The sequence below is a fragment of the Ixodes scapularis genome, unplaced genomic scaffold, assembly GCF_016920785.2.
Source record: "Ixodes scapularis isolate PalLabHiFi unplaced genomic scaffold, ASM1692078v2 PGA_scaffold1__304_contigs__length_218370807, whole genome shotgun sequence".
Taxonomy (NCBI): Eukaryota; Metazoa; Arthropoda; class Arachnida; order Ixodida; family Ixodidae; genus Ixodes; species Ixodes scapularis.
Genome location: NW_024609846.1, coordinates 164813289 through 164957467, shown reverse-complemented (window position 1 = coordinate 164957467; position 144179 = coordinate 164813289). Strand labels below are relative to the sequence as shown.

Genomic DNA, 144179 nt, shown 5'->3' with positions numbered 1-144179 from the left:
GACGACTTCGCCAGTATAATTAATTATGGACTTGGAGTGGTGATAAAATAATAGGAAAACCTGGTGGTTACATGTTCGTGCTGATCGCATTACCCTCTCCACACAGCACCTATTACCCAAAAAGAAGTGTCGGAATTACAGGATCCTAATACTGTACTTCAAACCGAGGTTTGTGGGCCGATATTTATTGACGCAACTACCGACTCAGATAAGGAGATGACCCTATAATTTCAGCCGAAGGAAACAAGATGTCGCTTATTGTCGTAGATATAGTTCCTACCCGCTTTGCGATTATAGACCCCTTTGGAAAGTCTGCCTCCCGTTGGACGTTCTGGAACTTCCTGCACAATGGCTGGCACAAAAGAAGCGGCCAAAGATGGAACTAAACAAATCCCTGACTCAGCAACAGATGCCGAAGTCGGTGATCCAAAGGGCTGTTTTCCATCGCTCCTTGTATTCTACTTTCAAAGCCCCTACCCACCCACGATACGGGGTTAAAAGGCACCTGACGATATTATTGCGAAATCATTAACTTGCCCATTGAGCGAACCGGCGTATTCTTTATGACTGAAGCCGGCGTTATTGTTGTTTATAGCCAACCGGCAACGGCCAGGCGGCGCCAGCAGCGTGAGAGCGCACGGTTATAGACTTTTTCGTTGTAACTTGGCAAAAAGTGAACGATAAGTCCCACATTGCGTGCCCAAGGCTTCGAAAAGTGTAACGTATACGAGCGCAACGCACACATATTGGAGCATGACGCAGCGAAAAGCCTGATACTTCTCCAGAGTTAAGGCGCGCTCCGGTGATACGCAGTCACGTTCCGATTGGCCCGCCAGGGCCGTAGCTTCCGCTCTACTGGCACGTTACGCCATCACGGCTCCCTGGGATACCCAGTATTTCTTGCTTCAGACACTAGGCCAAGCGGTACCACCAGAGTAAAAGCTCACGTTTGAACAATGCATCCGCCACTCCCAGGGGTACCCAATATTTCTTGCTTCAGTCGCTAGATGGCGCCAAACCAAACAGCATTGCCGGTTGCCTATAGCAGCGATAAATGGCACCAAAATTTTGGCTGAGCGAAACGGCCTATCGTTACGTTTTGATGTCTAACGTCGTCAACCGCTACGCGCAGCTGTTTGCCGTAAGGGCGCGGGTATGCGCTGGCCTGACGTTAGGTCTAACGTCGGCCTAATGTTCGGCCTAACGTTACACTTTGACGTCTAACGCTGTCGACCGGTACCCGCTGCTAGGGCGATGATGGTGATGAGAGGACACGTGATTTCAGCACGCGCCGCGCCGAGCTTCGCGCTCTCGCCGCTGCCTCACACAGAGGCGCAGCAGTCACCAGCGAGGCAGGGGTGCTTTCGCGTTCACAACTCATAAGAAGTGCTTAGGTGTCCTCGAAAATTTTCTCTTCGACGGTAGAGGATCCGATTCCCGATTTGTAGCTTTTTTGTCCAACAAATAGAAGACTCTCGACAAGCGCCCTTTAGGCAAATGGCCGCCCACACGGGACCTTGCGTGGGTCCGCCTCTTCGTTGGCTGTGTGATCTACTTAGGCCTCAAATCGATGTTGGCTGTTGAGAGATCGCACCATGAATTCCCCGGGAACCCCGAAATCCGAACTATCGATCCTCCAGCATGAGTTGCACTCGCACTGTCGCCAATTTCGTACACGCCTTTTTCGCCAATAAGCCTGAAGGCCTGCTGTTCGCATCCCCGCTTCCTTACGTTGGCTGACTGCTCTTTGTTGCTGGTGATATTTCTCTGAATCCTGGCCCACGGCAGTCCCCCAGAGCACGTCCCGCCTGTCTCTGCTACTGCAAGCCTGTGTACAATAACGCAGCGGCGTTACAGTGATGGAGAACATTGCACGGGCCGGAATTTCTAGGCCCTTCCCGACCCGGCTTGGTAGAGACACGGCCCGGGCCCACCGCGGGCCCGCCCCGGGCCCGACAGAATATTTAATTCCTAGGCCCGGCCCATCCGGCCCGGTAGAGACACTGCCCAAACCCGGATCGCCAACCCGACAAAATTTTAGACATAAGCCCTAGCCCGGCCCGTGCCCGACAAGCTTTTTTACAGCGGAGCTGTTAAGGGCTAGTTTCCCAGGTTCGATGTCCCCCGCAAAGAAATGAAGACACCGAACTCTGGACACCTACCGCCATCTATGAGCGACGGTGGCAAGCCACGTATCTGGTTGCCGCCGTCGCTCATAGATGGCGGAATCCTTTCCACTCTGACTTGCCGACTTGCGGCCGGCCATTACTTTTCATTGTACAGCTCCGCTGTTGTTCCTTCTTCACCAGAGTGGAAAGGTTGAAAGTTATTATTCTTTTTTTTTTAATATGAGCCTGAGCCCGGCCCGAGCCCGCCAGCTTATAAACTGAGCCCGTTTGCAGGCTTTAATCTGAAAACTGGCTAAGCATAAAGCGAGCATTAATGATTTTTTTTTAAACTTAAACCAAGTTTGTTTTTTTTTTTGCACAAAAACTTTTTTTGTTAGGAACAATAAATTGTCCATGGACTCTTTCTTCAAGCGAATCCGTCTTGCTTGCATGATGTAGCCCGGCGAGCTGAAGTTCCATTCGCTGCTAGCACTTGTAGCAGGGGCGGTCAGGATGCGTTTGGATAGAAGGGACGGTTTTGGGAATTCCTTCTCGTGCGCTCGCTAGAAGTCACAAAGCTCAGACACTCCTTTTCACGAGTAGTCCTTGCCGCTGACGACTTTGAAGTGTCGCGTGTCTTTCGCAGGAAGACGCGCACACGCGGTTGTCACTTTCTCTTTTACGTTCGCGGGCACGGCATATTCAGGGCATTGAAATGAAAGAAAAAAGAAGAAACACTTGCGCTGTCCGATGAAATCTTGAACTTGTAACGACTACGATGAGAGGTCCCGGTCTTCAAGGAATCGTGGACAAAGAAGGATTGGCACGAACGACACTGAACATATCCTTCGGGCACCGACGTTCTGAAGTTCTCGACTGTGAGAAATATTTTCCATACAGAGCTCTTGGAGTTTGTCTTCTCAATAGGTTTGTTGTGTCCCTAGGTGATGCCATGCTTAAGCTCGCCGGCCGTCGACTTTGGCGCACCACCTAACTCTGCAGCCACCGGGAAAAGTTTCGCTTCAAAGATGGGCACATCAACCGGCTATTTCTTTTTGGACGGTTGGTAACACGGGCAGGACATTGGTCGATTCTATTGGGCAGGATATTGGTAGATTTTATTTGTCATTTAGAAACCGGTTAAAGAAATAAACAAGCAGAAGGTAAAAAATATGAACTCCACCGTTCTGCTAAGCCAGATCACAATGTAGAAAAGTAGAAAAAACCGGGAAAAATATTCCAAAAGAAAAGAAGAAACAATTACAATTACAGTAGTACATCTTCAAAAGGCTGCATGAACAAATTTATCTGGGGTACGTTAGCTTAACTTTGGTGGCATAATAAGGTCCCCGCACAAAATGCAAAATAAAGGTCGCGTTTCTTTTTTTCAGTTTGAAAAGCAGAGGAAAAGGTCACTCATGTTATACCCTGCGCCCAGAGTGCCCTCGTTTTCTTTCCCGCACTCTCCTAGTGAGCTGGTAGAGTTCATACGTTTTCCTTTATTTACTTAAAGGCTTTCCAAGTAAAAGACGTATTTTTGTTATTTTTTAACGGCGCCGTAGTCACTTTGCACTTCGCTTGTTTATTTTCGTTGAACCTAAAAGATCAAGCAGCCAGGCTTCTTGTTATCAACAATTTAGAATATGCGGCACCCGACTGGTTAGGCGCGGCCCGAAATTTGTTTGTTCAAGCCCAAGCCCGGCCCGGGCCCGAGAAAATGCGTGCTACCGGGCTCGGGCCTTCGAGCTGGCCCGGGCCTGTGCAGTGCTGTAACGGTTGTGACATGCGGCCACACAGAAAGTGTGAATTCTTATCACTGCCCAGCTACCGGCATCTTTCAAACTTCGTGGACTCATGGCACTGCGGTGTGTGCCAGCTGCCACCGCTTATCGACAGCGAGCGTTGCACGATTACCCCGTGTGCAGGATCCCTGTAGAAAAATCCCCGCGTCTTTAGCCCCGCATTTCGAAAACCCTACGCCCTGCGTTCAATTACTCCGTCCCGTATTCCCCCCGTGCCAAAAGACCTGTCATCGCTGTCGTAGTCGCACTTTATTCGCGCTTCAACCAGCATTGTTAAATTGTCTTAAGCTAATTTGTTGAGGGTCTACAGAGGGTGTTTTAAGTAAAAGAAACAAAATACGGTTGCCTTGAACTGCTGAAAAACGTAGAATGACGTACAAGTGGAAATTGCGTAAATCTACATAACCAACGATGCACACCGCTGTCACATAGGTATACTCAGAAGCAGAATTATAGAAACTATCTACCTAGATGGATACAAATATTATTAGAACGACGTAAGAAATATGGAGCTGGAGTTTGGTCCTGTATACGTAATACCTATTGCTCCATGCATGAGCTGCGTGGGTAACAGTTTTGACAACACCGTCGGATCTGTGAATTCGCACATGCTTCTGAGTCGACAAAAGCTTACGTTTCATGCTTATTCATAACAACTGTAACTTTAAATGTTCTGCCAGCGACTGATATTTTATGTTTGTTCTGACTTCGAACGTCACAGGATGTGAATGTGTAAAGGCGTACGCCTGAAGAACGGGAAGCTTTATTCAATTATGCCTTACTTGAGTCAGTCCCGGGTACGGCATGAATATGTTACACAAGCTCGCGTGCACACTTACTGTCTCTTACTTAAAAGCAGATTGCTCCGCACTCGCGCTGAGGACCCGGCCACCTGACACGGGGAATTTGCGTCATGGGCTTCAGAAACTGGGGCTTTTGAAAGCGGGTCAACAATGCCGGGGCGTTTTCCGCGGGGCATTTTACACGGGGCTTCTGACATCGGGTGCTTTCGTGCACCATCCGTCGACAGCCTGTTCCAGGCACCATCGGACCCCTCAAGCGACGAGGACTCAACCGTGGAACTTATTTCTTCGGTCGTCACACGTCCCCCCCCCCCCCCCCCAACAACGCCCTCCTTTCCCTGATCCCGCCCGGCGACCAGTGCCGCCCTCTCGGCTCCCGGCCACGGCGACACCACCCTACCAAGCAAACCTCGTGGGACAGCCTTACATGACACCAATAAACAACATACTCTGTGGTTCACTAATTGACGCAGCATGAAGAACAAGATAATCGACCCCCAGATGGCATTAACGTATTGCAGGCAAATTCGGTGGTGTTGCTTAGTGAGCCCTGGCTCGATCTTGGTGTGAACGACGGCGAACTATCCGACCTTTCATCGCACATGGTGCTCCGCAGGGACAGACATGGTAAAAAAAAGGGGGGGGGGGGGTGTATACTGATTGCCGTTCCATCGGGCTTCAGCGCGGTGCGTTGCGACTATTTGGAAGGCCCAGATCTTGAAGCGTTGCTTATCAAGCTACTGCTACCGCGCGGCACGATTCTGCCTGGATGCGTTCATTTCCCACCCCCCACGAGAGAATCCGCCTACAGCCACTTCGACACCGCACTACCCCGTGCAGCAACTGAAACCCTCAAAGATACCCTGATCTTCGGAGGCTTCAACACTAACATAGATTGGTGGTAACACGACGATGCACTCGCCAGTGACCGGTCTAACGATCTGCTCCTCGAAGCAATGGGCTCTGCAGGACTTCATCAAGTCCGCCAGTCCTCTACATACGCCTCAAGAGGCGCTAACCCCAGCTTCCTCTACCTTGCGTTTGTCTCAGACATTTCAAGAGTGGTGGCCTGCGAAGTCTTCCCCGGCCTCGTGGGAAGTGATAATTGGCAATTGATCTGACTTACACTACCCGGGTGCCCCGCAGGGGCCAACTTGTCCGCACGCTTTGGAACTACGTCGAAGCAGATCATCCGCACCTGTCAGAATTGTCGCATCTTGTTCCCTGGTGCATCACCACCACAGGCCCTGACTGTACCTATAACTATGAACTCTGGTGTAACCTCGTATCCGCCATTGAGAAAGACTGCATTCCAGGCACATGAAGCGGACCCGGCGAAACATTTTCCATGGATGACCCCTGAGCTACTAAAACTAGCACGCAGAAAAAGGGCTCCCTTTAAGAAAGCTGCACGCCTGCATTACCCTGTCCTGCTCCAAGAAGCGAAGCAGATCTAGAGGTCCCTCAAATCTGCCATTCATTTGACCTATACCGGTTGTGTATGTCACATTTTTGAGAAGATAAAAAAGGATCCCAAAATGTTTTGGGCCTACATTGGCCAGCAGCGCTCCGCCACTCACCGGCCGTGCCTTATATCCGGTGATCTCCAGGGGGACATCGAGCGCATCAGGCCATCTTGCTCGTTTGGATCTGACCGCCTTGCTCCCATGTTCTTCGAAGTCCTATTCCCTCACATCTCGCGCCCTATGCTCATCATGTTGCACTTATTTGCGGATAATGCCTTCGTCCCGAACACGTGAACGCGGGCTTTTAACACCCACATTCACAGGGGCAAGGGCAAGTTAACCTTCGCCGCACGATATCGCTCAGTTGTTTGCCGCATAGTTTTCTTCTGTGTACAGAAGCCATTCGGACGCGGCATTGACGTAGACCAGCTGATTGATCAAGTGGACGCGAACGTACCCCGTCTATCCAACTTTTTGTCCACCATCTAGATCTTCCCCGACGGCCTCCAGGGGGACATCGAGCGCATCATGCCATCTGGTTTGTCTGGATCTGACCACCTTGCTCCCATGTTCTTCGAAGTCCTATTCCCTCACATCTCACCCCCTATGCTGATCATGTTGCAGTTATTTGCGGATAATGCCTTCGTCCCGAACACGTGAACGCAGGCTTTTAGCACCCACATTCACAAGGACAAGGGCAAGTTAACCTACGCCGCAGTTAACTACCGCCCAGTGGTAGTTACGTCGATTTTGTGCCGAACGTTTGAACGGATGATCAACCGCAAGTTGCTTGACTTTTGTGAATACAATAACCTGCTTGCTTTCACTGAGCACAGTTTCAAAAAGAACAGGAGCTGCCAGACTTTACTGTCAACAGTGACTCACTGCATCAGCGAAAACCTTGACAGCGGCATATCGACAGACTTGATACAGCTAGGCTTTAGCAGCGCGTTCGACACGCTGGACCACTACATACTTCTGCGAAAAGTGGCGCAAGCCGGCTTCTGCGAATTTCTGCTTTCGTGGATTTGACGTTCCCTTACTGATCGCGCACACCAAGTCCTTTTTTACGGATCATGCTCTGAATGTTTCGCTGTCACGGCTGGTGTACCGAAGGGCTCCCCGTACTTGGCCCAACCTTGTGTTCGTTGTATCTAAATTCTCGCCCCCATTGCGACGACGAACAAACAGTTCAGTATGCGGACGGTACCACTCTACATGCTCAAACGTCGGTCATGCCAGCTGCTGCACCCTCCATGCCGTTTTGTCCAAGGTCCAGCAGTGGTCTGAACTGATTTGTCTCGTCCTGAACGCATCCCAGTGCGCTGTTTTGCGGATCAGCCATGGTCGCACCCGGGAACTCTCGCTTATACTACCCGGCGTTCCCCTCGCTCCAGTTCCATCTATGATAATTTTCGGCGTGACGTTCGAACCTGTCCTGTCCTTTTCGGTGCATTTTGGAAATGCATTGGCAAAGGCCAGACGTCTCCTGGAATTTGTGACACTAGTCTCGAAGATGTGTGGTCCACCAACTTTTCGCGTTTTATATACTGCACTCGTGTTCCCGACAGTGTTGTGTTCTTGCCTGGTTAATTTAGCCAACCATCTCGCGAGTGTGCAGCGGCGCGCGACACGTACCTTATTTGCCCACCAGAACGATCCTTCGCTGGCGTTTGAGGGTCGTCTGAAGTGCCTCAGATGGTAGCCCTTGTCTCACCGGAGGAGAGTCGCCAGAGACAATCTGATCTGCCTCCTCTTTGGTGGCTCGCTTAAGGGCTCATACCTCGCCTCCCTTTCGAGGCTAAACAAGAGGTCATGGCAGGATCAGCCCATACGCGCGCGGACCCGTCGCCACTGCTCCTCGCCAATTCTGGCGGAGGTTAAGGACATCTTTACGGCCTCACTCAGCGCACGTTCACCCCCTGCCCCAAGAACGCGCACTGAGTCCGCAGCGTTCAGCCGCTCCTTTGCTAGGAATCGGCGGCTGCAGCACGTTGGACTCCAGTAACAGCAACGACAAACTTGCCTGTATTGTGTGTGTGCGTGTGCGTGTGTGTGTGTGTGTGTGTGTGTGTGTGTATATATATGCGCGCGTGCGGGCGGTCGTGTGTGTGTTTTTTTTTTTTTTGCTTTGTATCTTGGGTGGCGGGCTGGCAGGCGCACTTGCATACGGCTTTTCACCTTTCTGCACAAAGTTGCACGCCACCCAAAATGAAGTTGCAAAATATAATGAATATTATTATTATTATTATTATTATTATTATTATTTGTGATTTTTCAGACATCACGTCCAAAAAGAAACTTAAAAAAGCTCTACGCCATGTATATTGGAATGAAGGAGATACATAAATAATTTTTGTCTATCGCGAGAAAGAGGAGGGAAAGGGGGGGGGGGAAGCGGCGTAGTTTCATTCTAGGTTAATAAGTGTTTTTTTCCCCTCAGCCATTTTATTCTTACTTTCGACGCTAATTGAATTGTCGATGCTGTTCTGCATCTTGAAATATTTTTTTCTATTTTTTTTTTTTTAATAACACACGCGTCCATGACCAGCTTTCGGCTTGTGGGTGTAACCTTCCTGTGACTTTCATGTGACATTCGTGTGACTTTCACGTGACTCCAGTGTGACTTTCAGTTTTTGTGATTGTTCTTTTTTTATCGTGACAACTGACGTCATTTTGCTCAAATCCTCCACTGTTTTCTTTTCGTTTTTTTTTTTTGAGAATATTTCGTCACCAGTGCTACCAAGGTTCAGTCACACAAGCCCTTGAAGGCTTTGACGAACCGGCCTTGCTTCATCACTGCACCCATAATGTACAAATAAATTTATTATTATTATTATTATTATTATTATTATTATTATTATTATTATTATCATAAGTCAGATTGCAGTCGAGACTGTCACCCACGGAAACCAGAAACGTAAAGTTATTGGGCATACGGTGGGCTTAGTTGGATTATCCCGCGGACTCACAGATACAATAGACATAAAATGCCATATCATTGCAATTTGGCGCTTCGTAATTGGCCCTATCGGGTAATGATGGATGCGCTTTGACTTGTAGCCTTATCTAATCTTTATGTTACGTAGTTTTAGAGTTGCACGTTCCGACCTGCGCATTTCTGATTGCCTGGACGCCCAACGCGGCGAGGAAGAAAACAATAGGGGGAGGAGGACACCCTAGCAACGATCGACATCCTAGCAACGGCGCTTACGCCGGATTGGCTGCTCGCCAACTACCGGGAACTTGGATTTGGGATTCGGAGGGCGGGTGTATCATTGGGGAGCTCGTTAACCAACCCCCCGCCTGCGTTCACGCGGCTTCCCGGTGACAGCATGCAGCTGCTAATTACAAAACTATTACCCACTTGGCCTCCCCGTACAGGCCGCTTCGCGGCGTCCAGCCGGTAACCCAAGCACCGCTGTCCCCAATGCACCTCCGGAAAGGGAATCCCATACCATTTTTTCAGCAAAGTTTCGTCGACAACAATCTTTTTTTTTTTCAGATTAATTGTGAAAAAGAAATGTAAATATGGTCCAATGCCTCGACAAAACGAAATGTAAAAAAAAAGAATGAAAGACGTTTACAACTCCCTGTAACGCTGATTTAGAGCGCAGCTCTTGAGGAGGAGGAGGCGAGGGTGCTGAGGGGAGGGTACGCCTCTCCTCCTCATTCGTACCCTGTCCTCCTCCCCTCCTCCTTCTTTCACGCGCGCCGTCACGCGACGTTTCAGCGCGGTGCCAAAACGTAACGTGACGACACGTGACGTCCCGTGTCTTCGATGAAGTCAAAGCGATGTTTCGGCACCGTGCCGAAACGTCGCCGTGCCGAAATGTCACCATGCCGAAAAGTCACTAGTGACGTTTCGGCACCGCGCCGAAACGCACCGTGCGGTTACGTCGACGCCGACGGCGACGCCACTCAAGGCGGAAACGGGCGCCTAAGAGCTGCGCTTTAAAAAATGAAAGACGTTTACAACTCCCTGGAATGCCAAATTAGAGCGCAGCTTTTCAGGAGGAGGAGGAGAGGGTACGAAGGGGAGGGTATGCCCATCCTCCCCCTCCTGCTCCCTCCCATTTAGCGGGAAATTTTGGCTACATTTCCCGCTAAATTGAGTGGAAAGAATTGCCCGCTAAATTTAGCGGGGAAATTTTTCCGTTAAAATAGCAAAACAAATTACCCGCTAAATTTAGTGGGGAAATATTTCCGCTAAATTTAGCGGGAAGTTTTTCTGCTAAATATGGCGGGGAATTTTTTCCGTTTGAATTTAGCGGGAAAATTTTTTCGCTACATATAGCGGAGAATTTTTGTGCTAAATCTAGCAGGGAAAAATTTCAGATAAATTTAGCGCAGAATTCCTTCGCTAAATTTAGTGGGGAATATTTCTGCTAAATCTAGCGGGAAAATATTTCCGCTAAATCTAGCGGGGAACTTTTTCCACTAAATTTAGCGAAAACCGTTTTCTCCTCCTCCTCTTCCTTCCTCGTGAACCTCGTGACGTCACACATGACGATTGCGTCGGCGGCGACGCCGCTCAAGCCGGAAACGGGCACCTAAGAGCTGCGCTCTAATAAAGTAAACCCACGCTGAGGATCGAACCGGGGTCCGCTGCGTATGAGGCCGACGCGTTACCACTAAGCTACGCTACCGCTTCAGAAACTGGTTTTAACCGCTACCTATGTTGACGGCGGCAGCGTCTATCTCCACGAGCCAGCCTATCCGGCGTGAGCGCCGTTGCTAGGGCCGTCTATCACTGCAGGGTGTCCTCCTCTTCTTTTTTTTTCCTTGCCCCGTTGGGGGTCTAGGCAATCGGATGCATCTCCAATGGCTCTTTAGTGAACGTGTATTTTTTTCCGAACCAGACGACAGAACGCGCATGTTGCTAAAAGCGATCTGTACCTATTGAAGGTTGAATATTTTTTACCTTTAACAAACTCGAAAATCAACGTTATTTCCAGCGAATGTCATTTCAATTATAGATGATAGAAATTCTTATTGTTATTTAACGACACGTTGATTAATAGGCAAATTCACCATCTAATTACCGTATTTCAGAAAGAAACCCTGGTATAAAAGTTGCCGACTTCAGTATCTTTTTGTTGTAATGTACACAGTTTTCAATGTGAATGGTGTTTAGTTCATTTTTTTTTTTTGCATTGCTGCCTTCTCCGCATTTGACGCCCGCTGGCGACGAATTCAAAGCGGAATGGCGCCAGCGGCATAAAGACTGTCGCCAGAACGTCAAATGGGAAGGGAATATGAACAACATTGGCTTTCTCTTCTTCCCAATTCGATGTCTAAAGTAGTTAAGTGAAAATTGTGATGTAATACGTTTAAATGCGAGAAACAAAATGTATATGTGTTAACGCAGATAAATGCCCACACTTAGTTTTCCCCATCTTGTTATAACAATTTCACGTGTTGTTATTTGCTTTGTTCCTTTATTACTTAGTCCGAGAGCTACTGCGAATTACTTCCCCCGAACTCATTCGGCAGCGAATGTCATTTTCGGATTGTGTCATCAAATGTTCTCATGACGAGACGAATTAATGGGCTTCGGGGAAAAGGTCAGTTCCTGAAAATTACATCATTTTAACGTGAAAGAGGTGTATAACAAGGTATCGAAGTATATTTTTATCCCCAAGTGGCGGTGTTTACGAATCCGGGGTTCGCCTCTGCTCGGGCTTGGCAAAAGTCTCTCCATCAGCCAAACCAATCGGACTTAATTTTTTCGTGTTTTCGATGACTTCTCTTTGCGGAAATAGCCCATACTCAACTTGATCTTTTGGTATGGTCCTTGTTGTCCAACTTTACTTTGGTGTGGACAGTGAATTCTACACATGACTGTGTTGAAATTAATGGCCTGCTACCATTTTTCGAGCCAGGTTGTTTCTAATTCTCGCTATACTAAGTGCGAGGCATTGAGAAGGCTTATGATCATATGTCATTGGAGCCCCTTCAAGAAAAAATTAAACTCCTCGAACGCCCCTGAAACAAATGTGTCGAACCGGGACACATGCGGTTCGAATATCGTATTTCATTTATTATTCTACAACGTTGCCTCGCCTGTACTTTTCAGTATTATCATTTGGGTTCTGTTTAAGTCTAACGTTCTTGCATCCGACCTGCACGAATGCAGGAGAAAAGCTCGCCCACTCTTGCGCGGGTCCAGAGAAAATCTTACCAGTCATTTCACGGATACGGAGAAAAACTCACATTTAATGCAATTTTTATGCAGAGCTGTCGTTATCAATGCAGTATGATATTTGATGAAGTGAACGATTGGTTACCATAATCTGGGATCAAATGAAACTAAATGCGCAGACATTTCAAAGAGGGCGCTCGGCTTCAGACATTGCTTCGCTTTCCTGGTGACGGTATTCTTCTGGCTGTAGATATATCTGATTCTGACGTAGACTTCGTGAAGGCTACTTCAGAATTAGGTTTGTTTGTCAATATTAACTTTATTTATTTTCCGTTCAAAACAGTTTAAAGTTGAAAGCCGTATACCTTCTTAAATAAATGACAAACTATTAAGATTTGGGAATTTCATATATATATTTTTATTTAGTGTCGACTACTACATATAGGTAATATAACATATAACGACTCAGGAACAACTCAATCTGCAGCATTCTACTCTGGTTTTACTTTCCCAGGCTATCCTTTATTTACCGTTCTATACAAATGCTTCGTTCATTTTTGTCGTGCTACCCAAGAGGTGTATGGTATACATTAAACATATTTATATGCTGGAATAAACTCGTGCACATATAGCATCAAAACATACTTTAGTTGTATCAAAAATTTTAGTTGAGTGAAAAGGCTCGATTCACTAATTCGTAGGTGAGCTTTTGTCCGAATAGACGCAGTTACACGCGCTGCGCGTGCTGGCCTTGGCAGTAATATTTTGTTTGAAGCGAAAATCTAAAACATCTGGCAGTTTGCACGTGGGCCCACAAACTATTTTTTGTTATGGTTTCTTTAAAATCTTCTATTCAGGTAAGGCGAGCGAGCGCAGCGCGAGTAATTACATTCCCTGCATGCTTCTTGATGCTTGGGTAATTTACCAATAGGTCTATTCGTCAAAAGTCGGCGAGCTTTTCTCCGCATATCACAGTCTTGATGTGAGCATTTCTTTGGTGAGCTTTCACCCAGTGAGCGTATCACAGGTAAGCTTTTCTCCGGAGAGCTATTCTCCGCCACCCGACCTGTACGTATGTTCACCTTGGACGAAAAAAAAAGCCCGTAGAACACGAGCTTAACGCGATCACAGCAGGAATGGTTCATTTACACTTACAAACAAGGACAAGCTAAGAGAGCCCGGCGGGCATCACTGGGCAGCAGTGTTGCCCACTGTGACATTTTTGTTGCTCCGTCAGTCACTAACTACTCACTTCAAGTAGCTCACTGTGAGTGCCTACAAGTGTTTGCGACTTATGTACCTCTACGCGCAGGGGTAATACTAGGAAGTCATAAATTAACCGCAATTTACAAGAAGTTTCAAGGCAAAGAGTCAAGTCTGACACGCACCTTGCTCCGTCCAGGCTCACACTTCAACAACGCTACTCCCAATTTCACAATATGAACTGCTTAAACATGAAAGTTTTAATGTTACTATAAAAAATGAAAGCCGTTTACAACTAACTCCCTGTAACGCCGAATTAGAGCGCAGCTCTTGAGGAGGAGGGAAGGGTATTGAGGTTCACGTCAAATACTTTACTAGGGGGAATACATTCCACTCTGCTCATTTGCATTAGACATAACGCCTACAGCGTCGCTGACGGTGTGGAGGTCCGTTTCAGTCCACGCGCATGTGCACGTGGATGTTCGCGGTGGCCGCGGCGGTGTCGTCTCCGCGAGGTGCGTCGATGCACGAGGCACGTGCAACGTGCAACCCTTGGAAAGATTACGGCGGCACAGCGCAGCAAAGTATTTGGCACAGCACTGTGCTATAATTCGGTTCACCTTATCTGCGAGCGAAGGCAATGCTAAAAGCGCGAGAGCAGCGCTTTTTGCGTTTCTGCCCAGCTCGCGCGCTCGAGCAAAGCCTGAACGCGCGGAGCTTTCATGCTCGCGCTTCCAGCTTTGCCTTCGCTCGCACATAAGGTGAAACGAAGTATATTTACCGCCCGGTAGCCGAGACCTCCACGACGATAGATGGCTCCCGCCAAGCCCAGAAAACCTGTCCGCGCCGAAGCTATTGTATTTGAGAGGAGTGGAATGTATTCCCCCTAGTAAAGTATTTGTTCACGTGTTCTCGGGGTGGGGAGTCACGTGACCTCGGGGGGGGGGGGGGGGTCACGTGACCTGGGGTGCGGTCACGTGACCTTGGGTGCGGTCACGTGACCTTGGTGGGGTCACATGACCCCTCCCCGAGGTCACGTGGGGGTCACGTGACCTGGGGGTGGTCACGTGACCTCGGGGGGTTAAGTGACCCCCCAGAGGAATTTTTCCGCTAAATTTAGTGGGGAGATTTTTTCCGCTAGATTTAGCGGGGAACCTTTTTGCGCTAGATTTAGCGGGGAACTTCTTCCGCTAGATTTAGCGGGGAAATTTTTCCGCTAGATTTAGTGGGGAAATTTTTTCCGCTAGATTTAGGGGGGAAATTGTTTCCGCTAGATTTAGCGGGGAAATTTTTTTCGCTGGATTTAGCGGAGAAATTTTCCCGCTAAATCTAGCGGGGAAATATTTCCGCTAGATTTGGCGGGGAAATTTTTCAGCTAGATTTAGCGGGGAAATTTTTTCGCTAGATGTAGCGGAGAAATTTTTCCGATAGATTTAGCGGGGAAGTTTTTCCGCTAGATTTAGCGGGGAAATTTACCCATAATGCACCGTGCGGTTAAGCCGACGGCGACGCCGACGCTGCTCAAGCCGGAAACGGGCGCCTAAGAGCTGTGCTCTAAAAAAAAAGATGGCGAATGAAACATCAGTCATTCAAAATATTCTGCAGTAGCATAAATCGTCTGCCAGGTGGGTACCAGGACAACATACGCCAGACATTAAGGAGCGCCGTGTGGACGTGCAGGATACGCTGATCGGACGCTATAAGGCTGAGGGAAATAATTTTTTCAACGCATTGTCACCGGGGACGAAGGCTGAATCCGGTATCCGTAACCAGAGACCAAACGGGCAAGCAAAGAGTGGCGGCACACTTCGTCATCGAGACAAAAAAAAGCTCCGGAAAGTTTCGACGCAGGGAAAGGTCATTCTCGCGGTCTTTTGGGACCATTAAGAACCAGTAGTCGAATAGTGCATGCCCAGGGGACAGCGTCAACAGCACGTCGTATGGTGACCCCCCCCCCCCCCCCCCCCCCCCCCAAAAACGAGGATTGCGACAGTGGAAAATTCACAGTTGTACATTTTATTCCTTCATTTTTTTTTTCATTTCTTCCGAATCTTTAGAGGAGTTGTCGGAGGAATAAAGTTCCATGCAGAGAATGAGCTGGAAGCGGCGTTACATTTCTGTCTTCGGGGTCACCAGCAAAATTTTCTCTTCTGCGGCGCCCACGTGTTAGTGAAGCGTTAGTACGGGTATATTTCGAACGCGTGTGGACTATGCTTAAAAGGGGAAAATTGCTTTTAATCTTGTCCGCATTATTATTCGGTCAAAAATATATTTTGCGGTACTTTTTTGACTCTACGTCGTAGATGCTTACAATCTCGGCAGCGAGTATTTCTCGCAGTCGACGTTTTACAGGTCCGTGAGTACACCCTTACAAAAAATTTATATCTGGCCAGATCTGAAGATTTCAGATATGGCCATATCAAAAATTGGCCACATTTAACCTGATATGGGATATAGCCTCAAAACGCCAGATATAGACCTTTTCCACAAGGGCGCCGCCATCTTGAATTGTCGTCACTTCCAGTATGGGCGAAAACATTACTTTGCCGTCGCCACGCCAGATATAGCCTCAAAACGCCAGATATAGACCTTTTCCACAAGGGCGCCGCCATCTTGAATTGTCGTCACTTCCAGTATGGGCGAAAACATTACTTTGCCGTCGCCACGCCAATAGAAGACATTTGGGATATATGTCTAACCGTCACACATTCTTGTTTTGGCTCCCCTCTATTTTTTTACTGGTTACAAGTTGAAATGTTTTACTATTTTGTCGTCGCCCATACTGGAAGTGACGACAATTCAAGATGGCGGCGCCCCTGTGGAAAATGTCTATAGCCTGATACCCCCGGCCAGGTATAGAAATCCCAGATCTGGCTAAGTAAGGAAATTCCAGATCTGGCCAGGCATATCAAAAGTACACAATCCTGAAATCAGCACTTTATATCTTTTTATTGTCTACGATTCTCCCAAGTGCCTGGCCCGCACTCGAGGAGTTATGGAAACGGTGATCCTTCAGCTCCATAGTGATCGCTACTTTTGACCCATTCCATGGTTACACAGTTTCGAGCATAATTCGTAGTCACCCTGAACAAGCCTCCCATAGGGCTCAAGTACCTGTCATACCACTTTTAAATTTTCTCGCCAATGGCAGCGTTTATGATACTGTGCATTCTGTCCAAACTTCAACCAGGCTGAGCCGCCCATGTCTCTTACCATATTATCATTCTCGTGATTGTTGTTTTAGCAGGAATTACTTAAAAGCCGAGAAATCACAACAACCAAAACCGGGATTTAGCTCGGATTCAGCGGAGCTGTTTATGGCATTTTTAGCGTTTCTAACTTAATATCAGCGTCTTTGAAGTTGTACGAGAATGATAGTTATGTAAGAGATATGTCTGCGGCTCACCCAGGTTGAAGGTTGGACGGAATGCACAGTACGGACATTGGCGGGACATTTTAAAAGTGGTATTACAGGTGCTTGGGTTCTGTACGGCACGTGTTCAGGGTGACTCCGAATTACACTCAAATCTGTGTAACCATAGAATTGCTAGAAATTTTCGATCACTAGGCAGCTGAAGAAACACCGTCCCCATGATTCCTTGAGTACGGGCCGAGGCGCTTACGGGATCTAGCAAATTGTCTATCCAGGCGTAATGTTAACACCTTGAAATAATTAAGCTCTATTGAAATCCTCGTGAAAACTAGCAAAAATAATCTCAAACTTAAGCTTGTCAAAGCTGAAGTTTGGAATTATTTGTGCTAATATTTAGCTTGCGAACAATAAGTCATTCAGAGTTTTCTAACAAATAATTTTTTTAACTTGTTTTAACTTTTCAATATATTGAAAACCGGCCGCCAGATAAGTCTGTATATACGCCAGATAAGTCTGTATATACGCCATATCAGGCCGTATATATGCCAGATAAGTCTGTATATACGCCAGATAAGTCCGTGTATACGCCATATCAGGCTGTATATACGCCAGATAAGTCTGTATATACGCCAGATAAGGCTGTATATAGGCCGTATATAATCATATAATGTTTGATATGGCCAGATATGGCCCAGATATAAGATTTCCATACAGGCAGCATCTCCGCGAATTCTTTAAAAAAAATTGAAGAAACATTAACAACGCCAAACTTTGATAGAAAAAAAAAACTTGTTTCGGAGCAAAGTAACAAGAGTAACGCGTTCATTTCACGCCTCAATAACAGGCAACATATACCTGGTTATAATTAGCGAGGAACAAGTAATTCAGTTTATTTTCGTGTAACGTGCACAAATCTGAGACCAATACAAAAACAAAAAAAAAAAAAGAGAAAAACTTCTGGTCGGTGCGTAACCACCATCACACGGTTTCGAAACAAGCCCGTTTGGAAACCGTGTGTTTTCAAACCGGCCATGAGCCAAACAAGCGTTGGTCCATGGCCACCGACAGCTTAAGAAACCCGTGGCGTGGCTCATGATGTTCACGACTCGCGATTGGTCCCCGGGTGTTCGTATTGGCTAATGCCTCGATTTTACTGGTAACCGAGCGATGACGACATGTTCGTGACTCGCCGCTTCACGCCTTTCTTAAGTTGCCCGCGACCAATACTCGGTGCCATTTGAAACGTTCGTGCCTACGGGGCCCTTTTTATTCGCTTTTCAAAAGCGATCGAAGAGGGGCTTCCTGAGAATTTGAAAACATGCTTCGTAGACCGGCGTGCCGTCATAGTGCAGGCCGACCCCACGGTGTGTGCGTGTGTGCAGATATTCCATGACGAATTTTCGAGAAGTCCGCTTTCCGGTATATTCGCTGGTCGCAGATGCGCCGTACCTGAGTGAGCAGTGCTAAAGCTTGAGCGATGGAAGAGTACTTCGTAACTTCGCCGCACATGTCTATGCATCTTTCATCTTCAGCTTTACAAAGCCCCTGAAAATAACTTTTTTTAAGTAGTCTGGTTGGGACTCGCGTGTGAAATAATAAATTTTACGCGATTTTTTTTAGAAAGATTGACGGCGAGAGATTTATTTGAAATTCTGCGCGCAAAGTCAATGACGTCACGGAATGGTCATTCGCTCGACGAGATGGTCATTCGATCCTTCGACCTCATCATGAAGGCGAAGCCGATCCACCTCTCCTCCACGCGCCTGAAATGCCGAGAGAGAAAACAAGCGGAAAAGACGGGACTACACTCTAAAAAAACCGTGGGTCTTTTTTCCCGTACAACACTCGGAGAGCCAATAACAGTAACTTACGGAGGCAGCTCAGCGAATGACAATGCCGAAACAAATGTTTAGGTCAAAAAATGCAGTCTGAGTTGTGACATTAAGCAACGCAAAACGTCACTCTCCAAACACAGCTAGGTGACTGGTGAGCGACCGGTCGCTCACCGGTCACCTAGCTGTGTTTGGAGATTTATGTTTTGCATTGCTTAATGTCATAACTCAGACTGAGTTTTTTTGGTCTAAACATATGTTTCGGCATCGTCATTCACTGAGCTGCCTCCTAAAGTTGCGGTGATTGGCTCTCCCAGTGTTGTCTGGAAAAGTAAACGCACGGGCCTTTTTTAGAGTGTATTAACTAAAGTGCGTCTCGCGCCATCAATATTGCTCTAAATTTTTTTTTCGCTTAAGATTAGTTTTTTGACACCCGTGTCCCAATCAAACTGTTTAAAAGAACAATTTTTTTCCAGTGGTTTTTCAAGGGCGTGTGGCGGTACCTTGCCCGTTTCACAAAGGGACAAAGGTCGTGCATGGCTGTAGATTTGTATGCGGAGAGCAAGTCGTCTATTGCTTGCGCAGATATTGCAGTGACGTCAGAACGACGCCGAGCTCCGATTGGCTTTCATTGGAAGGATAGTGGGTAGACCTCAATGCTAGATGCTTTGACGTCTACCCACTATTTTTTTTCCCAATCATCCTATAAGAGCTCGAAGTTCTGACATCATCACAACAACTGTGCGAGCAGCAGACAAACTTGTGCTCCGCATAGATTCGGTAGGTGACGAAGCCCCACGGCATTGTTTTCTAGGAGACGCTGATCCGCTCCACCCGGTGGAACGCTGCAGTAACCTTTGCGCATGGGTATGAGCGTAGTAGCCAAGTGACCATCCATTCCCCTTGGCGAAAACCGACCCATCGTTTGCTTCGTTGGAGTGGTTGCGTAATGCCCATGATTGCTCACCTAGCTCGAGTAGTATTGACAATTATGCCACCGTTTCGTCTTCGCGAAAGAGAAGCTCTCAAGGAAAGAAATGGAGCAAACACCGCACGATGCGAAAGTATTTCGTACGGCGTTAATTTGGACCTCGTGTCAAACAAAAAACAGCGCCCAGTAACAAAAACGAGCATTACTTTGTGACGAATGACTGGTGCCTTGCACCAAACACCACCACACATTTCTCGCGGGCTCTTCCACCAAACCAGTAGAAGACAATGCTCGTTACTGAAATATAATCTTAAAGGCGAGATCCGGCTATTCATGCCAGAACCTTCGGAGAAATGGTCGTGTGGTTATTCCGCCACCCAGGAGGTCTGGCATAACCTTTCGGTTTATGATACAGACATTCCCGCCAGCACGTTCCCTCTTTCGTGACTTTTCTTTTTTTATATTTTTTTACTGGTAGGCATTGAAACTGGCGCAAACGACACTTAGTATTACTCGCATTTGCACTAAACAGTTTCACGTATACATATTTTTCACATTTTACATTCAACACTTTTTTTCCAATTCAAGAGAGCATTTGTTGTTAATTTCGCGGTAGAAACTACCTCAGGCAGTAATAAACTAGAGGCGCTGGCGCATAAACACTAGGATAATGTCTGTCGATTAATTCTGGAAACACCCGCTAACGTCATTCTGAACACTGTTCTTTCGCATGCTCGTGGAACGCTCCGAATTGGAGATTACTAAAACGCGTTCGTCGAGTTCCGCTCCACATTCTGTCACAACGGGCGGCACAAAATGATCTACAAAAAAATAATCTGGCCGCTTTCCCGCTGGAAGGCGAGAGGGTAGGACTACCGGAGAAAACGTTCTCTCCTGCGATCTTGTAGACCAAAGAACTCTGCAGCCTGAAGATAAATGCTTTAGCGTATCGGCTACTTTTTTGATCAAACGTTTCCACGTTCCAAAGGATAGCAGAAATAAGAAAACCAACAGGACCGTTGTCGAAAGATACCTAAATTGTTCGTATAAATAAAAAAATATATATCTTGAAATGAGCCTGATACGAAGTCTTCTTTGTTGTCTGAAAGAGGTAGGCGTCTTATCGCTTGGGAGGAAGGTCGTTTCTTCGCTTTATGGAAGATATCGCTACGGTTGGTTTCAACCGCAACGCCTCCAGGGTATTCCAAAAAAAGAAAAAAAAACACGTTGGTTCTGGCATTTTTTTATTGCTTCGGGAACCTATAGACCCTAAACCAGAGTTTGGAAGAGTTTCTCGTAAAACCAGTCCGAAAATCTACTCCCTATATCGCTAAAAACGCAACAAAAAAAAAAAAAAGAAGGGGAAAAAAAACGCTTACAATTGCAGGCATTTTTTTTTCTTTTTATTTTCTCGAGGCAATCTAGCCGAAAGCAGGCCCATCCAGGCGATACGAGCCTCACCTATAAGGTCCTTTCTCGGCACTCCAGCTTGGTTGGCCGATTCTGTGGCTATCGAACGAGTCCAGCGCGGTTGCGTGTGTTGCCAGATGTTGATGAGGTCCTCCAGAATCACTGATACGCGCTTGGTTCTTTACTGGCACTCAAATCAGGAGGGCGCAACCACGAACATGCAAAGCAAATTCCACGTTTTACCATAAACGATATTATATATTTCTTGTTATAGAACCAGGGCTGAACTGTAAGAGAAGTCATATGTGCTATAAATGTTCATGGAGGACCTCCCCTTGTCCGGCCTGCTAAATTTACTGATTGTAATTACATTTAATAACAAAGGAATCAGTGAGATCACCCAAGTACCAGACTCGTAAATGTAATAAAGAAATATTTATTTAATTTTATTTCTTAATCATTTTATTTAAATACCATCCCCGCCATTGCCTTTACAGCGGAGAGTGAAAACATCGCATTTTCAAAAAAACAAGAAAAAAAAAAAAAAAAAAAAAAAAAAAAAAAAAACGTAGGAAACGCAAGTTTATTATGGCGGATCGAAAAAGGAAATGGTGTTATTTGCAGTTCTAAACTGAGTTCAATTCGCCTGCCGTTCAATTTCACTTTAAACACACGAATGAGCGCTATAAAAATACAGAGGCATTTATATGAACATCTTAAAATATAATATCACCCACAGCTCGCCTTTACGTTATGAAACATTTTGTTACTCATATAGACCCGAAGACTGTGAATTGAAGGCTAGAAAAATCAGCACTATAATAACTAATAATGACATAAAGTTAACCTGCGAACTGCCTACACAATAAGAAAGCACTAGAAAAACAAAGCAATAAAACGTGTATCTTGGTGACCTGCTAAATTGCGTTGAACTTTATTTGTCAATCATTCGATTGTCAATCATTCGATTGTCAATCATTCTGTGAGTTTCTGAATCCTAAAATCATTTTAAAGCTCCTATTTAGGCATAAATATAAAAATACAAGTGTAAAAGGAGATAGTTTAGAACAGTCAAATGGGTTATTTGAAAGGTTCGTCTTCAGTAAGAACAAAACTATTCTTTATATGCCTAGTCTGCCATAAAATGCGATTTTGAGAAACCGCCACGAGACGTGATTTTAAGCAATGCGATTATAAGTAGACTGACATATTTTTATATAGATGTGTCTGTCACTGTGTACAGTTTATTTCTGTGTGAATTTGAAGTCAATAGACATTAGGGAACCTGAAAGTACCTTCTAAAGTTATTTAATTACATTTCTGTGTATTTGTGATATACTTATAATATTTTGCTGTGAAACTAACTTGAGTACAACTGTGAAAACTTTATGAAGCAGATGTTTAGCAAATTACCTTAAATACTATTGTAGTGTCTTTTCCAACACTGCGAGACATGAACCAATCTTTGAAAAGATATTAGCACGGACGATAACGACCTATTTAAAACAAGGCAATACGTCAACAAGAACCAACGAAAACCTGAACTTTCAAAACACTCAAATTAACAATAAAAATCCATAGCCGTACCTGAGATTTCTTTATAATAATAATGATAATCAATCAATCATTCAATTAATTAATGAATACATTCATGAATGTTTATTTAAGCACCCTGGGACAAACCTGCGGTCTCAGTACGCGAGCACTCAGTCAACATAAGAGGTAAACACTACACAAATCAACACGCATAAAAAATGCGAAAAAAACCACGTTTAAAGCTACTACACGTCGTACATAAAAACATGACGGTGCATGACCACCTTGTATGTAGAGGGGACAAAAGAAGCCGGAGTATATAACTCGGCTCTGAACCACACGAACGAGTGTCGGAAACAGTGAAATAAGTTAAAGTGTGGACCTTCAGCGTTTTGATGAACTCCAGAGCATTCGTGTTAAATATATCAGGAGTGTCTGATAATGTGGAAATACAGGTGTGTCCAATCCTCTACACGGGATCATTAAGATTAATTGAACTCGCATTGTAGAATGGTGTATTTTGCCTCGCTGTTCTTAGGGGGATTATTAAATATACTTTAGCACCAATGCAGTGTAGTCAGTGACGCCGTGGATAAGTTGGCAAAGAAAATGAATATCAGCATATTCTCTCCTACGCCGAAGAGTAGGCAACTCCAAGCTACGTTAAACTGAGACGGTTAGGTCATCACCTTAGCTAGACGCATTGCCCGGTGAGTAACGATATTGGTAGACGGAGAAGTCCTTTGTCTGAACACGTTCGATCCCAGTGAATTTTGTCGCATTCATTCCAAACAACAGAAGCATCCCTTACAAAAAATTTATATCTGGCCAGATCTGAAGATTTCAGATATGGCCATATCAAAAATTGGCCACATATAACCTGATATGGTATATCTGCCAGATATAGCCTCATATTTCCAGATATATCCTGATGTATGGAAATCCCAGATCTAGCTAAGTAAGGAAATTCCAGATCTGGCCAGGCATTTCAAAAGGACACAAGCCTTAAATCGGCACTTTATATCTTTTTATTGTCTACAATTCTACCAACTGCCCGGCCCGCACTCGCGGAGTTATGGAAACGGTGATCCTTCAGCTCCTTAGGGATCGCTAGTTTTGACCAATTCCATGTTTGCACAGTTTCGAGTGTAATTCGTAGTCACCCTGAACAAGCGTCCCATAGGGCTCAAGTACCTGTCATATCACTTTTAAATTTTCTCGTCAATGGCTGCGTTTATGATACTGTGCATTCTGTCTGACCTTCAACCAAGCTGAGCAGCCGATATCTCTTGCCATATAATAATTCTCCTGATTGTTGTTTTAGCAGGAATTACTTAAAAGTCGAGAAATCACACAACCAAAACCGGGATTTAGGTCGGATTCAGTGGCGCTGTTTATGACATTTTAGCGTTTCTAACTTAATATCACCGCTTTTGAAGCTGTACAAGAATGATAATAATGTAAGAGATATGTCTGCAGCTCATCCAGGTTGATGGTTGGCCGGAATGCACAGTACTGACATTGGCGGGACATTTTAAAAGTGGTATGGCAGGTACTTGGTTTCTGTACGGCACGTGCTCAGGGTGACTCCGAATTGCACTCAAATCTGTGCAACTATAGAATCGCTCGAAATTTTCGATCACAAGGCAGCTGAAGAAACACCGTCCCCATGATTCCTCGAGTACGGGTCGAGGCATTTGGGGGATTTAGCAAATTGTCTATGCGGGCGTAATGTTAACATTTTGAAATAATTAAGCTACATTGAAATCCTCGTGAAAACTAACGTAAATAATCTCAAACTTAAGCTTGTCAAAGCTGAAGTTTGGGATTATTTATGCTAATATTTAGCTCGCGAATAATGAGTCATTCAGAGTTTGATAACAAAGAATTTTTTTATTACTTTTTTATCTTTTTAATATATTGAAAACCGGCCGCCAGATAAGTCTGTATATATGACAGATAAGTCTGTATATACGCCATATCAGGCTGTATATATGCCAGATAAGTCTGTATATACGCCAGACAAGTATGTATATACGCCATATCAGGCTGTATATACGCCAGATAAGTCTGTATATACGCCAGATCAGGCTGTATACAGGCCGTATATAATTATATAAGGTTTGATATGGCCAGATATGGCCCAGATATAAGATTTCCATACGGGATGGGCGACATGAGGTACGGTAGAGTGTGAGAAAGGTTCTAGGGTTATTAAACTATTTAGTGATGCGGCACGCAGTACCGGGCGTGCTTTCAAGAAATAGTGCACCCATCGTGACTTAAAGCTAAACAGTTGAAAAACAAAAGTCATGCCCTATGTTTGAAGAATACAACGTGGTAAACATGATCGGAGAAAAATTACGTATTGTCATATTGCCGCATGCGTCGGCGAGTGAGCTCGTGAGTGGCCGAGTGGTTACCGCGCTTGACTCTCATGCGGATGCCCTGGGTTCTATTCCTGGGAGTTCCGCGTCTTTTTATTCGTTCAGTTTAGTGCTCTGGTAAATTTGAAGAAAGTCCTCGACCCCCTCCCTTCGGTATTGGTTCGTGAAAGACCGTCTCAGCTCATCCCTGTAGGCGGTCCACGAGGTCAAAAAAGTTTCGCGATTTTCAAAACAGAGCCTAGTAGTTCCTTCGAGCGCGCACTAAAGACTCTGGAGGCGCTGTTCTTCCGTCCATCGGTTTTGCTGGGCCACTCGCTCGTACTGCTGTAGCCGGTCCTCGGCGTCTTCATAAAGCTCACCATGGAAGGACTGCAGAACATCTTTCAAGCATCTCACGACGACCCGATGTCCGGACACCTCGGTTACAGCCCAGCCCGTATTCGTGAAAAGTATTACCGGCCCAAGCTCTCCAAAACCGTCCACCTCTACACCCGATCATGCCACGAGTCCCAGCGACGCAAGAAACCGCCGACGTAGCCGGCAGGCCTCCTGCAGCCAATTCCTCCGCCAACTGTACCGTTCCAGCAGATCGGAATGGATATACTTGGTCCTTTTCCACCGTCAATCCTGAGAAACCGTTGAATAATCGTCGCCACAGATTATCTTACGCGGTACGCAGAAACGAAGTTCTTCCTTCAGGAACTGTTGTTGAAGTCGCCAAATTTTTCATCGAGTCCATCGTCCTCAGGCACGGCGCTCCCGAAGGTCTGGTTACAGATCGCAGACCATCGTTCATGGCACAGCTGACCCAAAAAATCCTTCGGTTCAGTCACACCAGCCACCGTCGTACCACTGCGTACCACCCGCAGACTAAAGGGCTGACGAAGCGACTTATTAAGACAATCGCCGACATGATCTCTTTGTACGTCGACGTAGAGCACAAGACGTGGGACGAGGTGTTGCCCTACGTCACGTTCGTCTACAACACGGTGGTTCAAGAGACCGCTTGATTTACACATTTCCAGCTGGCACATTGTCGGAAGGTAACGACGATGCCCGACGCGATGCTGCCTCATGAGCCAGCTGACGATAAGAGTGACGACGTCCAGGTGGTTACTCAACGGGCCGAAGAAATCCGCCAGCTCGCGCGACTCCTGATTCAAGACCAGCGACGCGTCGACGCAGGCCGCTACAACCTTCGTCACAGAAACATCCACTTCCAGCCCGGGGACAGGTTGTGGGTGTGGATGCCCATCCGTCGCCGTGGCCTCAGTGAGAAACTGCTGAAATTATACTTTGGACCGTATGCTTCGTCGCCTCGGGGAGCTGAACTACGAGATGATGCCCGACGGAATGAGAACAGCATCACGCCGCGCACCACGACCTTAAGTCGTCCACGTCATGCGCCTCAAGCCTACGCACGATAAGACTGCGAACTGTGATCCCGTGCAACGCTTGATAGGACTGTGTTTTGGCAGCCTCCGTATTTTCCTATTTTTTTGTTTGTCTTTCTCGATTTCTTTTCTTTCACGTGGCATCGAGACGATGCTCTTTTTAAAAAGGGGAGTAATACCACGCGCGACGACAAGCGAGCGCGTGCCTGGCCGAGTGTTTACCGCGCCTGACTCTTATGCGGATGCCCAGGGTTTGATTCCTTGGAGATCCGCGCTTTTAATTCTTTCAGTTTAATGTTCTGGTAAATTCAAGAACCCTGTTGGCTTGCTCGAGGTCCAACTGTTCTACGCGATTATTCCAAAAGCAAACGCGTGTACATAAGGGGCTTCGCGTGGCAAGCCACAGTCAGTCTCACCCACGGTGGAAAAAAAAAACAGTTGGGTGATGACTCTGTCCGACGCGGCGACCACATTATGTTTGGCGCACCGAGCGCGCTTCACTCGCAGGGAAATGTATGGCGTCTAAGTATAGAGGGGCTTGTGAAGACTTGCATAGAGGGCTTGTGAAGGAAATTCTGCATTCTTTGCTCGGTTCCTGTGTAATGTGTGGTGAAATGATGGATTTATGTTGGCGCATTGGCAGTGATTGCCTTTTCGCCCGTGCGTTTTTTTTTTTTTTTTTTAACGAGAACATTTTGATGATGGCTCAACGTGACAAAAATACTCTTAAAAATATAAAACTTCCCGACACAATCGACTGGGCTTTCAATTATTTAGAATAATTTAAAATAATTCCGTTAAACAGCTGGGTTGAGCTCGCATTTTTTTTTCCGACAGCCATGTTTGGTAGCAGTTCCATAAATTGTTTACATACATTGCGTGGCTTTATAGGAGGTCGGGGGATTTTTTTCCACCTTGCTCCTGCCTTCTTATTGAAAAAATAAATTATAATGTTACATAGATAATTCTTTACATGCCCAGAAAAGCCTTAGCATTACAAATGGTTTATACATAGGATGTCAGCTGGTACTGTGGCAAATACAAACCATTTAAGCAAAAAAAAACATTTTTATCTATCATGACATAGTGACTAAAATGATGACGCAATATGATGTCACACTGACTGAAATGATGACACAGTGACTGAAAGTCAAACAGTAGTAGCGGTTATAGGACATAAATCACTTCTCATCTATACACTCATAATATGGTTTCACCCCGTCCTACAGGTAAAAAAAAATACCTGACAAGTATTTTTGCTTTAAAATGTACACAAAAGCTGAATTCACTGCATACTACCCAAAGAACGCCATTTCCTACATCCTGTGTTTCTCGCCCACACTCCTACACTAAGACGAGCACTGCTTTGCTGCTTTCTTCTTTTCTTGAGCTTGTTTGTTCATACTCATGGTAATATGCCTATAGTGTTGTCGCATTCGCATGCTGATATAGTAGAGCAACTGGGCAATTGTTTCTTCTTTGTGTTCAGAGCATGGAAACGTTATTGTGCATGTATCAAGAACACTGTCGATTGTGTCCCAGTAGCCTGTATGGCGGCTTTTATTTTCAACGAAGAACTGTTCCGCCTTCTGCAGTAGCTCGAAAAGGTTCCTGTTGCGCCGTATAAGGCCCCCTCTGTTCTTCACGTTTGTCAGTGTTGCTTCAGCAGAAGTGTTCTTGTCGATGCTGAAAGCGGATCGGCATGCTGGGCAGCGTGTAGACTTTTTAGTTTTCACACTCAAAAACCCAGTTACATAATATAGTATGCAGTCCACAGCCTTGGTTCCTTCAGCCTTTTCTGTCCAGACATCTCCGCATTCCCAGTCTTCGACAGAAATTAGACTGTCAAGCTTGGCCTTCACTTGGTCAACGAGATGAGGAGGCAACGGGCTTTTATCGTCCGTTCTGATCAGGGCTCTGAGATCTGACACGTCAAGTAGTGACCTCTCCCCTTCAACTACTCTACAGTTGCCGAACTTCGGAGGCTTCAGGATAGAGTAAATGCACAAGGTCGAAGAAATACCTCGAGAATTGCAGTTGGGAACGAAGCTCGTCTTTCCCATCCTTATAGCATAAATTCTTCTTCGGGTTAAGGCTCACCTTCGTGCACGATGGTGGCACCTGTGATCGACACAGCACCCTGTGATCGCACAGTAATGAGTCAAAACTTGTGTGCTTGTATCCGCGTGGTTGTACTGTATACTTTCTTATACATTGTGAAATGTATTGATATGTCATTTTCTTCCACTCCTGTAACCGCCCGGAAAAATGGGTGAACATTATTAATAAATAAATAAATAAAAGAGCCTCCAGAGTCATCACCTAAATGTATTTCTTCCACCGTGGTCTCACCCCAGCGTTCAATCCTGCTGTTACGCCGCCATCGACGCCCGCGGCGCTCTAGTGTTATCTTTTGTTTCCTTGTTTGTTTTAGGTCGAAGTTCGCCTCATTAAACGTTTAGTTTGTTTCAATTTTTGTAGCTTCATCAATTGTCATTCGTGACAATATACCACTCCAAGACTTCGATTTCGTTAACACGTGCCAAAAGATCTCACTGGATGTTATAAAGAAATATAATATTATGTGTCATTCAAGTGTAGGATACGACTTTTGTTTTTGAACTATTTAGCTTAAGTATATATTGGTGCACCACTTTTCTAAATCATTTACATCATCCTGTAGCAAAACGTAATTGCGTTCGTGTCCTACCTCTATAAACATCTTGATATCATCTGCGTACAGTAGAATGAGGGGCGAATTACGGTTGGAAACATTAACAAAAGCTAAAACAGAAGAGAACCGATAACAGAGCCTCGAGGCACTCATACTGTAGCCTGGTAAGTAGCAGAATAATTACAATTCGAGCTAAAAAAACACTTTCTTTCGTGCAAGTAACTTTTGAGCAACGAAACTAACGAATTGAGAACATCAAGCTGACCTTTATTTCAGACGATATGAGTAGCTGCAGTTGATATAAAACAGGTGAATTAGTCGTGGTCGAGAGTCCCGCCATAAAGTCATGTTGCCTAGGGATGACAGAATGTTCGAGTTGAAACAAACATATTTTGTACGATGTTGTTTCTAAGAGTTTCGAAAATGTACAAAAAAGAAATAGAGGTTTGTAATTTGACGCGTTTCTTATGGAACCGGACTTATGTACAGGTACAACAAGTCCTGTTTTTTACGAGACGGGGAGAACTTGAGTTTTTATACAGTTGTCAAAACTTGTACAAGAACAGGATGAATATTGCACTATCGGCCTTTAATAGGACCGACAAAATACCATCCCGGTAAGAGGACAACGACAGCTTCATCTTCTTTTCACACTCGTGTAACAGCTCCTCATAAACGCTGTACAAGTTGCATTACTAGAGGCGGCTGGTGCGGTATTAGTGCATTAATACCGCACCAGCCGAACTCTCCCGCAAGGAGGTTCGGTTGATGCCTAAATACGGAGTGAGAGTGGTGGGCAAACATTTCACAACATCTGTGGTCGCGTTTTCCTGCGAGTTAAACCTTGTGATCTCCTTCCCATCTTTTGTCAAAAATCGAGAGCGAACAAATTTCCAAAACTCCGTCGTACTTGGAGTTAAATGTAACTCAACGGAATCAACGTACGCCAGACGACCACGCTTCATGATTCCCTTGCAGAGAGACCTGGAGCGCCTAAATTCTGATTTCCATCTAGAGAGATCGTTTTTTTTTCTATGTGCGTACAGCTTCTTATTTATTTATCTGCGTAATCCACGCAAGAACCAAAAGGGAAACATAGAACCTGAGGTTTTCCTTAAAGGGATAAACAGGTGCATCCCTCACGAACGGCGAAAGTGAACTCACGAACCTGTTGATCAACGTCAGTGCACCGAATGATCGATGACCAACATTAATCAGCAAAATGGTTGTACAAACCAACATAATCTATAGAGAGAAAATTCTGACTTGACTAGTCAGATTAGGGTGGCTCTGTAAACGAGGCCTCGGGCCCTATCGGAAAGGTACCACGATCTCTAGTGGGGGTGGTATCTGTCAGGCGGGTCTAAACTTGAGGCGCACTCAGTAATATATGTATCATCTAAACCCGAGAGATACAAATCGAGCTTGTTTCCCTGTCACTTTGGGATACAATTGTGTCACTTTAAGTTCGTAAATTAACAAAATTTAAAAGAAAAAAAGAGATTTCAGAGTATGGTAAAAATTATTAGAAGACGCTGTTGCTGTTCTTTAACATATATTGGGGACACTGAAGTAGCTGAGTACCATAACTTTGCATTTGTCGAGAGCGTAATAGCGAGAAGGTATTGGCTAAAGTCATCAGGAGAGGTGTCAGGGGGCAAGTCATACGCGCCCAACAGAATACGCTCCCCATTACTCTATCACCAAACACAATATAATAATAATAATAATAATAATAATAATAATATCTTTATTCGGACTTTGCGTCTAGGCTGAGGAAGCAAAAGGCGAACTAACGCCGCCTGACGAGGCCTCCCCAGCCCTACACATCGCTCAGCAGGAAAAAAAATAATAAAGAAAATGCATGAAATAACTAATCAACGACGGACATATCAAAAGCGGCCACGTATTGACCATACAAAACACTTATAAGTGCCTATACAGAAATGATTACTTTATACAATACAAAATACATAACCAAGTTAAAATGACAGAATTACAGGCACAAATTAGCAATGAGGAGAGTCTGATAAGAAGTAATTTTTGCACTCTTTTTAAAACTATAAAACGACAAAGCACTTATAATCATTTCTTTAATCTCCCGATATCTGTTTAAAAATTCAAGTCCCTGATACTCCAAGCTTTGTATTCCATAGTTTGTTCTCGTCTTTGGTTTGACATATTTTGCTTCTCTAAGATTGTATTGTTTTTTTACAAGGATACTGCTCATGAAATGCGGATTGGTCATTTTTGATATTTTTATATATTTCTATTGCAAATTTTACTCTAAAAAGTTGTTCAACACGCAATAAGGAATATTTTGAACAATCCGTATGCTCTCTAGAAGGTAAGTTTTCGATGCAGCGAGCTGCTTTCTTTTGAAGAATAACGAGTTCATTAAGATTGCTTTTTGTAGTGGACCCCCTAACTAACAGACAATAATGAAGATGTGAGTGAACAAGACTGTAATATAGTTGACGCTTGAGCCAACTGGGGAGGAGGTGCTTAATTCTATTCAGAATACCAACTGATCTAGATATTTTAACAGAAACATGGGTTATGTGACATGACCAGTTTAACGTTGCCTCGAACCACACACCTAAAAATTTGTCAGAGGGCACTCGCTCAATTATTTCGGTTTGAAATTTTATTGAAATATTATGATCATATGCTTTATTTTTCGACTTGAATATAATGCATTTTGTTTTACTGATGCTCAATTCTACTTGATTTAGCTGTAGCCACAGTGATAATCGTTCGAGCCAAGTGTTCGCAAGCTTATTAGGATTTTTATCTGTAAAATTAACATTACTGTCGTTGGCATATAATATAATATCTGGAGTTTGTGCTATGTTAACTAGGTCATTTATGTATAAAAGAAAAAGCAACGGACCTAAGATTGACGGAAAACCATACTTAATCTGCTTTAGCTCAGATTGAAAGCCAATGGTGAAAGTGTATGGTAAGCGATGAGATAAGTAGTTTCGAATTAAGTCAAATGGGATACCTCTTATTCCGTAGAATGGTAGTTTTTGAAGAAGCACATCATGTTTGATAGAATTGAAAGCTTTTCGAAAATCTAGAAAAACACCGATTGTATATAACTGGTTTTCAAAATTATTGATCAATTTATTTTTTGTTTAATAACGCCATTTCTGTAGACTTTTTTTTTTGGAAACCCATATTGCTGTTGCGCAATTAAGGTCTTAGCTAGATAACAGACCAATTTGCTATTGATTACTTGTTGTACGATTTTTGAAAACAGTTTTCGCTATCTGGATTAAGGAAGAAGAAACCTTATTGGATTCTATCTAGATTTTAGGTTTTCAAACAAGATTTCAGGTTCCCAACAACATTTTCAGTCATAATTCTTGTTCCATAATCCAAATAGCGAAAAATTATATCGGGTTTAGGTGTAAGGTAACACTGTGCAGTTCTGCCCATAATGACTGAAATGATGTCTCATGGTAAGGACATGAAACGTATTGCAATGACGCATCAATTGCTATCAAAACGCCTCCTCCCGTCTTTTTCCTGTTCGAACATTCGCAATCACGTCGGAATACCGTCAAATTTGGAGAGAAAAAGTCGGAAGAAGAAATGTCCGGACAAATCCAGGTTTCGAAGGGCACAATAATGGAAGCAGTGGTAGAAGGTTGTGTTAAAAAATCCTTATTTGGCCCTTGGGCGAAAATCGGTGCCCTTTGTATCCCATGGGATACCAAGGGCACCGCCCACCGGCCCGGGAGGTGGGGGGGGGAGGTCTGGTTTGCCCCCTCACCCAAAAACAAGTTGGTACGCCACTGCCTGCAGTAGTCACGCGGAAAGAGGAGCAAACCTCGTGCCGCGTCTTGAGTGGATTGCACATAAGCTCCAGAAGGGTACCGCTCTGCTCCATGAAGGCCTGGAGGCTTGCAGGGTAACAGTTGGGGCCGAGGCGGGTCACAAACACAGCCCGTTGTCGCTATGGTTTAGATGGTAGTGGTGCCACAGGGATATCGCTGGCTGACACAATACCCCTCGGCAAATGACGCCCCGCCTTTGACAAATTTGGCTTTGTCTCGCGGAAGCGCCCTTCGTTCAAGTTGAACCGGACTTGATGCTGCGAATGCCCACCCGAATCCATAATAGGAGCTGCGGAGCGTGCCCCTCTGAGTGCAGCAGACACTGCGCCGGCACCCGACGCGCATGAAGTATGCTCCATCACAGGGCGAGGAGTGCCTTCTTCCTTTCGCACCGAAGCAACCGGATCCTTAAGACTGGAGGATGCAGCGTTATGGAGTCTTTCCGCCTTGTCTAGACTCATGACGGAGGCTTTTCATCTCCGCCTGAATGTTGCGCAGCATATAACTGCGTGCTGCTACGAGGGAGTTGTGCGTTCTCGTCTCTCAGTGCAGCAACCTGGTAGGCTGGTCCGTGAGGAAGGAGATTTTTTCCAGGGCGTCCAGCAGGAAAGCCGTAGAGGGATTCCATGCCCGCGCCGAGGATGTAGGAAGAGGAGGGAGCGAGCTTCTCGGGACAAGCGGAACCGGCAGGGGAGGACGACGTAGAGAAGTAGGAGATGGTCGCCACGTTGCCGGAGTCGCTGGAGAATATGCCCGTGCTGTTAAGGCTACCACCACCGCTGATCTTTTTAGAGAGTATGCAGGTGAACGAGGGCACGCCGAATCGAAGAAAGTACTACGTTAACAGGACATCATACGCATTTTGTGTGAGCACGAAGCTTGCAGCATCTAGAGCATCATACCAATTGCTGTCTTCCATACAAGCAGCGGGAGCTGATCAGGCGCGCGTCTTTGCTGGGTGACATGCCGCCGCGAATATTAGTAATAATAATACATTTAATCAGAAATGCGGATGTGGCAGAGTTAATGGCGGACTGGTCAAAGCCAGCTAGGGCTTTTAAGAACAGGTTCAGCATTACAGCAGAAGGGGAAAAACCGACTGCATAGTGCAAGGCAAAAGATAATTAGAAAACAAAACGTTCCCAGTCATAAAAATTATTGTGTCCGATAACGAAATAGAGTACAAATATTAGCAAAGTCTGAAAAACGTTATATAAAAGACACTACCAAACAAAACATACACAAGCACGTACATTACCGCATGCACAGTATCAAGATGAAGAGAAGCGCACTTGTCGGAGATGTGGATGAGATGAATTTGAATTTGCATTCTTACCTGAGAAAGAAAAAGAAACAGCTCACACACATACGTTCGCACTCTAGCTACTACGACGCAGGCTTGAAAGTTCAGAAAGGTCTCTGTCAGCAGTTACATCTCAAGGGAAAAATCCACAGAGGCGCGTGCTCATAAAAAAAAAAAAAAAGAAACAGCAGAGAGCGAAAGAGGGATAGTTCCTTTAAAGTTCCAAATTTGTTGACCGTAGGAATAACTGTTACGGAAGGTTTCTCATTGTGATCAAAATCACTGTCGCAAAACGTTAAAAAATATAGAAGACTTTTCTTCAGTGTTTTGTTTAAACTATCTCCGAAGAATCTGGAATAGTATTGCAAATGCTTGGCACTTAGAATACGCGCACACTTTCACCATACCAACTTCTTCCTTTTGGGATTTGGAAACGTGAAACTGCTAGCAAGCAAGCAAAACTTTATTTTGTATAAGGGCCTACGTCCTGGTCCGGACGGCCCGTCCGGCCCACGTCTCGCGGATGGATTCCGTAAGGGTACCGGAGTGATTAGTTAATGCTTCTAGTGCGGTGGATATGTCGGTGCCCGTGGGTGGAGCCAGCCATTCCTCCCAAGAATTGAATTGTGAGAGGGTTGGGGGAAGGGTGGGTGGGTTACAAGACCAGTAGGTGTGAGGGATGGAAGGGTATTCTCCGCTTTTTGGGCAGGTGGGGGAGTCGGGTCGTTTTTGTAGATGTGGTGGAAGATGTAATGCGATGGAAGAGAGTTGGTCTGGGCTTGCCTGACGAGGGAGAATCGTTGCCTAGACATGGTCTTTGGAGGGTGAAGGTAAATGGTCCGCTCTTCATGTTGTTCTTTTAACCTCGACTTCCGCAGGGCTCGGTGGGCGTTCCTTGTTGCGCCTACGGAGTAGATAGCCGGCCATGACGTGACGGGACCCGGGGAGTTTTCGCGGGTGAGACCGATGGGCTGTCTCATTTCCCTCCACGCCTTGGTGGCCAGGTGCCCATACGAGGCGGGATTTTTTGTCTGGGTAGCGGACATGTATTTCACGGACTGGGTTATCCGTCATAAAGTGTAAGGTGTTGTCGGTGTAGTTTCGCAGGGCGCGCTGTGAGTCCGGGAAGATTAGCGTGGGATTAGTGTTAGGTTTTTGGGCTGCGTGTTCCATGGCTTTGGCGATGGCGTATTCTTCCAAATCGTCAATCGTTATGGGTTCTGTAAGGTTTCGAAGTAATATGTTTTAGTGCGTGTGTTGACGAAAGCTATTTTGCCATGCGTGACCTGGTGACTGGCATCAGCAAAATACGTATCATGATCCGTCTCATGTAGGTAGCGTATTCGCTTTTCGTGGGCTTTGGCGCAGAGTTTTCGACTCTCGGGGTTGTTTTCGGGGATTCATGTTTTTCGGTAGTGGTTCCACTGTAACATTTGGGTTGGCGCTTTTCCATGGAGGGGGAGGTATGGGGATTGGGGGAAGTGAGTCTGTGCTGATATCTAGTGTCTGCAAAATTGTTCGCCCTTGGTTTGAGGTAGAGAGTCGTAATATCTGCCCGTCTTTGTGCATTTGTATGCGTTCTGTAATGGTGTTGAAAGATCCCGTGTTGAGAAGGCGTTCGCTGGACGCGTGGCGCGGCACTCCCAAGGCGAATCGGTACAGTTTACAGAGACTGGCTTCGAGCTTTTTGATTTGGGTACATGTTGTCGTAAGGTACGGTAGTGTGTATTGGAGACAAGATATGACGAAGGCGTCGATGATATGGAGTAGATTATGCTCTTTGAGTCCGGTTCTGCGATTCGTGGTCCGCTGTATCAGGTGTGCCATCTGATTGATTTGGGTGTGAAGGCGGTGGAGTGATCCTTCCGGTTTACCGTTGAATTGGAATACTACTCCTAGAATTTCGATTTGATCAACTTGTTGAATTTCTCTTTCCTGTAGCTTGATTTTGATGAGTTTTCGGTCGGGGTCGGGTCCTCTCTTAGAGGATGTGACCAGTAGTTGAGTTTTGGAGGGAGATAAGGTGAGTCCTATCGTGGAGGTGTAGACTTCGACCGCATCACAGCCCCGTTGAAGAGTTTCTTCGATTTGTCCGGGGTTTCCTTGTGCTGTCCATAACTTAATATCGTCCGCATAAATTGAGTGTTGGAGATCGGGAATTTCGTTTAGGTATCTTGGTAGATCTGCCGTTGCGAGGTTGAAAAGTGTGGGTGATATAAGTGACCCTTGCGGTGTTCCCCTGTTAAGATAGAAGGTGGGAGTTGTTTCGTTGGGCATGTTTATGGAGGCTGTCCGGTTTGTGAAGAAATCCTGCACATAGTTGTATATGCGTTGTCCACATCCACTGTTGGCGAGCTTGGACAGAATGGTTTCGTGTTTCAGGTTATCGTAGGCTCTGTGAATGTCGAGTGCTACCATGCCTTTGAGTGAAACTGTGTTGGGATTGTATACGGCGTGTTGTATGCGTATAAGTGTATCTTGCGTGCAAATGTGCTTTCTGAAACCAGTCTGTGTTGAGGCCAGGTCGTTTCTTGATTCGAGGTGCCAATCCAAGCGAGTTAAGACCATTTTTTTCCATAAGCTTCCCAAGGCAGGAAGTTAGGGAGATGGGTCTCAGACTCTCAATTGTCGGGGTTTTGCCGGCTTTGGGGATGAAACAAATGTCGGCATGTTTCCATTGAATTGGTATTTTTCCGATCGACCACACGTGATTGTATAAGTTGAGGAGTTTGGTGAGGTTTTCCTTATTCAGATTTTTGAGGACTTTGTATGTCATCAGGTCTTTTCCTGGGGTCGTGCTGCGTTTTATGGATGCCAGCGCCCTGCGGAGTTCCATCGGAGTGAACGGGCTATCCATTTCATGTGGTGGGAGGATAGGATGACTGGGTTCCGGTTGGGGGGTTGTGCTTTCCGGAAAGTAAGTCTCCCTGAGTTTTTGTTCTAGGTGTTTTGCTGATAAATCCTGGTTGATTTTGATCTTAGTTAACGGGTCTCGGTGGATTGTCGGTTCAATCATGCTTCGGACTAGGGACCAAACTCTTTTGGTTGACATGTGGGGATTTAATGAGTCGCATAGTTGCCACCAGTTTTGGTACGCCAATTTTATGGCATACTCTTGCGCCTGTTCGGTCAGGAGGCGTATTCGTTTCTTCAGGTTCCGATTTGTTTTCCTTTTTTTCCATCTCTTGATAAGTGCACGTCTCGTTTCCCATAAGGTTAGGATGTGGTGGTCAACGTAGGGCATATCTGGAGTTGTATTGATGTAGGTAGTGTGTTTTTTGGTCTGTGTGAGGATTTCTTGTGCCCATTCGTCCGGGTTGTCAAGGTTCAGTGTTGGGGATGGTTCCTGGCGGCTCTTGTGCCGGTCCGTGATAGCTGTTGGTCGGGGTTTGTGAGTTTCCGTTGTGGTAAGGGGTATTGAGATGGCTGTGATATTGTGATCGCTACCTAGGTTTTCCTCCATATTGTCTCACGTCGGGTTAGCCGTACAGCTGCAACGGAAAAAGAGTAGCACAAGTGACCGACGACCGGAACGGCAATATCACGACACGAGGCGCTATTGTTCCCGAGAGCGCCGACAGCGAGAGTGCCAGTCACGTTCCATGTCTCAACGCGGGGGCGGCCGGCAAAAAATTGAGGTATAAGATAGCTTTCGAAATGCGAGCTTTAGGATGGGCTGCTTTCTTCCGCCCATCCCCGCGTTGAGACATGGAACGTGGCTGGCACTCTTGCTATCGGCGCGCTCGGGAACAACAGCGCCGCGTGTCGCGATTTTGCCGCTCTGGTCGTCGTTCACTTGTGCTACTTTTTTTCCGTTGCAGCTGTACCTCTGTAGAAAGCTAAGTCTGGGTTCGTGTCCCGCTGCACGGAGTTGCCAGTACGGGTGGGTCGAGTTATGTCGTTAAGTAGTGAGTACTTAGCCTGGTGTTGTGCCTCTTCCAGCTTCCTACCTGCGGTGCTGGTATTGTGATACCCCCAGGCTACGTGTTGGCAATTGAAATCCCCCAATACTAAATATTCCGTATTTTTGCGGGATTGTTGGGGAACAATTTTGAAACTTCGGGTATGGGTTTGTTCCGTCGGTGGTATATGTTTGTTACTACCACTTCTTTCTTTATCATCGGGTGTGGTTTTATTTTGAGACTAAATGTTTCGAGGTGTTCGTGTTTCTTGGATTGGTCTTCGAGGATCGTACATGCTATGTGCTTCTTAATTAGTGTTACTACGATGGGGCGATTGTTTGCTGAAATGTTGTAATGTGGTTCGTATCCTGGAATGCTCGGTATGAGGTGTGCTTCCTGTAAGATAATGAGGTCTGGTTGGTTGTGCGATGCGTTGATTAGGGTTTTAAGTGACACGAGTTTTTTTTTTTTTTCATACCTCTGCAATTCCATTGCCAGACTATAAGGCTGGACTTGCCCTTAGCACGTCGTTGTCGGCGTCGCGGCATTGCGCGTCCATTGATTGGTCGGGGATAAAAATGTCTTGCGGTTCGATAACCCGGTTGGGTATTTTACGTGGTCGGGACTGAATTGCCTGCTCTAAGGCTTCGATTCTGTGACTATGGTCCTGAAGGATCGACATCATGCGGTCGAGTTTATTGTTGATGAAGTGAAAAAGTTCAGGGATGGTTTGTGGAATGTCTGAGGGTATAGGTGAGGGGGCTAGGGCATTGCAATATGATGGGGATGTCGTTATGGGGTTAGAATGGGTTGAGGGATTGGGAGGTGGGTGGCTCACCCTGGGTGGGGGGGGGGGAGGGAGGGGGTACTTCTCTTCGCTCGTAGGTTGGGCGTTGCATTATGTGGACTTTCGGCCATCGAGGTAGAGGCAAGGGTTGCTTCCTCGATGCCGGTGTTCTTGAGCGAGACCTCGTCGGGTTCCTGGACCGAGATCTTCTTCGCGGGGTCATCGATCTTCGCCGATCTTGTTGGCGTGGTGTTGTGTCCTGTCGGGTTCGGAGACGCCTCCAGTATGCGGCTTGCGTCGCGGCAGTGTTCGCCTGTACGCGGGTGGGGCAGGTTGGGTCCAATGGCGAGTGCGGACCTCCGCAGTTTTTGCATTTTGCATCGCAGTCGTGTGGTTGGTTCTGCTCTTCAAGGTATGTTGAGCATTTTTCACATATAAAGGGTGGTACACTTTGGTTGGCGCAGATATCTGCCCGGTGTCCGATGCTGTGGCATCGCTGGCATATTTGGGCCTTCGGGCGGTGGGGACGACATCGGTACTCTGCTTTCTGGTAGAGAACGTAGTATGGAACGTACGTACCCTCAAAGGTGATGATAGCGGATAAGGACTGTCCCATCATTCTGGCGGTTATGATCGGGGCTCCAGTTGTTATGAGATGGCGCATCAGAACGTCGGAGGGGGTTCCGCGTTCTATTCCATGAATGACCCCTTTGCAAGTTTGGGTCGATGCTGCTTCGTAGGCTGTGATTTGGTACAGATTGTCTTGGATGCTGATGGTTGTGGTGTTCAGGATCTTGTCTCGAGCGGATTGTTGAAAAGTTAACACTGTTATGAGGTTTTGTTGCTGTTTCGGGCGCACCATGGTGTCGTTGGTTTCGGTGGGGGTGAGTCTAGCGGCTGTGGCGATGGCGTGCATAACTTGAGAGGGCATAACAGTGCTTATTTGCAGTCCAGAGGGTCGTATAATAATAGTGGTGGGGCTAGTCGTCTTATTCGTCTTACGGTAAATGGTCGTCCATTTTTCGGTTTCGGCGTGAGGTTGCATTGTTAGGTTAGACAGTCGAAGCGTTGCCTTTTCCGTTTTTGCCCCGGGTAGTGGCGTGTTAGAGGAGCGCCGCCGCCGATGCGCCGCACAGCGCTTGGCTCGGCGCTCAGCGTTAGGCTTATCTGTCGGTCCTCATGGATTGAGACCCAGAAAGCGGCAAATATTGGCCCACCTTGGGTTGACTTGGGTTCATCGAGTTCCCGATGTCGTTGGCCGTCGATCGTGACTGTTTACGAAGAGAGGCGGGTTTTTGACCTGCGGTATTTGAGGATATACGCGGAGCCGTTGGGGTAAAATGCGTCGGAGCTGAGGAACTTCTTCTTCTCTGAAACTGCTCTAAGCTCACGAAGTGTAGTGGACGTGATTATAAACCCGCTCTCGCAAAAGTGGTTCCAGATGACGGTTTGTAGGAATAAGAAGTAGAAGGGCAGCAATTCGAGCAACGGAAACGATTTCTCCCTCGAGAAGAATGCTGTGCGATGCGCAAATATTGTTAGAATACCTGTCGAAATGCGGTCTATTCTTTTGTGCGTTTGACCATGACAATTGAAAAAGACAGTAATGCCATTGCTCAGTACACAATATGCTAGAACATGCATAAGGTTTCTTCTTATAGATTAAAGCACAAAACACTTTATATTATACAGTAAACAAGATACCTTTGGCACTAAGATATATCTGTCCTCCACGATAAATCGCGATCAAAGTAGATGCTTAGGTACTTTATGGACCTAACATAATGAGCGGTTTCACTGTTGGCACATAGGCAACATGATTCATGAAGAACAAGTGAAAACAAGCTCACACCTCTCAGAAGCTTGCAGAAACATACAAGTTTTGTTTTAAAATCCTTCACTCGCAGCATGATAAGTATATCATTCGCGTTTCCGCATCGCCACCATTGTGCCTGCTGCACGAATGTAAAATTCAGCTGACCCCCGCTTCACAAGTGTGTTAATGCTTTTCAGAGTTGACTGATATTAGTGTTTTCGATCAATAAAATTTTAATGGAAATTATGTGTTTATTTTACTACTGAGAAAGTTGACTCTTAAATTTGAGTTAAGCATTAGCTAATTAGAATAGTTTTTGCAATCTCTCACGTCCACCCTAGCTGACAGCTTGTTCCCGAAAGGAGTTTCTTTTCTGCTCAACGTCTATATTGGTAGAAAGTTTTGAGCCTTTATTGAAACACTCAGTATATACGCAAACAGATTTTTTTATAGGAGGAAAGGGTACAGATTTGTATTAATTAACTCGTTTATTAAGAAATATCTACGGCGAAATGATCCAATTATTTCAAAGCAGAACTAACGTATTTCATTGTTCAATTTTCCTAAAACGATGCAAGAGTGGAACCTTCTCTCCCAGACATTGTAAACTCGGCTTGCCTTGTAGAATTCATGAACAGTCTGGGGCACTTGAACAATTAGTAATTTTTGAGACTAGCATTGAATGGCACTTGTCGGAAACTTGTGTGCTGAGATTTCACACGTGCGCATGTTTTCTTTGTTAAGCTCTGCCAATCATACAAAGAATTTTGTACGATTGGCAGAGCTTTCTTTTTCGATGAATGTGTTACCACGCGAGTGATGTATTTTGTAATGTAATGACTCCAAGATGGGTTGACAATATCTCTAAATAAATGAAAAAGAAATATAATGTCCTGAAAGGTCAGGGTGATGTTACAGGGGGAATAATTGTCACGGTAAATCTGATAATTAACTAAAATTTGTTAAAGAACTTCTAAACTTATGAAAGTAAATATATTGTCTCAATTAGAAGCATGCTGAGTGTCATATATCTGCAAAAATTCAAGGCTTGTGGGAAGCGCAGTGGTGCGCTGAGGTTACCGCTCGCGCAACGAACGCAATGCACGCGGTGCGGAAGTGCGGATGCTAAGAGACGAAAAACCTGCGCGGGCACGTTTTCTAACCACTCTCGCGCATCTTGCACGAGTGGTCACCGCGCTTCCCACGCACCCCACATTTTTCTAGAATTCATTTATTCGATGTTTTTAGATGACTCTCATGAACATTCTAATGAAAACCTTATAGTTATCTTCAATAATATTTAAAAAAAAGTTAATTTACAAATATTACCCAAGCAGCACACCATTGTTCGAAAAACGTAGCGCCACCAATGGAAAACTTTGGCTCAAATATTAGCCTAACTTCGGATTTCGCGAAGGTCCAACCCGATCTAATGTTGGATCATTCACTAAAGCCAATGTTGAACCACGTTTCAACCAATTTTTAGGCCAACATTGGACCACCATTCCTGCCATTGTTTGATCGCCATTTAAGCAACATTTAAGTCAACGTTGGGTCACCTAAGCCATCATTGGACCACCTTTGGTTGTGGGTTTTACAGCCAATATTGCTATCCAAGTGTAATTAGTGGCTAATTCAATATCGGCTCGCAACCTTAACAACTGGTTAATTTAATTTCGGCATCCGATCTTAACCACGGGCTGTACTATTTTCCGCAGCCACTTTTATCAGGCATGTTTCGGAACACAAGAAAATATAGATGAAAAACAAAATTACAGTAGACAAGCCATATTCACGGTTTATTTTTATTCATTTCTTCAGCCCAATCGTTTTACGCGCGGCAAACATTTCGCAACTTTTTGAGAAATCTCATGTCAATCTTACACACAGGAAAATATTTAAGGACACAACGCAAAGTAACAATGCAGGAGCTTTGTACGGTCAGTGCATTTTATTAAATATTTCGATGGAAGAAAAACTGCCAGTTCACTACTAGGCTTACCAATTATGAATATCGAAATAAATTATGGGTTCATTCTTCGTCGCCCTTTAATTCATTAACTAGTCGATTAATCAGTTCAGTTGTTCTTTACGTAAAACAGTCTCAAAAAGGCGTACACGACCTTTTTCATTCGTACATTTCCATAATTGCGCACCTACAATAAAACTAAAACACAGGACTTTTTTTAATGAAATACTATTTTATTACTTTTTTAATAATAAACTTGGGTATTGTAGGATACAACAGCGCTTAATCATAAAATAATCAGATGACCAAGTAAGAAATCAGGCCTTTTTACTGTCGTTTTGTTCTCTTGACTTATTTAACCGATCTAGGTTAAAAAGAAAAAAAAAAGATTATGATATAAAGAAATGAACCAAATAGTCGAAAGGTTAGTCGTTCAATTAGTTAGTCAATTGCCTAGCCCTACTGTTGCAAGACACAAAGGGTTTCTTAACCGTCATTCTAGCCTCAAGACCTGTTAATCTCCACATTTAAGTTCCCATTTACTACAGCGTACATCTCCTGCCGAGATGACAGACATAATAAGAGAAAACAATTACCTCCCACAAAGAAATAAACATTCAGACCGTCTCTCACGTTCTATTAGAATAAAAAAAAGGTTCTTACAAATAGCGCTGTACAGTTTTTTCGGGCCGATCGCTATGGATTGCACGCTGAACTCGACGGAGGCTCCTGGTCCAGCAGGTGCTCTCTTTGTCACTCCCAGGGAAGAGAAGGAGGTACGTCGTGTTTTCAGTCCGCCGAGGCTTGTGGTCGCATGTATGCCCACAACAAAATAAATATCATTCCTCTTGTACCGGTGCGTAGGCGCTGTCGGTAGAATATCCGTGGTATTCATAATTCGGAAGTTGAAGGTCTCACTTGGTATAAAAACGGAATTCGGCGCTGGTGGTCGGAGCTTTAAAACGACCGCTCTTGCCGCTTCCGGTGGAGTAGCGAGGATGGAGGACATATTCGGCAGATTCGCACGACGAAAACGTCCAGCAAAGTGGCAAAATGCACTCAAACTATTCAAATAAAGACCCCACGGCGTTCTCAGATGTGCATGTTGATCTGGTGATGCTTTTCCCCTGGAAGAAAATAGCTCTTTCTGCCGAAAACCGTAAATAAAATGCGGAGCGCATCTCCCCGTTTGCATTTTGCAGTTCGCGAATGCACGTATGGTACAATGGCACGAGGTATAAGCTAGGATGCGCAAACGGCGACCAGGCAGTACATACCACGCTGTAGCATGGCTACTGAGCGTGCGTCGGGGTGGGGAGGTATCGATGACGTTCTGACCCTCCGCTCGCAGCTTGCTAGACTGCGTGGTGTGTACTGTCAGGTCGTCGTTTGCGCATCCTAGCTCCCAGAGTCCCCCCGACCCTACACAGGAGGTTATGCCCTACCATGTCATGTGGCCTTGGTTAAGTTTACGTGGCCCCACTTTTTGCGTTTGTGTATGTGCTTGTGTGCTTTACGTGTTCTGCAATACTCGGTTCACCCCTAAGCTGAGAGTGAAGTGAAAACTATGGTGCTCCGTGTACCAATCATACGTCTATCTTTAATCACGTGATCACGCTTTCTGCCGTAACCACGCGCAGAGAGCGGGGTCAGGTGTTGAAAAGGATGTGGTTGATTGGTCCGGCGGGTGCATAGCTCGCACCGCACTGTCAGCTAAGGGCTTCTTTTGAGTCCTCTCCCACGAAAACGAAAGGGTATGTGGGGAAATCGTCAGGGGCTTTCCTGCTTGGCCGAGCCACCTATCGCAAGCAACCCGTTCAGAGGCCGTCAGCGCGCCCTTTCCTCCTCTCGCCTCTTCTGGTTTCCGAATTCTTCCTTCTGCGTCTGCTCGTATTTGCTTTACGGGTGTTTTTAAAGCAATCTGGTAGAGATTGTTCGATGCCTCGTGTCAGAATTAAAAAGAGACAATAATGAATCAAGTTAATACTGCTTTACTGTTACCCATTTTTCCTCGGATTACCTGACCTAGCGGTAGAGTGCTGTGTTTAGTCGACTTTTTTTACTGCTCATTTTAAGTAAGTTTTACTATGAACGCGAAACTTTTTATCTTATAATCTCAACTTCCTCTTAGCAGAGTTTTTCGGCCTAAACCGTACTCCGAGTGACTGGCGTTGGCGTAGAAACTCGTGCTGTGATCATCCATAACCCGACACTAACCCGGGGAGTTTAGGGAATTTTTCCTTGTCTGTCGGGTGTTCTGTCAAATATTTCGTCCCTATGGGCCGTGAAATACCCAGATTCAATCGTTCTCAACAATGCCTGCGCATGTAAAAGGAGACTCGAGAAATCAGCAAGTGTATTACTTAAGTATTTTTGTTTTCTTTTTATGAAAGCGTTAACGGGTTCACTTTTCTCTATAGATTTCTAATGATAGCGCATGATGACGAGTACGGTATTCTTTGCAGAGCAGTCTCACTGGCAAGGGGAGTCTTCAACGAGCCCCTGCTTCAGCCAGGAGTGCATTCGCGCAGGTAACACGACTTTTTTTTCAACCACCTCTGGACACTATATTATGGCGGCACTTTAGTGCGAACCCAACATCTACATTTATTTAGATTTCGCTCAAGCAAAGTATTGACATGCGTACATTTTTACCGCTTAAGTTAGTGCACAAAATAAGAACCTTCCGCCGCATCAGTAGCTTTAATGCGAAATAACTGTGCCATGGAGTGAGCCGACGTCATCAGCCGCGGCAAACGGCAGATAAATTCCCGAAGCCGCGATCTGAGGCATCCCAGCTTTGAAACCGCGCAGAAAGCCACGCAAAACGGCAGTGAAATAAAGCCGAAGCGCGTCAGCTTTAATTAGCGCCACCCCATGGTGCTGCGTGTCCGCGCCGCCTAGAGTTCCTGTATAGGCTCCCTACGGGAGCCAGAGTTGCGCGATCACGTGAGGAGCCGAATCAAGTGCCGTGCAGGAAAGTAGACGTTGCACGCTCCCCGGCGTACGTTCTCCTGCTTTTGAGCGCGACGCGTGCCTCGAACGCGCAACGCCGCTATTCGCCAAATTCAGTCACGTGACGAGCGGGATCAACATGCCGTGCAAGAAAGACGGCGCTACGGAGATGAATACGCAACTCTGGCTCCCGTTGGGAGCCTATTCAGGAACTCTAGCGCCGCCGGCATAAGTAATCGGGTGGCCGCCTTCCGCCGAGCGCGCCAGCCGATTTTTGATGATAGCCGTTCAATTCCGAGAAAACAAAAACAAGGACAAAATTTAATCGCTTTTTCGCGCTAACAGTGTCGTGCTACGTACTGTGGCCCGCAGTATGAGCGGGAGTAAGAAATGAAATGAATTAGGCTTTGTACTTCCCGTGTTAGAGACTCCGCTAATGACATAGTACGTGTGGAAAGAGTGCGAAATAAAGCGTAGGAAAGGGACACCAGTAAGCATGCGGCCAAGATAAGACGATGCTGAAAACGCGCCAAGGCGCCGTGTTTGTTCTCGCTGATGTTGTTGCCGGGGGTACATCTTCGCATCGGAGTCTCCAAAGCAAGTTACGACCGCGTATTTTACGCATCATCTTTTCCGAGCTGAATAGACCGCGGACTATACATGTTGAAAAGTTGATATTCTAAGCTGTGCGGATTATACAATGTTTTATGATTTAAATTTAATGAATATTAAGGTGGTTGTCGCCTGTGCGGCTCTTGAGATTATGCTATTTTATGTTAGCATGAGTCAGTAAGAAAATTTGAGATCGTCAGTATGTCGGTATCGCCCACGCAGCCCCCGAGAGTGGCACACAGACAATATGGATCAGCCTTGACCCTGACGCCACAAACAAAAATTGCTTGCGGTTGTCACCTCATCTATATAAAATTCCGGTCGCGGTGCTTTAAATACAAAGAAAAATGTTTGTGTTAGAACAATAAAAAAATAGAAGCACTAAAAACAAAAACAAAAAAAAATTACGTTCGTATTTTTTTTTTTTTTTTTCAGCAGGGAGTATTATATGCCGAAGAATCTCTGACATAATTTTTGAGGGGAATAAGGCACAGATGAAGTGAACATACAGTACGGACTAGACTCCCTACATGAGCGCTATGTGAAGTAGCGGTTTTATTAACTCGATATAGACTTAGTACCTTAAAAAAATTACAATAAACGTACTGTGGCGGGGATAAGCTGAGCTAGTGGGTTATAGATTGGGAAGAACCAGCTGAACCTACTATTAGAGGAACATTCATATAGATGAAAGGAGATAGACAAATGCGCAAAAGAAACCGCTGGTCGTTTGCAGAACATGCTGTGTTGTAAGAAATAGTTAAATGTTTTTATAATGAAATATCAAGGAAACACAAATCATTGTATAGTCCGCTCCTGTAAATACTAAGTAGTTAGCACCGCGTAAAATTGTAACTTTTAAACATGTATATTTTGCGGTCTGCTGTGAAAACAAATACGGTATATAACAATTCTACTACGAGCTTGAGGCACATTGAGTGGCAGGAAGCGTTGTTCTGACCCCCCGGGGTGCCCGCCCTTGCAGCGGCCGCCATCATGGAGAGGGCACAGCTTTTCCGGGACCCCTGCCTGGACTTCGACGCCTTCGCGTGCGGCAGGTTCGTCCAGGACCACGCTGCCCCGGACGACCACTACTTCACCAACACGCTGATCTCAATGCAGGACATCATCTTCGTCAGGCTCAAGAGTGCGTCTCCCCTCCTTTTTTTTTTGCTCTCTGCGCCTCTCTTCACCAGGCTGTGATAGAACGAAGTCAGTAATATTGTAATCATATGGGCATCTTCGTAAATTTTTTTACTTCAGTCATTTCTTTAAATGGAGAAAAATGTTTGTTTTCGTGGTACGCTAGTCACGCGATCAATTATCAAAACATATTTTGTCTAAGCGAGTCTGCAACTGCCTTCCTTTTAGTCATGGCTGGATGGATGCAGTTCTTTTCTTAATGGGCATAACAAGAAACAAGCACCTAAGAATCGATGAAGTGAATGCAAGGGCGCAAACGAGCTAGTTTAGATTGAACATGTCGTAAACCCCGAGACTGCAGAAAAAAAAAATGACACGAACACTAAAAAGCCTCGAACACAGCTGACTTTTAATTTCCAAGAAGTTATTATATAGACACCTTGACAAAAGAAAAAAAAAAAAAGAGAGAAAGTAGCCAATGCACCTTCTTCCCACAGGTAAACAATAAAATACAGCAACCCACCAAAGACATAAAAGGACATCGCCAAACCCTTCCCCTCTTACTCTGAACCTTCGGTACCCTGAACCCGTAATAATATGTCCGGTAACACAGAGTGGATCACAAACTCGTAATCCTAGCCGTCGCGCAACACACCCAACAATTCAACCCACAAACAATAAAACACAGTAACCCGCCAAAGACGCAAAAGACGTCGCGACTTCCCACCTTCTTTCTTACTCTAAATCGTCGCTAACAGAATACTATCATCCTCCCTTTGTACTGGTAAGATTAGGCCTGGTAAACCAAAGTGAACCATAGAACAACATGTCACCCCAGCTTCTCAGAAATAGAAACACAATAAACTTACAAGGTGGCCACCTTTCAAGCCCTAAAAACAGTCTCAGTTCAGGGCTTCAGCAAAACGAACGTTTATTAACAACGTTTCCGCGGTTTGTCAATAACTATTCGCTTGTGATTATTCTTTTCCCGTAACTCCACTGAGGTTAAACTCCACAGTGGCACACAATTCTTACATTCGATAATATGTTTAAACAGTTCCGAGTATGGGTTCTTGTTTTTTATGCATATTTCGTGTTCTGTCAGGCGATCATATATACATCGTTTAGCTTGTCCGATATAACAAAGTCCACAATCAAAGGGTATTTTAATACAATCCCTGATACACACTCCAACACTTTCTTTGTGATTTTGCAGACAACCTGTACTTGGAGCTGCAAAGGGGGTTATGTGGATCAGTCTAAGATCTGTGCAGACCGCACTGCCAACATTAAACTTATTGGCTAGCGGTTTTATGTTGTGGGAGATTTTCATGAAAGTATAAAGGACTACGCGCTTAGAAGGTTTACTGCCGTTTTTAGCTGCCTTTTAAGAGATACCAGATAAAACAACTGTCTTGCGATATATTCCTGGGATATCCTGTCATTGTGAAACGTTTCATAAGACGACGAAGAGGTTTACTTATCGAATGGGAACAACACTTTTTTTTATTGCTGCATTGACTAGATTCTGAATTTAGCCTACTTTCACATACATTGAGTGGCAACTACTAAATGAAAGAAGTGGTTTTACTGTGGATTTTTCACACTCCCAGGAAAAACCTAAACCAAAGAAGCGACTTAAAAAAAAAATATGCTCAAAGAATGTTGTAACACATTTCAGAAGCAATAGGTTTGAAGGGGCATTCGAGTTTTTTGAGCGCAGCTCTTAAACGCCCATTTCCGGGTTGAGTGGCGTCGGCGTCGGCGTATCCGCGCGCGTTGTAGTGCTAAACATTTGCCCGCTAAAGTTAGGGGGGGGACTTTTTCCGCTAAATTTTCCCGCTAATTTTCGCGGAAAAATTTCCCCGCTACCCTTGGCGGGTTAGGCTTCCCCACTAAATTTAGCGGGGAAATGGACGTCACGTGACGTCAACATGAATTTAGTTTCTCCGCTAAAATAAGGAAAGTGACGTCACGATTTGTGTCGCGTCACCCATGATAAATTCAGCGACAGGAGGACAGTAGGAGGAAAGGAGGAGGAGGGGAGAGGAGGAGGGGCATACCCTCCCCTCCGTACCCTCCCCTCCTCCTCCTGAAGAGCTGCGCTCTTGTTTCGCATTACAGAGATTTGTAAACGTCGTTCATTTTTTGTTTTCTTTTTTAATTTATCTATACATTAAAACTAATCCAACTGAAATTCGTACAGCGAATTCATGAAATGTATACATAAAAAAGGGAATTACAAGCGCAACAAAAAAGGCAACAGATTAATGCACGAAAACAAAAATTTTACCTTATACAAAAAAGAAAATCAATCAACCAAAAAGTTACGATTTTTCCGACATAATGGGGTTTCAACAATATTTACTACTGATTCGGGAAGGCGCTGCAGGAATCGGATTTCACGCGAAATAAATGCGTTTATGAACGGCCTGGTTGAGTCAGTCAGATGCTGAAAATTTTTACTCGTTCTGGTAAGATAGAAGGATCTGTAACGCGGTTGAAGGAAAGAAACACTTGAGTGGCAGTGTAATTATTGAAGGTTATATTAATAATAATAATAATAATAATCTTTATTTGGACTCCTCGTGTTTAAATAAAGAAGAATGAAGTAGCACAAAAGGTAAATAATTTGACGTACTTCAAGCAATGATAAAGAAGTGATATTTTCAGTGTATAACAAGATGCGACGATGTGTACTGCTTCAATTAGATTGATTAAATTTTTTTTTTAGGTACCGGGTTGATAAGGCTATTCCAGTTGAGTGCGGCTATATCTTTGTAAGCACGTTTGCAGAGACCAGCAGGGTTTGTTTTGAGGTTACATTTTAGCAACCTAAAAGCTATAGATGCTTCTAGAGGCATGGTATTAAAACGGGCACACAATAAGATGGATGTGAAATGGGCATCTAGATGCTAGTAAGATCAAAATACGCTGAGAAGTGTATTGCGCAATATATCTTCAACTTGATAAAGAATCGGTTTGCTAGTTTAATTCCTTCCCTAGCCTTTACGCTTTTGAAGTAGCATTGACCATTCCTCAGACCAGTTATTCAAGCGAATTATATAGTGCTGAAGCAGCAATAAGTAATATATTTTTTGCCTTTTCCTGGACGACCCTTATCGGCCTAATGGCTCGCTCCGCAAAATGTAATAGCTGTAAGTTGTAAAATAAAATCCATCACCACTGTAGAGCGTTCCGATAACGGGCCCGTTTGGAACAACCGACCTCCCTTGTCACTACGCTTGCATCGTGTTGTTATCCTATTGGGTATCATAATGGCAGTTTCCGGTACGATCTGCTTAAATTCCTTACTACAGTGGCTGTGAAGAGCCCCCCCCCCCCCCCCCCCCCCGGTGACTTCGTACGCGTAGCAACCCTTCGACGGCTCATCGCCGATCTTAGCTGCGGTTTAAGAGCGCTCCCACAACTCACCACTTGTCATTCCTTCCTAAACCTCTCAATAAATCCCAACTCACCGAGGACGCGCTCAACCCTTTTTCACGACAGTGTGATTCTGAGGTTGCCATTGTTTTATAAAGTTATGTGGCAGCTGTAAGATAGAAGCTATTTTAGTATTATGTTTTCTTTTACTTTCGAGCCTGGGTGGCGGGAATAAAGATTCGCTCTTCTTCCATCGATATTTTTTTTACGTTTCTCTGGGGAGCTGTTGCATGAGGGGCCTCCGAACGTTTCTTGATTGAGCCAATGACTTCGCTGGCTGAGCCCCATCTTACACAGACAAATGCCCTGCTCAGAAAAAAGGAATATAAAAACAAAACAAAACGGGAAGGGTTCATTATTACGGCCATTTTCGCATGACATCGCTATTACATCCTACCAAACGTGCAAGGCGAGTAAGATAATCGTGAACATTTATTCTGGCAGCTTCTTTAAACACATAAATAAAAAGAGGTCTTCTAGTCAAGATGGGTGGAAAGAAGCCAGCTGACTGTGACTTGTTCTGACATCTTTCAGAGCTGCTGGAAGACACGAGTTCCTCCAACCGCAGTACGGCGGTGAGCAAAGTCAAGACTCTGTACAACTCCTGCATGAACACCAGTGAGTAACATGCAACAGCTCTTCTCAGTCTAAAACGTGGGGATAATCATCGCATCGCTCGAGGAAACTTCTGCATAAAGAGCTAGCGTCGAAAGGCCATCCCGGTTAAAGAACCCGTTTCTAACTGGCCGGAACCGTTGCGCCCAAAAACCACGCCTCTTCGAGGCAATGACTAGGACGCTAAGTCGTCTGTTTTTGTGAACATAATATTACGTGGCATTTAAAACTAAATGTAAGTAGCAGGGTGATAAAACTTCTGCTAACAGTGTTCTTTGTTTTTGTTCGTTTGTGCGTCTTGAATGCGGCTAATAGACCAGATTAGCCGTTTTGCCTGAAATATGTTAAATAAAATGCTGCACTTGCTAAATAACGGAGGTGTACAAAGCAGCCAGAGTTTTTGATGGGTCGTACTCGAGTTCTTCTGTCTCACTGAAAATGAAGTTGATAATTTACTTGTAAGAAAACGTGTCGGAGTCTCTGTGACGCCTGGAGACAGGGGATCCGATACCGACCAATATTGTGGTCCCACCAAAAAGACTCTTATCATAGCCATAGAAACCCAATAATTGACAAGGTCATTCTAACACATTCCTACGCATTTCTATTTTCTACTTCATATCCGTTCGTAAAGACTCGGTCACTTGAAACTATTGTTTTACATCTTGCTAGATGTGTGTAGACAATAAGCATGATGCCTGAGAATGCCAAAACTGGATTGTTTATTGAAGAAACTACTGGATTGCAAGAATGATTCAAAAGGTTACAACGACTCTCTTGAGTATAGAATATTACGAAATCTGATATAAGCAAGCGAGTCAGGTGCTTCAGTGCAATATACAACGAAAATCAATTGATTTGTAACATTGCGCCATAACTACTCGTTTTGAACGGATAGAAACCGGATTCCTTGTTCTCTTTTGTCGGTGAAGGTGAACTGTTGAGAAAGTTTAACTATCATAACTGGTGGTGGTGTCTTGTCATCAGCGCGTTGATCGTATGTACCCAGAGCATAAGCATAGCTCGCGTGGTGAAGGTCCTCCAACACATGCGACCATCGATATAAACGTATAAGGGATTTACCTATACTTTAGGATTCGCTGCGCTACGCATCGAATAGAATTTCTACTTCTAGCTTTAAAATAAACACTAGTACATTTCTGCGGGGGAGTGTGCCTGTATACAAACCCCTGTTGGCGGGCTGAAACTTCGACCGCGGTTTCCGCCGGCCTTCAAAGTCATATCAAAGTTTAGGCGCTATGAACTGGAGCAGTCTTTCCGAAATCATTGTCAGTGCTTCCATATGGCACGCCGGATGCAGCGTGCTTCTCTCAGTGATAGAATTACACCACACATTACAGTTTATTTAATAAAAATGGCCGCGGCATTTAGAAATCTGTTATCTTATTTTATACTCCAAGTATATGTAATTTTTTTTCTTCTATACTACATGGCACGGAGGTTCGTCTGATCATTACGTTCATCGTGCGTTTCTCAACCCGTTAAAATGCGCCCTTGTACTTTTGTTTGCCCCGACATGGACCATCGGCGGCATGCGCATGGCTGCCTCATCATCGCGCGATCCCGGCGCTTTTTTGTTTTATGTTGCCCTTTGACTGACATGCCGTTACTTGCGCTCCCATGCGCCAAAGACGGGATCTCGAACACTCGCTTGTCCTACAGTCTTCGTTCGATATTTGATTATCGACACTGCTTCCATGCAAGCCCGCGTTTGTTCACACCGGATGTGGGCAGTTCGCGTGCGCAGAAACCAAATTCGCCCAAGGCGAAGCATCTGCGCATGCGCAGTGCCGACGGCAGCGCCACCGTAGTGGGATGACGTCTAACCGCTCATTCACACAGGAAGCGGATCCACATTCGCAAAGCGGTTGCGAGCGCGGTTGTATAAAGATCCAGTACAATTGCACGCGTACTCGATGACATCAAGTGCGCGTGCAATTGTACTCGATCTTTATACAACCGCGTTCGCAACCGCTTTGCGAACGCGGATCCGCTTCCAGTGTGAATGAGCGGTTAGACTTGAGTTGTTTTTATGTGTATCATCAGATTTGGTGTCTCTGTGGAAATGTTCCAGACTAGAGTGCCTTCATACACACGCGCGTTTTTGCTTGAGTGGTGACATCTGAGCCATTTTTCCGCTCAATCGTTTTTTTATGCATTTTGAAGTGCCCGCAATCCGGCGTCACTCAGCTCGAGCGCGTAGCTTTGGCTAATGCGTAGAAGCCATTTTACCGCCCAGTCACGCACCGAGTGCGCGAGAGCGTACCCGCTGGCACATTTAGGGCGACAATGGATGTTTTCACCCTCAGACAGACAGACATGTAGGCACCCTATTCCAGACACGTGCCGCGCGCCACCTCTGGGAAGAAAATGGCGTCTGAAATCTAGCTCAGTGCTGCGCTGTGCCGCCATGATATTCCCAAAAGCTGCACATTGCATGTGCCTCGTGCATCGACGCCCCTTGCGCTACTTTTCAAACATGAAGGAATTTTACCCTCACGCCCTCCTTTTTTGTATTAGACCCTTTCCAAAATTCAGTCTGGTCATTTTGATAACTATCATCTGAGTGCATATCGTCTGTACGTGCTAATGGCGAACTTTTGGTGCTGTGTTTAGAAAATTTTATTTACAACAGTGGTGTCATGCCCAGAACAAAGCCAAAACCCGAAAACGCGCTATGTACAGTATATACAGGCTTTCAAGCTAGCCAACCCCGTGCCTAAGGCGCGGGCACGCACCCGCCGCTCGGCAAAGCGCCCGTCCGCGCAATCACTCGCGCAAAGAGGCCCCCCAACCGGTACCGCACTCGCACGTCCCGCCCCTGCGACGCCTCAAAGAGAGGGCCGCATCGCGTCCCGTTCCCCCTTTCTCCGCCTAACGCGGTCTAGATATGATCAACATATTGAAAACGGAGTTCGATGCGAGAGTTGTGCACGTGTAGGTATCGGCAGGACCAGCGCCGCAGAAACTCCTGCTCTCCGAGGAGGAACAGTTGCGCCTCGAGGTGGGACACGAGCTCCCGCCGTAGCCTGAACAAAAGCGGCCAGAGCGCGCGCAACCTCCGTCCCTGTCCCACGGCGCAGCACCGGTTTCGCCACAGGACGTACTCGCTCGCGGCGAGCAGAAGGCACGCGAAGAGCCCCGAAGGACATCGTCCGCGCAGGAGGTGCTTTATGAAGAAATAAGTTCAAGACGGGCGCCAACGCGGAGCCTGTCCGCTGTCAGCGGGACGAGTCTTATAAGATTATGTACGCCTAATATATGTGAGGGTGTCGTGTGAATTCTTGGAATTGTCGCCTTCGGCAAGCCCCGGGCACCGCATGAAAATAAATGTGAATTTAATCAATTGTTTTACTTAGGTAGGCACCAGGCACATAGTATGCTGTGTTTGATACTTAGTGTACAACGCTGTCAAATCTGCTAACGCGAGCATGGGGTTCTATCTCGCAGATCGTTTCCACGCGTTTTCGCGCAAACGAAACCATTGATGAAACCACGCGCTCGCGAGAATAGCTTTGACAGAGTTGTATACTAAGTGTCTTGTCCCCATCGATAGCGAAACGAACAGGGAAAGAACTGTGCAGAGCGAAGAACACCGTCACTTCCGTACGTCTGCCATTGACAAATAAATACAAAAAACATTCCGCCGCCATTAAGATACAAAACTTTGGACTGGTATTTGAGTCAGTATTTGTGTAAGAGCATCCTGCTCGAGTAGCTGGCGACCTCGTGGCCTAAGCTGCATTCGCGCGCCAGGTTGGTTCCGACGGACGAATCCGATCCACCGGGCATGAGCCTGGCGTCCTCGCACTGACGCAGGCAGCGTGGAACACGGCTCGGTGGCTCTGCTGCGGGACCTTCTGCGTGACGAAGGCGGCATGGGGGCATGGCCCGCGCTCGAGGAATCTGAGCCTTTGACCCTGCAGTCCCTGGGACTGGAGCGGCGGCTGGCCGTGCTCCGAGTCCACGGCGTCGAGCCTTTCTTCCAGCTCCACGTGGGGCAGGACGAGAAGAACGCCTCTATGCACGTCGTACAGGTAGACACCCGGGAGGACGACGGCAGACCCTCTGAGCGAGGGTAGCGTCGATTCCTGCACGCTGCACGCCCCCAAAGATGTTTACGCCCTTTCAACACTGTTCGAGATTAGTTCCCTTCGTTTTAACCGCACGCATTACCGTTAAAATGCCTGCTCTAAAATTAAACGAGGGGTTTAGATGGAAGGTTTTTTAGAGCGCAGCTCTTAGGGGCCCGTTCCCGGCTTGAGCGGCGTCGCCGTCGCCGTCGCCGTCGCCGTCGGCGTAACCAAGGTCATCCCAAGGTCACGTGACCCCCAAGGTCACGTGACCCCTCCAGGTCACGTCACCCCTCCCAAGGTCATCTCAAGGTCACGTGACCCCACGTGACTCCCAAGGTCACGTGACCCCTCGAGGTCACGTGACCCCTCCCAAGGTCATCTCAAGGTCACGTGACCCCAAGACCCCACGTGACCCTTTGAAGGTCACGTGACCCCTCTGAGGTCACGTGACCCCTCCCAAGGTCATCTCAAGGTCACGTGACCCCAAGGTGACACCCACGTGACCCCCAGGTCACGTGACCCCTCTGAGGTCACGTGACCCCCCGAGGTCACGTGACCCCCCTCCCCGAAGTCACGTGACACCCCCCCCCCCCCCCGAGGTCACGTGACCGCCCCCCCGGAGCATATTAAAGAATGAGGGGAGGAGGAGGGGTCTACCCTCCCCTCAGTACCCTTCACTCCTCCTCCTCAAGAGCTGCGCTCCAATTCGGCGTTACAGGGATTTGTAAACGGCTTTCACTTTTTGTTCCTTTTTTTTAGAAATCCAATATTCTCGTGGATGACTTTTTCAAGGGACATCCTAAGAAGCAGTACCAAACCATATGCTTATAATTTACAATTATTTGAAATCGTCGGCTTCTACAATTTGTCATGAACTGCGCGTGCGTGTGGTGGGAGCTCCCTTTCTCTCTCTCTCTCTCTCGAGCAATGGAGCTAAATCCTAGTTACTGAATCAACGAATTAAAGAAAGAATCCCAAAAGGCGTTCGAAACCCGCAACAAATTATAGGTTCTCTATGGTCCTCATTGTTCCTGCAGTATCTACCACTTGGCATTAAAGACATTGCCACAGCGTAGTGCAATTCACGCTCCTGCTCTCACTCGTCTGCGTTGCCTCTGAGGTAGCCTCCACCGCTTGCCACAGTCGGTTCTGTACAACGAGTTCAGATAATTAGTTTTGGTGCCGCCAACTGGTTCATTGAGCTCCTAAACACAGGTTTTTACGTTCACCGCGACCTATATCCCCCCCCCCCCCCCTCGAGTTTTAACAAAGAAGCCTTTGGGGGCACGAGTCTGAGTCGAACGCTGACGAAACACAATTGTGCGTAATCCGTGACCCGCGTTTTCCTCTTCACGTCACGTTAAGAATTCAAGCCAAGGCCTAGTTGTCTAGGAGGCGCTGACCCACGCTACTTCCTTCCCCTGTCACTTGTTCTTCGGCGTATTGCAGCAGTACAAAGCCTCGCGTGTGTTGCAGATCTTCAGCAGCTCGCCCGTACTGCGCAGCGAGTACTACCTCAACGACACGGACGACCGGTGCCGAGAGTCGCTTCGACTGTACAGGAACACCATGGCGCAGGCCGCCAGGCTACTCGGGGCCAAGCACCCCGAGAGAGACATCGACGACGTCGTCGAATTCGAGGTCCAGTTCGCCAACGTGAGTGGATTTCGGTTCCACGGGAATGTCGCTCGTGTCTTACAGGAGTCTCGTTTCAGACAGTGTCCCGTCAGATGGAAACTCGACCTTCATCGCGGAGTTCTTCCTCTTATTTACTGTGGAGCTTGCACTACGGTGAAAGGAGAGAGGTGCTTGAAAAGCGCCGCCTCGCGACGGAGCAAGTGTGTCGAAAATTTGCTCTCAATTGCGACAAACGGCACGAGATGGCGCAGAATGACAGAAGCTCAAGAAGCCGTCCTTATTCGCGTGCATGTCTTTAACGTCACGAGTGCGGAGCACCAACCCGAGAGTAAGAACACCCTCTAAAGACAAAACCTGCGCACCCGATTCGTGACGTCTGCTGTTCTCTACTATATAGGGCTGAATGGCGCATAGCTGCTCTCCGAGCCTGGCGCAAGTGAGGCTACTGGTAGTTCGATGCTTGCCCGGCAGTCGGGCGTCTGCTGGGCTTCCTAGTGCATTCAGTCGGTGTTTTGGTCTATGCTTTCTTGTATCTTTGAATGGGTTTTATTAATTCCGTTTTGAATGAAATCCCGAGAATAACGAATCTGAACATAAAACATCTGCACACCTGATCAACTATAATCTCAAAATGTTCCCGACCAATGGCTTCCCAGAAGACTTCTCGCGTCTGAATACCCTGTTTTGCGCAGCAAACAGGCTCTCTTGAGATGACAAGAAAAATACAGCGCCCTGGACGCTGTTAAGACCAGCAATCGGAAGGGTTCAGAAGCCTGTCAACCGCTCACTTCCGGGACAAGCAGCTTACTTCCGTTGGCTTCATACCTGTTTCCTCAATGCACCATCACGTTACGGTAGCTAGTTCATCGCGCAGAAGGCGACAGAGCAGGCAGGGCTTGGCAATGCCGGCTCCTTGGCTAGGGTTTTTATTTACGCGTGCATGACGAGCGCCCAATTAACAAAGTTGTAGTTTTTTGTACCTCTGAATACAAAAAGACAAAAAAAAGTGAAAGCCGTTTACAACTCCCTGTAACGCCGAATTGGAGCGCAGCTCTTGAGGAGGAGGAGGGAAGGGTACTGAGGGGAGGGTAGAACCCTCCTCCTCCTCCTCCTTCTCCTCCTCGTCCCCTCATTCTTTAATATGCTCCGGGGGGGTCACCTGACCTCGGGGGGAGGGGGTCACGTGATCTCGGGGGGGGGGGGGGGGAGGGGGGTCACGTGACCTCGGGGAGGGGGCCACGTGACCTGGGGGGCCACGTGACCTGGGGGGCCACGTGATCTCGGGGGTCACGTGACCTCGGGGGTTACGAGACCTTGGGGGTCACGTGACCTTGGGAGGGATCACGTGACCTTGGGGTGACCTTAGGAGGGGTCACGTGACCTTGGGGGATCACGTGACTTGGAGGTCACGCGACCTTGGGGTGACCTTAGGAGGGGTCACGTGACCTCGAGGGTCACGTGACCTTGTGGTGACCTTGAGAGGGGTCACGTGACCTTGGGGGGCCACGTGTCCTGGGGGTTGTGTTGTGTAGCCATCACCAGGTGGTGATGGCTGAAACGTCGAGCAAGTACCTAACTTTAAATACACACAAAGGACTGTTTGCCGTAAACAGGTTACCGTTCGGAGTCTCCTCGGCACCAGCCATTTTTTAGAGAATCATGGACACAATGCTGAAAGATCTGAAAGGCGTCAGTTGCTACTTGGATGACGTCCTCATCACCGGTAGGGCGCCGGAAGAGCATTTGGCCAATTTGGAAGTGTTGTGTAGTTACCGCCAAGCGCGCGCTACTGGGACTATAGTGGCGGCGCTTTAGTTCCTTCGCTCTTCTTCTTTATCGTCGTGTCAGTTTGATAGCACGAGAGGTTCGTTGTAGTTCCACGCTCCATGGAATAAACCTCGGGCCATGGTCCTCCGGTCTACTGTGTCTGTTGCCCCGTCAAGACACGACAACTTGGCGACGAGGAGGCTTCGCTGAACTGCTACGCGGAAGCCGACATGGCAACGGGGGATCCGGCAGCGACGGGTCAAGTGCCGCAAGTCTTCGGCCGACTGGGACACATCGAGCCCTTTGACGAATCGACGAGCGACTGGCCGTCGTATGAGGAACGACTCACGTCGTTTCTTCTGGTCAACCGAATCGCCGAGGACGACAAGGTACACGCATTTTTGAGTCTCATAGGCCCGAAAACGTACTGTCTTCTGAAGTCATTGACCGCACCGGAGTTGCCAGCAAGAAAAACGTTTGATGAGCTGAAGAAGCTTTTGGGGGATCACCTGGCACCGAAGCCATCGGTAATCAGCGAGCGCGCAAAGTTTCACAGAAGAACGCAGCTCGAGAACGAATCTGTAGCAGCCTTTGTTGCAGAATTACGCAAATTGGCGCAAACCTGCGACTTCGAAGCCGCACTTGATCAGTCCTTGAGGGACCGTTTCGTCTGCGGTTTACGCAGAGAGGACATTCAGCGTGTGTTGTTCACAGAGGACAACAAGCTAACTTTCCAGAGAGCCGTCGAAAAAGCGCTAGCCATGGAAGCAGCAAAAAAGAACGTCGCTGAAACACATGCGTCAGAACCTAGAGTTTCGGACGTACACAAGGTGAAGGCCGTCGCGGAGGCGAACGTGACGCAGCGAGAATGCTATCGCTGCGGCTCAGTGAAACATGGAAGCCGGGTATGCCCGCACATTGCGGATATCTGTTTCAAGTGTAACAAGAAGGGGCATGTCCAAAGAGTGTGTCATGCTGACAAAGAAAAGAAAACGAAGTGGGCGCCACGTAAGGCGATGAAGAAACTGGTTCCTGTTCAAGACCCAGTTGGCATGAAGGAAATGACCACGTCTGGTATGGAACCAATAAAACTCACATTAAACGTGCAGGAAGTTGCCTTGGAAATGGAACTGGACACAGGAGCAACTGTTTCTGTCATGTCACTGCAACAGTTTCGTCAGATATCTCCTTCAACAAAGATCATGCCGACGACGCTCAAGCTGCGCACGTTCAAGGGAGACATCGTTCAGCCCGTCGGGGTTGCTCACGTTGACGTGCAGTACGGACAGCAGAGGACCGAGCTTCCCCTCTACATCACAAGAGAAAAGGGACCACCTCTGCTCGGCCGGCAGTGGCTGCAAGCGATCCGATTGGATTGGAACCGGATTTTCGGGATCAACAGCATTGCCAGGTCAGATGTTTTGGCGCTTTCCGAACAACGCACAAAGCTTGGTGTGCTTCTGGACAAGTACCAAAATCTGTTCAATAAAGACCTGGGAACTATTGCTGAAGAAAGGGCAGAGCTGACGCTAAAAGAAGGTCACGTACCGAAATTCCTCAAGGCAAGAAACGTGCCGTTTGCCCTACAGCCTGCTGTCGAGGCTGAACTAAAGAAGATGCAAGACATGGGCGTCATAACACCAGTCACAACGAGTGATTATGCGACGCCGGTTGTGCCAGTAGGGAAGAAGGACGGTGGAATAAGGTTGTGCAGTGACTACAAGACCACCGTGAATCCTTGCCTTGACACTGACCAGTATCCGCTCCCGAGAGTCGACGACTTGTTCGCAGCGCTTTCAGGAGGCCGGGAATTTTCGAAGATTGATTTAAACCGGGCTTATCACCAGGTGGTGATGGCTGAAACGTCGAGCAAGTACCTAACTTTAAATACACACAAAGGACTGTTTGCCGTAAACAGGTTACCGTTCGGAGTCTCCTCGGCACCAGCCATTTTTCAGAGAATCATGGACACAATGCTGAAAGATCTGAAAGGCGTCAGTTGCTACTTGGATGACGTCCTCATCACCGGTAGGACGCCGGAAGAGCATTTGGCCAATTTGGAAGCAGTCCTAAAGCGGTTGTCAGAGCGTGGAGTTCGTGTGAAGAAGGAAAAATGCGCGTTTTTCCAGAAGGAGCTGCGTTATCTGGGCCACGTGATCAGTGCTGCAGGTGTCAGCACGACGCCAGAGAAGATTGAGGCTCTGCTGAAGGTTGCTGCACCCCCAAGCAAGCAGCAGCTCCAGTCATTCCTGGGTATGGTAAATTACTACGGGAAGTTTGTTCCACGATTATCAACCCTGGCGAGCCCGCTCTACAGGCTGCTGCGTCAAGACCAGCGCTGGTGTTGGGACAAAGCGTGTCAAGCAGCGTTCGAGGAAATCAAGACAGCGCTAGCAACACCATCGATTCTGGCACACTACGACCCAAGTAAGCCATTGCAAGTTGCGTGCGACGCATCCCAGTATGGCATAGGCGCTGTTCTGTCTCATGTGACTGAAGATGGAAGCACTCGTCCTGTGGCGTATGCATCACGCACACTGACCGAAGCTGAAAAGAAGTACAGCCAACTTGAAAGGAGGCACTAGCCATTATTTTTGGGGTCAAAAAGTTCCACTTATACATCTACGGCCGAGTTTTCACTCTCGTCACGGATCACAAACCGCTGCAGACTATTTTGGGTTCAAAGACAGGCATTCCGTCTATTGCGGCAGCACGGTTGCAGCGCTGGGCTGTTACCTTGTCAGCGTACAAGTACTCGTTGGTGTACAAGAGATCCAGTGACAATGCAGAGGCCGAGTTTTGCTCTAGGTTCCCTCTCGAAAGTGCGAAAGACGATAGTGGCGAGGGCGAAGAGTCCTTCTATGCACTGAGGCTAGAGTCAATGCCGGTGTCCTCTCAGGAGATTGCACGCGCTACGTCGCGCGACCCGTTACTTTGTCAAGTACTTGAATACACAAGCATGGGTTGGCCGACGCACGTGCAAGAACAACAACTCAGACCGTTCTTTGACAGACGCTTGCAGATGAGTGTTCATCAAGGGTGCCTAATGTACGGCATGAGGGTTGTTGTTCCGTCCCAGCTGCAGGAGCCCGTGCTCGACGAACTGCATCAAGGCCATCCCGGCATCGTGCGAAGTAAGGAGCTGGCTCGCAGCTATGTTTGGTGGCCATCAACTGACTCAGACCTTGAAAGAAAGGTACGAAGCTGCCAAGCATGCCAGGAACAGTGTAATGATCCATGCAAAGCGCCTCTTCACCCCTGGGCATGGCCGACAGCACCGTGGAGACGACTACACCTGGACTTTGCAGGCCCGTTCCGCGGAACCATGTTCCTAGTCGTGGTGGACGCGCACTCAAAGTGGTCAGAGGTGTTCACCATTCAGAGCACTACGACCGAGCGCACTGTGAGGTGCCTACGAGAACTTTTCTGCAGGTTCGGAATTCCGGAAACAATCGTTTCAGACAACGGGCCGCAGCTGGTGTCCGAGGAATTCAAGGTGTTCATGAGGAACAACGGAGTCAGACACGTCGTGGGCGCCCCATAAAACCCAAGCACAAACGGCCTGGCAGAACTGTTTGTGCAGACACTGAAGTCTGCACTACGCAAGTCATCCGCTGGTGAGTCTCTGGAAGAAGCATTGCAACACTTTTGCTGACGTACCGGAGTACCCCACATTCTACAACAGGAGAGACGCCAGCAAACTTGTTGATGGGCAGAAGATTGCGTTCCAGGTTGGATGTAATCAAGCCTACGGTAGAGGGGAAAGTGATCCACAAGCAATTTATACAAAGTAAGCAACGGAGGACAAGCAGAGAAGAAATCTGCCCTGGTGACAATGTCCTAGTGCGAAATTACAGGAGTTCGCCGAGGTGGTTACGTGGTACCGTCCTCAAGAAGACTGGTCCAGTATCTTACCAAGTCCAGGTTACCACGCCTCGAGGCAAGTTCATCTGGCGTCGGCACCTCGATCAACTTTTGAGCCAAACACGGCCAACGGCAACGCCGGTACCTTCGGACACCGACGACGCTGAGGGGTTCCTGGTCTTTTCACCAGGCGAGCCAAGTGTCCCGGCCACGGTACAAGAGCATGGGCCACAGCAGCCTCACACCATCCCGCAACGGGATCCCGTACCTCCTACAGGCCGATCTACTTCTGAAGGACGCTACCCATCGAGAGAACGGCGTCCGCCTGACAGATACCAAGCTCGCTCCTAACTTTTGTATAATACTGCCGTTGGCGCTGCTACGTAATTAAAGGGGGAGGAGTGTTGTGTAGTTACCGCCAAGCGCGCGCTACTGGGACTATATACTTCGTTTCAGCTTCGGTCCAGACGCAGCCAATGCTACAAGCGCGAGCGTGTGGCCCAGAACAGTGCTTGCACTGCACGAGCGCGCGTGCTTGCCAGGGGTGCTGAAAGCCCGGAGCTCGCGCTTGTAGCTTTGGCTGCGTCTGGACCGAAGCTGAAACGAAGTATAGTGGCGGCGCTTTAGTTCCTTCGCTCTTCTTCTTTATCGTCGTGTCAGTTTGATAGCACGAGAGGTTCGTTCTAGTTCCACGCTCCATGGAATAAACCTCGGGCCATGGTCCTCCGGTCTACTGTGTCTGTTGCCCCGTCAAGACACGACAGAGGTCACGCGACCTTGGGGTGACCTTAGGAGGGGTCACGCGACCTCGAGGGTCACGTGACCTTGTGGTGACCTTGAGAGGGGTCACGTGACCTTGGGGGGCCACGTGTCTGGGGGTCACGTGACCTTGGGGTGACCTTGGTTACGCCGACGGCGACGCCGACGCCGCTCAAGCCGGAAACGGGCGCCTAAGAGCTGCGCTCTAAAAAACAACTTTGACTTCTATGCTTAGTTCATTGAATAAAGACACAGGTTATTTGACATTTATGAAACCCAAGAGAACTCTGGTGTGCAAAACAGAAATGTTTAGTTAAAACGCCTTTGCTGTTGTTTCCAGTATTTTCATAACGAAAATGAGTTTGCTTGGTGGTGAGACACTTTACGTAGTACTGTGCGCATTCCTAAAAATGTACCTAAACATTAGCACCTTCATTATACATTGTAGAATGGAAGCACTCATTTTAAACTCAAATTCAGTAAATGTTATTGCGATGGCGAGCAAGGATTAATGGTGACCTGTTTATTAACCATTATATTAAGAAAAACCACGACAAAGTGTAGGAAAGAGTTTGTCTACGGCATATATCGAATTGGTTTGATCCCTTCGCACAGAAATGAGCCGCACATTTGATCACTGAAAACTGGTTATCTATCTTCCTTACCATTTTGAATGGAATAGGCAATATAGATGATAAATAAGATTCTAACCAATGTTCCGTGCAGATGCCCACGGGAGTTCAGATATACAGGGCATGCACATTTATTTGTTATATGGTTTGTGTCGATGTCATCAGTATTAGCTTCCTGAAATTCGAACAAATATATCTTTGGATCTATAATGACACAATAGCAAAATGGTACATATAATAACAAACACAGATTACTTTAAAATACGTTGCGTCTTAACTATAGACATTTGTTGTTTACTCTTGTTACCAGCCACCTGGTAGGCATATCCTGTATGGAGGACAAAAAAGTAATAAATCATTTCAGCCTGCAAATAGTAAAAAATATAGAGTGAAAGCAAAACGAGAATGGGTCACGGTCACGTCAATATCCTAAATATCTATTGACGTTGGGACGACAAAACAATCTTTTCGCCCAGACTGGAAGTGACGACAATTCAAGATGGCGGCGCCCTTGCGAAAAAGGTCTATAATGAGAACAAGGTATAAAACAAAAAATACAGAGACACTTAAGACTGCTGGAATGCGGAAACATTATAGTCCCTTTGGTGAAATGATTCGGTGATTCGGTGTGTGTGTGTTTGCGTATACGTTTGCTACACACCAAAAACCTTCGAACCATTTCAATTCAGAATGATGAATTAGTTACGAGGTGACGTCTAAATATGGCTGCGACGTGACGCGCGCAATGTCGCACGCACTAGGCACACCTTTAGTCAGCCAGAACCATGGAGCAGCCCTGGCGTCGGGGAAGCGTGCTCGTCTCGCACCCCCGAGGCCCGAGTTCGATTCTCACCAAGACCGAAATGTACGAAACTTTCCTTTCAAAGCCATTCGTTTACCTTGTTTTCAGGAATATCCCTGAGAAATTTGACGTCAATCCGAGCATTTATGGCGTGTTTTTACACTTTTGCGCTGTCAGCCATTTTTGGCAGCATCACTCGGTCACGCCGCCGCCGTCGCCTGATTTTCGCCTAATGGGGCATATAATGCTTTCGCATTAAAAATACTTGGGGAACGAAAAGCTATTTCATAACTATTTATTTATACAAGGTGAAACAGAGCACAATATTTTGAGCACGTAGCTCGCATGCGAAAACCAACAAAATGTCTTAAAAACCTTTGGAAGCCGCAGTTCTTCCTACGGATACCTACTATGCCTCCCTCAAAATGTATAAAATAGCGGAGTGGTTTGGAACTACATCATTGCTGTGGCGCGACATAATCTTTCGTGAGACGGTATCAACATGAAATTGCAGCGATAAAAGAAATCTTCGAAACCGATTGAGAGAAACATGGCCTCTTATATTAACCCTAAGACGACCTGTAGGCGAAAGCCCAAGTGCCAATGCATTAAAGGCAAACACATGATTTACTTTGACTCTTCTTTATTCGCTTTGTGATCCTTAATTTCATTGCCTCTAATTCGCCTGAGTGATCTCGTAAACGTGATAGCGAACCTGCGAAAACTGCGCGCTCTCTGAGCACATTTGGCGCAGTTTCCTTGGCTCACTCGGATCGTGGCGTCGGCTGTGGTCCCGGTGTAGCGAACCTCCGAAAACGGCGCGCAATCTTACGACGCACTTTTGGCGCCCTTTCATTGGCTCACCCGGATGGTGGCGTCGGCTGTGGTCCCGGTGATAGCAAATTTCCGACGACAGAGCGCTCCCTGACGACGCACTTTTGACGCACTTTTGCCGTGTTTTTGTCGTTTTCGTGTCGTCGACGTGTTTTCGCTAAAGAACCTTGAAGGTCGACTAAACGATGAGACATATAAGGCTTTCGCCTAATTTCAAATTGCTCGTAGCTTGAAATCCATTCTGGGGTTTTGCTTTCATCTATTTTGCGAATCATTTTCTCTTCCGTTGGGAATATATGTGAAACTTCGGTAACCCGGCACAACACCCATAAGGTGCTAATCCTAAAATTTGCTGTAACCACTTTCGCTCTCGAGAGACGAAGTGAAAATAAAGAATCGTGTCTCGTCTCCCCATATCCAGCGACCTTCTACGTGGCACATCCACTATCTTGCTTTTCTTTGCATGCGTCTAGCGTCTGATAAAGTTAATCGTCCCATCGCGTAATCTTTTCCTTTTTTTTGTTTTTGATAACATGTTTTCGCTGCAACCTATACCACACTTCAATTTTGGCCGCTTTGAACAAAAACTAGGGAAGTGACGACGCACAAACACACACACACACACACAAAAGAAAAAACAGAAAAGAAAACCGAAGCCCTAGTGGAATTTCGACCCCCTTTGTGACATGGTCTTGAAACCTCTCTCGTCTTCCGCCATGGGTTACACCTCAAACCAACGTGCTCCTTTTGGGTTCCCTGGGGGTGCTGACGGCGGCACGTGGGATAAAAATGCATATTGTTTCCAGGCTGTTTTCTTTTGAACGGGGCGCGCGCAAGATCAGTCTCTGTGATCGCCGCGTAAATCCACCTCGAACGCGTAAATGGAAAGCATTAGAAAATCGTTGAGCGTATGTATTTCCATGAGTCCGCGTAATTGCCGCAAGTCATTTTGTAGCCACTATCATTTGACATTTACCGTAAATGCAGACTATACTTCCTTTCAGCTTAGGTCTGAGCGCGGCCGATGTTATGAGCCGAAGGGCCAATCAAATAGCCAAAAAAGCACAACGTCATGGCGTGCTCTCTGCAGTTGATAGGACCAGCCGTTATCTGCCGTCTCTCTGTGCGTGTTCCTTCGCCGGCTAGTTCTATCAAGCGCAGAGAGCACGCCATGACGTTGCGCTTTTTTGCGCTGTTTCATTGGCCCTTCGGCTCATAACATCGGCCGCGCTCGGACCGAAGCTGAAACGAAGTATAATTTGCGGGTCCCACTAGAGGGCAGAGGTGCACAACATACGGCCCGCGGGCTGCCTGTGGCCCGCGCGCGCTTTTCTAGCGGCCCACGGCCCGGTTCAGCGCAGAAAGTTGCTTACTACCAATCCACCGAGCACCCGCCCTGTTTGGCAAGCAGCAGTGAAACTTTCTGACCTACTTTTCTCCGTTTTCGGCGAAGGAATTATGATTTCTGATTTCAATATTTTCCTCTCCAATAAAGCAGCGTGTGCAACCGCCCCTGTCCTTGGTGTGGTTCTGTCTCAACATGTCTGTACACGGAACGCGAAAACTTCTTGATCTCTCTCAACAGATCACCTTCCCTCTTTCACCACGGAGGCTACCAAACCTTTCCCTTCCTGTTGGGATAGTTAGAAGTTCCATCGTCGGATCGAAGGACTCCGATCCGACGATGCAACTGGAGCTCATCGACCTCCAGTGTCCACCAGCTCTGAAAACTATGCATCGCGAATCTCAGCTCCATGAGTTCAACAAAAACCTGGACAAGAACAAGCACCGAAGCTTGGTGGACCAAGCCTTGAAACCGTCGTCACTTCTCGGGAGCACGTATGTTTGTGAGCAGACCCACTCACTGATAACTCTCAACAAGAACCGTCTTCGATCTGCCATGACGAACGTGACATTGCGAGATATGCTAAAGACGTTAACGAGTGCGATGACACCTGATATCGGAAGCCTGACCGCAGCCAATATATGCAACAAGTCGCACTAGCTCCGGTCCCCACAGCTAATCCCCACGCCTAATTTTTTAGTTGTGCACCCCTGCACGCCAAACAGGCCGGTGCGTAAATGAAAGTGCGAGAGAACACGCAGCAGCTATCACACAGACGCCGTCTGGACATTTGGCAGTACATTGTGATCGATGCCCGTGCACCCCTTATTCTAATACACAACCATCCTTGGATGGCAAAGAGAAAACACAACTAGAAAAATTTACGAAGCGTTTGTCATCAAAACAAGGGGCGCCGACTAATGTATCAGTGAGCCGTCTGTGGCCCTGTTAGATAAGGAAATGTTATTTTTAATAAGAGAGTGGGGTGGCTGAAAATGACGTGGTTTTATTAAGGTATTTAAGCCAGTGCGTTTTCTAATAAACTTCATAATGCGAGTGCGCTCAGTCTTGTCGTCACATTCTTCACTTTGTTCCCGTCATTCGATGATTCTGTCCAATTTACCTAATTATTTTTAATTATTTCTCATATTTCTTTCGAAGGTGTCCGGTGGGTTAAAAAGCTAACGAATGCAGTTTTCTTGTCGTTTGACCGCAAACTTTTATTCGGGCGAAAAGGAAGTCGGCCCTTAGCAGACGACGCGTAGCATTAGCAGTGCTCTGCGCCGAAAGCGTGTTGCGTCAAAATGGCGGTCGTTTCCTCTTTGCTCACTCCTCCCTCTCGCTCCTTAGGCGCTCTCCCTCCTTTCATTCACTTTTCTCCTTTCCAGCGCCTTCGTCGCCACGCCTACTGGCCAGACTATCCCAATATACTACTCTGGTCGTGCCTAGTTAAGGAATGGCTGATTATTACAAAGAAGCGGGTTATAGCAATATATGACTTTATGAGCCACAAGAAGTGTGCAAGAAATGTTGTGTGATATATCTTCACGGCCTTCATTCATTTTCTTCCTCTCTAGTATGCAAGGAACATTTTTATGTCCGCAAGCAGTAAGGCATCATGATACGGGTGGCGTTATGAGGCGGCGAGTTTGTTATCGAGTTTGTTATCCAAGTGTCCAAAGAAGTGGCCGGAGATGATGGTGGCATCCAAGGAATGGTGGTGCCGCCTGCCTACTCTCCGCGCCCTTACTGAGTATCGCAGCGTAATGTTTTTGTATTGACGAGGAGATTGAATGTTGCAGAGAGCTTTGCGCGGTTCATTGAAGCATCCATGCTTTACTAATGCAAGTGTACCCGGAACGCGTAAAACACGTCAGGGTGCTCACGGTCTTAGGTTAAAGCAAGTGCCTGCTTGAACCATATTTTTAACTTGCTTCGCTGAAAGTCCACTGAAACCTGCACTTTGTGAGTCGGTGGGCGTCACTCGCAGATTTCACACATGGGGGACTACGAGGGCGGCGGAGGTTCGGGCGCCGCCAACACGACCAGCGAGAACCAAAGTTACGACTCTGCCATGGTCAGCGTCACGCTGGCAGAGCTGCACGAGATGGCTCCGGAGGTAAGCCACTCTCCCACCCATTGTGTATCTCCACCGAGCTTAGAAACGAATCTCAGTGGTAGGAAAAAAAAATGGAAGCTGCATTTCTATATATCTACTAAACCGTCATATGATGCAGAATTGAAATGTATGAAAATAGTGGGCATCGAAACTTTTCTATTGGCACACTGATTAATCACAAGACATCACGTGGCGTCACTTCAAGTTGCGGACGTCACGTGTTGCCATGACGCCACGTGATCTATATCTTGCGATATGGTCACGTCACTTCACGTCCAGCTGCACCACGGCTTGGCACCAAATGTTTCTGCACCACGGCTTGACACCAAAGCGACGTCACGGGGCAGCACGACCTCGCACCGTGAAAGAAGTGATGTGCTATGCGCGCAACTTACGAGCATGAATTCTGTGCAAAATTCCGTTTTTCTTTTTCGACCAGCACGGCGGGAGGGTCAGGACGGAGGTTTGGGCACCAGCGATTCGTGCTTCACCCCAAATAAGGTGTCATCACGCTCGGGGTCTCTCAGTTGACTTATGCATTTGGGCCGTAGTTCCGTGGTAAAAAAAAATCAAAAGAAGGAAATCATGCTTCTTAGAGCATCAATAACTTGCACGACAAGGAAGAGCTAAGACGGAATCTTCGCCAGACACCATTGTGGCCCTGTTGGTTTTATTTGTATATTTTCTTTGGCAAAGGTGCTACAAAGTGGTGAAAAAGTATGCACGCCAAAATGACGACAAACATTGGGTAGCAAAATAATATTGAAAGTACAAAATTATTCTAGAGAGCACATAAACGCCCCTATCAGACGGCACCTAAAATGGCATTTACACCAAATGACATTCAGTGTAAATGTCATTTCGGCAGTGTCACGCGGCAACTCAAGTGGCAACTCAAGTGGCAACGTAAACGTCATTTTATATAAACCGAGTTCCCCAAACTGATTTACAACACCCAAGTCGTAATCTCGTGGCAGCGCTCGACATATTTTACGGGGTTAAAAGAAAATGAAGTCATAATACACCTGCCAGAAATATTTTTACATCGCTTTAATTACGAAAATAATATTTTTAACGTATATTTCGCACACACCTTACGCTCCTAATTGTTTAACATACTCACGGCTCCAGATATCCAGAAGGCTTAATGGCTCTGAACCTGCCATCAGCACGCTGCGGTCGGCTCTCGGTTCGGTGGTTGCAGTTGCGCTCAACATTTACCCGTTTTTACGATGTCGGAAGGAGCGTCTGCCGCAACCTGTCAACTGGACAACCCGAGAGACGTCAGTACTCGAACCATGTGAGACAAGCGCCTCGAAGGTCTTCGGTAGCAGAAGCAAAACGGCGGGCTCTGGGCCGGCATATAGGCGTTTTAGAAGCCCTCGGTTTCCTCAAAACATGCGCCGCAGTCCACCACAACACCGAAACCTTAAGCAACATGTTTCGGTAAGGCATAACTTTGATGGCGGGCGTAACCTGCCAAGCCAACAGGAGCACGCAAAAAAATTAGCGAAAAGGGGGCGTCCGCCTAGTCTTTGTTTTGCGTGTTTGGGCCGTCGCAGCCCTGCGTACCTCGAACGAGTTCATTGCACGAGCGGCTTGGTCGTGGCTCATAGTAGCGGTCTTCGCTAGCAGCGCTTTAAATTTCGCGTTTTTTGCTCAGGCAACAAATACCTCCCGAGGTTGGTTGACATGCTTTGTCAAATGTACCACTTCCGAGAAGAGATTCTGGCAAGAATGCAAGACGACAAAAAGAGGTTACTTTCTTTTTAAGTGGTACGAACATTGTAAAGGGTCTGTTCTTTTAATACATGTAGTGTAGGTATTCGAAACCGTAACATTTCACCGGCTTTTACATTCCTATTGACATGGTCCAAAAATAAATAATAAACGCTTCATGAAGTCAGTCTCTCAATGTTTTTATTTCTAGCTTTCTTTAATATGAGGTTGGATAATCCCATACTGTTTCTAAGCTAGATATGCTACGTGTGTTTACATTTAAGCATCATATCACTAGGAATACGATCCGTGCACAACTTTGAATTCCAAAACATTCTAAAAATTGTTTAATAATGTATTGCATATATGCATTGAATACAGTTGCTTGCTGCACAGTTGCCACTTCAAATATCTACATGTTCCAGAAAACATCTACTGCTTAGGGCCACCATAGAAGTTGGCAAAGTGAGCTGGCAACATTACAGAGAAATCTACAAGTTCCTGGGATCGCCGCCTCTGAATAACAAGCCGCAGTTTCTTTCAGCCATGAACACTTGTGTGACATTCTCCTCACTTGTTTTCAAACGTGTGTGCAAAAGCACTGCAGAAAGCGACCTGTCTGAGGAGCTTTCTGGAAAAGCAGCAATAAAACAATTTTGTGGGGCTGAGGAGGACAGTGCAATAACCAGCATCAGGGCCGCCACTGGTATTGACTTCAAGTGACCTGAGACCAATGGCAATGTCAGTGATTATGCTATGAGTTGCAGAACAGGCCGACGAAGCAATGGTATAAGGGCCGGCGCAAGCAGTAATGTGCAGCTGACAAGAGTGAAAACGAAGAGGCCACATAGTCGTAGAAGCTACTTCGGCTCGGCTTTAAAGCAGCCCGACATGCTGCAATAGGGCACCCAAAACATGCAAGTCACTTGCAGCAGCAGTGGTGGTATACCTAAATAAAACGACTGAGCAAGGAGTTGTATTCTATATTGCTGTTGCATCTTTAGCTGAAGGTTTCCGTCCTGGAACCAGAATGGAGCATTGAAATTCTCCTATGTGGGGCGCTCACATCCAACAACTACATTCCAGTCGACCGTAGGGCCGTGTAACTTGCGGCGGGCGACAGCGAAAACCGTTATTATTGCTCTCACTGTTGTCTGTGTGCGTAAATGCGCCCTGCCTGCGACAAAGTTCTCAGTGCAAAGGCTGCCTTCTCCCACTTGGCTCAGTAAAGGTCCCAGCCCAGACGGAGAGGCGTCACAGGCCAGCAATATGGTGCCTGGAATGCGTCTCCGACTGGTGTGTTTACCGTGCCCAAAAACGTGGTGCCTCAATTTCCGCCTGATGACGTCATAAAAGTGTCATGCTGTCGCCGGTCGCGACCCTGGTGGTGTCTCAGCAGCTGTGGTGGATATGGCAGACGCCTGTTCTGCTGCAGGTCGCTCCCCACTGTGACAGTCCACGGAGGCTGCAGCAGCCGAAAGTTGGGACGCCTGGGACGCCGTGACGACAGCGACACTCGCGTTGGCTCGCGCTTTTCGCCAGCATTTCTACGGCCAAACACCAGGATCGCGACAGTCAACAGCATGACACTCCGGCTCCTGTGACGTCATTTGTTGCCACTTGGGGACCACTTTTGATGTATGGGCAGCATAGGACGCTAAACACACCAGTCGGAGACGCGTTCCAGGCACCATACCAGCACTATGGGATGTGACACATTGTAGGGTGCTACAACAGATAAATATCGTAGCAGACTCTTGCACGCTTGTACGCCTCTGCTTCCGTCATCGGTCAGGCCCACACCTTATTTTTATCCAGAAGCCGATGAAGCGGTACGAACACATGAGCGGCATCCTTCAGAGAACGATAATAAATGTTCAAAGCTCCCAAGAACGACTGTAGCTCTGTCTTGTTCGTCAGTTCCGGAGCTTTCTTGATGACCTCAACCTTTTCGGCCGAAGGACTGACGCCGTCCTTGGTGATACGGTGCCCCAGGTACGATACTTTCTGATTCAGAAAACGGACTTGTCAGCATTCAGACGCAGGCCGTCGTCCTGCATGCGCTGCAGCACCCTCTGCAACCGATCGTCGTGTTCAGGTAACGTTTGTCCGCCGATGAGAAGGTCATCCAAAAACACTGCACTTCTTCGAGGCCGTTCATGAGTTGTTTCATATAACGCTGGAAAATGGCCATAGCAAACTGTAATCTGGTCACCTTGAAAAGTTCCTTGTGTGTCGTTACAATGAACAACAGGGAAGTGTCCTCGTCGACGCCAAGTTGCTAATAAGCTTGATCTAAGTTAAGCCGGGAAAACGCTGAGCAACCTTCCAGCCTTGCTAGTAGCTGTCCCAGAGTGTGTAGCGGATACGTCTACCCCTTGACTACTGGGTTGAGTGTTCCCTTGTAGTCACCGAAAATCTTCATGTTCTCATTCTTCTTGAGAATCGGGACGAAAGGCGTCGCCCAAAGAGAGTGCTTGACCGGAACGTATAGATACCTTGTTCTATCAGCTTCTGAATGGCTTCGCCCACTTTCGGTCAAAGCGCGAAAGATACTTGACGTGCCTCGTGCAATTTAGGTGCTGCTTGATCCTCCACTTTAATTTGCACCGGGGGACCCTTGATCTTCCTCTGCTCGGGCATGAACACATCCGAGAAGCCCTCGAGGAGAGTTACCACCTTCGTCCCCAATCTGTGCCGCTAGCCTACAGCTGGACGGCTCTTCCCGTTACAGTTTTGGGAAACGGGGGCTCCATGAATTGGATAAAGCTCTTCCAAAAAGATGCCCAACGGTTGAAACCAGTCCCGTTCAAAAATGCTGATTCCGGCCCTCTTCGTGATGAGTAGCGGAAGCTGAGCGTCTCTGCCGCCATACTTGACCTGCACTTTTACCTCTCCCACGTGATGCCCAGGTTGCTGAGTCTAAGTTCGGACTCCTTTCGTGCACAGTCGAAGCGCCTACTTGGAGATTCCTAGCTTGCACATGGTCCTCAGGTTGACAGTGGAACATACGGAACCAGAGTCAACCTCCATAGATAGTTGGTTTCCGTTAACCGTGACGGTGGCCATGAACACTGGCAGGCCACTCGCAATGTGGTAAAGTCGGTACAGCCTGGTGCGTCCCGATTTGTCAGCACTAGACTTTCTTGGGCGGTTTGCGCTGCACTTTGCACGGTTCCTTGCCGCTTCCTTCTGACGGCAGGCTCGGACGATGTGTCCTTTACGCTCTGCTGAAATGGCACTCCGGGTTGCGGAAACCACAGTTTGTAGCGTCATGGTGTTCGTTGCAGCGAGAACATCGCCGTGTTACCAACTCTGAAGGAGGCTTCGGTGTTCCGTCCTGCTCGGTGCCACCCTTCGGCATTTGCTGAATGCGATGAAAGTCAGACGCTGACGGCACAGCCCACACCCTCCTTACGTGTTGTGCTTGTCGGGTAGCATACTCCCAAGCGACCGCAATCTCAAGCGCCTTTTTGAAGCCCAACGTTTGTTTGGCAAGGGGACGACGCTGCACCCCTTCGTCCGGAACGCCGCACACCAGACGGTCCCGTAGCATGTCTGACAAGGTTTCACCAAAGTCGCAATGTTCAGAGAGGCGGCGCAGGGCGGCGACGAAGTCCGCAATGGTTTCTCCCGGCTGCTGGCTGCGTTTATGAAACGTAAAGCGCTGAACGATCACCGACGGGCGCGGTGTGAAGTAGGCCGTTAGCTCTGACACAATGTCCGCGTAGGGAGGCTTTACCGGCGTCACCGGTACACACGACGAGCGTATGATGGCGTAAGTTGCCGGTCCACAAACGCTACAGAGGTCTGCGCGTTTTTGTGGCTCCTCGACAACGTTGTTCGCAGTGAAGATAAGGTTGAGTCGCTCGTGGTACAGGGACCAGGCTACAGCCCTGTCCGGGTCAAACTCTCCGAGATGTCCCAGCCGCCCCATGACGACAACGTTAGGCTCATCCTTTTCCGGCATGTGCTCTCGTCGTCGCCAAATCACCACGAAGCTGTCGTGGCTCCCAAAAGTGTGGTTGCGTGCCCCAGAGGTTGAGGTTCTTCCTTCTTGTCGCCACTCAAAACCTATATTCAGGCGGCTGACTTGGCTGTGCAGAAAAGAGGAGTTACATGTGAGGCACATGGTTCATGGCGAATACCCGGAATGGCGAACAGTTCGGTAAAACCAGCTTGGCTTGTCTTGGATTGACTTCCGCTGATTCGCCGATGTTGCCAGACGCACACACAACACTCACGATGCTATATTCCGTTCCACTTCAAGTGCTAGCTCCAGGCTTTTGAGGCCCTACCAAGCATGCACGCTCATGTAGTGGGAGCATCGTTCAGGGCAACATGCTCATGCTCATAGCTTCGGCTTCGCTGGCGCATAAAGTAAATGAAACCATAGCCCATGTGTCCACTCTAAATCTTCTGACAGTAGTAGGCTGACATTTAACCTTCACTAAAAGAAGTTGGGAGTGATGCCGATAACTTCGGGAAGGTCGTCACATGTACGAAAGTGAATGATCGACAAGCAGTTGCCTGGAAGATAATGTCCTGGGGTGGGTAAGGTTCGAGTATGTTGGATGTCAGCAGGAACACGTGGTTAAGCAGGGCCCGTGGGGACACTGTGGTCCCATTGACTTGGGCCATATGTGCATGGAGCGTCACTGCTTTTTGAATGCTAGCCAGTGCCAACCTCCGGAACATGGTTATGACACTGCCTCAGCATCCCAACGTTCAGTTACTGGATCTGGTAGCAGTGATCTAGTAGAGCCAGAAGAATCACTGTAGATGGATACAAACATTGCAACAGATGTATCAGTCCTCAATGCATTAAATATCTTGCACCTTAGACACATAATTCATAAAATTAAATATTCAATGGGGAAGCAGACCAGTCTAAATTTCGCCACGCAACTTTTCCCACAGAGCTAGCATGGAACATTTCTTTGAAACTCCAAAACATGGAGAGCCTTCTATAGCTTCTAAATATAGTACTTGAAGTGCTAGAAGCTGGCACTCTCATTCCTTGTTTAGAAACAGTTATTAGTCATTTTCACATCGTCAAGCATGCACACCGATTCCCGTTTTAATACAATTGGGAAGACGTTCAGTCGAGTTCTGTTTTATTCACATCAAATCCCGTTACAGAATAACTTTACAATGTTGCCAGGAGCTATATCAGTCAGTTTTGAGTGACAATCAGTAATAGGAAGACGCGTGATGTATTCTTGTAATATTTTTTTTGTAATTTTGTGAGTTTGAAACAAGGTCGCCTGAATTTTCTAAGAGCTAAAAAAACCGTGTAGTGATATGTATTGTACTAATTCAAACCTCAATATTTTTTAATAAATTGTATTTATTTACAATAAACTTTTTTTTATTTTTTGCAAAAACAGTACTTGACACCCTCTATTGCTTTGGTGCAGTGTTGTACACGTTCCTCAAAAAAAGGAACGAAAGCTCGTTCCTCGTTCCTTCTGATTTTTGGAACGCGTTCCCGTTACAAGTTACTTCTGTGAAAAAAGAACTCGTTCCCGTTACAGTTTAAAAAATGGAACGTATCGTTACATATACGTTACATTTGTATTTTGCTAATTACTATATTTAGTTTAATCAAGCAGAGTTTTTTTTTTTCTTTGTTTTATCTATCCCATTATTAGTCAACATACGTGTTTGCATGTCGTTATGGAAGGGCAACAGGAGAAGAAAACAAGCGGAAGCAGGGTTTCATCTGTTGATATATTCAAGTTAAAAATCTCAGCTTTTAACCTGATTCATGTTTGTTGTGGACGATTCAGACCAGCCGAATGTACTTTTCACAACATTGTATGAGTGTTTTACAGCAACCTCACACGTTTCAATTGAGCAAAGTCCCTTGTTCAAACTTAACAACAGTTGCTTCTCGGTGTTGCCGTCCGCAAGATGAGTAAGTCTAGGAGAGGGTAGGGCTTTTGGAAGGTCAGTCTTAAAAACTACAAATACTTCTTTGTAAGGTTGGCTTTGTTGTTCATTTTGAAGGGAGGGGGGGGGGGGGGGGGGAATAGAAGAAATCATTTTTTTTTGTATATTTTGAGTGACTAATGTTCGGGATACAAGGGTGCGTTCGGTGTCTGGAAGTCTGTGATCTTGTTGTAACTGTAGGTCCCGTTATGGATGTTCACAAGTGGCTGCAGTCGGCCTTAGATTTCTGGGTGTATGAGGACTCGTGGAACCAAAAAAAGTAGTGAGCTTCAAACAACCCTCTTTCTCTGTCTTTTCCTACGACTAAAAGCCTTGCTTTTTGTACCGCAGTTTCAGCACTCAAAAAAAAATCAGTGTCCACCAGCTCTCCTGCACCCGAAACTGTTAACAAGCGAGGACCACACAAAATAATCCACAAGGTTAGTAGCCAAAAAGGTAACGAGATCCTGCACTTCGTAAAGATATTGTTTTTGTACCTTCAAGATTTCCCTGTTCGAAACAAAATAAAAATAGCCCCACTGGACGAAAAAAAGGAACGCCGTTACTCTTTCCGTTCCAGTAAAAATGTAACGCGTTCCCGTTCCAGTTACAGCGATGCAAAATGGAACGGCAGCGTTCCTTCGTTCCTCCTAAAAGGAACGCGTTCCAGGAACGCCGTTCCTTGGAACGCCGTTCCGTACAACACTGCTTTGGTGGCCACGAGCTCTGGAACTTGACGTCACAGGTGGCAGCCGTCTCTATGACATGCGGGAATCCTGGGGCAGTTTGGTGATCCCGTGTGTGTTTAACCGTTCAGCGGTCTCGGCGGCGCTCACGATCTTCGGCCAATCGCGTCCGAGGACGGATGCGATCATGCAGTTGGCAGTGGGGTGCCCCACGACGAGCAAGTTGGGGATGGTTCTGTCCTATGCAGTGGAGTATGCTTTGCAGCGCCGACTCGCTTTCTCACTGGGGTGGTTCGGTGCACACAAGTCACCTGGCGAACCAAGCAGGCTATGTAGAGCCGACACGAATTCACAAGGGACCTTATTACATCGCCGGCATCGCCGAAATGGCTGCTTGAAGACGTAGTACGTTGCTACGAACGGCAGCCTGTCTTCAAATCAGCATTCATTTGCTGAGTATGTTTGGACGCCGTGTGTGCCACTAGTTGCTATAGCAGCACTACTCAACTGTTTGATAGAAATCTCTCCAAGGCAAAGCTCGCGGAATGCGTCTACGACGAAGATGACGGCTTTCTCAACAGCCGAAGACGCACAAACCAAGATCAACCGATATCGCCGTGATAGCAACGGTGGAAGCGCAATACGGCATCCAGGATCCCTCTCAGAAGTAGAAGTGAACACGGCAGAAGAAGGTCGAGCGGGAGGGACAACCAGAGCAAGTAAGCACTACCAAAATCACCGAAAGAACCGATAGCAAGCATGCTGTCAGCTGCAGTAGCGGAGGACGGGAGGCTCGGCTTACGGATTGGCTTATGACGACATTACGTTGGGCAATGAATTTTGACCGGCGCTTCAACTCGTGGTTGCCACAAAACATCTAGTTCTCGTCAGAAATCTAACATATTTAAAATTGGTGTGCACAACTTTCTTTCCCGGTTTTCTGGTATATTTTGCTGTCCCAGCAGACAACAGAAAAATAGTGTTTCGCCGTGTTAAAGTTGTTCATTGACGCTATGATTGACGCAAACTAGAGTCACTGTATGGGTTCCCAGAGTAACAAAACTCCGAAGGTTTGTTTTAGAACTGCGGCGCGGCGCTGAAACCGAAACCATGGCGCCGCCATCTTTGGTCCACGCGTCGACGGGGGTTGGAGCGCGGTGAAAGCTTTATTTAATCTGGTCGATGGGCTACACAAAATTTTCTGTGGTGCAGTGAGCAGCTTTCGTAGATAATTAACATCACGTTACATAATTTGCTCTCCGACCTTCTTTTTGCTTGGTTACGATGACAAGTCCAGCGTCAAGAATCGTAGGGACTGCGCTTTGTTTGAGGAGCTTTCTGCCGTCGGCTTTGTGCGTTTCGAATTGAGACTCTTCGAAGTGATCCTAGAAGTCATTGTAATTAGAAGACGAAGCATGTTGATGCAATCTGAACGGAAAACACTGTGATCTGACTGCTATTCGGAACCATTTCACGAAACTACGAGAGTAGCGAGAATATAAACTGCATGAAAGCAATTTTTCTCAGAGTCACAGGGACCCGCTTTCGCTCCGTACGTCACTCCAAGAGGCAATTGGATGCACGCGACCTTCTGTGGATTAGCTAAGTTTGCTACACATTTAAAATTAAGCGACGCGATATGCGACAGCAAGAGATCTGACTCAACACCGGTTCAAGCTTAGCCCGTCGCTTACAAAATCGCAAGAGCGTCGCTCGTGCGAAACCGAACACAGTTGACGCCTGTTCGACCGCGAGGCAACGAGCGATACGCGGAATGAACCAGCTGTAATCGGCACTCGCCTCACAAAGCTTGCTTGTTGCAGTGGGCTCGAAAACTGTGGCCAGCCAAGCCTTCTTCCTCCGTCTTGCAGTTGCGTTCTTTTTAAACGGGATCCAGAAGAGTCTCTTTTCGTCATCCAACCTGCTGCTGCACCCGAAAGCGCAACAAGCAGCCATTGTGCCACTAAGTATACAACCTCCTTACTCTTGACGTCGGTAACCGCGTGGAAAAGACGGCGCGTAAACGCGCGTTCGATAAGCAGCAGAGCGTGCGTGTGTGCAACCGTTTGGTGGACCCAAGATGGTGGCGGTTAGAGCCGCTTGAAGCACTGATGGAGGTGAGTCTAGCGGTGCTTGTGTCACGTGATCGCTACCGTTCAATGATGCTCACCAAGCCAACACATGATCGGCTAGAGTGAGTATGTTGTCGGCAAAACGCAAAAAGAAAAGGAATGCGTTAGTCTCGAAACCCGTACAGTGACTCTAACGCAAACGTTCTTTGTTTGCCCGAGGCGACTTTGCGACCGCAATCGCAGTAAACATCACCTAAATGTCATTTGAGTTGTCGTCTGGCAGGTCCATTCTTGAATGTCATTTGAAAATCTGTACGTCGTTTGGCGTAAGTTGCATTTTAGGTGCCGCCTGACGGGACGATTGCGCAGCAATCTATTGGGGATTGTAACATTATTTTGAATAATTATTGAAGGGACTCGAGCGATAAAAAACAAAAGCAAATATGACAAAGGGAACGAAGAATGAAGATGACGAAGCCGACAGAGTCAGCGAAATGTGGCTGACCTTTAACATGATCTAAGTTCTCAGAAAAAGAGTGTTTTGAAGCTACTTCTCTTTCTTTAAAGGATAACCCCGGTCAAAAGTCGAAACAATATGAATGACGGACATCGATTCACAGGCGCTAAATATGATCACTGCCAAAATATTGCACTAATGGTAAACCCCGATCCACTCTAAAACCGATATTAAAAAAGTGAAAGCCGCTTACACCTCCCTGTAACGCCGAATTAGAGCGCAGCTCTTCAGGAGGAGGAGGGAAGGGTACTGGGGGGGTTAAACTAACCAGATGGGGTCACGTGACCCCCCAATGCCGATGATGTCATCACTGACGTCACTGATGACGTCATCAGTGACGATGACGATGCGGATACCGTGACGTCATTAGTGACGTCACTGATGACTTCACCAGTGATGATGACGATGCGAATGTCGGTGACGTCATCAGTGACGTCACTGATGACGTCATCAGTGATGATGGCGATGACGATGCGGATGCCGGTGACGACATCAGTGACGTCACTGATGACGTCATCAGTGATGATGACGACGATGCGGATGTCGGTAACGTCATCAGTGATGATGACGATGCGAATGCCGGTGACGTCATCAGTGATGATGACGATGTGGATGCCGGTGACGTCATCAGGGACGTCACTAATGACGTCATCAGTGATGATGACGATGTGGATGCCGGTGACGTCATCAGTGACGATGACGTCATCGGGGGTCACGCGACATCGGCGGGGGTCACGTGACCTCGGAGGGTCACGTGACCTCGAGGAGGGGGTCACGTGACCTCAGGGGAGTCACGTGACTTCAGGGGGTCACGTGACCTCGGGAGGGGGGGTCACGTGCCCCCCCCCCCACGAGGTCACGTGACCCCGGTGGGGGGCTCGCGCGGTGCATTATGGGACATTTCCCATGATGCACCGCGCGGTTACGCCGACGGCGACGGCCACGGCGACGCCGACGCCGCTCAAGCCGAAAACGGGCGCCTAAGAGCTGCGCTCTAAAAAGTGAAACCCTGTAACGCCGAATTGGAGCGCAGCTCTTGAGGAGGAGGAGGGATGGGTACTGAGGGGAGGGTAGACCCCTCCTCCTCCCCCTCCTCCTCGTCCTCCTCCTCCTCCCCTCATTCTTGAATATGCTCCGGGGGGTCACTTGACCTCGGGGGGGAGGGGGTGACGTGACCTCGGGGGGGTCACGTGACCTCTGGGGGTCACGTGACCTTGGGGGTCATGTGACCTCTGGGGGTTACGTGACCTTGGGGCACGTGACCTTGAGGGTCACTTGACCTTGGGGTGACCTTGGTGGGCCGCGTGACCTTGGGGTGACCTTGGAGGGGTCACGTGACCTCGCGGTTACGCCGACGGCGATGGCGACGCCGACGCCGCTCAAGCCGGAAACGGGCGCCTAAGAGCTGCGCTCTAAAATGCTACTATATCAGCTTCTCAGCAGGCAATACACGGGTTGGCTGTTTGTCAAGCAACCTTGTGCTCCGACGTCATGTTCGTACTCAAGGAGGTTGCTTGTTCGTTTTGCCACTTCTTTCGCTGTGCTTTTCTGTTTTGTTTTCAGCCGTCCCAGGGAACGATTTATGCTTGTTATATTATGTTTTAGCCGCCGTCGTTTGTAAGTGCTCCTCAGTGATCGCGCCTAAACATCAATAGTTTTCAAAGGCCCGCCACCGCTACGGGAGCGCGCTTTAGAGCATGCATCAAAGTGGCAGCGCGAGCTCGCGCTAGAAATAGCGTGGTTTGAAAACACGATATACTAAACTGTCTATTGACTTTTTGCTCGCCCAAGCGTGTTGTGGTGCCGAAGTGCAAGGCGTCCAGGGGACTGGCATGGTTGTGCCCCATGCCGAGCACGCCTTCCTGCGCTGTGCGTTGCACTAACAACCCGCTGCGCAACGCGGACATGAGTTTCCATCAGTTCCCCCAAAAAGTGCGAAGCTGAAGAAGGTGTGGGTCGACGTCGTTCTTCGAAGAGATTTCGGAAAGCCGTGGACTCCGAAACCTTCTCTGGCGACCATAGTTGAGTTAATTCATGCTTAGCGCGGGCGTACAATAACCTTCCACAACGCTTCTGAAACGTGGTTTGCACACCTTCAAGATTGTAGTTCTTCTCAGATGTGAGGGCTCGTTCTGAACCTGGGCTGCCAACACCGCAGTCAATTATGGCCACCAGGTCATGTTTATTAATATTTGCTACTGATGTTTCGTATCTACGAAGCAAAGCAGTGGAACAGCCGCAGCACCTTACATGAGTGAACGGAACTGCTCGTGCTACTAAGCCAGTTATCCGTTTTGCTGTGAAGCGGTACGAAGTTTGCGTCACACAATGGCCATGCAGCTAATCACCAGGGTTGCCATCTTCTCGAGCCGGTAGTTTTGCTTTCAATGTAGACCCCTGAAACAAATCTTTGAGGTAAGATACAAAGGGTGTTTCAGAGAACACAGGCCAAATCGCTCCTGCGAAAACTAGTCATCGCAACGAAAGAAGGCTTGTGACGGTTTGGTCCTGGGCCAGGGGCCCATATAGGAAAATTACTAATGTCCGGGATAATTAAGCTGTTAATTATTTTTGCGTAATTAACTTTTCTAATATTGTGTTTATGGGCATGGTATAAATTAGAAAAATGTTCAGCGTCATCGAAAAACACTAAATCAACAAATCGCAGAACGATAGAAGGCACGCGAAGCATTTTACGGCTTTCTGAAAGACGGCACAAAATCGGCGGGTTTTTAAGTTTCGGTTTCCTATCGGAGCGCATCTCAGCCCCGGCGGCACCGCGCCCCGTGGAAAGATAGTGCAACCAACCTCTTCTGCGCCGTCATCGCGCGACGCAGCAGAGGCTGGTTGCGCTATCTCTCCAAGGGGCGCGGTGCCGCCGGGGCTGAGATGCGCTCCGATAGGAAACCGAAACTTAAAAACTTGTCGATTTTGTGCGGTTTTTCAGAAAGCCGAAAAATGCTTCGCGTGCCTTCTATCGTTCTGCAATTTGTTGATCTAGTGTTTTTCAATGATGCTGAGCAATTTTCTAATTGAAACCATGCCCTTAAACACAATATTAAAAAAGGTAATTACGCAAAAATAATTAACAATTAAATTATCCCTGACTTTAATAATTTTCCTAAATGGGCCCCTGGCCCAGGACCAGAACGCCACAAGACTTTTTTCGTTGCGATGAGTAGTTTTCGCAGTAGCGATTTGGCCTGCGTTCTCTGAAACACCCTGTATACAAAACTGCTCAAGGTATCGGAGAATAAATTACACCCCGTGATTCTGGGACATGTCCTGCACTAAAAAAATCGTCACCCCGAAATTGAAAGAAAAAGGTACCGTAGTTACACTCTAATAAATAAGTAAACAGACATTTTTTGTCGCTTTTCCATTAATGGTTACTGCTTTGCCTTTGAGAAGAATTAGTGTTAATTTTCTTGAGAGTTCCCAGTGTTACTGAAACCAAGCACTGCACAAAACACCCTGGAACACACTCCTCAGTCTTAAATTTTGGTCTATCTACATTAGTGTAACTTGTTATGTTAATCTGTTTCTATAGAATAGCTTATACATTATAAAGCGAGTACACTGAGTACTGTGCAATATAAGTTGAAGCGGTTAAAACACACTTTATACAATTTTCACGATAAAAAAACTAATTTTAGCTGTAAATCAAACAACCTCGTTTTACCGATATAGTATAGCATTTCACTGCTGAAGCACACATGTGGCCTATATACCATGTAATGGTGCTTCTATTTATGTGTATCTGTGTTGCTCTTGATGAGGGTCTATGCACTCTCATTAGCAATCTACCCTTCCACTTTTGAATAGAAATCAGGCAAAGAAAACAGTGCTCTCTGTTATAGAACAGGAGTTGGCCAAGGCCCTTGGGGCTTTTCTAGAGACAAAGGGCGGTCGTCATGTAGAGTGAGCCGTAGATTGAGGTCCTTATGGCCTTTTTTAATGTCGAACATTCTAGCGTGTGATTAGTTTCATCTTCGTTTGATTATCGAAGTACACATTCTGGAGAATTTGCACAACAGACACAGTGTAAAAAGGTCTCGTCGCAAGCAACGTTGAGGCGAAGACTACAGTAGTCTTTTTGAGATGCGTGTCAGAAAAATGAAATCGCGTATTTTTATCTGAGGTTGGACCTTTTGAAGGAACGACCATTTAGGCTGTTGAACAAACCGGGTGGAAGTACAAATTTCTCTTACTACCGATGTGTCCCGATTGTCTTTATGAGGAAAGAGAACACGCCGATATTGTTAATCGTGGTTCGTCTCGGCGAGGCAGCCTGCCACTTCATTGCCCGTAACGACTATGTGCCCTATAGCCCACTAAAGCGCGATGTCGTGACCTGCCGGGATTACCAAAGTCATTTCAATTAACGCTTCCTAAGTGTATCCGTTGTTCTTGCTTTTTACAGTTCACTGATTGCATGGATGTGAGAGCCACTTCAGAGTCGCTGCAGATGTCCGATTTTTCCATCGTCTCTGCTTGCTAGCCAAAGCGTAATTCGGACAGTATTAGCGGCATGTATGAACTACAGGGGGTAATTCTCTAGCTACCATTATCATCGCTTGTTTTAGTGGGTAGGAGAGACCGAACAACGGACGCAGGTTCTTCGGCTTGTCAGCTCGCTTGTGGAGCAGTAGCATTAATTTCTGGAGCATTAGTTAATCGATGCACACTAATGCGTGAGGATATACTCTTATGAAGATTTACACTTCAGAAAGGTTTCGGCCCTTCGGTAGTGAGGTTACAATCGCTTTTGGCACACCAAACAGTATCGGGAGCAGCAACTTCTTTAGATTTCCGGGTTGTGTAGTTGTGTTTTGTCGCAGAAGCACTGTAGATGGATCGGTATCGGCTTCATGCACCTGAGCGCTTCTTGCTATCAGAGCCGTTTTTGACGACGTTGGATGACGAGCTGGCTTGCTCATTGGTGACTTGCATGGAGGAACTGGTGGGGTGATAGCGGCCATGATTCAAGTGCCGGTGGTGCACTTGGTGGTGTTGCTACTGGTATTGCAGCTCTGATGACTTGAGCATACGTAGACCTTTGAACTTCTCTGCACTTGGTTTGGAGTCACAGGAGGCACAGGTCTCACTTCCTCTAGATTCTGTCGTGACAAATGACGCTAAGCCATCTTGCCGTAAATATGTTCGCGCTTGATTAACGCGTCTATCTGTTTGTTTCGCATACAACCCGCGAACGACGCAGCATGTGTTCCACTCCAACTCGCGCAATTAGAATGGTTTATGGAGTTGTATTATTAGTGGTTGTGCGGGCCAGTACATACACCGTGCATCAGTAAGGTCCGTGACCTGTGTTGGCAATATGTTCATGCCTTTGGTAACGGAAGCAGCGCACAGCTTGTTCAAAATATTCCTTTTTCCGTGTGACTTGTGAATCCTAGAAAAACTCGTGAGGGCATTCGGCAGTCTTTTCAAAATTGTATGATGACGCTTGCCGTTTGGCAGACATGTCAGTGTTTTGCTCGTAAGATACTGAAGGAATCATTCGTCAGTGAATTCTATGGAGAAATGTTTGTCTTGTCCAGAGTCTTGACTAAGGCTGCAGTTCCCTGCAGCGCAATAAAATCCAGCAAAGTTTTTTTTTTTTTTTTTTTTTTTTTTAATTAAGAGAATATTTTCTGACAATAAAGAGGTGACGCTTACTACAAAACTTCAATGTTTGGTGATTTTGTGTGAGTTTAGTTCCTCTTGTGCTGTGATGACAGTTTGGTTAGCGATACGGTTTGGGGTCACTTGCTAGAAGGACTGTGCCTTCGTTGGCTTAAAAAGGATGGGAATGTCTTTTATATGACACTATCCTTGTAAGTGTTCATTCTATCAAGATGTTTCTGATCGTGAAATTTTGGGTAACCTACAGCTTTTAATTTCGCCTTACAACTAAGGCCCCCCGTTTCTGGCAAAAAATAACATGACATCACCTGGCCCCCTTGGACGTTCCAACAACAACTCTCGGTTGTGTTTTAATTCATTTGTTTGATAGCAGTGACTTCCTAAGTGAACTGTCTGCTTCCGAAACTTTCTTTTCGCCTCTGTTCTTATTTTCTCGTTACCAGGTAGCATGCGCTGTTTTGCTCCCCCCTCTCACCCCATTTGAGCGCAAAAAAAGCTCGATCAGAGATATTTATAGGCGCAAGTTTCTTTCAAAGGTTGACTTATAACAAAACTATTTTGTAAGTAATACGCCTGCTGTCCACTGTTTTTCTCTCTCTTCCTTCCCGCCCTCGTCCATTGTATAAGCTAGAATGACCGGGGTCTCTAGCTACTCCCTGCGGAAAGGGAACAATGTGTCTTCTATCCTCGAGGAGGCCTAATCATGCGTTCATTTCCTCCTGTCAAAATTATTGTCGCTCTAAAAGTGTGCAGGCCCTCCTCTTACCCCAGTTAAAAAATATACTAATCACGTTTCCGTCTAAAGTTTGGATTTTTACGGGCGCATGTAAAATCAAATATCTAGTTTATTTTCAGATGGCTTTTGTCTGGCGGTCCCTCGCGCTTCTTTTCTTTTCACTTTACATCCGCGCAAGGCCAATTTCATTGCTGCTCTGAACAAGGTGAACTTCACGAGCTTGTTATTATCATGACGCTTTTCGCATGCCCGTTGTGCGGTAACTCCGATGTAAGTCTGCTCTTTCCTCCATTGTGCCCAGTTGAACTGGACCTGGCTTCTGCGGAGTGTAATGGACTACGCGGAGATGCAGCACGTGGACGAGGCAAGCGTTAATCTGACCATCGAAAACGACAGTAATTACCTGCAGAGGTTTTTCGACCTCCTCAACAGAACGAACCCCAGGTAGGAACTCCCCTTATACGTATACTGTATACTTTAAACACAAAATATTGGCACGTGAAAAAAAAAAAAAAGATACAAGTGATTCAATCTGGATTTTGAGATATTTAAAACGCAAGTGTATATAAGAGGTATGCTCACTGGAATGTTGATCTAACGAGCTCTTTCGGACGCTTATTTCCATTCATACTTGTTCATGGCCAGTAACAACTTTCTACTCTTATTTCGTTACTTTCTTCCTCACAACGTTAGGACTTAGTTGCTTTCTGAGAATAGTAATGATGGACGTAGTTGCGGTACTTTTGGCCGAGTAATGCGTAGCAATGTAATTCGTTACGTTTATTTAAGAACCTGAGCAACATCAACCTTTCGTTCGTTCTAACTCGAGCTGTGGCCCTGAAGCTGCAAATGGATAACCTAAAGAGGACTGCACAAAGTATAAGTCTGTTTATCACCGAAAAACATCAATACCCAGCTCCGTTCCAGAAAAATGTTCTTTAGAAAGCCTTCGCCGAATATTATGGAGATGACTACGGGGTCACAACGTTCACCCTGTGTCGTCACGGGGAGAGCAAGACGGGCATTGCGGTATTTCGCTGAAGGGAGCAAAATGGTGCGTGAATTTAGCGTTCGTGCACAAGATTCTGTGCGAATAAGCGTTTTTTTTTTTGTTTTGGCCTCGAAATCAAACTATAAACGATAATTGCAAGTAAAAGCAAACTTTATTGCGCGGGAAATATATTAGTGTGTAAATAATAATGTTTCAAAATACATCACTATCAAAATGCGAGAACATATGCGCATATTCGCAACTGGTGAGAGGTGTAAGCAAAAAACTGCGAGTTTCTTTCTTTCATAACCTAAACCCTCAGACGGGGTTTAGATTATGATGTTTCTACCCAACTCACAAGTATGTTTTCCCCCCTTGCAATTTTTCTTTCTTTCTTTTTATTTCTTTATTGGCCGGCAGGTAGGCAGGCACGAAAGGCATGATGCGTGTTTAACACCGATTTTTGGAAAGCATGAACATTTGATAGGGAATAATTGCCACAAATTTACAAGAAGCGAGGCAATGGGACAGGGAAAAGCTAGTCACATGTGAGAACCGGCCTTACGAGCGGTGGGTGCGTGCCCGCGCCTCAGGCACGGGGTTGGCTAGCTTGAAAGACTATATACTGTACATAGCGCGTTCTCGGGTTTTGGTTTTGTTATGGGCATGACACCACTGTTGTAAATAAAATTTTCTAAACAACAGAAACTTAAAAAATTTTCTCTGGTGTGTTTTTCCCAGTACTCTCTTTCCGTCTGTTTTATGAACAGAGGAAGAAATGACCTTTCTAAAATCCTTTTCGTGTGGGCAATTTTACGTGTCCCCTCGAGCTTGCGGGACTCCGAGCCTCTGGTCCCTCGTGCCTTTGTGGCCAACGCTCGAGCTGATTATACTTTCTGTATTTTTTTCATCTTTCGTCAATACATGAGTTGTGATTGTGCGGTTGTCTCGTCTACGTGTTCCTCTTCTCTGTCCCTGTCCTTTTGTGCGCTACTGGAACTATGGTCGATCTATACCAACTCGTGCAACTGTCTACATTATTACTGCACCATAGATGTTAGCCAGGGCGAGACCAAGCGAACGAGCGCACCTCACAGGCGCTATCATATGTGTATCTTGCGCGATGCGTAACGTCAATGAGGTGAGCGGTTGCATGGTTTGACGTGACACCGCGCTTCCTGTTACGTTTTACCGGGAGGGCAGTACTTTCCGAGTATCTGTGCTATACAGCTTAGCGGCCATAATAATTCTTCTGCCGTCACTTGATGTGAACGGATGCAGAATCATGAGCTCGCCAGGAGCGGGAACAACGGCCCTTTCCGGCCGTGGGTTCTCTTTTGTGATGGCCGATGCCGAGTATCGAATGGTGCTGCTACCTCAGCCTTCGAAAATTGCTGACCGGAACCCTATGTTGCTTCACTGCAACGTCAACGGTAGACCTTATAAGATAGGCGACATCAGGAGCGAGCTGGAACGTCTGGGTGCGCTGGTGGCATCAAGGCCCTCGCCAAACGGCGTCTGGTCGCCGTGAAGAAGCCCGACACCAAAGACAAGCGCAACCTCGCCTTGGAGCCCGACAACGAGGACGTGGAATTGGATCCAGTGGATTCAAGAACTACTAGGAACAAGAAACACAAGCAACCCTTACATTCACAACGCACCCCACCGCATCGGACCAATCGCTACCTGTTTTGACACGCAAGTCGTCTTCTCCTGCATATTCAAACTGGCGAGCCTGTGCGGTTTGACTAACCAGAAGGAGACCAAGCCGCCCTACGAGAAAAAACACTACACCCACTTCAGAGAATGTGCGACCGAGAAGGTGTACTTTGTGGCCTTAAATTGCGCAGCTGAATACATTAGCCAAACTGGCCGATGCGTAAACGACCTTCTATGAGAGCATCGAAACGAGGCAACATCAAAAGCCGATCATGCTACGATCCCATCGCTGCTCATGCGAAGAAGCGTATTTGGTGCGCACCGACGTTTGGCGGCACCAAGGTCCTGGGAACACATCATCTGCGAATCGGGCGTGAAATCATCGAAACATTCATCATCAAAGAAGCAAAAAATAACGTCTCATCCGCAACGTTAGCCCTGACAAGACGCGAAATGGGATTTATCAGGCCAAAACTAATGGCGAATTCATGGTCGTTCGGAGCGCGCGGGGATCGACGTTTCTGGAGCGAGCCTATTTCACTGGGCGATCGGGGTCGAGACCGACGTGTTTCAATGGTCGTTTTGGATTAGCTCCCGCTCCAGATCTCAATCTGGATCCGAGAAAAGTCGCTCCGACGATTTCGGGGGATTCAACCGGAAGCCGGCCGGGCCAGCCCTCGGCGCACACACGTGACTTCCTTTCTCGTGGGGCATCTCGCCTGATCTCGCCTCAGAAGAAGAAGAAGCATGTCGCGGGCTGGGCTCCTAGATTGTCTCGACATCAGAAGAATTCGTAATGGCCGCTTGCTTACCCCTTGGCTCGACAGCCGGTTTGTTTTCCAGGAAGGAGAACAGAAGGTATTTGCCGCGCTACGGGCATCCCGGCAATCTTTGCTAGAAGCGCCTTAGCCATTCCTGCCGCTCGTGCGTCGAACACGTGTTAGCGCCGCGATTGCGAAAACGTCTTCGAAACGACCGCGGCGGCCGCGGAAAGGGGATTCCCTGGCAGTTGAATGACGGGAAGGCATCTGCCGATCCCGGAGCAGTGGTCACGTTCCACTGGGGATCCGTAGGCGGCGCGACCCCGTTCGGATCGTGTGCTCCAGTCCGGATCTGGTCGACTGATCCCGGCGCGCTCCGGAACGCCCAGTGGAATTCGCCATAAAAAAAAAAAAAAGAAAAGTAACAAAAATGGGCTGTCACGATGCGTTGTCGGCGCTCCCGTTCGTAACTTCCTCTCCTTCAGCTTTCCCCCGTTCTGGTCAACGCGTGAATTTTGCGTGCCCGGAGAGCCGCGGTGCCGCGGCTCTCCAGTGCGAAGTAAATATAGACTAAAGACTAAATTTTCGTCGTTGCTCAATGAAAGATTATGGTTGTGTACGAAAGTTCGTCGTATTTTAATATTCCTATTTTGCGTATTCACAATCACAACACGCTCTCCTTAACTAGACGAAAAAGCGACTGAAATGGGACCTTCGGGACGTGGTTGGAGAGCACCAGGCCCACGGGATTAAGGGACGAACCATCAGCACAAACCTGCACGGAATGCGCATTTTGGGTAGCGAAAGTGTTAATGTGCCCCTTGGCCGTGCTTCAGCTCGACCTGAGCGAAACCTTCGACAGGGTTTACCACTCCTTTCTTTTCTGGGTCTTGGAGGAGTGTGAGATCGGTGCGCGTCTGTTCCGATACGTCCAGTCGGGCTACCGAGACATCACAACCCGCTTACTTGTGACCGGAAACATGACGACTCCCATCTCAGTCACTAGATTCGTGCGACCGGGCTGCCCAACGTCGCCGATATTATTTACGTTGTCCATCGAACCATTCTGTCGGACGATTATCGGTGACGCAAGTATTTCGTGGGCTCACCTAGTCTTCACGTGAGCTGAAAGTGCTCGCCTACGCCTACGATGTGGCCGTGGTCTGCTCATCGTGGGCGCAGGTACACACGATGATACAACACATTACACACTTCTGCAGTGCCTCGGGTGCGGCGATGCACACTGACCAGTCCGTCGGTACCTTGCTCGGAGATTGGGACTTGAAGCCAGAGCACCCTCTCCGAATCACCGAGACGACGAGTGGGTCAAAGTATATAGGTTTGAACATGGACACTGAGACAATAAGTGCTGGGCGCGGTTTTAGATGCGGAGCATCTCTTGCTCGGGTCTATGTCCCGCGGCTTCGTAGTCCGCATTCACACTACGCATGCGCAACTCTCCTCCTTCCCTCTCCAACAGCTGCGCGTTACTCTCTCCGCTCTCTCTCTCTCTACCAGCTGCGTGCACTTCCCGTGCGTTCACTTCTACTCACACTGCGCGCGCATGCGCAACACTCCTCCTCTAGTCTCCTCTCCTTCAAGTGTGAATATAAGCAGCGGTAGCGCGCTGCGCGCGTTCAGTTCACCGCTGTTGACCCCACTTCACTCTGTATTTTCGATGAAGTGTGATGGAAGAGCGCTCTGAGAGGTTACGTCACAATGGCGGAGGAAGGAAGTCCATGGCGCAACTACGTGAGAATACGCTATCGACGTGAAAACATGTCCCTTGACAAGCGGCGCGGTGGTGTTCGTTCATGCGCGTTTATCCGACATTAATATACGTTTTAAAGGCGCAGTCTTGTACAATTTATTATATATATATAATATAAACGTATTATATAACGCGCTACCAAGGTTGAGAGTACCAAAATTATATTTATGAGTATTCCCGTAACCGCGGGACTATGTGCAGTCCCGCAGCACCCCACACTTTTCGAAAGGACCGGCTGCGATGCTGCTGATGCCACATGGCTCCGATTCTGGTAAATTTACGTTGTGTGTGAGCTGCTGACTGTCTGAAAAGGAACGCTGAGACATCTCAGAAGGGAAGCAAACCGAAAAGAAATCCAGTCGTTGTCGTAGGGAGCGTACACCAGCAAGAGATGAATCGACAACGTTAAGCCTTTCGTCGCCGCTGCTCTCGTGTGTGGTACTTTTGAGACTTGTTTCCCGTCGTATTTCTGTCATCACCGTAGTCTCGGGTAGTTTTTTTTTTTTGTGTTCGCTTGATACTACGGCATTTACGTGCATTCGTGAAACAAGTCCTGCTACGGTTTGAGTGCCGTGTGACAACTAGCCAACGAAGGCTCCGGTCGACTAATCGATAGACCTCTCTCGACAAAGAGAGGCTTCTTGGAGTTCGTGTTCAAATGTGTTCGTCACGGATATTGTGGGACGTATGGATACGATCGACAGGTGAGAAACAACTTATTTACGGGCTTTTTTGTTCATGTAGGACGCAAGTAAGATGCTGCAATCGTTTTATTTTAATCGCATGATAAATTGCAATTTTGTTCCTTGTCATTATTCGTATGCAGTTGCGTCGACATTTGTAAATATGCGCGCTAATCTAGTTTTCACTGGAAGATGAAAATCAAGTTTGTGTGATTATTGAAAGTGAGTTGTTTGTGGTTCTGTGTTTATTTATACTAAAGTTATTTTATTGCCTTTTCCGCGTTTATACTAGAATCTTAACTGTATTAAGGTGATAGTATTATTATATACAAAATAAGTTATGTTTTGTTCTAAGGCAGCTCGAGCCCATAGGGAGAAGTAAATTAGTAGACTAAGTCGTAAGTTTAGTACCCCTGCCACAGGGAAACGTTAATATATTTTCATTCAGTGATATAGGATTTAATCAGCTCGCGGTCTTGAGTGATTATACGAGCGCCGCAATCGGATTTGTCGACCCTATAATGTCATTCGATCGAAATTACATTAATTTTGCCATGTGGCCGGGGTATGATGCAAGAATTCAGTGACTGCACGCGATAACGTCGCTTACATGATCGTGAGAAACGCTTGTCTTGCCTTGTCCGCGTTGACTATGTCTACCTCATTTTTAACTGTTTTGTTTTGCGGTTTCAAAATCACTGCGTGTCTCGCCATTTTGTCAAAGTATTTCTGTATAAAATATGCATTCCTACAACAATAATTGCATGACTCAATGTTTTCGACTTAAAACAATCACATTTTTCGATAGACGTCTTGTACGCATACCTCGTGCCATTTCGTACCGATTATTTAGCGGTGTAATATTTTGCTCGTGTAATAAAATGTTTTCTAGACCCGTTGCTATCTGCAGCTTTCATATTAGCTAATATGACACGCGTATGTGACTAAAAACGCGTTACGACGGTCGATCTACCCGCGTTGCATTCGCTTCGACGCGCGCCCCCGATGGCCTTCCTTTGCGACGTCACGAGAAGAGCACTACGGCCTTGTCTTCTAGGAGGTGTTGCTCTCTCCGCTCTCTCTCTCTCTCTACCAGCTGCGTGCACTTCCCGTGCGTTCACTTCTACTCACACCGCGCGCGCATGCGCAACTCTCCTCCTCTAGTCTCCTCTCCTTCAAGTGTGAATATAAGCAGCGGTAGCGCGCTGCGCGCGTTCAGTTCACCGCTGTTGACCCCACTTCACTCCGTATTTTCGATGAAGTGTGATGGAAGCAACAGTCCCGTCAGTTAGTGGGTTGGCGCAAGCAAGCGTCAGCCCCACCCCACAAACTAACAGCAACGCTACGTCCACTGAAGACAAAGCTGCGCAGCGAAGCGCACGCGACGCTGAGTGCAAATGCTTGCAGCGAGCGGTAGACCCTGAACTACGGCAACGAGAAGCGGCGTCCATTCGTCAACGTCAAGCGGCGGATGCTGAACTACGACAACGTGAAGCAGCGGCGGTTCGAGAACGTCGAGCAGCAGAACCTGAGGTTCGGGACCGTGAAGTTCAACGTAAACGTACGAAGCGAGCGGCGGAACCCGACCTTCGAGAACGGGAAGCCGCGTTGGTTCGTGAACGTCGAGCAGCAGAACCTGAGGTTCGGGACCGTGAAGTTCAACAATGTTACTAACACCGTTAATAACACCGTTAATAACGATCCGCGATGCTCCGCATCACCCCATGGTTCCCCTCGGGAAGATGGTGTAAATTTTGGAGAGCAATTGACTAAGAAGCAAACTTCTAGACTCGCATACCAGGCGTATTCCTTTGTTAAATGGTGCGTTTATTTGCAACTTTTTTCATCCTACGGTTTGGTACGCGGCTTCAATATTGCCGTCGTACCGAGGTAATATTGCAAAATTTAATTGGGGTTGGGACTGGTGTTTTGAGCGTATGAGGGGTAATAACTTGTTTTTAAGAAAAATTTAAAAAAAACCTAGGGGTGACCGTGGCAGGGAACGACATCGAACGTGCTCACAGACTAGGCCGCTCAAATTCATAAAAGCCAAGAGCAATTATTGTTATTTTTCTATCCTTCAAAGTCAAGCAGCACGTTCTATCCCAAGGATTCAAACTAAAAGATGAAAGCCGTTTACAATTCCCTGTAACGCCGGTTAGAGCGCAGCTCTTGAGGAGGAAGATGGAAGCGTACTCAGGGATAAATGACTCCTTGAGGTCACGTGACCTCATTGGGTCACGTGACCTCGGGGGTCACGTGACCTGAAGGGATCACATGACAAGGGGGTCACGTGACCTAAGGGGGTCACGTGACCCCGAGGTCACGTGACCCCCCTAAGAGCTGCGCTCTAAAAAGGCGGCTTAGGTCTAGTGAGTGTTTAACTTAAGCTCAAACGTTCAATGTACTCTCTTTTTGTTTTAGATCAAAGTGATTCACTGATACTTACTTCGTTTAAATAATTGGGTGGAAGTGTTTTAAGGCCACGACTTGACGGAGATGCTAAGGACGTCCGTTCACGTGTCTTGAAGTTTTATAAAAAAAATAGCAGAATCGAAGGTGTTTTTTTTAATCCGCTTTCCCCAAGTGTGTCTGAAGAAAGTTAAAGGGTCACTTTATACTGGGTCACATTGGACTTAATGACGACCCCTCCACTATACCGTGTTCTCGAGAATACTGCTATTGCTTCTGGTGTATTTCACAGTTTGCGAAGGAACCCGTTTAAAGCAGCGACAAAGAACTTTTTTACGCGTTTTCGTTGTGAAGCGCTTCCTGTTATAACGTGACTTGTAAAGAGGGAGTTCTTTGAACCGTAGTCAACGAACTGTGTCTTGTGCCTAACGCCAGAAACTCTTGAGCACATGCTTTTGTATTTGACAAATTCAGGGCTTTTCTGGGCAGAATTCCGAGCAGTTCTGAGAATTGACTTTTACATGGCTGCAAAAAGAAAGAAGTATATTAAGTTCGGGTAAAGCGCAGAGAGCAGAGCTTGGGAAGTTCTAGCCCTTCCCGGCCTACATGCGTTATGGATGTTCAGGATGGATCATCTGGAAGTAGCAGAAGGAGGCAAACCCGCGTGGCAACACTTCTGTGACAGGTTTATGTATTTAAGCATGGTGCTCGACGAGAGGGCACAACAAGGACTAGAGTGCTGGGTTTAATTGAAAGCGTGATTACATAAGCGTGCTCTGCATCCGCGGTGGCAAAGGTGAACCATGACGTCCGTGTGCAAGGGGCCTTGTTTTGTGTGCAGAGAGGGTACAGGGAACCTACTTTGCTCCGAGACGAAGGGCTGGCACTCAGGGTTTACTACTTTTATGTGTACATCTTGCGGTGCACAGAAGCAGGAGTGTGCGGCTGCTTATATTGTCTTCGTACAATGTAAGAAACCGTGCTCGGTGGTCTCGTATATAAATGACCCTTTAAAACTCTTATAAATAGGAAACATTATAAAAGTAAAATCAAAATAAAACAATTTCGGCGCTCTTCCGAGTGCTACCTTATGCCTAAGTTCGAGTCAAACTTTGGTGTCTTTCTTATGACTTTTGTATTATTTTATCTGTTTCCTTCGCTTTTTTGTACTTTATATATAGCCTCAACGTCGTCAAACGCACCTAGCATGTCGCTCGTTGATGACGCTCGTCCACGATGCTCGTTCATGTCGATCGTTCATGGCGCTCCTACATGACGCTCATTTCCTATCGCTCGTTTATGATGATTTTCTCATAAAGAATGACTAATAAAATACATTTTGTGTTAAAAGAATCTCTTTGCGGGAACCGACTGCCAGTCATGGCGGACGTAATGAATTGCAAAAACAGATACTTGTTCGTAAATAATGAACTAAAATTTACAAATTAACCTTGTAATTAGTAAAAGTACAAATATGAATCCATTTAGAAACTTGATGAGCGTCATTAACAACTTTTAAATCATTTAATTTTATGAAGATTTAAAGAACATGTGAAGTTTGAGGCTGCGTTAAATATGTCACTCGTGGAGCACGCACATGATTGGCATGCAAAGACTCGCATGCTATTCTTATCCGGTTATTCCCATCGCCGGCCGTGACTGCTGCGCGAGTGATGACTTTATCGCACTCCCGTGCTTCGCACGTGCTTCAACTATTTCTGAAATTGAACAATTTAGGGTTTTTCGAGGACTCTCAGCAAGTTTGTAGCTCAAACGTTTTTCGGTGTTTTAACTAATTTTAAAGCTAATGAATCCTTTTTATTTAATAATTTATTTATGTTTTTTTTGCGATCCGTGTCAACCGCGCTGGCTGGCAGTTTGACCACGGAGAGAGTTTTGATTTCTCTCTCTACCATTTTATTGGTAGGAATTGTCTTCGCTGAGACACCCGGTATATTCATATCTGATATGTTTACGATTTTGTGTTTTTGAATGAAACGGGAAAAAAGTTCCGAAGACATTTGCGAGTAAAGGGTTCGTCATTTTGGTATTCGAGAGCGCGAAAAACTTCGATATTTCAAAATCTCAAACACGTACCCACTCAATCAAAAACGGGATTCCCTTGTTAGAATGCCAGGTTAACGCGGTTTATTAATAAGATGAAGTGTAGGACAAAACGGTCTCGAACATAATATAGACGAAATGGTCTCAAATGTGAACCTGGGAAGAATGATCCCAAGTGAAGTTTTCGACACATCTAGTAAATTTTCACTCCAAAGTTTAATTCAACAAATGCCTAATATGTAGTTACTTGTATTCAAGAATCTCTTCAAATAGTTCTAAGAAACAACCAGTGCAGCCCAAAAGTCTATCCACTTACCATTATCGTTTGTTCAGCAGCATGGTTCTTTGGCGGCCGACATCTGTAGCGGTTTATCTTCCATACTTTGTTTTGCCGTAAGTCAGAACACTGTCCAACACGTTGAAAGTCACTACTCAACCAAATACGCAGTCTAAAAGTGTGAAGTCGCCGCTCGCGGTCTGCGCTTAATGGATTAAATGGTGATGACACACACAAAGAAAATTTTCAAACACCATGATGTAGCGTTGTCACCACTGCCTATCGTCTCGTAGCCCCGGCCTCACTTTTAGTTTAGTACATCGTGTTATGTGTGTGTGTGTAATAAAACATTCACGTCTTACGAACGTCTTTTGGTAAATTTCTATCTAACTCAAAGGAGCTTCAAGAACACGGATCTGCATGGTGTTTTAAGGACGTTTAATGCTGCTACATGTTTCTGACGAAGTGTTATAAAACAACCTAACTATTCTCGTACTGCTTCGCTTGATGCGGGAGGTGTCTTAAGTTGCGGGCGATGATGTCAGCAACGTTACGTAATGCCTTATCGTGAACTGTGGAGTTTAATCGAGATCGCTTCACTATTTATTGACTGTTGTGCGAATTTGGGACGGTATATGCCCGCTACAGTAGTGAGTTTTAGTATTGCGTACATGAGCAAACGCAAGCCCTGGGCGTTTCCGTTAGCGTTGCGTTCTCCACGATGCGCAAGCGCGAAGTCGCCATGCGCCAATCCAAGGCCGCAGTTTGGGCTCCGCGCACGCGCAGTGTGAAACAGGCAACGCTAACTCAAACGCACAGGGCGCGTTCGCTCGTATCAGACTTGGACGCGTAGTTCAGCTAGTCTATTTAAAATACTGTAGTTTAACTACTTTTCCAAGTAACTTCGTCACTTTCAGTTACAAATTTATTCGAGTAATTAGCAGTTTATTTAGCTATGTTTCTCGGGTAACTTCTACTGAAATTACTAACTACTTTCAAAATCTACTGAAAATTTTGCTCATCATAAAACTTTGAGCGCAGAAATAAATAAGACACGCCGGCAGATGAAGTGGCATTCTCCTACAAGGGGCCCCTTACAATCTGTTCCCTACGCCCTTATACTCGGCAGCCGTGAAAACTGTATCGTAGGCGTCCTTGGGCCAAGGTGGCGACCAGGAGCCAAAACGTAACACCGGCGCGCACGACCGCAAGCAGATGCTTAACAAGTCTTGGTCGGGTATTGACCTATACTCCGCGACAACTTTTCTTGGCAATGCAGTGGAAGGTACATCCCCGCGTCCCCTCTCCCATTTTGCGTGTACGCAGGCTCTCCTCCTCCCCCATTTCCGGGGAGAGGAGGAGAGCCCGCGCAAACTCAAAATGGGAGAGGGGACGCGGGCCTGTACCTTCCACTGCATTGCCAAGAAACGTTGTCGCGGAGTATAATCCGGTAATGCTCGCAGGCGCCGCGCCTCCTGCTGCAGCCGTGAAAGACTATGAGGGTGGCTGTTGTTCTCATATTATCTGCCTTTAGTGAGTTCTGACTCAAGCGGTTTAGGGGTTCCTCGGGAGGCGCCACTGGAATGAACTCGCAGCTGGGCGCCTGTTCCCATGGTCGCCTACTCGTCAGCGCATACACCTTTGCAAACCCGGACTCCCCCGCGCACAAACGCAGACACGGATGATCCGTTCATGGGAGCACTTTCTCGCTTCCAGTGCAACTGTAGGAGCGAAGATGCTTGTTCACGTATTTTTTCGCGTCCTTCCGATCCTCCACGCCAGGGAGACCTCCTCTTTGTTAAAACGATTTACTTGTCAGCAGTCTTGTACACGTTACTAAAAAAAAGTACCTAATCGATTACAATTACTATTACTCTTGGCTAAAAAGTATTCGATTAGATTGCTTGATTACTCGACGGCAAAAGTAATTGGACATTACTTAAAAAAGTAATCGTTACTTTTCCGATTACTTTATTGTGTGAAGACACATCTTCAGCGCTCTGAATGAACTACTTCCTACCTATATTTCACATTTGCACAAGTAGTGAAGAAGAAAAACTGGCTCCCTCTTTGTGGTCGTTGGACCTTCACAATGCGGACACAATCATAGAATTCGTTTGAAGACGTTTAATGATTTGGGCGTTCGCCGGTGTGTGTGTGTGGGGGGGGGGGGGGGGGCGGAGGGGGTTCTAGATCTTGTTAAGCTTGAGCAACGGTTGTCGCTCAAAGCTTGCGCCGCTCATTTTATTATTCACATGTGAATGAGCTCGCATGTTAAACAAAAGAGCAGCAGCTCCAGGATTTGAAACGGATCATGTGCAGTATCTATTAGCGGAAGAGATCGCCCCGACCACTTCTCAACTCGAAACATCGCTTGTCACGAAGACCACGTAGGTGAAATGGGGAAATATTTCATCTTTCTTTGTTATATTTTGCATCCGCTTTAGGCATTCTTCGATTCTGGTTCTCCTACAGGCTGCGAGTAGGTACCCTAAGCAGGATTTTTTTATGTTTTTATTTCTGTGTGTGTGTGTGCATAAGAAGGCTAGTTTGAACGAAGGACTCACAAAGCTGCATTCTGCATCCTCAAACTTCGCCCTGACTGGCCTTTGTCACGCAGTGTGGCTTTCCTGGGGCTTCCCACTCCCAGTCCCAGCTCGGCAAAAAAAAAAAAAAAAAAAAAAGCGGACATTTTACAGAAACGGTACATAGAACGAGATTGACCTAACGTTTCCTACAGCTCCGCAAAAATCTTTATTTTTTCCGTTCAAAAAAAAAGGGGAAAAAAAGCAAATTTTATTTTTGTCATTTCATTAAAAAAAGGCGTGTGCCGGGGGTGGGGGGGGGGGGGGGGGGAGGATTCCCGTGGACAAATTGTAACGGTTACAAGTAATTTTATTACTTCAAAAAGTGATCAGATTACTCTTGTGATTACTGCCTAATAAAAGTAATCAACTGATTACAAAATTACTCCAAAAAGTAATCGATTACAAGTAATTTGATTACTTGTAATGCGTACGGTACAAGTCTGCTTGTCAGGCGGGTCAGGCGCGTCAGGATACCGTAGTCGCCGGCGAGGATTGCGGGTCACCTTTGGCAGATCCATTTGTTTCTGTAAAACCAAAACAATTATTTTTTTTTCAATAGCGTAGCACTAGAACTGCAAACAAGACGCACAGCAGTCCGGATGATCTCATCGTCGTGGCACGATGCTTGATCCCTTGACGGTCAGGTGCACTTCTTTCTTCAGCGTACTCTCCGAATGTCGTGGGAATAAACATTAACATAAACATAACATTATCAACTTGCCGAAGAAAAAAAAAAAAAAAGAGGAGAGTTTGTTATAAAAGATTCTCTAGGCCGAGGCAAACCTTACATGTTTCGTCATGGACACCGAAGATGCCAACACTCGCTTACTCGACCGTGCCCAGCCTGTTTCAGAAATTCAACGCTGTCATTTCGTCCAGCGCGTCGGTGGAACGTCTTTTTAGCTTGGCTGCGGACGTCTTTAGGAGGAAAAGGGGAAAACTCTCTGAGAAGAACTTTGAAGGTTAATTGCTTCTGCGAGCGAATAAACTATTTTTGTGAAAACGCAAGTCATAAAATGACTGCATTTATTTTACGCTTGCATCGTTTTTCACGGATCAAAACTGCTGTTTATTTTGCTACCCAAAAAATATAAAAAATAACTTAGAAGGTAATTTTAAAAGTAACTCGCTACGTTTTTACAGTAGTTAGTAGTTTACTCAATTACTATTACAAATGCGTAATTTCTGCTTACTTTGAGCGTCGACACTCAGTAACTTAACTTCACTACCTTTCTTGAGTAACTTGTACATGTCTGGCTCGCATACGCAGTACTAAAACTCACTAGTAAATCTTGGTGCGTTATAAACTTGTGACCTGCTCCGTGACGTCGTGAGATCACGTGGGGAGTTTCGCTTAGTCATTCGGGAGCCAGCTGCATGCGCCGACGGTTGCCTGCTAGCGCAGGCTCCGGTCATGTTACTCCAGCTGCTCGCGCACCATTTCGCCTCCTCGTGGAGCTCAGCGAAGGCGTTCGGCTGCGCATGCCACGGTCCGAGGTTCGACTCCAGCTGCGCCGCCTGGTAAAGCTCACTCTTTGCAAATAATTACGCTTATATAATACTGAGTAAATATAATTATGTGCAAGTATGCCTTTTACGGCGACAGCCGTCACTGGCGAGATTTCGCAGCCGGGCCCTAGGTTTGCTCGTTTTAGGTCGTCGCTCGATTAATTCAGCGGGAAACGCTTCCGGTTAAGACAAGCAGGGAAGCAGCGCCACGTGGGACTGTAACGTCAGTGTCACGTGACGTCACAATTTTCCCGCTAAGTGTAACGGTAAAGTTTCTCCACTAAATTTATAAGGGTATCAGGGACCGTATCACACACTGTCGATCTGAATCAAACGTGAAATTCTTTTCATTCAATTTTGCGGGGAAGCGCTTCACGCAACATCGCGCCTCATTACTTCTTATGATATCACAATTTCTGAGCTAAATTTAACGAAAAACGCTTCCCGCGATAATGTGACGTCATCTGTGCAGCAATGTGCGCAGCATCTCGGGCATTGCATTTGCAAGACACGGCAAAAAAATGGCAATCTTCGATGCATGCTTTGTATGCGTATGCATTACCCGCTCTATGTGTCTATGCGTGCTTTGTGTTGCCTCGCTCGAGCGTCGAGCGTAACGCTTTTCGAGTGAAATTGTGTCCTTATCCACGTCCTGTGTTAAAATGCAGTCTCGAAAAGAGCTATGCACGTTTTGCAAGACTTTCATGACGCGAAGTCACGGCCAGCGTAAAGCCGTCAGAGGGTTCATACTTTCTCGGTAAAAATTACAATGTTTGGGGATAGCGGCGCAAAGGTGTCAGAACGATTGTACAAAATGATCGAACTAGGCCAACGCGGAGAGGTGCCGTTCTATGTCTTTTACGTTCTTTTACTCATATTATTCTTCACACAGAATTCAACAAAAGTTGTTGAATTATTCTTTAGTGACCGCTGCTGGAGTAACTGGCGAAGCATTTTGTATATACAACCTGCGCGCGTTCTTCCGACGTCAAGTCCTTCGGATCTTCATCTATTCTATCCCCTTCCGTATTCCTGAAAGTGGCGCGTTCCGTTGTCCAAGACCTTTACGGTTTCAGTATACGTCAGAGCAGCTACTCCGGCCATCGTAGATAGTCCAAATGTGAGCGATACCGTTCAGCGTATTTGGGCTTCCGTTCCGCAGGACGATCAGCTACTTGTCTGGCGGTTGGGGAATTGATTAACTCTTTCTCAATAACGATAACACTATGGCCCCATGGCTTATGGCCCTGAGGGTATTGCAAATAAATAAATAAATAAATAAATTTGCACGGCACCGCGAAAAGAACCATTACGATTCTAAAAGCTAGAAAATATTAAAGGAGCTCCAGAGCGAAGAAATAGGATGCCATGGTTAATCAAGTATCAAAGCTCCGCTAATCTGTTTTTGTCACTGAGAGCTTTAGAAGCTCGGGGCGTAGGGCTTCCCGATCATCTTCCTATAGCTCCGCGGATAAAGAGATTGAAGAAATGCCCAAACAGCGTGAAGATAATGAGCCCCGCGTTTGGTGCGCTGTCAGGGAATACAGTCCCTCACAACCTAGGAAACGCATGCAATAACTTATTATGTTTATTAGGTTCGTTTTTTTTTTTTACTTTTTGAAACGTCCTTCGGCGTTCTAATTGATTGATATTGATATCTCGTTGGAGGAGAGGAGAAATACTGAAGTGCCACTCCATGCCCTGCTTTTTTTTTTCAAGCTGCCAGTTACTCTAAAGTGTTCCAAAAGTGCTTTAATGTTTTTCATATAAAACGTTTCTACAATGCAACAGTAACTGTCCAAGCATTTTGTATACACCAACTCATGTTTACAAACAAACCGGAGCGCCCCTAGCGGACGCCACCGGCGCCGCGCATGCGCGGTGGATGGTGGGCAAGAAGCCCGCCGTCGCCCATAAACAAACTATTGAATTGCGTTGTTGTCGGCGTCGGTGGGAGTCCCCGTGCTCTTTTTCGCGTTGGAATTGTTGATTCTACGTCCTCCTAGCAATGTCTGACTACTTGAGCGGCTTCAGCAAAACTATCGAGGCAAAACTTTGCGTGAATAATGTGACGTGCGGCGATTCATTTCACGTGGACGCCGCAAAATGGGCGCTAAAGCCTGACTCCCACGATGAGGTTCTGTTCGCTATATTCAGTCGCGACGTCGCTCGGACTGCAAAAGCGTGGACCGTAGCTGAGATGGTGGACATCGATACTGAAAACCGCAAGTAGAATCGGGCATTACAAGTCGGTGATGGCCACTGGTAACAATGATCAACAACTTCTTGTATCTGTTTACACTTAGCCGACTTACCCCAACCAACCTTCAAAAGTGTTTTGAGGCCTGCACTTAGTTCTTATCGCAATTACCGGGTCAACGTTTGGTTTACGGGCCGCTGTCGTTTGAACGAGCTGACGACACAAAGCAGCCAAGTTTGAAAGAGCAGACGACAGTTCGAACGCACGCGCAATGGAGTACGGGCAAGAAGCACCGCGTCCAGCGTCAACAAACCATTCGAATGTCACGTTGTCGGCGTCTGTGTGAGTCTGCATACCCTTTTTCGCGTTGGAGTTGTCGATTCTACGTCCTCATCGCAATGTCTTACCACTTGAATCGCCTGAGCGAAATTATCAAGGCTCGTTACGCCGCTAAACTTTCCGTAAATAATTTGACATGCGGCGATTCATTCGCATGAAGGCTGCAGAACGGACGCCAAAACCATGATGAGATTCTTGTAGCTATTTTCGGTCGCGACGTCGCTCGTGCTGCAAAAGTGTAAAAGGTAGCGGCGATGATCGACGTCAATACTGAAAATCGGAAGCGGGAACAGACCAAGCGTAACAAGTAGGTGATGGCCACCGGTACCAATAATTAACATCTTGTATCTACTGTTTACACCGAGCCTACTTAAGCCTTATGAGGCCTGCAATTACTTCTTATCGCAATCACCGGGTCAAATTTTAGTCAACGGGCCGCTTTTGTTTGAACGAGCAGACGACAAAAAGCAGACAACTTTGAAAGAGCAGACGAAAGTTCGAACGATCAGGCGGTCGTGTGAATTTGAAGACGCACTGAACCCTTCGGTGGCCCGGACGACTTGGGGGTTTTCTCTCGTTCATGTTGGAACAAAGCAAATACATCTGGCGACCGCATATTGTGGCCCGCACACGCAATCGTAGTTCGACGGCGTCTGGTTTGCCCTTTTCACGGCAACTATCCACGTTCTCGGACGAACGGAGGGTGCAAAAACACATGAAAACTGATCTTCAAACCTTTCCAGACTCTCTTGGTAAAGCCCCCGTCGCAGCATTTTGACGAGAAGGCAGGTTTTTTGTCTCGTTTCTTCCAAAGGAACACAGGAATGCATGTCTGGCACGGCGACTTCTGCCCACTGCCCCATACCGGAAGTGCGTCCGGCGCGCCACCACCGCGGCGTGACGTAGGAGAGTTGAGTTGGTGTATACATAGCCTGCCCCATTCCTCTCGGATAGTCCCCTTTTAGAGCGCAGCTCTTAGGCGCCTGTTTCCGGCTTGAACGGCGTCGCCGTCGGCGTAACCAAGGTCACCCCAAGGTAACGTGACCCCCAAGGTAACGTGACCCCCAAGGTCACCCCAAGGTCACGTGACCCCCTTTCAAGGTCACGTGACCCCCCAGGTCACCCCCAAGGTCACGTGACCCCCAGGTCACCCCAAGGTCATGTGACCCCCGAGGTCACGTGACCTCGGGGGGGGGGGTGTCGCGTGACTTCGGGGGGGAGGGGGGTCACGTGACCTCGGGGAGGGGGATACGTGACCTCAGGGGGGGTCGCGTGACCTTGGGAGGGGTCACGTGACCCCTTTCAAGGTCACCTGAAGGTCACGTGACCCCCAAGGTGGCCCCCCCCTCCCGAGGTCACGTGTCCCCCTCCCCGAGGTCACGTGACCCCCCCTCCCCCCCGAAGTCACGCGACACCCCCCCCCCCCCCCGAGGTCACGTGACCCCCTCCCCCCCATGTCAGGTGACCCCCCCGGAGCATATTTAGTCACGTCAACATTAATTTTACTGATAGTGACATGTCTAGTTTCATGTGACCGCTGCAACAGCAGTAGCGGACGGGACAGACGTCACCCGCGAGCTACAAAAGTATATAAAAACGGAAGGCGATTCATTGTTCAGAACGTTCCTACTCATCCACTGATGTCTTCCCTGAAAAAGGCCGAGCAGCCAGGGAGTTTGGGAGAAGGGGTGGGAAGTGCGCTGGCACATCTCGGCGTCACGTGAGCGCGCGTGATGTTTTCATTGACCGGTGCCTTCGTTCGCAAAATGGCGTCGTGCAGCTTGGGGGAGAGACGCTGGGAGAAGGGGAATCGCGTTAGTTTTCAGCTTACGTGGACTTTACGAGCTACCCCCTTTTAGCGTGTGTGGGTTCTCGTTTCGCAGGACAGTGGCCAACTACCTGTCGTGGCGGTTCGTGCTGTCGTACATGCCTTACCTGGACGTGCACTTTCGGCGCCTGTACCAGGACTTCCGGCGCCGCGTGCCCGGACCCCACGAGGAGCGCACCTACCTGTCCCGCTGGAAGGAGTGCGTGCGCCTGCTCAGCGACGGCTTCAGCATGCCCATGGCCGCGCTCTTCGTCAGGCAGGACTTCGACGTCGACACCGACGCCCAGGTAAAACAACTTCAAACCAATCGGTCTTTTTTTTTTGTTTTTTTTTTGCGGGTTTATTTTGTGAGGTTTTTGTTACAGTAATGTCTCGTTAATGCGGACACTGTCCCCCTAGAAATCGTTCCTAATTTGAGTTGCTCATTCTAACTCGGCAAAAGTTCGCGTATTGCTCCAGTTCATCTCCAGAAACTTCCTCTATACAGTGGGATATCAATATAAATGGTTTCAATATTAACGAGACATGACACGTATCTCTTTTATGCATCAGAACGGCGCAACTTGTTTCACGCCTTTAGGATTTCCAAACGGCTAAACCTTTCATGGTGCCTTGGTAACTGTAACTTTGACAATAAATTTGAATATATTCCGAGCTTGATAATGTTTCTCGCAGAATCATGAAGAAAATAAAAGTTCATTTTAATTTTCAAAAAAGCAATTGTGATTGCTTTTTTCTGACATTTTGAAATGTGCTGAAAGATGGAAACCATGGGTGTGATAAATTGTTATGTACAAGACACTGCTAAAACACCATGCGTTCCGAAATTATTGCTCTTGGCATCCTCCTTTTTTGTGTCCATGAACCTCTCCGTGAACCGCTTCCTATCCACATTCACCCTAATAATATTACGCCCTGCGACACATGGACCTCACCCCGAGGTATTACAGAAATATTTAGTCAGATTGATAAAGAGCTAGACCGATCAAAATGCACCATATGAAATTTACGTCTCCACACATGCCGAATCCGGTAAACGACGTCATGTTCGACGATCTTGAATGGGCCGTCCCAATGTGGTTGATCAATCAATCAATCAATCAGTTTATTTTTCTTTCAAGGGGTACACACTCCTCGAAATGGTACCTTGGCGCAAAAGGCGATCGTGTCACCTGACTGGGCACCAAGGTCCAATGGGGGGGGAGGGGAGGGGAGGGAGGGAGGGGAGGGGAGGGGAGGGGAGGGGGGGCAAAGTCCAGCAGCAATAACATTAAAGGTTAAACTTCGACAAGAGAAAAAAATACTTATACAAGATATAATAGATACACACATACATACACTCAAGGGAAAATGGATGCACACATAAAATTGTAAAGAATGAATACTAGCACACTTTGATGTTGTTTAACATTGTCATAAAAACAAAGATTAAAAAGTAACATAAGACATCAAGCAAAAATAAATAAACAAAAATAAGAAAAGCACTTTCGGTGTAAACCATGAAAGTGAAGAAGCTAGAATACATTCCTAAATAGACCGATCTCACCAGGAGTTGCGCGACGCCACCGCTGCCGCGGTGCATTCTGGTACCCGTAGTTCTCCTCAGTTTTCCGGCCGCGTCAATGTGCATTCTACGCCCGGCGTTTGGAAATTTTCGGGTTAGCGCGAGACTTTTAGCCTGGTGTTTCTTCATAATTTTCAATCGGTGGCTTCACCTGTTGTATTCCACGGAGCTATAATAACAGCACCAGGCAAATAGGCCTCGGATATTACGTCTTCCCGAAAGAAAGAAGCATGGCAAAGAAAGGTAAACACAACCGGACAGAGCGACAGGAAAATGAACGTTTTACGATTTGTTTCGCGGTTTGCTTCATAATTTATATCCACCCTATTGCACGTCAGCTAAAATATCAAGATTACAGGGCAGGAGACATAGAGCGGACCAAAGTGTTGCGTACGCTGGAATCTCCCTGAGCATTCGTTCCGTAGCGGTCTATCCGTCGGTCTGTTTCAAATAAGACCTCCGCACTGCTTTGCGGAGGCCATTTTTAATACACTTTTTGCTCGATGTATTTGGGTGGTTATAACTATTATTGCGACGACATGTTTCAAGCACAGCTGCGCTTCAAAAGATCACGACAGTCACTAAAAAAGAGCAGCGATTTCCGATATGCATCGCTTGAAATAAAACAACTTTTTTCCGGAAGCAGTCTTCACTTTTTTGTATATATAAACCTGAAAACACCCCATAATGCAATTTGGAAGTGCAACACTTACCGCCAAAAATGTAACAACGAACCTCATTCATTTTGTGGTCGCCTATTAGGCTGGTGTTACTGATCCATTCTGCATTGACAATAATCGAGATCGCAGAAAAAAGCTTTGCCTCATCGGGCGACTGTTAGCGTTTGGAGCTTGCGCAAACAAAATAAAACTAAACAGAAACTGTGCACGAAAAGTCATTCCTACCTTAAGCTTTCAGGTATATGGCATGGTTGCTTTTTTTTGTCAGATGTCATTTGTTACGGCGCGTCAGGCATGGCCTTTCTGTAGATCACTTCTTCTTTATATGCAGGCTTCTCCCGCAGTTAATCTGTACCCTGTTGCGCAGGCTGTCAACCAAAATGAAACAACTTTTAGAAGACTATTGCTCACCGAGAAAGTCTATTTAGCTCCACTATGCTTCATTGTCGATTAAAACTTATGCCCAAGCCTAAGCACTACCAAGCACAGTTTTTCACCAACACATTTGATGTTGCTCTGCGGCGCGACGCAGAGCCGATGGTCCCTCGAATTTCTTGTTCTTTGCCATCGCGCCATTGTTTCCAAGTTAATTGAGACGTACAACCAGCCGGAATGCTCGACTAGTGGTGTCGTTTTTTTGTTTTTTTTTCGCGTGGCCGCTGTGCGACCACCGCGTGAATGGCAGTGGGCTCACGCGTTCACGAACACGACGAAGCAGACGACAACGAAGCAGACCACAAAGCGATTCTAAAGCGATAAGACGACTGAAACTGCTTTTCTGCGGATGCTTACAAACTAAGGCATCACAAACAACACAATGTTATGAAGTGCAGAAATGCAGGAGAATCAAGCTGATACCGGGGCGTCTCAAACGATAATCTACGATGATGTACGCGCAGCGCTATGTAGCTGGGAAGCCGGAAAGGGATGACTACAAGTAGCATGGCGGCGGCACCACTTCCGGAATGCGCGCGCCTGCGCAGTTCGCTTGGTGACATCGGTCTATTCCCGGCACATGTAAAAATAGCATTCTGACATTGTCCAGACAATAAAATAAACAAATAAACGTGATCACAAGGTATACAAGATTTTAATAAAAGCGGATCCACGAAAAATGCTGGTTAAAATATTTAAAAAATGTATTTCAACATATCTATAGAATTATCAACTCAATGGCAATCAAAAAGGAGCGTAGATTGTTTTTAAATGTTGTTTGGTTTTTAGTAGTTATGAAATTATTGCCAACTGCATTTAGGAGCTGGGAAACCTGAAAATTGATCATTTGTTTTCCGTAGTTAGTCCTAATAGATGGTAGTCTGTATTTCCTTGATGTCCTTAAATTATATTCAGACAAATTTGCGGGAATGAGGTCAAAGCCGCTTACTCCGTTTTTATGAATAAGCTGCCCGAGCTTATAATGGTAAAGTTTAGAAAGTGGAAGGATATTGAATCCGTCAAATAGGCTTTCGGCTTCACTACAGTGATTCGTGTTGACCATTATTCTTAACATACGTTTTTGTAAACTTATAAGTCCAACATATAAAATAGCGCAACAGGAACAAGGACAAGAAGTAAACAGGACAGGCGCTATAAGTCCATTATAATCGGTTTTAACCGTGGTGCCCCAAACTAGTAAACAGTAGCAAAGTTTTTGATAAAAGAGGGTGTAGTATATTTGTACCTTCAACCATGTCGGTAGAAGGTATTTTGTCTTATAAATTATCCCTATTGTTCTAGATAGGTCACTTTTTATATGCTCTGTTTTGAAATGCCATTTTTAAAGAGAAGTGGCTGGTGCAGCAACACTTCATCTCTCGGCTGTAGTGGTCAACCTGCGGCGCTTCGTTTTATCGAGTTCTTGCACGGTAACTGCTCCGGTGCAGGCTTCTTCGTGCGAAATCGCGCGCACAATCAAGTTTTAAGAGTAGATGGCGGTAGTACTCAGAGTAGAGACCTCAGACCAGAGCCTGGCACCCGCGACTGAAGCATTGGCGTGCTGAAAGTGATGTCCGCAAGCAACCTCGACGTCCTGATCATTAACAACATCGATAGCATAGAGTTTGTCGCAGTATAAATAGCTGATACGTAACAAGTAGAAAGAACACAATTAGTGTCCCAGCTATCTTGGTGCTCGTCAGTGAACAACGAAAGATACTGTTTGAGTTAGCGGTTGAGCCTCTTAACCATACCATTTGAGTTGGGATGTAACGGCGTTGTTCTTGTGTTCGTTATCCTGAGAGTCGCGCGAACGCTTCTGAACAAGTGCGACACAAAAGCACCTTGGTAGAAATACATTTCTAGTGGTACTCCGTATAACGAACAGTGTTCGCCACCAAGATCATTGTGACAGTGTCTTCGTCATACTTCCGTACTAGAAAGGCCTCTAGCTATTTAGTAAAATAGTCAGCAATCGCTATGACCTACCGAATTCTCTGTGTTGTGTTTGGTAGTGGACTTACATGGAGGTAGAAAGAAGACGAGGCGACACACCGGCTCATACCAGTCAAACGAGAAAATCCCAAATAAAGCTGGAAGTACAAGTCACGGTCAGTGAGAACTTTCGAAGGGTGCTCAAGGGAGTCCCTTCCATCTAATCGCATTTTTTTTTTTGGTCGTCGTTAAGGCCGTGTCACTCCAAACCGGAAGTTTCTACTTGCTTCACCTCCGGTGACACCATTTTGCCTCCAGAAGCTTTCTGAACTTACAACACTCACTGCTACTTTTTCAAACGGGGAACCTGCGTTATACGTTACCATTTTTCTCCGGCTTCGTGATGGTGGTCTTTTGAGAGAAGCGCAGTAGGTACACTTCTTGCACTCCTTGCGCGTAGAAGCGAGCCAAGGAATCCATTCCTTGGGAGAAGAGCGTGTTGTTTTAAGTCATAGATGAAGAAAGAATAAAACAGTTAAAACAGGGACAACACAACCACATCTTTCAACTAGCAACAAACGAGTAAACTTTCAAACTTTCAAAGTAAGAGTAGGGGAAAAGAAATTCATTCCATGCAAAGAGAAGAAAGTTTACTCGATCCCCTTGAGCTGCGGCCATCAATACATAGGACAGACCGGCAGATGCACCGATCACAGACTCCGCGAACATCACAACGAAGTTTCTAAGGCCTCTTCAGATTCTTATCATCCCATAGTCATACATGCCCGTTCGTGTTTGCGTTGTCATCCCCTCTTTGATGACACAAAAATCCTGGGGGGACATGACAGCAGAGTCGGCAGGGAAATCATAGAATCATTCGCCATGACCACAGCAAAAAACAACGTGTCTAACCCTTCCCTCCTGCTGACGAAAACTGATGTTGAATTTTTAAAATCCGAGATAACCCTACCACCCTGACTTGCACTTCGCGTTTCTTATCTTTCCTTCTCTCCCCCTTCTCTCCCCTACTCCTACTGGGTATAGTCGGCTGCTCGCTGTTTGAAAGTTTACTCGTTTGTTGCTAGTTGAAAGATGTGGTTGTGTTGTCCCTGTTTTAATTGTTTTATTCTTTCTTCATCCATGAATCCTTTCCCGAACTCGTTATAGAGTCTAATAATATTCAAGATGTCCACTAGCAGAACTGTCGTGAAGTTCACGCAACACAATGTCGATACGAACTTCCGGTAAATGAACTGAAGCGTGCTCTTTCCGTTTTTGCTCTCCCAAACACAATACATCAGTTCATCTTGGAGAATAGGTAAATCCTATTTACCCCAGTAGGCTTTTACTAAGCTGCTGTATGCTACAATCATGTTCCAGTCCGGTAGTTCACCAGCCTGTTTCTGTTGCAGAACAGGCTGTAAGTTGTCGCTTCTTTGAAGAGAACGGAAAACATCAACACTCTAGTTGGTCGGGTCCGCGTCACCTTAGTGGTATTCCACCACCACAGGACACATGGTCGCTTGGGTAGGTGACACCGGTTACAGACACGTTTGGAGAGCTGTTCGCTCTTCAGCTATGCGCTACAGTTAACAGGAAGACAAGGTCGTCGCGAGAGTGCATCGGCGATGGCATGTCTTTTGCCAGTTCTGTGTGCAGTCTTAAACTCATGTTCCTGCAGTTGTTTCATCTGGCCACCTGCACTTCCGGGTTTTTAAAATAAAGAACCCGAGTAAAAGATCTGTGACTAGTTCTCAAGAGGAACTGTGTTCCGCGCAAGTAATGGTGGAAATAAATCATGGCTTTCACGACTGCCAATAGTTCCCTCCTCGCGACGTAGCAGCTTTGTTCAGTTTTTTTTTTTTGTTTTTTTGTTTTTTTTGTTTTTAACTTGGCTGTAATAAGCAGTCATCTTCTTAGAGCCATGCTGCGTCTGGGACACAACAGCACCCAAGAGAACGGTGCTCGCATCGGCGTCAAGGGCGAGCTTGCACTCCAGTCGAGGAACTCTAAAAATTGAAGGGGGAAAGCCTCTTGAGCGTGTACACTCCATTCAAATTCCTTGTTCTGTTCCGTCCATGCATAAAGCGGTTTGACAGTCATTGCGAAGCTTTTCTCAAATCGTCTGTAGTATGTACATTGCCGAGAAAGCCCTTCACTTAACTTTGGTTTTGTGGTTGAGGCCAATTTCTGGCACACCTCGTTTTTTCAGGATCTTTCTCTATACCATTTTTGGAGACAACGTAGCATAGATACCGCGCTCTCTTTTCAAATACAGTGCATTTCTTGGCATCGAGTTTTAAGTTCGCTCCCCTGAGACGGTTCAACCCAGACGACATATGATAACGTGCTCATTTTAAAGTTTTGCCATGCACAAGTATACCATCCAGATATACCAAGCAAACCTCCAGTGCTAAGCCCCTAAGGACCTAGCCCGTGAGGCGCTCAAACGTTGGAGGCGCGTTGCACAGGCCAAGGGCATCGCTTGGAAGTACCAGAGGCCATTTCCGATAGAAGATGCTGTGTTCTCGCGGTCCTTGGGGTCCCTTTCGGCTTGCCAGTATCCGCTCCTGAGATAAAGTGTGAAAAGCCAGGAAGAAAAAACCAGTGCATCAAAAGTGTCGTCAATACTAGCGAGAAAGTTGCAGTTCTTCTTAATGACATCGTTCAGTCGCCAGTATTCAATGCAGAATCACCAAGTGCTATAATTGCTTCATCACAAAGACGACCAGCGACACCCAAGGCCCAGATGAAGACTCGATGACATCTTGTTGTTGCCTGTCGTAGATCATCTGGCCGACTTCGCTTCGTTTTGCTAGCGAGATTTTTAGAGTTTGTTGCTTTGCCAGAGTAGCATCTCCCTTATCAATACGGTGGCGTGCAGCACTTTTTCATCCGGTCTCACAGGAGGAGGCAAGCACATCTTTGTATAGATTAAGTAAGCTAAGGAGAGACCTTGTGTTTGATCGAAGCAATGTTTGGTGCGATCTGCTAGCTCCAAGCAAGGACATCGGCAACTTCTCTTTTGTAAGGTAGGCCAGACCTTTAATGGAGGAGTGAGACTGACAGCACGAAGCCGCTTTGCAATTCGGCAGCTCTTCCTGAAGTAGATGGTTTCATTCCTAATTATGGCGAGGCGTATAGGGACATATTCGCTGGTGAAATCGATTAGTGTTCTTGCAGCTATAACTACAGGAACACTATTGCACATGGCATCCCCTTCAGCATCAGCAATACTGCCCTAGCAGTTATTGGTATCCGTCGTCCAGATAATAGTCTCATTCTGTAAAAAAACAAAGTCACAGTGGGCATGGAGCACAGCAGAAATCAACCTCTGTTGTCCATTGCCCGTTGGTTGCAGAAGATAATGTTTTCGTCACTTAGATTGCATGTGAGGTTCTTAAAATCTAACTATCAACCGTTGGCCTTGAAAAAGTAAAGTTCAAGGATTTATTCCTCAGATATATCGTCAATATAAGCAACTTCCGTGAATCGTTGCGTTCCGATAAGGAATGCAAGTTCACAGGGCCCCATGATGCGTGCTGTTTCTGCCGTGACGGCGAAGTACATTACGGGAGTTTCACGGAGACTAAAGTATAGTGTTTTAGATTTTTTTTTTCTAAAGTGAGGGATTGGGGATCCGTCAGATTCTCTACGGCCGGAAAATAAATGAGATTATATAAGAAGAAATTCTAAATAAAGCATTTAAGTACAAACATTTTAACTATAACAAAAACGTAAAAATTGTAAGGTGGATATAGATTAATGTGTATATTGTATTTTGAAATTTAATGCATTGTTATTTATAATATTAAAAAAAAACTTGTGACCCCAAAATCTCCCCAGGGAATATTCAGAGTGCGTAGGAACTGTGATATATTCACATACGGCAGAAGACTAATGATTATGGTAGATGTTAGCATGGCAATATGCAATAGTTGTCACGCAGGACACTAAGTACGATACACATGAGAACGCAAAGAAATTCTGACATAGTTACACAGGCATGAGACGGTACCTGAATAGTAATGCTGGTGACAACAGTACAATAAATAATACAGCAAGGGAACCCGCGTTTTGACGCAGTTTTCGCTCATTCTTTTTTTATATCTTCAGTTTGTGCGCGTCGTGGCACCTTTTTTATTTTTTATGCTCGTTTACTGGGGGCCGGGCGCCAGTGGAAGGACAGCGACCCTTCGCTCGCCGGCCGGAACGCCTATGCGGGCTGGATCCTGGCCCGCAAGCCGGGGTTCGGAGACCCCTTTTATATTCTGTGTTTGAGAAACATTTAGCAGTATTATACGACCAATCCAGTAGACTCTTTTAAAAGGCAGCTTGCGATTACAAATGCACAATATATATAAAAATAAACTAAAATATTGTAAGGTTTTTATGTTTTTTAAACATCAGGGTCCTTGTGCGCCCTGGTAAGAGTTTAAGGGATGCCTGCGCGATTCCTATGGGGTATGTTGTCTTAAAGTAGCTATGTTTGTGAGGTGGTTCCGGCTCACAAAAAAAATTCACACCACGCAAAAAAAGAAAAAAAAAAAAAAAAAACCTAGGACAAGGGAAAAGAAAGCAGACGGGACGAACGCTGTCCCGCTAGGGGGACTTTAGTGTTTACATGCATGACAATGCATTGTTGTTTTTGGCTTCCTTGTCTAGCATCAGCGAATTTCCGCTTCCTCTGCTGCGCTGTCATCGCGTGACGCAGCAGAGGCTGGCTGCACTCTCTCCACGGGGCACTGTGCCGCCGGGGCTGAGATGCGCTCCGATAGCAAACCGAAACTTAAAAACCCGTCGATTTTGTGCGTTTTTTCAGAAAGCCGTAAAATGCTTCGCGTGCCTTCTATCGTTCTGCAATTTGTTGATTTAGTGTTTCCGTTGATCCTGAGCAATTTTCTCATTTGAACCATGCCCTTAAACAGAATATTAAAAAGTTAATTACGCAAAAATAATTAACAACCTAAATATCCCGGACTTTAATCATTTTCCTAAATGGGCCCCTGGCACAGGACCAAAACTCCACAAGCTTTGTTTCGTTGCGATGAGTAGTTTTCACAGGAGCGATTTGGCCTGCGCCTGGCTTATATATATATATATATATATATATATATATATATATATATATATATATATATATATATATATATACATACATATATATGTGTGTGTGTGTGTGTGTGTGTGTGTGTGTGTGTGTGTGTGTGTGTGTGTGTGTGTGTTCAAAAATGTTATTTCAGTAAAAACATTGCTGAAGTGCTGAAGCGAAGGGTGGAGTGCAAGCATCAACCTTCACACCCCCTATGCAGGTCGAGAAACTCATCGAAGAGATCAAGAATACCTACGTGGAGACATTTCCCAGGCAGCGGTTTCTGGACGAAAAGACCAAAGAGCTCTGCAAAGACAAGGTACAGGTTGTCGGGCTAATTAATTTCATGACAATACCGAATAATCGCTTCTGTTCACCATATTTTTCCAAAGATAGTTCAACGCACGGCTTTCAAGTGCAACATTTTATCTAGAAAGCTTTTATGTAGAAAGACTTTGAACGTGTGAGAAACGTAGTTGTGAACTAAAGTTACCCACTCGATAGCTTTGCTCCTGCTGCACGACTGGGAACTTTAGTACTCCATTGTGCTTCCCACTCGCTCCAAGTTTTTTTTTTTAAAATATTGACTGATTTTCGTTGTTTTCTACGACACTCAGAAAGTTTCTGACTATAACTATATGTTTATTTTCAATAATTAATACATTAATTAACTTATTATAGTTAATTAGCCGAGTGATCGTTACGACTTTATGGTTAGTCCCCCCCCCCCTCATTCTGTTCGAATAACTTATAAACACAAACCGCATTAGCGTAGCTTTTCGGCTTTTTGAAAGCGAATTTGTTAAGCTTTAAAAGAAGCATCCTGCATATTTCTTAGGAAAATTTTCTAATCGGTTTTTACAGAATTTTAAATGAAATCGCTCATGTAACTTATTTAATCGGCACCTTTACAGTGTGGGCGCTTGGTTCTTGGGAAATAACTGAGCAAACTAACAAATATCAATTAACGAGTGCGATTGTACCAGTAGCAATAGAAAAAAGTTCGATTGGGATAATACTTAAAAAACGAGCTGGTTGCTATTCATGATGACAAAACGTGAGACCGGGTGGTCCCTTTGTTTGGTTGCTGAGATATTTCCGAAGCTATCTTTCTATAAGCGTTAGCATTATCATGAACAATGTCAACTCTTACGTGCTATACTTCGTGTCACCCTGCGATGGACTAAAAAGAAAAGCTACGGGCCGCCTGATCAATTCACGATTCAGCTAGACACCACGTGTTGCTCCCTTGCACGTATCAGTGCACCGAAACGCGTGCTAATGAGCACATGTCAGAGCACCATACCACCTGGCCTCTAACTGTTTCGTTATTGGTCCTAAGGGCCCGTAGCTTTGGCCAATTGTAGGGTGGGACAAAGTATAATTCTACACAAAATACCAAGAAGGAAAGTGTAATAGATGCTGAACGGTTGCTTGAATATTCAGTACGTAATTTTTAACCGATTCGTATAAATAATATTGTGCATAGTTTGATTTGTATTTTTCATTAATTTGTAAAAAGCGGACACTCTGTTTACTTAAACGGACGACTCCAGCTTTGATCATGATTGGCTTAATTATCGCAAGATTCTTTAAAAGTTCTTCAAATTGCAATATTCAAAGTGTCAGTTGGCTTCAAGCTCCCAGTGAGCAAAAGATTTTATTAAAAAAAGTGAACTTTTTATGTATGTGTTGCTACAAGTATCCATAATTTTCAAATATATGCCATTGATTTAATCTACAGTTCAAATGCAAATTATGTCAATATATTTTTTGTATTCAATCATGCCGGAAAGGTACACACATTATAAAATATTTTAGGAACATTTATTTGTGATTATGTTCACAAAACAATTATGTGAACGTGACATAATAAGTGTTACCTTTGGTGCCCCCACGACATGCAAAATTGTTAAGCTGAAATGTAACTTCAGACAGAATATTTGTTTAGAATTATCATGGTTACATTGTCACAATTGGACGTCTTCAAAACACGTTGGCATATTCCCGTAAGATGGTTTATTAAAAGCTTAGACATTTTTAGCTACAAACAACCAAGATTCAGACAACCATATTCGCAAACTTTTAATGGCGTCAACTGTTTCCCTTCCGGCATCGCTGTGAATACTTCTGATTGTACTGAAACAAATGAGAAGATATTTGTTAGAAACTGTGACCAGACGACGATGACGACACTCGTTCTTCTGGCGCCGAGAGCTCGAGCAGTGCCATCATGGAATCAACACATTCCTTCGCCTGGCTCTACAGTAACAGTTTGAGATATCGCCACTCCGGCGATTCAGTTAGCACATTGTTACAATATTGATATTAAATAAATATATATGCTTATTTTTTTACTAGTAAATTAGTCTAAAATGCTGCCTTCGTGTGAAGAAAAATTTTGCCTGAAGGCTACCGGACCGTGTCCATGCTAGGATTTCGATTGTGGTGATAATTATTAATATTTTATTTGCTAACAAATAGCAGATTATTTAAGAAAGAATGTGGAGCACTGCTGGTAGGCAGTGATATAAAATTCGTCTGAGCTTCCAAATCACAATAAAGCGTTTGTATTATACATTATACCTTCAAAGTTCATCTTTGTTTTATTTTATGTGCATGACTCGCCTTGTTATATTTTTTGGTGATATACTGTTCAGTTTCCGCAAAGTGAGCCATAATGATGCTTGTTATTTGTGTGTTCCTTAGATGACTTGTTTTTTCTTTGTATGTTGATTATAATATGTATTATCGTTGTTTTTTTGTTTTTTTTTGCATTCAGTGCGCATTTTTATCTTTATATATATGACCTTTATTGTTGCATATTTGTTAAGTATGTGTGTCCCAGTTTCGTAAAAGTTTTTATCATGTATTATTTTGTCAGATCGAATACATTTTCATGTTATTTTTTATATGTGGACTTCAAGGGACCGGTGCCACGTCAGGCTTTTTTAGCCTTTTGCACCGGCCCTTTTTTCGGGCTCTGCCCGAGGGAAAACAAATAAAGAAAGAAAGAAAAGTTGGTGTAATATTTTGTAACCATAAATAATCAAAAACTACCGGAAGAAAACAAAGCTTCATACTTTATCACAGCGAACTGAAAAGTGAACATAGTGAAAAAAAACCAAACTGAAGAAATATGTTTTTCTTTATGCGCAGGTAGAGGCAATGGGCCAAAAGGTTGGATTTCCCAAGTTCATCTTAGACCCCGCGGAACTGGATAAGGAGTATCAAGGTGTAAGCCCCACCATTTGAAATGCCGCCATTTACTTTCCTTAGGTAACTTGAATCTTCCGCCCAATCGTCACCATATGGTGGAAGTTTTATAACACATCTCGTTGCTTGGCTTTGTTGTGTCCTAAGTTGTGTGTTCTATTACTACGGAAATGGTACTTCAGTTAAAGTTTTTTTTTATATTTGTTCGCTTGTCCAAATTGTGCCCTGCACTGGACTCTTGTAGGTGACCTATAAAACCCGGAACTACGGCATTGTTATCTAAGATGTTTTCGTTGGTTTTGAGTGTAGCAAGAGCATAGCCTCGCGGTGGGCATGAATAAAAGACGACGACAAAGCAGTCGTCCTAATTCCTTATTGATGTGAGGAGCAACATTCATTGTCGTTCGAGGAAGAACGATGCATTGTGTCAGTCATGGTGCAGGGTGATTTCTAATCGCCCTGCTCCATGACTGATCTTCCACCGATAGAACCGCTGATGTTCGGAGAGCACAACGCTGAAAATTGGAACAGATGCAAGCAGTGGAAGGAACTCTTCCTTCTGGCTGCGGAGCCCAAAAAACCTCGTAGCCAACAAACGAAAGCGGCTATCTTTCCGCACATCGGAGGACAAGCGGTCATTGAGGTATTGAGTGCGCGTAATCTGCCAGCCGGAGAAGACGAGAATTAGGATGACTTTTACGCAGATTCAGTACCATACTGCCTTCCAAGATAAAATGAGACATTCGAGCGCTACGTGTTCCGGACCCGGCGACAAGAAGAAGAGGCTTTCAGCATTTTTACCGCAATATTCAGTTGAAGGCGACGACTTGGGGGTTCGACGAAATAAAGCTGTCGATGCTGCGGAACAAGATTGTGTAGAGAACGTCAAAAAGCTTCGAGAAAAACTCTACCGAAAGAAGGATGTGGCATTGAAATTAGTGGTTGAATGCCGCTAAGTCGAAGTAGGCAATATCCATAACACAGCAGGGAACAACCCAGCAGCCAAAGGATTGAGCGACGCAACGCCAAGGTAGAACGTATCAAGAAAGTCAAACAGCAGAACGTATAGCAAGTGAAAATTTCCATTGTTAAAGCAAGACCACTTTCTAAGGTCTAAGGCCTACGGAAAAACATGCTCAAAGTGCATGAAGACAAAACATTTTGCAGTATGTTGCATGCCTAAGCAGGCTGACGTTCATGGCTTCGAAGAAACCAGAGTCAGACGGCAAATTTTGATGTGCACGATATATTGGGAACCGGCAGCTTACAATCACCAAGCAACCGTGACTGGACCATCACAACTATGAGAGGAGGGAAGCAAGTAGAGCTTAAAGAATGCACCGATACACAAAGCAATCTACTGCCACTCACACTTTTTGTAAAGATAAAAGCTAAGCAGCGACCTCAACCCACGGCTGCAACCTTCCCAGCTACGGAGTGGCATCATCCAACATCTAGGAGAAGTCCGATAGTTGACATCTGCCAACAGCAAACAAGGAGTCATGGATTTCTTTATAGTGAAGAAGGAACGGCAAGCCATCATGAATCTGAATGTGTGAGACTACTTTGACTTGGTCATCAGGGTCAACACAGTGGATAACGAAAATCAGAAGTGCCCACAAGTCTAGCGCGAGTTCCCGGGTCTCTTCCGTGGTCTCGGTTGCACAAAGAAAGCCTACAACCTACAAGATGTTGTGAAGACTCCACACCTGTGGTAGAACCAGCTCACAGAGTGGCGCATGTACTCGGAGTGCCTCCGAGGGCGAATCTAGACCGAATGGAAAGTGGAGGTGTCATGGCGAAGGCACAAGAGTCTTCCGTCTGGGTAAACCTCTTAATGACACAACGCAAAAAAAAAATATATATATATATATATATATATATATATATATAAATATATATATATATATATATATATATATATATATATATATATATATATATATATATATATATATATGTGTGTGCAGGGATTCGTGTCACGTTAACGAAACACTCAAGCGAAAGCATTTTCAACTGCCTCGGGGAGAAAAGATCAAAGCAGGCTTGGCGCCTGCGGAATATTTTAGCCGTTTCGGCACCAACAGCGGCTTAAATCAAATACCGTTTGGTGGCAGTACATGTAGAATATGCACCTCTAGCGCTCCCTCAAGTTGCTGCAGATTTCTTAGACTGCCGTTTGAACTCGCTTCAATTACAGAAGTATTTCAACACACATGAGCTATCATTTAGATTGCCTTCGAGGCGTCCGACTTCATATTGACGACGCCTTGATTTGCCGCACAACACTAGAAGAGCATGACAGACGCTTGCGTGCTGCACTCCATGTCATGCATGCAGAAGGACTCTTAACTTGGAGAAGTGCATATTTAGGGTCAGACAAGCTACCTACTTAGGAGATCAAATAAGAGCAGTTGTCATTAAGCTAAGTACAAAACTGGTGAAATGTGTGAACTATCTTGCACTTGCTGGGAACTATCTTGCACTTGCTGTGAAGCACTTTCTGTGAACTATCTTGCAAAGTACTCGCTCAAACTGTCAACGTAGACAGAGTCGTTACGTCACTTGATGTGACGAGACTATTTTTGAATGGCAGGATGTGCATGAAGGTGAATGGCAACAGCTGCAAAAATTACACACTGAAGTCACGGTTCTGACAACTTTTAATTCTTCTCGACCTACCGAAGTATCACTATATGCGTATGCTTATGCATATGCTCTCGGTGCTGGCTTGTTCCAGCATGATGGGAAGAATTGGAAAGTGATTGTGTACTCCTCACGAGTACTCAAAGTCACTGAGAGTAGACATCCACAGATTTAATAGAAGACTGGGATTGTATTTCAATCCGAGAAATTTATTGAATTCGTACTAAGAACAAAACTACTTCTTGTAATAGATCAACAGCCCCTGACCGCTTTTCTGAAGAAAAACTTAGGCGACCCGCCACCAAGGTTGCAAAGATTATTTCTTCGTTTGCTTAAGTTTGAATTGGAGTTACAGTTCGTTCCTGGAAAGAAGCTGGTGACAGTATACACACTTTCTTACATCTCTTGTGAATCTCAAGCCGACGACAGCATGACCGACGTCGAAATATATGCCAATGCAGCGCCTTCGAGACTAGTAGGCAGCCGGACCCTAGGCAGTCGCAGGCAGCCACAGTGATCAAGCCGGTTTCGCAGGAGGCGATTGCCTGCTTAGAAGTGGGTATTCGGATTCTGTGCGAGCTTAAGTCCGTCATGACAGAGCTTTCAGTCGTCGTGGGGTCTTGTCGAAAGGAAACAAGGTAATAATTCCAGCAGCAATGCGCAAAAAAAAAAAAAAAGCCTAAAATAATACTCTACGGTTGTCTAGCCCTCAACAAGTGTAAATCAAAGCAAGGAGCCTGGTTTGCTGGACAGGCATACACGCAAATATTACTGCACTAATCAGAAGATCCGAGACCTGCCAACTTTTTACATGCAAATATTCAAATGAATATCTGCATACAAGTGGAGTTTTTTATCATCCTTGGGGTCGGGTTGGGGCAGACTTGTTTTATCTTTTTCGGAAACATTACCCAGTTGTGTATAACGCGTACTCCAATTATCCAGAAGTGGAAGAGCTTCATGACAAAACTTGTAATTGAGCAGGATCTTCATACTTTCTGAAATGTTTGGCAGGTCATTGAATACCATTGAAAGTTTGCACAGACGGAGTTCCGCAGTTTTCTGCAAAAGACATTAGCCTTGTCCTGTGAGGTATGATTTTATTCATACAATGTCAAGCCCCATGATTTTATTCATACAATGTCAAGCCTAGCGAAAAAAAGGTCCAAGTGGTCAAGTCGCTACTCGGCAAGACGCAGTCAGCTGAAGAGGACGACCGGTTAGGTCTGCTCAGATACCGCACAGCTAAACTGGAAGACGGTCACTCACCATCGGAGCTTTTGATGGGCCACGGTATTCTAACCCTGGTTCCAGACTTTACCTTAAGACCAGCGTCTGGGCTCTTGAAAAACACGTCCGTATATCTAAACAAGGACGACACATAAAGCCACTGCAGCCGGGAGACACCGTCCATATCCTAAAGAATTAAATGTGGGTTACGAAAGCATCTGTACAGTCCTAGGTCGCTCCAAGATCGTACATCGTCCCCACAGATGATGGGAAGATGCTCCGTCGCAACTGGCAGCATCTCTTGAACTTTGACGAAGAATATTGTTCAGGAACAACAGAAGGCAACTACGACTAAGGACCGGAAAACGACGAGAGACCAGAATCCCCTCGATCAGACTGTACAGATGAAGATACAGATGACCAGGAAGCACAGCAAGCTCAGACGCAGCAGGGGCACACATCACGCAGATGAGGCAGAAGTAGACGGCCTCCGCGGAGACTCAGATGTTAAGGCGCCCCAACAGTTACCGAGTTCCTTGTTTTCCTTTCAGTTTTAACGTGTTTGTAATTTTAATCTCGCGAAATTTTTTTTTTAGAGGAAAGAGGATGTACCAAGAGTATAGCACCGCGTTCAATTAATAAAAAACGACGAAGAAGCAGTCGTTCTAATCCCATCTTGGTGTGCGGGGCAACATTCATTTCCGTTTATTCAAGAATGATACAGTGGGGAGATGGTTTTTCTTTCTACAACCGAAAGTTGGCAGGGTAACAAGATGATAAAGCACCCACTTCCACTATACTATGGGTGCACATTTAGGCTTGTAGTGTCATATAGGTTAAAAGGGTTTATCAACTACACCGTGTTTTTTAGCCCTGGGCAATTGATCGATTAACCTACCGATTAGTCGATTGATGCGTTAATCGCAAATCTTTTAACCGGTTAATCGGTAAATTTTGTGGAATCAAAAGAAAATAAAAGTTAATCGCTTTCACCAAGCATACGTTAGCGAGTACACCTGAATGAAGAGCAAACTTTAGGTAACATTTTAAGCTGGGGTCACAGTCTTATACATCATAGATAAGGCAGTCTGCATACGGATTCACAGGCAAGTCACCGCGAGATCCGTGCTTCGAATGCCGCAGGGCAATGACTTCAAGGAGGAAACCTGGCAGGCGGCATTCGAACCACCGATACTGTGGAGACTCGTGTTTGCAGACTCTCTTTTGTGTGCTGTATTCGAGCAGTGTGACGCCAGCTTTAAAATAAAGTAAACTGTATGAGGGAGATTTCTAACACCTGACAACTGCACAAGGTTGCACGTGTCTCGGCAACTTCAACGCTTTCCGAGTGTCCGTTTAGCGCAGAAGAGACTATTGGGAACAATCACAGGAGGTCATTCTTGACGGTGAATATCAACGAACCTCTTTGCCTCATGCAGCTGAAGTAATAATTTGTAAGTCTTAGTGTCTTTGGGTTGTTCTCAACCACGTGTAGAAGTTTCCTAATCAAAAGTGTATATTGCACCATTTATCACACATTCAACAAAAAAAATTTTTTTCTTTTTAAATTTTATGCATAAAAAGAAACGAAACCGATTCATCGAATAATTAATCGATTATGCGTGGCCACTAATCGGGCTTAAACTTTTAAACGCCGCCAAGCCCTAGTGTTTTTTTTTTCAAACATCATCTAACATTAAAACACCTTTGCTCCCGCAGCTTGAGATCGACGACGACCACTTCCTGGTGAATATCCTCAAAGTTCGGCGTTTTGAGTTTGCCAGGGACTTCTCAAAAATAACGAAGCCTGTCGACAAAGAAAAGTAAGTTGTTTGGCGTTGGTTGATTTCACATTCAATTGTAGAGCGCTTCAATTACAGAGCGCTTCAGTAGAGCGCCTCAATTATACAGCGCTGTGAAAACACATTTTCTTATATTTATTTGGCTGTAGCACAAAGTTTGATAAACATTTAAAAGCTGATCACTACTGAGAACCCTATTTAGTCTTACGTTCTTCATAAACTACATCGTTAAATATGTTTTTCTTTCTTTGGAGAAATAAAACATCGATATTTATTCCCAGCTTTAAGTTCTGCCCTTAAAGACACGTTCAGCTGACCTCCGTTGTTGTGACACAGGCTGGAAGCAGCATTTCTCCTTCAAACAGCGTTCCGCCACTGATCGATCTTTCTATAAAGATGCGATTGACCTGCGCTTATATATTTTGCTAAATAAGTCACTATTTTAGTTGGAACCATAACAGGCCGCTATCACCAGAGTGCATGACATAGTGTTCAGCTCTCCCTAAATTTGCGCCGTTTTTTTTTTTTCCAGAGAGTGGGCTACTAATCCCCTGGTTGTAAATGCATATTATGACATTCGTGGCAACTATGCGAGTGAGTGTGTTTGCACCCCCCTTCTGAGCACACTAGCTTCCCACAAATATGCCAAAAGAAAAGTGAGTCTGACCTCCATTCTACCACTTTCTCTTCCGCAGTCTACCCGCTTGGGATCCTTCGTTCCCCCATGCTGACTCTCAACAGACCACAGTAAGTCGTCTATAAATTAAAAAAAAAACACAAAACAAAGAAGTCGCGAACTTTATGTGCTCCTCCACTGACAGAAGAGCAACTTCTAAACGATGTCACGTGACTTCCCGCGTCGTGCTTAGCAAGCGTATTATCTTTTTCTGTAACAATCAATTGAGCGGCACCCACCTTCCTGCTTTCCCACCCTCATCAGACTCAATACCTTCGTGGCCTCTCCGTACCCTCTCTCCATTTCTGTGAGAAGTTTTGACAAGATCAAGTTTCTGGGCGAGCAGTGCGAAGGACAAAAGAATATAACTCTTTTCTCTTTATCGGTATTTTAGTCACTAGTATGTTACTAGCATCCTTCAGTAGTAAATTCTGCCTAACACTGCGCTTTCAATCCGCATACCGATGCCATTTATGATACTGAGTAGTCCCCCGTCACTGGGGTATCAATAAGAATTTTGTACTCAGGTGCCAATGAACGTACTTGCTCCATACTTTGTTTACTTCTTTTGTATTCAATGCTCAATGCAGAGAATTCCTTTTTTTTTTTTGTATTGATGAAATTATCCGAAAGGGTGCCAACAGAAACGTCTTGAAAGCTGTAACAGCTAACATAGTTGTACCCCCTTTAAGAGCAGTGTTCCAAGAGCTCAGTAAATACATGACAAATGTTTCTGTTGGAGATATGGGCATTTCAAAGGGGGGGGGGGGGGGGGGGGGGAAGGCACGCCTGAAAGCTATAATGTTTTTTTCACTCCCTTTATTTTATTTACCAGTGTAAGTCATACATCTCATTGGTTCAATCAATTGTAACAATTTTTCTTTCCTTTCGATATAAGAATATTGACTTCATATAGATCGAAAAAAAAATTAAGATTCCTATTCTTAAGACTGGAATGACGCAGTTGTTTTTCTCTTAAATGTAGGAGCGAGAAACAAGCTGGTGAATCCTCCGTCCTCGAGACTGAGAATCGGGGAACTCGTGCCAAGCGTGCGGTCTTCTGTTGGTGCCTTAGGTCTCGGTGCTCTTTTTATTACAATGTTCCAGCAAAAGTTTTGTTATCTATTGCACCACCTAACTTCGCTTTTTGTGGTTTTCTCAGTTAATTATAAATATAATGATTTTTATTTTTATTTCGATTTTATTTGCAAAAAAAAAAAGAAGGCTACGCACGGTCGTTATTTTCGAGTTTTATGGCGCTTACTGCGCGTACTTTGAGGAACCACCGTAGAAAGACCGACTAGAAGTCAACTTTAGTGCCCTCTTAAAATTTCGGCAGAAATATGAAAATGAATAAGCAGCTCAATAATGACCGAAGACGGAACTAGGTTAGTTCAGGCATCATAAACCCTGTTTGGTCTGAGACAACGCACTCGATGGCATGGCGCGTTATTCACAGAACCCATCCTTGGGAAAAAATGTTATGTCCGTTTTTGCGACAAAAAACAAAATGAAAGGAGTGTGTAAACTATTATTGGTTTATAGTATTTTAATTACTCACAAACGTAATCAGATTACTTGTGTAATTGAATTACTTGACATAATGACATTCGCATAAAAAATGGCAGCAACATTTACGTCCTATCATGTATAAAATGCAGTTTTTAGGAGCGATTGTTTCAATTGTTATGAAGTCATTAAACTGTCGTTTCGCAAGTGAAAAAACCTATATCTTTGATCAATTTTGGGGAAACTGATGTGATGTGTCACGTGACCGGAGAGAAAGAGGGAGGGGGAAGGAAGGAGAATTGTTAGGGAGGGCAAGGACACTGTTTGGGGGGGGGGGGGGGGGTAAAAGAGATGGAAAGAGGAAGGAGGAAGAGGGAGAGGGAGGGAGCGAAAGGGAAGCAGATGGGGAGGGGAAGAGGGGACTGTAGGAGGTTGAGGGTGGGTTTGAGAGAGGGAGGGAGAGGGAAGGGAGAAGAGCGGAGTGGGAGTAGAGAGGGAATCGGTGTGTCAAGTGACTTTTATTTATTTATTTAATATACCTCAAAGCGCCCTCTCGGCCATTGTATGAGGCGGGAGATTCATTCCGACATAATGTGGAATAATATTGCACATCAAGATTTGGAATTTGCTCTGTCTGCAATTTCAACTATACACTGAAATAAAGAGTTTCATTCTGAAATGGCGAGCTGTAACTGGGAGTCGCGAAATTGGTTAGTACTACAGTACGCTGAGCGAAGTTTGTGAGCAGGATCATGTCTATCAAGAATGTGATGGTCTGGAAGTAATAAACGTTCTTTGAGAGGAACATTATACAGGGTGATTCAAGGAGAGGCCAGGCTCTTTAAATCGACCGCAAAATTCGGTTTCTTAACCTATCGCGCTACGCCCTTGTGCAGCGTTGCCCACAAATGGTGCATTTTTTTTTCGTAAAATTTGCAAAGAGCAAACTTACCTGAGGAAAAAGTAAAGAAACAAAAAGGCTTAGTTCCTATGGAAACGCTGCGACGCCACCGGTCTTCAAACAACACGGCGCCGTTTCGCATGGGAGTCCCGCTACGAATACAAGCAACCGCACTGCGCTTTCGAAGGCGTCTACTTGTGACAGTTGTTTGCTGAAAACTACGTCGGTTGAGGATATCTTCTGCTAAACACTTCGATGAGTGCCCGAACGACTCGCATTCATTCAAATAGACGAAACCCAACGAATTACGCGGTTTATAAACCGCTCGCCGAAACCGCTGGCAGCAGTGTCTGTTACCGTTTGAAAGTGACGCCGAAAAGGCGATCTCGTGACATTTTTAAAAAAAGTAATGATTTGATCTATCTAGTTTTTGCTCAAACATAAAATTATGTCGAATAAAACTCTAACCATGCCAAGGAGACACAATTTTACAACAAACACTTCACGCGTCAATCATCTCTCCAGTCAATGAGAGCCGAGAAATTAAGCGTAGCTAGCTAAAAACCTTTCGCTAATGGGCGGGGACTAGAGCAGGGCTACTTCCATCTAAATTGCGTCCGGCGACGTCAATGTTTTGCTAAATTTTTAGTGGATTTTTTTTTTAATAAAAAATGTTTATATTAAACTTTAAAAAGCTTTCTTTTTATTTAGTTTTTTCTGCCTAACTGTTGGTGTAGGTGAATAATCCTTTGATTCGAATAGCATAGAGTCATTCCTAGCTTTAACACTGCAGAGAGAAACAGTGTGTCTTGGAATTTCTAGAACTATGAAGGATATGAATGACGCGGCGCTCTTCGATCTGAACCACTATTCGGCCACCTCTGCTTAAGTGCCCTCTTTTTGTATTAGCTTCCTCCTGTAATGCGTTTAGTCACCTAATGTTCTGTCTTGTTTAGGCAACGGTTGGAAGAAAGGCTGCTTCTAAGTTCTTCTAAGGTGACATCCTTTAGCAACGACACCCACAACGCGATCAAGGCAACATTCAACAAAAGAGCGTTGCACAAAACGGCGGCAATGTTACCAGTCAAACCTAGGTGCTTGAAGCAGGAGATACACTCTCTCGTACTCCAGAGAAACAAAAATAAAAGAATGGCGCTTCACGGAATCACTTGATGTCATCACCTTGGTAAAGTGTCACCTTGCTTCTGGTATTTTGCAGGTACCTGAATTTCGGCACGATAGGCGTCGTCATCGGCCACGAGATCACGCACGGCTTTGCGGGCTTCGGTAAGCAACCCCGTCTATCGTCACGTTCTGGGATAGCGACTAGCCGTAGGGGATCAATTTAAATGTGCGGACGATGAATTTAGTCTAAACCTCAACTTCAAGACACCGTACGTTACAAAATGTCACGAAGATCTCAATGTCAATGTGCGTCTAAAACTCTCAATGTATTCGAATTTTCATTCGAAATAATGAATTTGCGTGGACTAATGCCGAAATAAAGCACCGTGGCTTTTATTTCGATTAAATCAATCAAAAATCCCTGAAAGGGCAAGAGTTGTACGTATTGTAGTATCTGTTTTCTTTTGTTACGATATGATTGAGTTCTTAAATTTACTAACACATCGGTAACTCTAAACGGGCAACATTATTGGGGGATTTTCCTTGCTGCTACGTCCTCGGAAACTGACACAACCCACTGGTCCAACAATACGGTCATTTGTTGAATGTTATCGCCACGCACAGTGACTTCAAAAATACCTGCGCATATTTCTGTGCCGTCCTTTTATCAGCGGCGGATCGCTGCTCGCGTGGCTGATAACGCTTCGCCACCTCGAGGTAGAAATCACGAGAGGCGATTTAACATGTGGGCATTCTGGTCGAACGCTGGGGATCACCCGGTTGCCCACCACCTTCATGTAAGGGAATCTTAAAAACGATATTACAATTTTTATTTTTATTTTTGCATTGCCGAACGCTTCTCCGATCAGGATGCTAAAGTTTAAAAGATAATAGTTTGCACAGTTAGAAGTCATGATGTTTCCAAAAATTTCAATGAGAAAATGTTGCCGGTTTTCACCCATTTTCTGTAACAGGCGCCATTCAGATCAAGCGCACACATTTACGCGGCGATGTGTCACAGGGAGAAGCATTCACGCATGACAAGAGCTATAAAACTTTTTTGTTTTTACCAAGCTTTTTTTTGTACATTACACCCACGCTTGTAGCGACTTTCCCGTGCTTCCCAAAACGTGTTGGCATCCAGGCGTCCGTTTCTTTCAAACCAATCCTCAACGAGAAAATAAAAGTTCTCGTTTACACATCAGGTATTTCTAATTCGTACATACTACAATTACAAATTCAAAATTATAGCATATCTTGATAGAATTTTAGAGAGAAGCAAATAGCACAATCAGCTGTTATTTGACTCGCATTAAATTCTGCGGAGGACGGTCATCAACTTCAAACGCAGTTGTCCTAAGTCGTTTTTTGCTTGACGCGGCAACAACATGGCTCTACATTTAGAAAGCATACGCCTTCACTTTTGCTTTTTTTTTTTTTTTGTCTTGACACATTAAGACTATCTAGCTGCGTTCATTTTGACGAAAGTAGGGCCTCCAGGTCTTTGCTGTAGCAGCGACTTGACCCAGCCGTGAATGTTATACCCTCGGAGAAACATCCCGCGCTTCGGGCAAACGGGCCTAGGCCGCCTATTGCTCGTGGTGGTATAATGTTTAAAAAAATATATCATGTTCCATTTTGCAGAAATAGTTTAAATTTATTTGTTTTTAGGTACTACTCGCTTTCGATAACTCATAAAAGGTTGACGATAATAATCTCTGAAGAAGGGGAACAAGGGGGACAAAGGACAAACATCAATCTCCAAACACAGCTAGGTGACTGGTGAGCGACCGAAAAAATCCGCCAGTTCCGGGCATCGAACCCGGGATCTCTTCATTCCCAATGGAGCGCTTTAAAAACTGAGCTAATTAGGGGTTACATGTCAGTAGAGCAAACAGGTTTTATCAGCTGCCACCAGTCTAACACCAGCAAGGGTGAAAGCTTGCATTTTAAGGCCGCTTTTCACTATAAATTTGAGGTAGCTTGAATCAGTTTTTTATTATTTTTAATAATATTTAATAACCATAAAAAAGGAGGCGACCTGGTGAACCGATTTCCTATTAAAATTTGAGGCGGTGTGTGTGCTTGTCCATTTTCTTTCTGTTCCCAGTTTCGGACATTATAGAATCATATTTAAATTTATATTTAGAAATGGCTGTACATTTTTTCATGTCTTCTTAGACGTTGCATATTCATTATCAGTCGTTGCGATACACCGGAACCTTAAAAACGGTTGAAGGAAAAAAATATTCCGGCCATATTTATTTATGCTGTACTTTTTTTATTTAATGTTAACACTTTTGGTGGTGAACATAAACTGCTTTGTACCTTAAAACTAGGTCAACCTTCCTCGTGTTTCACATGTAAGTCAGCAACTTATGCGCCACTTGTGGCACTATCGTCTGCGCCACTTGAGATAAATCCTATAATTTTGCGCATAAACTTCGATGAATCGAAGTCTGAAAATTAACGCAACTATAAAAACGTCCCACTCAGCAACGCGGTTTCATGCTGAAATGCTTCCGGCCAATGGAGCCCACAAAGGTCGATTCTCCAAGTCTGGGAGTCATTCTTTGTGGCGTCCCCGTCCTCTTGCACGCTGCGCATTCACACCAAGAGCGTCAACGACCTAGCGGTAATCGTAGCACTAGAGTACCAATATGGTTCACTCTACAACCACTCCCTTTACGTTTCCGCTTTCCAAATGAAACCGATCATGTTGTTTGTGCGACTAATTGGAATGTTAGTTTTCTTGTCTCAGCAATTATTCAATCTTATGTTCCTTCTTGTGATCTAAAAATAGTATGTATAGTCTTTATGTGTTTTGTTTACACGTGGGTGATGTCGTTTCACGTTTTCTTGTATTTTTTCTTTCCACCCCTTTAATAGCCCTAAAGAGGGCTGACAGTATAAAATATGAATAAATAAATAAATAGATGAGGACTACCAATTCGCCTCAAGCTCGAACCGTGTCGCCACCGTGAGGCCGAAACTATGAAACACCCTCAAGTGTGGACACCACGGAGTCGTTTCCGCGGCCGCACCGTTCATCAGCAGGAATCTCGACAACGAAAGTGCGGTGACTGCCAAAAAACGATCGCTGTCTTCTTCAACACAGCCCGAGCTCGAACATGAGAGCTCGTGACTTCCGTTCTTAAACAAGCTGGGCCAGGGGCCTATTTAGGAAAATTAGTAAAATTCGGGATAATTAAGTTAATTATTTTCGCGTAATTACTTTTTTTTTTAATTATTGAGTTTAAGGGCATGGTTTCAGTTATAATATTGCTGAGCATCATCGAAAAGCACTAAATCAACAAATTGCAGAACGATAGATGGCACGCGCGGTATTTTACGGTTTGCTGAAAAACCGCACAATTTCGACTGGTTTTTAAGTTTCGGTTTGCAATCTGAGCGCTTCTCGGCACCGACGGCACCGCACCCTGTGGAGAAATAGTGCCACCAACCTCTGCTGCGCTGTCCTCGCGCGACGCAGCAGAGGGTGGTTGCACTATTGAGCAGGAGATCGAACTATAGCGGGCGCTTTATCGAGCTTGTTGTCCACACAGCGCGGTGTTTACTAACACAGCAAAAAAAGAAAACGAATTGAACTTCGCCTAGCACGGTCTGGGTACGAGCGCTTCGCTTTGACCAGTGCTTTGGACGCACGAGGAACGGCCTTCGAATCGTCATCTTCGATTTCTCTGAACAACAACAAACAATAAAATTAGCTTTGTGATCCACACAGCTGCAGCATGCCGCTAGTGGAGTGACTGTTTGATCTCCTCCCCAATCTCCCCACGGGGCGCGGTGCCGCCCGGCCCGAGATGCGCTCCGATAGTAAACCGAAACTTAAAAACCCGGCGAATTTGTGTGGTTTTTCTGAAAGCCGTAAAATACCGCGCGTGCCTTATATTGTTCTGCAATTTGTTGATTTAGTGTTTTTCGATGATGCTCACCAATATTATAACTGAAACCATGCCCTTAAACTCAATGTTTAAAAAATTAATCACGCGAAAATAATTAACAACTTAATTGTCCCGAACTTTACTAATTTTCCTAAATAGGCCACTGGACTATAGTCTGTATCATCCTACGATGTACTAAAGGCCAAAGCCACGGGCCGCCGGGTCCAATCATGTTCCACGCTATACTATGACACGTTTAACATTGATTAGGGGTGGACGAATAATGCTCGAATCCAAAAGCGTCGCATCATTTCTATATCTTCGACGCTGCAAAGAGCCATAATCTCGTAACTTTATTTGCGATGTAAAATTGTTGAGTCACTCAGTGCTCTTCGATTCAAACCACTGTCCACCTGTCCCCTCATTAGTGATCCGAGACGCGGGCACCGATACGTGCATCGAAGCGAAATACCGCACAATTTCTCAGTAGCTCGTGATTGGATCTGGCGGTCCGTACCTTTTGCCTTTAATCCATCGTAGGGTGAGACGAGGTATAGGACCAAAACGACACAAGCCTTTCTTCGGTGCGATATGCGTAGTTTACGCAATATCGACTTTGTCTACCTTTCGTGAAACACCCTGTATATGTTACAGTTTGTTCGTTTGATCATACAAATGTGCACTAAAGAGCTGTGCTGTCAGAAATCTCTAAAACGTGTGCAAGCCTGGAATTCGACCTTGATACACTTCACGTCGTCGTCGTACGTGATTCGGCTTCACAGCGTTTTCTCCTTCTCAAATATTGCGGAAGCGGCCTCCACAGGAAGACGTTCGCGTGCTCGCGCTCCTCGAACGTCGATCAAAGCTGTGTACGGGCACTCAATTCGCTTCGGAAATGCCACAGAAAGCTGACCCCGAGAAGAGCTGCTTCCTCGATCATCACCAACTGCATTCAACGCAGTTGCGTACTCCCTCAGCAAAAACCACTGAACCCGCGAAGCTATCGTGTCGTCCGCTAGCGAGGCGAAACCGATTGTGAAACTTTATTACGGGCTTTTGTCATCGCTTTATGGTATTGAGACAATAGAAAAAGTTCCCACAATTAGATATTGACATGACACAATGCTTACAAAAAAATGTATTTTGTTTTCTCTATCAGACAATTTCAAACCTCACGTCGAGCCTCCATGCATTTGTACATAACAATGGCCCTAGAAACGGTTTACTTGGAGCGGAGCGCCATGGTGTGACCTCATCACTCACAGGGTCAATAGCTCCCCATGATGTTCCCATCATAAGCTGCCATTGATGACGAACCCACCGTCTTTTTCTGACATTTCTGCGCAGGCAAGAAGTTCGACAAGCACGGCAACTTCAGCAACTGGTGGCCCGACGATGCCCTCGAGCAGCTCCGGCAGAGGGCGGGCTGCTTCGTCGACCAGTTCTCCCAGTTCCCGCTGAAGGAGCCCGGAGTCTACGTCAGTGACTTTTCGTTGTCGCCAAGAGCCGTGAAAACTTTAGCCGCGACAGACGTGCGTCTCGGTGTTTATGATCGCAAATATCCTGTCTGCTGCATTTCTGTTGTCAGCGTTCCTCTGCTAACGACAAGCTCCGCTGGGCTAATCAGTCTTTTACACAAAAAAGCAAATATCACGTTATTAAATTATTGAGGTTCAATTTGACAGCGACGAAGTTGATGCCTGTGACAATCCTATACGGAGAGCAAATCAACCAAAATCAGTCTTTTAACGTTTGCAACGAGGCTACGGCCCCGTATCTCTTTCCTCTTCTGTGGGGAGCAATATATGCACATTTCGGCCATGTTCTCTTTGTTCGCTCTATCGCGTCTGTTAGTTGCTACTTGACAAAAACAGTGTACCCTGCGAAGTCCACGTTGCCAAAGGTAGGAAATTCGCGGGAAACTGAAGTTTCTCTCTGTAGTTCTCTGGGAGTTCCGCACGCGAACGCCTGACCCTGACGCCACTGTTCCCTCTGGGCAAGGAGCAAACGACGACCTGGCTCGCTCTGATTGGTAGAATGTAGTGGGTACTACACTCTACTCAAGAAGCGGACGAAATTGCTCGCTGTATAGAACGGTCTAGTGTTTACTGAACAACTGATTGAGAAATTACACGGCAAATAAAGTATGACACGATAGGCTTATTTATTAAGGCGAAAGCCTTATATGTCTCATAGCGATAACACATTGGCGACACGAAAGTTACCAAAACCCATGGTTTGCCGCTGGACCGCGAGATGGCGTTACTTGTGCCAGAATCGGCGGAGGCGCGCGCGGCGCAAAGCCAGCGGGAGAGGACACTCCCGCTCGGGCAGCGGTGAAGAACGGGCATGCGACATGCTGTGAGATTAAAGGCGCCAAAAGTGCGTCGTCAGAGAGAGCGCCGTCTTCGGAGGTCCGCCATCAGTGGGATCGGCGCTTGGGCCTTCGCCTTCAAGTCGTCTTGGGGATATTATAAGAGACCCTGTGAATTTTAACTTCGCAACCCAGAAATCTATACGTGAATACAGTAAGGTCAGGAGCGCCATTGATTAAACTTTTATTGCGAAAAAAATATGTATGATTTTTGTAATCAACAACCACTACTAACAAGGTAGCGTTATAAGTAGTCTTAATTCAAGCAGCATAGCAGGCTCTGCTATTCTGCTTGCCTTGCCGGAAGTTCTGTTATGCCCTGCCGGAAGCGTAAAATGGAGATTTTGCAACAACATCGAGGTCAGTTTATCCGCTTGTCAGTCTATACATATTGGTACATATTGGTACCACGTGTGGCACCCTTTCGTCGAAATAACGCAAGCAACAAAGCTAAGTCTTGAAACCGTAATTTCCACTATAGAAGAGCAACTCTTGCAGACATCTTATTTGACTGAAAAAATTGCGGTTTTACCTGGCTAATCTCAGTCAGCTAAGGCAGGTAACGCCTGCCGAATCTTGATGAGAACACAAGCATGTTTCGACCTCTACTAGTGAAACTCTGACACGTCCTTGACGGACTTCTTGTGGCCCAGGTGAACGGGAACACGACGCTGGAGGAAAACATCTGCGACTCAACGGCGGTAAAGCAGGCGTATCGGGTAAGTAAAGACGAGCTTCCGGGTAACCCCGAAAGATTTTTTTTTCTTACTGCGAAGGATTATTAGGTATTCAAGAGAGACGTTTTAGCTTACGAATGATTAACCTTTTTTCCGATAAGCCTCTATAGAGGTATTCGGACGTTTTCTTTTAAGTACGACTGACAGCGTTACTACAACCTATGACCGCTTACGACTAGATGCTGCTACAAGTTGCTCTGACAAATGAAGTCCGCGAAACGCATTCCAGTGGAAGCGCAGATGTCTGAACCATTATTTATGCTGCGCTGTTTTAAGTTCACATCTCCAAGCACTGGCAGCTCCCAGATCAGGCATCATCTCGCCCAATCCTCAAACTACTTGAGAATTCATTATGCTCTCCAAACCCTTCAAACGTTCAGTCCTTTTGGTTTTACCTTTTACGCTCAGAACATAATTGTGTATTCCTCCCCCGTAAGTTATATTGTTAATGCGTTTTCTACTTTTTTTTTATCTGTAAACATTTAGTCATTCCGAGTCGTGCCGAAATCATCACTAATTACTCTCCTATCTAGTTATATGTGTTCCATTCAATCTATCGACTCTTCTATGGAGATAGATAAAAACAGTACAAAACGTCGACAAAAACTATTAAATTTCTCCAGTGTTCCATTAACCCTTTCAGTGTTACGTGGGAGCTTGTGAACTGCAGTACTCTCTCGTTTGTTATGTATATTTTCGGCTTCAGTTCGTTGTGAATACATCTATTGCAAGTTGGGGATGGTATTGATATGCAATAAAAAACGTGAATTACTAGAATCACTTCCTATTGATGAACTTTACATGGCGGCCGCCATGCCAGAGGCTATGGGACTAACGAGTGCATGGTGGCAATGAGCGAAGACCCCTCAGATTTATTTATTTTTTTCGTAGAGAGAACTATATTTGCAATCAGGCGTTCCGGTGCCTCCTCGTGATAGTTTCATTTGTGTCGTCACGACTGGGATTATTGATTGCCAGCGACTATTTTGATGGTGTGTATAAAGAGAAAGGCGTAAGCTTAGAATCATCGGGTCCTTAAACTAGCACCGCCTAAGATGATAGTCTAAAATTGCTCTTATTTCCACCGATGAAAGTAGAATACATCATACTCAAGACAGCCTAAATATAGCTCATGTTTCGCCAATCGTGGAAGGAGGACCACAACGACGACTTTGATCGCGCATGTCGGCAGTAGAAGGCGAAACACAAGGCCTGAACGAATTAAAGATTGTGCAAAGATATGCTTACATATAGGTTGCCATTGCGACGAATCGATTTCATAAATGATCGAGTGAAACCGTTAACCCACCCCTGAAGGAGAAACATCCGGCCGCAATTTTTTTATCACCGAAATTACACAATGTTAAGCCGCGGGGAATATCTTTAAATGAGCAAGATATGTCTTCCCTAAAGAATTAACACTAAAAAATGCGTAGGCTCCCATCTATGCATATACCCTCACAGATGTCACTGTGTTAAATGACACCGTGACGTCAGGTCACGTTGTCACGTCATGCGACGGGTAACCTTGCCCACTAAGTTGAACGAGAAATCTTCCCTGCTAAATTTATTTAGCCGTTAAGCTTCCCCACTACATCTAGTGGAAAAATAATGCACACTACGCAAGTGACATTACATGTGTTCCTGGCGTTAAATTTCTCTGTAAAGTTATATCTTGTCCGTGACTTTGCGTTTCTGCATCCCCAACTTTCTTGAGCATCAACGTCTTGGCGCATGCACTAAAATGATAATTTCAACTGAACAACAACAAACAGTAATGTTCCCCACGAATATTTTAGATGACAGTCATCGAGTATCAGTAAGCAGTAATTAAACTTTTGGAAGCGTATAGTTTTTGTTCCACGGCTCTACAATGTTTTTTTGCATTGAATCCTATGAACGATATTCACAAAATTATTCATTTCTGCTTTTCTTGACAAAATGTTACCCGGGACACTAATTGCCTGGCTACCGTAAAACGCAAATCAATTCGAATTTTGATATTTAATCGAAAACTTCTTATTCCACGGAATGTGCCAGAAAGTTGGCCATTGTTTAGAATGATCGCACCGCCAACAAAACATATTCTACGCTAAAATGCTTAGGTTTTCAAACTCCTGTGAGCAGAGAATTTGTATTTCTTGAGTTTCGGTACAAAGTGAGGCTCCAATATAAGCACTGTCCGATAAATTTAGCTGAAAAGTTTCTGACATTATATTTGTCCGTGGGGATCTATCTCTTTTCGGAGTCAGCTCACCAAATACGTTCCAGTTTACTACGTTGAGCAAACATTATAATTTTCGAACAATAGTTTCGAATAATATTCTATTCAATAATTGTAGAATTACCCGAGACTCCGGTGACGACAGAAAAAGGACAGGGAGACTTGTTTCTTTCTTCCTCTCGTTTTTTCGCCGTCACCGCAGTCTCGGGTAATTCTACAATTATGAGCTTACACCAGCTCACTTGCGCCTTCACGTTTTGTTCGTCTATTCAATTTTTGATTTAAAAATATTCAGTCAAAACTACTATTCGCTTCGAATATGATTGGAACTCAAAATTCATTATTTGCAACGCGTACAGTTCGATATTTCCGGTGTAGTAGTGGTACAAAGGATAATATTAGTTTTGGAGCTCATCGAATCCTCTTGTTGTCGCACAACGTACAGGCGTACCAGCGGTGGACCTCGAAGCATGGAGAGGAACCCCGCCTTCCCGGCTTGGGCCTTAGCAACGACCAAGTGTTCTTTGTCCAGTACGCCCAGGTGATACACCGCCGGAATCTTCTTTGCTTTTCACAACTGTGCGTGTTGTTGAAATGCGACATGTGTTCGGAGTTGTCGGCTTACAAAGGCATTTGCGTTAGTTACCGTTCTTTTTTTGTTTTTTGATTTTCGTCGAGCGCGACACTGCAGATAGGTATTGACGCATGCTAGGAGTGGTATTATTTTTGAAAATAACAATCCAAACACGGAAAGTATTACAAATCTATGAAAGAAGTTGACTATAGAATTTTCAATCGAATTGCAATCTCGCATTGACCTAGAGAACAACATATATTTCAAAGAATTCTGTTTAAATCTCTATTATTTAATCAGTCACGTGTTTTTAGTGTCAAGAATCGGGAGAGATCAAAAAGTTAAATATAATTCAATGCGAACACTCAATTTGCATAAAACAAAATACAAGTATTTTGACTTTCACATATTGTAATGGGGTTGTGCAAGCAAGTGCGACCTAGAAGTTTTGTTCCTGAATGCGTTGGGTATAAAATTAATTGCTCCTTTTCCGGTGACTTCGTGTTTGCCCACGCCACCAATTCTGTACGAAGAAACCATATGGTGTTAGCATACTTCAGGATTGGTCTAATTAATATTTTACAATTTCTGCTTTTGCAATATTTTTCAAGTTAAGGTTTCGCCTAAGTAAATTCTTACTCCTAGCCTTATTCCCTGCATTATCGAGATGCTGTTTCCAAGTCATTTTTATTAGAGGTAGCAGCAATGTATTTTAATGGCGTTCTGTTCACTGGGTAAATTAACCCCGTGAGGTCTATTTCCTGAGTTGCTGACATTGCTACAGCTTCGTCGAAATTTATTTGTATCTGTCATATGTATGTTCATTACTCATTCTTCAGTAGTGCATCACCTGTTAAGTTTTATTTATGTCGATTGGATATTATTCCACAATAAATTAGGTAAGTGTTTTTAAAAACATTAATTGTCATCTGAACGTCTCCGAAAATATCCTTAATAAAAACAAACTACCATGGTTCATTTCTAATCCCTGGATACCGTATAAGACAGAAAGGCGTGTGGAGGAATTACCATTCATTTGGGCATATTGAATTCAATCGAATGAATAAGCAGTCATCTAGTTTAATAGCTTCTTTTCTTTTTGGAAATGACAAAAGTGTCAGCTTGAGTTGTCCAAATAGTCAAAACTTTTCAAAAGGGTAAAAAGATCGCACCTACTTGTTCTCTGTCAAATTTATCTTCTAACAGTCGGATGCACTACTTTTGTTAGCTGCGTAACAGTCGATGGGAGCTTTCTAATACCGTGATTAGTATTCATATGTTCGCAAATATATGTCCCAGCTGTTTTCAGCAAATTTTTAAGGCTACAAAGTTTGGGGATGGAAAAATATTTTTTCTGTTTTCCAACGTGCACGAGAAAAAACTCGATTTCGGAACCAAAAACAGTAAAGATTCCTTATAAATATTTTTACTTCCATTTTGCATAACATCTTGAAAACTTATTGTGTAAACATTTGGGTAAATTACCTTTGTTATGGTCAACATTTTATTTCATTGAAGCCTACATCTGGTGAAATAATTTCCGCTAGCTAAGCCAGAAAAGAAATAAAAAAATCGTCAAAACGATTATTCAGAAATACAAATCTTGGTCTTCCAGTTCAGGTTCTCGAAGAGTTCCTGTTGACGGTCGGCGACACATAGTGCAAGGCTCTGCTGTACAAAACACAACTTACCTCATTCATCGAGCGCATTTAATGTTTCTAAGATGCATTGATTTCTTTTTTTTTTTATTTCCTCGTATCAATCTATCATTTGAGAAAATGCCAAATGCAGAAGACATAGTCACATTATAAAAAAATAAATCTCTGCATCCCGCACCGTTTACGAGAATCCTCATAAGCATGTTAATCTTGACTATTCTTTCTTGAAAACGCGGAAGAAAATAATTATCTTTTGGTAAGATCTTTGTACCTGCATCGCCAGTCTGGCTTCGCATAAACTGTGCCGCCTCATTCCTTGCTGTGTTCAGAAACACTCGCTGACTCATAATGTTGGTTCTGGCAGATATGGTGCGAGGTGGTGGACGAAGAAGGTTATAAGAAGTATCAGTCGGAGTTGCACAGCCCCGGCAAGTACAGGTGAGCATTATCTAACTCTCGGACTTCGCTGAAAACAAAAATGGCAAGCGACGTGGCGGTTTTTAGAGACGTGTGAATACTTGCCGTATTTTCACCTGCCAAGTTTGCACCTACCAAGGTATCAATATTGCAACCTTATTCGATTACAATACTATAGAGCAGTGGTTCTCAAATAGGGGTCCGTGGACCCTTGGAGTCCGCGAAGGCATTCTGGGGGTTCGCGAAGCCCTGCCTCACCAGTCAAGATTGGCAATAAAAGTTGTCTTTTTTCAGATCGAGAAGAAATGTTTCTGCTTTTGGGCGAGTTTTCTCGTTTGTATATCAATACGAGAAGTCTACTTTACACTAGCCTTTAATCATATCCATTTATTAAATTAGTTTTATATATAACCTATGCATTTTCCCTCCCTTCACCACGATAGGAGTCCTCCATCATCTCCGCTGATCCATAAAAGGTCGGCGACACATAGATGGTTGAGAACCACTGCTATAGAGTTTTTGCATTGATTCGTAACAGGCAAGGACCGGCATGACAACGTGAAAACTGTATGATTCTCAGTGCCCATAAAAGGTCATAGAAGGTTCACGTGACACCAATCACGGCGTCAGGTGAACATACGAGAGGTCGTCATTGGCCGGCGCCCAGTTGTATTTGTCCATCTTTCCGATACATTGACCAACCCGTCGGACGTTTAGTCACGCGTGTTTTCGGCCCGACAATCGCCCGATCCAAGCCATGAGTCGCGGGGCCATGATCTCCATTTCGCAGTCATTGATGAGCTGGAAGCAGCTTTATTCAAGGCGCGGGTCCGACGCGCTTCCAGAAAGTAGTCCGCCAAGGCATAAAAAGGTTGCATACCCCAAAGGTTATGCAAGTCCATTAGGCGCCATGGATAATATGTCGAAAAAGTGGACTATTTCCCGTCATCTATATACGACATTTGCAGTAACACAAAAATGTATAAATTAATATGCTGTGTCGCTCGTATGTTTATCTTGGTATGTTTGAGCATGATACCGCCGAAATGCCGTGGCATACTGTACCCAAAAAGACCTTCGGACCCACGCGCGTCTGCCGTTCCGAAGCACACAACGAACGTGGCAAACTTGTTCCTAAAACTTACAATACATCCGCAAAAGTCTACTCGCACTGCAAGCAGTGGAGCGAATTAAATGACACAATACAAGCGCAAAAATCATAAAAAGGTTGAGACCACAAGGATCTGTAGCAGACAGGCATACTTGGCTTGCAGGAAGAGGACGATGGCGCGCGACACTGGGCTCAGACAAGAGAACGATGCCAACGGACCACCTCCTATATTTCATATGACGTTTTGTGCATACTCCTAGTAAATACGTCAATTGAAGATAACTTCGATCTTTTTAGATGCATTGACAGGAGAGGAAAAAGGAGATGCACTTTTTTTACGAGCCAATGCGATCAATGCATTGCTTCCTTGCTTCTCTTCGGTCACGCGAACCCCAGTTAAGGCCAGGGGATAACGTACCGCCTTTTTCTTCCGGTGCCCACGAGCAGGTCCAACGGTGCCTTGCAGAACTTTGACGAATTCGCGCGGGCCTTCCACTGTCCCCTGGGCAGTCCCATGAACCCCGAGAAAAAGTGCTCCTTGTGGGACTGAGCTGCTTCCCCGGTCAACCCTGCCAGAAGCCCTCCCCAAGCATCCGGTGTGGCGCCGCACTTTCGGTCGCTACGTCGCGGCACCTGGCCACGCCGCAGACCAGCGCTACACGCCGTGACGCCGTGGTCGACGCACTTCAGACGGGCACAGTTTGCCGACGAGCTCCGGTGCTCATCACACCCAATCCTCAGTGAGAAGAACGAACGTGGACCAGGATGTATACACGGAACCTTGACTGACTCTCTTGTTGTTGTTGTTTTCATTGCATATGTTCGCGTGTGCCTGAGTGCTAGGTTCTCGTAGTGGGCCGAAGGAGAACTCAATCCCTGGACATACCCGATTCAAAGGATTTATTAGGACGTTTGAAGGCCGAAAATATTCTTTAAAAAAAGGGCACTTTATACGAGGGACTGATTTCTTTGTGATAGCGTCGTAAGCCGTGCGGACGTCGGGTGTGAGTGTAATGTAAAAAAATAAGAATCCAGATAATTGATTCACTAGTCTATGTTTTAAAAGCAAGATTTTCCCGGCATGTTGCAATTGGAGATCTGCATTCAATCGAAAAAATAGTTTATAGCAGTCGTGAGATTTTAGATACTCAAATTCAGTCTCGAATTCTTCAGTGGGGGATCTTGATTCTCTCGGCGGCAAGCGCTACCAAAACTCAAACAAAAAATATCGCAGAGATTCTCGCCCCGAAGACAAGTCAGAGGCCTCCGGGAGGCTGCTGGTCGCGGCAGTCACGAGCTGATTTGTTAGCGGCGGAATACCTTTGGGCTGTGCGCTCGCATCAATGTCGAATCACAACCGTGTCACAGTTTGACGTCTCTATAAAGACAGGGCTTCCTATACTTCTTTTGTTGATATTTTGATACTCAAGCCCACAACAACCTAAATTATCCAATTATTAGGGTGAAGTATGAATATTCTGATAGGTGCAGCGCTACAGATCTCCATTTGAGATGTGACAGCTGAAAATAGGCAGGACAGTACTTTTTGGTGAGTCTTAGTTAAATATTTCATTAATTGTATGACCACTGGTGCCCTCACTTCCAACATGGCCGGCAACGTCGCGTAAAAATATTAACTCAAAGTGACTCTTATTTGGGGAATATTTTCTGCCCAAATAAATTTCTATTTATAGCATTGGACACCAGGATTGTGGATGACGTATTCAAGTGGGAAACCAAGCTGAAATGCACTTGTTAGAGACGTGAGTTTTTGTGGCGTCAGTGAACGTGACGTCACGAGCGACTAGAGCGCCTTGTTGTGAATGCCGTTGGAGCTGTTTCCCTTGTTCTAGGTGGATTCCCGCAGTACGCACCCGATAGACTTAACATTAAATCTACGCCCCATTTCGGACGGTGGGTCTCGTTCGTCCGCCATCATTTGTGAGAAAAACTTGTTGAAGTGGGAAGATTACCTTATCTCATAAGAATGCAGTTGTTATTCAAAATAAAATCTCGAATTTTGCACTGGAGTTGCCCGTTACTTGAAAATAATCTTGAGGTCTTTGCTAATGACTTACAGTTCTGCTGGGAGAAAATAAATCTGGGAGAATTTGAGTCTTGTTCCACCGCTGTGCGGGACAACACATGATGCAAGGAAAAGACAACTAACGAAATCCTTGCCATACATTCCAAACTTTTGAAGACTCGCTCAGTTATTGAGCCCTTTACACCCTGCAGATCGCTCTGCAATCTTCAAAAACACAACAAACCGCGCGAGAATACGTATACTATGTAAGTTAGTTCAAACTTTATAATTGGTTTTATTGGCCAGTGTAACTACATACAAGTTCAAGCACGAACACCCTTATAAGCGCTTGAGACAATTTTCAAAGGACGATAATAATACGGACTTTACACGAGGGATGCTGGATTGCAGGTTTAATGAAAGAAAAAACACCTTGATTCCACCGGGAATAAGCAGTGGCGGACGTCAACACTCGAGTTCATACAGGTGAGGACGGCTGTAAACGCGTGAGAGGTAGATCCATGTTTTTAACTGATATCGATACTTTTTTTTTACTCTTTGTACATGACATAATTAAATTATCTGTAAGTTCGTGCATTGAAATTTCGTGAAATTACTGGTGCTTGCCAGTTTGGTAA

General features: G+C 45.7%; 1 protein-coding gene across 1 annotated transcript; it reads left to right on the top strand.

Annotated features, from left to right (window-relative positions):
• The first annotated feature begins 45154 nt into the window (after positions 1 to 45154).
• LOC8026542 (neprilysin-1) lies at positions 45155 to 143545 on the top strand. Its single transcript, XM_040209807.3, has 19 exons — positions 45155 to 45217; positions 47239 to 47400; positions 51375 to 51458; positions 55296 to 55513; positions 57029 to 57208; positions 69184 to 69312; positions 86924 to 87066; positions 105760 to 105991; positions 115631 to 115729; positions 118570 to 118647; positions 124222 to 124325; positions 124837 to 124898; positions 125000 to 125051; positions 128610 to 128677; positions 133768 to 133898; positions 135448 to 135513; positions 138201 to 138296; positions 140352 to 140425; positions 141963 to 143545. The coding sequence occupies exons 2-19, from the start codon at positions 47250 to 47252 to the stop codon at positions 142063 to 142065; spliced, it is 2070 nt and encodes a 689-aa protein (XP_040065741.2). The 5' UTR covers positions 45155 to 45217; positions 47239 to 47249; the 3' UTR covers positions 142066 to 143545.
• The last annotated feature ends 634 nt before the right edge of the window (positions 143546 to 144179 follow it).

Bases quoted from the DNA above. Each gene is read 5' to 3' on its own strand.
- LOC8026542 (XM_040209807.3), top strand. From the start codon at position 47,250: ATGGAGAGGGCACAGCTTTTCCGGGACCCCTGCCTGGACTTCGACGCC. The intron at 55,514-57,028 runs GTAGACACCCGG...CGTGTGTTGCAG, and splicing joins CCTCTATGCACGTCGTACAG to ATCTTCAGCAGCTCGCCCGT. The intron at 138,297-140,351 runs GTGATACACCGC...TGGTTCTGGCAG, and splicing joins TCTTTGTCCAGTACGCCCAG to ATATGGTGCGAGGTGGTGGA.